The sequence below is a fragment of the Filicampus tigris genome, chromosome 19, assembly GCF_054856515.1.
Source record: "Filicampus tigris isolate MCC_2025a chromosome 19, RoL_Ftig_1.0, whole genome shotgun sequence".
NCBI lineage: Eukaryota > Metazoa > Chordata > Actinopteri > Syngnathiformes > Syngnathidae > Filicampus > Filicampus tigris.
The window spans coordinates 9,482,104-9,610,686 of NC_141235.1; the positions used below are offsets into that span (position 1 = coordinate 9,482,104).

At 41.8% G+C, this 128,583-nt stretch overlaps 10 protein-coding genes and 2 long non-coding RNA genes across 53 annotated transcripts; 7 read left to right on the forward strand and 5 right to left on the reverse strand.

Moving 5' to 3' along the window:
- Window positions 1–4,939: 4,939 nt before the first annotated feature.
- Window positions 4,940–14,454, forward strand: LOC147129363 (uncharacterized). The gene is made up of 5 exons (XR_015082631.1): window positions 4,940–5,002; window positions 5,118–5,213; window positions 13,599–13,804; window positions 13,885–13,934; window positions 14,414–14,454. It is a non-coding gene; the product is annotated as an uncharacterized LOC147129363 (long non-coding RNA).
- On the reverse strand, window positions 10,380–33,422 carry LOC147129364 (myosin-binding protein C, fast-type-like). Of its 5 annotated transcripts, XM_086017154.1 has the most exons (30): window positions 33,282–33,413; window positions 28,124–28,141; window positions 26,312–26,332; window positions 23,334–23,357; window positions 22,135–22,197; window positions 21,900–22,048; window positions 21,673–21,790; window positions 21,512–21,560; window positions 20,439–20,498; window positions 20,185–20,348; window positions 19,926–20,058; window positions 18,879–19,003; window positions 18,653–18,758; window positions 17,762–17,931; window positions 17,471–17,636; window positions 17,274–17,380; window positions 17,153–17,182; window positions 16,896–17,038; window positions 15,642–15,801; window positions 15,337–15,441; window positions 15,079–15,267; window positions 14,862–14,996; window positions 14,433–14,600; window positions 14,076–14,164; window positions 13,813–14,008; window positions 13,594–13,733; window positions 13,358–13,517; window positions 12,859–12,995; window positions 12,486–12,672; window positions 10,380–10,975 (listed from the first exon to the last, which is right to left on the reverse strand). In XM_086017154.1, the coding sequence occupies exons 1-30, from the start codon at window positions 33,301–33,303 to the stop codon at window positions 10,950–10,952; spliced, it is 3,360 nt and encodes a 1,119-aa protein (XP_085873280.1). In that variant the 5' UTR covers window positions 33,304–33,413; the 3' UTR covers window positions 10,380–10,949. The 5 variants fall into 5 exon arrangements, with proteins under 5 accessions (XP_085873280.1, XP_085873281.1, XP_085873283.1 ...); XM_086017155.1 differs by lacking the exon at window positions 26,312–26,332 and having other exon boundaries at window positions 33,282–33,422; XM_086017157.1 differs by lacking the exon at window positions 23,334–23,357.
- A 4,006-nt stretch (window positions 33,423–37,428) lies between these two features.
- Window positions 37,429–38,996, reverse strand: LOC147129365 (stonustoxin subunit beta-like). Of its 2 annotated transcripts, none has more exons than XM_086017160.1 (5): window positions 38,942–38,996; window positions 38,826–38,858; window positions 38,685–38,747; window positions 38,466–38,608; window positions 37,429–37,836 (listed from the first exon to the last, which is right to left on the reverse strand). In XM_086017160.1, exons 1-5 carry the CDS (start codon window positions 38,991–38,993, stop codon window positions 37,429–37,431), a joined length of 699 nt encoding a protein of 232 aa, XP_085873286.1. In that variant the 5' UTR covers window positions 38,994–38,996. The 2 variants fall into 2 exon arrangements, with proteins under 2 accessions (XP_085873286.1, XP_085873285.1); XM_086017159.1 differs by having other exon boundaries at window positions 38,826–38,867; window positions 38,942–38,993.
- A 1,494-nt stretch (window positions 38,997–40,490) lies between these two features.
- Window positions 40,491–47,624, forward strand: LOC147129366 (tripartite motif-containing protein 16-like). Its single transcript, XM_086017011.1, has 4 exons — window positions 40,491–40,639; window positions 45,339–45,401; window positions 45,481–45,623; window positions 45,847–47,624. The coding sequence occupies exons 2-4, from the start codon at window positions 45,365–45,367 to the stop codon at window positions 46,261–46,263; spliced, it is 597 nt and encodes a 198-aa protein (XP_085873137.1). The 5' UTR covers window positions 40,491–40,639; window positions 45,339–45,364; the 3' UTR covers window positions 46,264–47,624.
- A 588-nt stretch (window positions 47,625–48,212) lies between these two features.
- LOC147129367 (tripartite motif-containing protein 16-like protein) lies at window positions 48,213–50,491 on the forward strand. The gene is made up of 5 exons (XM_086017069.1): window positions 48,213–48,409; window positions 48,598–48,636; window positions 48,728–48,790; window positions 49,388–49,527; window positions 49,622–50,491. Exons 1-5 carry the CDS (start codon window positions 48,346–48,348, stop codon window positions 50,030–50,032), a joined length of 717 nt encoding a protein of 238 aa, XP_085873195.1. The 5' UTR covers window positions 48,213–48,345; the 3' UTR covers window positions 50,033–50,491.
- A 2,858-nt stretch (window positions 50,492–53,349) lies between these two features.
- On the forward strand, window positions 53,350–67,117 carry plekha4 (pleckstrin homology domain containing A4). Of its 3 annotated transcripts, XM_086016404.1 has the most exons (25): window positions 53,350–53,552; window positions 54,326–54,594; window positions 56,712–56,781; window positions 56,862–56,960; window positions 57,035–57,107; window positions 57,207–57,307; window positions 58,005–58,123; window positions 58,427–58,636; window positions 58,798–59,083; window positions 59,650–59,709; window positions 59,832–59,930; window positions 60,720–60,770; window positions 60,845–60,925; window positions 61,044–61,196; window positions 61,283–61,381; window positions 61,729–61,837; window positions 61,934–62,001; window positions 62,897–63,055; window positions 63,119–63,203; window positions 63,310–63,365; window positions 63,713–63,847; window positions 64,375–64,701; window positions 64,918–65,039; window positions 65,131–65,198; window positions 65,912–67,117. In XM_086016404.1, exons 3-25 carry the CDS (start codon window positions 56,713–56,715, stop codon window positions 66,799–66,801), a joined length of 3,519 nt encoding a protein of 1,172 aa, XP_085872530.1. In that variant the 5' UTR covers window positions 53,350–53,552; window positions 54,326–54,594; window position 56,712; the 3' UTR covers window positions 66,802–67,117. The 3 variants fall into 3 exon arrangements, with proteins under 3 accessions (XP_085872530.1, XP_085872529.1, XP_085872531.1); XM_086016403.1 differs by having other exon boundaries at window positions 53,350–54,594; XM_086016405.1 differs by having other exon boundaries at window positions 53,350–54,594; window positions 62,945–63,055.
- LOC147129369 (uncharacterized) lies at window positions 60,527–68,529 on the reverse strand. 2 transcript variants are annotated; one of them, XR_015082519.1, is made up of 6 exons: window positions 67,876–68,529; window positions 64,410–64,627; window positions 63,091–63,176; window positions 62,906–62,998; window positions 61,928–62,025; window positions 60,527–61,815 (listed from the first exon to the last, which is right to left on the reverse strand). It is a non-coding gene; the product is annotated as an uncharacterized LOC147129369 (long non-coding RNA). The 2 variants fall into 2 exon arrangements; XR_015082518.1 differs by having other exon boundaries at window positions 61,928–62,030.
- On the forward strand, window positions 67,974–88,143 carry LOC147129370 (liprin-alpha-3-like). Of its 3 annotated transcripts, none has more exons than XM_086016401.1 (31): window positions 67,974–68,128; window positions 71,636–72,279; window positions 76,389–76,490; window positions 77,458–77,622; window positions 77,921–77,995; window positions 78,101–78,160; window positions 78,339–78,467; window positions 78,747–78,839; window positions 79,635–79,687; window positions 79,865–80,093; window positions 80,565–80,648; window positions 80,735–80,866; window positions 80,939–81,001; window positions 81,537–81,616; window positions 81,769–81,955; window positions 82,047–82,237; window positions 83,136–83,379; window positions 83,471–83,610; window positions 83,698–83,846; window positions 83,934–84,030; window positions 84,143–84,224; window positions 84,311–84,511; window positions 84,605–84,667; window positions 85,234–85,260; window positions 85,373–85,548; window positions 85,629–85,726; window positions 85,804–85,979; window positions 86,104–86,172; window positions 86,427–86,589; window positions 87,040–87,108; window positions 87,198–88,143. In XM_086016401.1, exons 2-30 carry the CDS (start codon window positions 71,929–71,931, stop codon window positions 87,090–87,092), a joined length of 3,732 nt encoding a protein of 1,243 aa, XP_085872527.1. In that variant the 5' UTR covers window positions 67,974–68,128; window positions 71,636–71,928; the 3' UTR covers window positions 87,093–87,108; window positions 87,198–88,143. The 3 variants fall into 3 exon arrangements, 2 of the variants coding, with proteins under 2 accessions (XP_085872527.1, XP_085872528.1); XM_086016402.1 differs by having other exon boundaries at window positions 81,811–81,955; XR_015082517.1 differs by lacking the exons at window positions 85,629–85,726; window positions 85,804–85,979; window positions 86,104–86,172; ... (1 more) ...; window positions 87,040–87,108; window positions 87,198–88,143 and having other exon boundaries at window positions 85,011–85,260; window positions 85,373–85,501.
- Window positions 88,144–89,726: 1,583 nt separating this feature from the next.
- On the forward strand, window positions 89,727–94,615 carry LOC147129371 (uncharacterized). 7 transcript variants are annotated; one of them, XM_086017712.1, is made up of 12 exons: window positions 89,727–89,849; window positions 89,921–90,099; window positions 90,594–90,707; window positions 90,949–91,007; window positions 91,112–91,272; window positions 91,399–91,943; window positions 92,032–92,144; window positions 92,254–93,284; window positions 93,352–93,421; window positions 93,488–93,551; window positions 94,085–94,242; window positions 94,309–94,615. In XM_086017712.1, the coding sequence occupies exons 8-12, from the start codon at window positions 93,232–93,234 to the stop codon at window positions 94,519–94,521; spliced, it is 558 nt and encodes a 185-aa protein (XP_085873838.1). In that variant the 5' UTR covers window positions 89,727–89,849; window positions 89,921–90,099; window positions 90,594–90,707; window positions 90,949–91,007; window positions 91,112–91,272; window positions 91,399–91,943; window positions 92,032–92,144; window positions 92,254–93,231; the 3' UTR covers window positions 94,522–94,615. The 7 variants fall into 7 exon arrangements, 5 of the variants coding, with proteins under 5 accessions (XP_085873838.1, XP_085873836.1, XP_085873837.1 ...); XM_086017710.1 differs by having other exon boundaries at window positions 89,921–91,007; window positions 92,254–92,997; window positions 93,123–93,284; XM_086017711.1 differs by having other exon boundaries at window positions 89,921–91,007; window positions 92,254–92,406; window positions 92,511–93,284.
- Window positions 94,616–99,834: 5,219 nt separating this feature from the next.
- On the reverse strand, window positions 99,835–105,239 carry LOC147129372 (uncharacterized). Of its 24 annotated transcripts, none has more exons than XR_015082707.1 (17): window positions 105,005–105,239; window positions 104,156–104,933; window positions 103,858–103,916; window positions 103,584–103,748; window positions 103,356–103,405; window positions 103,226–103,289; window positions 103,051–103,163; window positions 102,076–102,971; window positions 101,765–101,959; window positions 101,596–101,658; window positions 101,443–101,505; window positions 101,295–101,314; window positions 101,160–101,198; window positions 101,023–101,092; window positions 100,893–100,960; window positions 100,338–100,376; window positions 99,835–100,266 (listed from the first exon to the last, which is right to left on the reverse strand). XR_015082707.1 is itself a non-coding variant. In XM_086017438.1 (13 exons), the coding sequence occupies exons 2-7, from the start codon at window positions 104,782–104,784 to the stop codon at window positions 102,555–102,557; spliced, it is 588 nt and encodes a 195-aa protein (XP_085873564.1). In that variant the 5' UTR covers window positions 104,785–104,933; window positions 105,005–105,239; the 3' UTR covers window positions 99,835–100,266; window positions 100,338–100,376; window positions 100,893–101,317; window positions 101,443–101,505; window positions 101,596–101,658; window positions 101,765–101,959; window positions 102,076–102,554. The 24 variants fall into 24 exon arrangements, 2 of the variants coding, with proteins under 2 accessions (XP_085873564.1, XP_085873565.1); XR_015082709.1 differs by having other exon boundaries at window positions 100,893–100,956; window positions 101,295–101,317; XR_015082708.1 differs by having other exon boundaries at window positions 100,893–100,956; window positions 101,256–101,317.
- fgf21 (fibroblast growth factor 21) lies at window positions 105,104–110,548 on the forward strand. 3 transcript variants are annotated; one of them, XM_086017435.1, is made up of 4 exons: window positions 105,104–105,247; window positions 109,250–109,327; window positions 109,839–109,942; window positions 110,148–110,548. In XM_086017435.1, exons 1-4 carry the CDS (start codon window positions 105,229–105,231, stop codon window positions 110,439–110,441), a joined length of 495 nt encoding a protein of 164 aa, XP_085873561.1. In that variant the 5' UTR covers window positions 105,104–105,228; the 3' UTR covers window positions 110,442–110,548. The 3 variants fall into 3 exon arrangements, with proteins under 3 accessions (XP_085873561.1, XP_085873560.1, XP_085873563.1); XM_086017434.1 differs by lacking the exon at window positions 105,104–105,247 and adding an exon at window positions 108,968–109,148; XM_086017437.1 differs by lacking the exons at window positions 105,104–105,247; window positions 109,250–109,327 and adding an exon at window positions 109,444–109,502.
- Window positions 110,549–111,706: 1,158 nt separating this feature from the next.
- On the reverse strand, window positions 111,707–116,143 carry LOC147129374 (potassium voltage-gated channel subfamily A member 1-like). The gene is made up of 3 exons (XM_086016423.1): window positions 115,857–116,143; window positions 114,981–115,693; window positions 111,707–113,096 (listed from the first exon to the last, which is right to left on the reverse strand). Exons 2-3 carry the CDS (start codon window positions 115,614–115,616, stop codon window positions 112,200–112,202), a joined length of 1,533 nt encoding a protein of 510 aa, XP_085872549.1. The 5' UTR covers window positions 115,617–115,693; window positions 115,857–116,143; the 3' UTR covers window positions 111,707–112,199.
- Between the last annotated feature and the right edge of the window lie 12,440 nt (window positions 116,144–128,583).

Here is a 128,583-nt window from a genome sequence, read left to right on the forward strand (position 1 = left end):
TACTCAAGTACATAACTGTTCCAACTTTGTAAAAAAAAAAAAAAAAAAAATTGTAGTTGAACACTACGATTAATCGCGATTAATTTTGGCAAATGTTGCGATTATTTAAAAAAATGTAATCATTTGACAGCACTAATATATGTATACATATATATCTCATTACATGCTGTGCATTGAAAACAACCACATAACTGCTTTAAAGTCCACTAGCTTAATGCTAACGCATAACGGCAAACACTATAGATGGGCTAATGAGTATCATCTAGTGTATGTGTCTGCTTTCTAAATTTCAATCAAGGGATATTTGAATTTAAACGGTGCGGCAATCCGTAGTAATGCACTCCATTCATTTTAATGAGGAAAGAGATAATTAAAATTTGTTTGCCAAATAGTGTTTGCTTGGATTTTCTTTTGTGTCTTGCTCTATTCCCGAGAACTAAAGACCTGCTCCGCTGCGTTTCTTTGTTTTCCTCAACAACGACTTGTGTACTCTCTTCCGCTCATTGGATGAAAGCGGGACAAATGGGACGTCGCCCATCTTCCGCTTTGAGCCGAGCGGAGAGAACGTCAACGTTCGACTCACTAGGCCACGCAATATAATAGATCGTATCTTATCAAACAAGATGTCAGCTCGGCGTCTTCACACTCAATAATCCCGTTGTATCCCAGAAAGCTGCTTTGATACTAACACATACTTACATGTGCGCCAAGTCAGGGAAAACACTCCGGGCTGTGTAATTCCCAGGCCAAACCCACAGCAGATGACATAGCACATTATAATGAGTGTTTATGGCCTTGGGAGAGAGAGTGTGTGTGTATATACGCGTTAATCCGTGCAGCCAGGTGGCCGCGTCCTCCCTGTGTTGTGGTTACTATAAATTGAAGGCTGCGGCGATAAAGTGGCATCATCCAGCGTGATCATCTCCTTAAGATCGCAAGCTGAGTCAAAAATGTCTGGCAGGCCGAGCTGTCATGTCACTGCGGGATGGGAAATTGGCCCAGACAGTGATTTGGAGTGTGCTTGGAGATGAAGTAGATTGGTGTGTGCACAGAGAGGAGGTCAAGTAGGAGGACTATAAAAGCTCGCTGTCCTTTACTGGAACATGCACTTAATGCCAATGAAGATTTGAGATGTGCCGCAGTGCCTCCTAAAATGATTAAAATGAGCAAATATGTGTGGTAGTGTGTGGTTCTTGACTCACACGCTCGCATCCCGAATGAATATTTATTGTGAGATGGTCCGAAATGTGGCAGAACGTCGTGGTATTTTCCAAACCGACTCGCCCGACATACATATTTAATATGTTATGTAACAAATGCGAAAGACACATAAAATCGCAGAAGGAAGCATAAGTAGTTGTAGGTTTTCCGTGTCTTTTGGACTTTTCCAATATGCATCCTCGCTTTTAAACAGAGTTAAACACAACCTATGAGTCTCTTCCATCATAATGCAATTTTGTCCACTGTTTTGTGTTTCATTTAAAAAAAAAAAAAAATTGTAAAATAAAAAAAAAATAAATAAAAAATGTTTCATTTTAATTCGGGTTAACGTCAACGTTTCCTCTGTGTTAGTTTTAGTTATTTCATGAGTTTTGGTTGATCAATCAGAGGAAAGGTGTTTTCCATATCATATCAAGGAGCACATAGACCCAGTCGGTTATTTATATGTTGAATATTTTTTAAGATTAACCAGAAAAGGGACCGTTCAAAATCTGTTCTTTCTGGCCAAAGAAAATAGCATGGGAAAAGGGCAGCCTGCTCATTTCCAACTCAAATTATCTCGCAAACCCCATAAAAGAATATCAAAGATTGTGAAGAATTCAAAACAAAAAATGATAAAAGGGGACCTTTAAGAGGATTGAACGCATATCAAGCTTATAGCGTCTTATCTAGTATCATGTTTCTGACGTGACGCTACGCTCGCGCTGATTACACTGTACTTTAGAGCCGCGTGAGCGTTATTATGTTTGCACATTGTATGTGACAAAGGATTACTGTGAGCCCAAACTCCACCAGCATATCTCTCGCAGACACTACAGCTTTGCGCGTAAACCTCTTTGCCAGTGTGTCTCAACGCGATGGGAAAAATGGTGACTGGGGAGATGGGGGGGGGGGGGAAATACTAATGTTTGTTAAGCATATTTGTTGGGCTTTTCTTTTAAGGCAACTTAACTGGCATTTTCAGTGTTAACGCCGCTCAGTTGGCTGAGAATTTACTTGGATTCTGGATGAAAAGTGATGTATTTAGGTGAAAAACAAATGTTTTGTCAGTTTACTCAAATTTTTTAAAGGCTTTGTATAAAAAAAATAATTTGGCTTGAATAAGCTTGTTGCGAAAGGTGTGTGCTTTGTTGTTGTTTTGGGTGTGTTTGTGTATATGGGTGCGTGTGTGTATATACGTATAAATATGTGTGTGTGTGTATATATATACATATATATATATATGTATATATATATATATACGTATGTATATATATGTACGTATGTATATGTATATATGTATATATATATATATATATATGTGTATATATGTATATAAATATATATGTATGTGTGTATATGAAACCGAGCATCACCATTATGTGTCCCGGTGACTCGTCACTGACTCAACGCAGTCCAAATCGTTCAAGATGGCAGCATTCTATTTCTGACAGCCGTCTCAGGGTGGTTTAGACACCCCATGCAGTCGGCGTGTGGAAATGGCCGGAAAGAGCACCACGCTGCCTTAGCTGTACCATGTGACGTGACCCGTTATATATGACGTTTCAGGTGGTGCGCCATGGCCATCGATCGTCTATTGAGTCATGTCCTAGGGATTCTTACGGGGGGCGGGGCAAGTGTTTGCTCAATGCTTTGGGCAGCTCACTGAGGTACACGAGTCACTTGTTCTGTAATTAAACCTTTTTCGCCTACGGTGGTGGGAAGAAACGGCACATATGTGACTGTACGGCGCATTAGTGGGCCGTTAGAGATCATCAGGTGTGCCAATAACTCAACAGCCATTAATATCTAAACCGGTTGCAACAAAAGTGAGCGCACCCCTTGGTGAAAATTTCCAAATTGTGCCCACAGTTTCAATATTTTGTGTGTCCACCATTATAATCCAATAAATCCCTTGAGCAAGAGTTAGCGTTATACAAGCTGCACACTGACTGCTTTAAATGATAACAAAGTGCCATTTCTTCACTGTTGTCCCACGAAAACGTGAAATTCACCAAAATGTGAGTGGTCTACTCACTTTCGTAAGTTGTTTCTTAATACGTAATGCTGCTGAATAGTCTAGAGAACACGCTGAAGGCCTCTTAGTGACCCCAGCAAGTTAATGAACACGACTTGCTGCTGCCTTGGCCTTGTAATGAGCCACAACATGGGAGGAAACGATGCCCCGGGGCTCGATGCGGAGTCCACTTGGCAGCATGCATGTTGCTTCAGTGTGCCCGCGAGGCTGCACGCTAACTCATTAGGATATGATTTCTCCTTCTTTCCTCTCGGAGCCACTCCTTGTCATCCCCCTCCTTTTTCCGTCCATCCCGTTGTCCTCCTCTCACCGCCCTTAATAATACGCAATTACCACCAAAAATAACAACTCTCCTTAGCACCTGTCACAGCCGATTTGTCTCCCGGCTCTCCGTCAACTCGCGCGGTAGCGTTGTCTTTTAATTTGACAAAGTGTGAGGGAGAGAAGGAAAAGGAAGCCTTCTCAGCATCACAGAAACATCAAATCTTATCAGAGGGATTTAGTGCGGCGAGAAAAAGTGACAACGTGTGACAGAGCGCTGTATAGACTAGCGAAGGCTGATGTCACAGGAGATCACAGCAAGGCACATCCTCCCTCCTGAAGACTGTCAACAATTTGGTTGCTTTGCTGTGCATTTATTTGCCGTCTTTGTGGAATAAATAAATGAGAAAGTGAATAATGTGCATTAATGCAAATGCAGCCCTGCTGGCTCTCTCGGTCTATTTACATTTTCTATAAAAAGACAGAGACAAAAGTGGGTGCTCCATTTGGAAGAAAACGATAGCACCAATTTATTAGCATCGCAAGAATAATTGTTCAAATTCAGTCATAAATAGTTTAGTTTTCTTGTGTTTAAGATATGTATGTAGAGCAAATAAAGGCATATTTTACAATAAAAATAAAATATATAGCCTATTTTTTGTTGTCGTTCTTTTTACATTCATACATGTATAAATTACTTTAAGCAACACAAATCCTATAGCGCCATTTGGGATCCGAATGAACTGGCTCTTTTTAGTGAGATCAGCCATAAAAGCCGGTTCTCCAGTAGGTTTTAAGTGCACCGTCTTACGTGTTCTAGTTAAATCGGAGCCCAAGTCAAGTTCAGTCCCATGAATACCACGTCAAACTCAAATTGAGTCTTTGATATATTTTAGCCAAGCAAATCTCAAATCCTAAAACTTGTTAGGTTCCGTAGAAACCGGAAATGATTGGACCCCACAAATACAGACAGGGAAATATTCAACAAAATGTACCTACAACAAAAATCACTACCGTCAAAAGTACAAATAAAAGCGCAGGCAAACTGCCTGAGAAAAAACGGAAGAAACAAAAAACGCTTGCAAATAAGGCAAGAAGGACAACTAACGCAAAATCACGTGTCACAGAGGGATCAGGGAAACTATACTTGGAAACAAACAAAACACCGTACGAAATAACTAACACAAATACCAATACACGGAAAAAAACGCGTTCAAAAAATACTGAAATTCTCGACAGACACTTGGTTCAATGGTTGCAAGCAAGGCGAATACTCTGACGACTAGCCTTCGACGCCGCAGTCCTTTTAAAGTCCTTAATTAACATGCCGAACAGGTGCGGCGCCAAAGGACACGCCCCCCCAATCAGCTCATCAACTGAAACGCAGAGCAGAAACATGACAAAACTGTTCCTCGAGTCAAGTCATTTGACCGCCGTCCATCATGCCCCACTTATTTGTGGCGGCCCATTTTAATGCACACCGTCCCCCGGGACCACGAGAAGGTGTTTACTCTGATTTAATAATAAAAGTAATAAGACTTACTAAGCAAATATCTCCTGTTTATGATATGAAGAAATGCTGTACAATAACAATTATGCAACTTTTCCGGTGTTGTAGTTGACTGTTGAAGATTCTCATGACTCTGGGAACAAAAACTGCCCAAGATTTTGGGCGCTGATGAGCGGGACCTTGGAGAGTGAGTCATACCATCAGGTAAGACTCCTCCTTAATAGAATTTATCATAAGTCCTCCTCGGGATCTGAACTTTTTTAGCTCAATTTGTGTTTAATTTGCCACATCATTTACTGTGAGTCATGGGCCTGTCAGCTAGTGAAAACGTTCTTTTCTAAGCCTGCTTTTATCCATTCTGAATTATATAATCAACTATGTGGAGAGGAGGCCTCCCCTCGCCATCTCCTCTGCTTCCTCCTGATTTGGAAATGAACTGACATTTATTTAAAATGCCTAACTTGCTCTTTGCGGTTTTGCATATACAGTGCTACCTTGACTTACAAGTGCCCGAACTTGGGAGTTTTTTTTTCGAGTTAAGTGCCATCGCTTGGTTGCTTTGTGTTGCGATTAAAATTAAACTAAGAAGTGAGTTTCAGGCATTCTGCTTACTAGATGGCAGGAAAGAAGTTGACAACATCCACCCACTGTCAGTTCACATTCATTTTTCCGTTTATAATGGAGGTATTTTGCCTAATGTCTTTTTCTATCCGAGAATTTGAACGGTCAGGAAAATAATCACACGATGTCCACTGAGTTAAGCTTGGCATCATCGGAAAACATAAGCGAGGTAAACGCGGTACTCTTACTCACACTTTGAGAATCACTGTTCTATTTCCGATGACGTCATTGATATTTCTTCAGCACAGTCCACCAACCTTTTCTGTGCCACGGACCCATTTCACGTAAAGGAGTAAATTTGGTACACTCTAAAGACTGTTGGGTAGAGTTCGGGGGCAGAAACGGGCTGACCCAACTTTTGGGGTTACTCATTTAATCCAAGGAATTGGGTCGAATTAATTTCCCATTTAACTACCAAATTTTTTATACTAAACAACCCACTCTTGGGTTATTTTGTGGGTTATTCATTTTGACCCAACTTTTTTGTGTTACATGAATAACCCAAATAGATGGGTCAGTCCCTTTTCGGCCATATTGGGTTATTTTTGACCAAACTGCTTTTAGAGTGTAAAAGTAAGAAAAGGCAATGCAGAGTAGTAAATCAGACTAATGGACTAGTCAACTAATCAGGTCAACCCCTACCACAGTGTTGTTTTTCTCATTTAAAAAAATATTACTAAAAAATGTTTGTGTTTTTGGAGGAGCATGGTACGGAGTTAAGGCTTTTCCATTCATTCCAATAAGGAAGATTGATTTAAGAAACACGCATGGTCATGGAACAGTTGAAATTTGTCGAGGTACTTCTGTACTTCTCAATGCTAAAATGATCATCCGCGCCAACAAACGTGTTAGTTTTCTTCCAGACATGATGTCCTCTCAGAATTTTTTTTCTCCATGCACGGTGACTCCAGCGCCGCAATTTCTCGCACATGCTCAGAGTCGCTAATTAACGATAGGCTTGTATTAGAGTCACAATTACAATGAAAAGCTTTTAATTAAACTGAGTCCCATGTGCTGCCTATTAAACCTGACCACATTCTTGCATTGAATATTTAACACCGTCTGCTGGAAGCACAATGCCTGGATGGTAGTTACAGAAAGCACAAGGTTAAACTAACAACAATTCCGACCGACCCCGCCCCCCCCCCCCCCCCCCAAAAAAAAACCTTAATTAAAGCATGTTTAAGTGTTTAATCAAGCTTCTTTTCATGCTGAACTTTGCAGTTGCTCCCTAACTCCCTGAACAAACTGGCAGGGAAGAAAATATAGTGGGACTATCATGCTGCCAGGGGCATATTATTACGTTCGTCTCATAACGTCACAACTTTATTCTCATAAAACGTCGACTATTCTCAAAACACTCTTGTAATATTATGACTTCATTCTTGTATTACCACTTCAGTTGTGTAAGAGTTTTTTTTCCTCAGAGGCAACTTTATATTGTAACATTACAACTTTTTTCCCCTATAGTTGGGACTGTAAAAAAGGACATCATCACAAGATTGTAACTTTTTTTTATCATAAAAATACGTTTTGTGAGATTACGTCTTTTATCCTGAAAATCACGTAAAACGAAAGGACTGTGTTGTAAATTCCAACTTTTTTTTGTTGAAAACTAAGATTTGACTCTCCTAACATGAAGACTTTTAGCATTTTTCTCACAATATTGCCACTTTTTTCTCAGACATTTTCTTTTGATTTTTTAGACTTTACAAATGTATAAACATTATTCACTTTATTCTCAAAAGATTACCAAATTCGTTTTCTGAGAAAAACAGCGTTATCATTCGGAACTTCATGACTTAATTCTCGTATGATTTATTTAATTTTATTTTTTTCCTTTTATTGGTGTGCCTTTTACACCCTTCTGCCTGTGGAAAAAATGTCATTAAAAAGAGTTTTCTTGCTTCCTTGCAACACTTCGGCATCCTGGGTGGCGTGAATAGGACAACATATTGAACTGATAATTAATTAGTTATGAAATGGATTCCAGGCCAAGTTGAATGCTCTCATTCACACGTGCAAAATGAGCATCTGTTATCTTCAGAGCAAATCTAAAAATAGCCGGGATGCTCAAAACAAAGAATTGCAGCCATTTATAACCCTCCAACCCACACAAGAGCTTCCCCTCTTTCGTTGCGAATCATGTCGTGTAATGTGATTACTGCGGAACCGCGTATGTTAATGCGCTTGTGCGGAGGAGCCACAACTTGACCCTCCCACGCTGGGCCACCAAAGACGTTGTGGATACCCTGAAGGAAAAAAAAAAAAAAGCAGGATTAGAGGTCATGCACAGCAGTCTGAGTCACAAGCGGAAAGAGAAAGCCGGGCTCTGTAGTGGTGAGGAATTCACAGCGGAGATAAGTAACTTAGCGCTCCGTGTCATTGCATTTTGTATCATTGCATAGCCATTAGAAGATGTATTGGCAACATAATCGCAGATCCAGAAAGTTCCCATCACAAGCTTTTATATGAGTTATTAGTCGATGTGATTTGAGGAGATTTGATTTATTTTTTGCCTTCTTATTCATTATACTTCAACTTAAGAATGGGGAGTTTTCAGTATTAACACTGCTAGCAAAATTTATACATAGCCACACTTCACTTCTCTTTCTGATTGGTTGTTTTTCCTCGGACACTGTTTTTTTTTTTTTTTTTTCTTGGGTTCGGTGGTTTCTCAAACATCATATTGGAGATACAAGATGGGACCAGAGAGTGTTTATTTTTTATTTTATTTTTTCCCCATTCCCCCACACATAATTTTTTTTATGTATTTCTGTCAGGTCATATTGTCACTTTAAACAAATACTTATTTATGTATGTATGTATATATGTATGTATTTATTTATTTGTTCATTTGAAAATTCCAAACTCCTTTTTGAAGATGGGGCAACTTTATTTGTGTAGCACATTTCATACACAAGGCAACTCAATGTGCGTCACAAAAGCACAACACTTAAAAGCATTGACAAACAGAACAGTTAAAGACATTTGCAAGGCAAAGAGAACAAAAGTAGCTGATTCAAATTCTTAAAAGAACATACCGGTACACTGACAACATTCAAATGCATTTAATTTCAAAGCAAAGGAAAGAAATTAACTAAAAGAAGGTATTGTAAATGTGTTGGCACATTTTCACATAAAAATAGTCATTTTAGGAGTTATCAAATCATCCTATGATTACTGTGGAGGCTTTTTTAATTTCAGATTCAAGGTCAAGTTCCCCTAAAAGCACATTAGCACAAGAGCGCAATTACAAGACAAGATGCTCAGTAAGGTCAAATGGATTGTGTTAGTGCGTGTGAAAATCAATTTGCATTGTTGACACTTTATTAATTCACTTGGCGTCCTCCTGATGAACGCCATCTTTCACCAAGGAGTGCTCTCAAATTTATCTTATGTACTATGCACATACTACAATTTAATTTTTCGCAACATTACGGGCTTTGTATTTGTGACCGACATAAATTCTGCGCAGAGGCGGGTTATTCTTGATGTTGGTAATTCAGCAAGCTGGCAGACCTGCGATAAGGAGGGCTGCGCCGTTGTGAGTGTGGTCACGGTCAATTTCAATTTATTTTTATTTTTTTGGAAGCACATCTGTGCCTCTGATCATTCGTGATCAAAATAAAAATGAAAAATATAATACCATACATTGATTTGGAGGGTGTGATACACTCTGGTAACATATTTATGGTTTGGTACATCGCGTTAGAGCAGCTGTTTACCCTGGTCCAACTACTTGGACGTGGTCTGAGCAGGTGTAAAGTTTAGTTTAGTTTTCAAAACAAAATATGCAACTTTATTCGCGTAGCATTAAAATGTTGTCCTCATAACATTATGACTTTATTTGTGCAATGTTTCAACTTTTTTTTCTTACAATACTGTCTCTTTAGCTGCGTAGATTGTCTTTTTTAAAAAAAAAATTTTTTTAACTCTAATTAATTCAACTTCCGGTTTGTCCGTGGAAAAAAAAACCTTATAATATTATGTTATGACTTTTGGGAATAGATAGACCCCGTCCCACAAAAAAAATAATTTGCATGACACGACAATACCACCCCTCACCTCCTCTGTCCGTGTGTTTGGATGACTGGACTCTCCTGCAGGCCGCGCCGGATGTGAACGGCCGCCTGCTCCCTCCGTACGCTGCCTGTCAACTCTCTGACTCGTACCGGGAGTCTGACGGGTGATGACTTGCATCCACAGCCTGGCGTCATGCTCTTGTCTCCTTGCGTGTTTAATTACAGCACGCCATGTGGCACTAATGGGCCCCAATGCAATTTGAGTAATTGCGTTAGACTTGAGCGACAGCGATTAAATACGGTGGACCCTTGGAAAACAATCCATTACAGTCGACTTCTCCCTTTGATTTGTTTCAGACTTTGAATAGATTTCACATAAAAATAATAGGGGTGGAATTAATCAGGCGACACGGTGGACTTGCGGTACGTGCATCCGCTTCACAAAAATGCGACTCCCTAGATGCCAACAGTTGAGAACCAGTGGTTTAGAAATATGACCCTATTTTGGAAATGTCTCGATGACCTTTACCAGATTGATACACAGGTGTCACCCCAATTCTTGCAGTGGCATTAGGCTCCCTTCAAGTGGCAGTGTTGCTCAGTACAGTAATTTCTTGTCCTGCTTGAATCAATATTGTCAGAAGGTGCTTTTGAGGCTTGGCGATTTCAGCAGCAAAAATTTTAGATTTTCTACTGTACACCCTATTTGTTGTATCAATTAGATTTCATGCTGTTACAAAAGAATATTTGTATTACTTTCACACTTTTTTATTAATTAACTGCAAGCAGAGAATGTACACGCAAACAGCAAAATGTGTGAGCTAGCAGACAGGGAGGACAAATGACAGGGTGGACATATTTGGCTAATGTAAGCATTTCACCAATTTCACTTAACTTCAGTTAAACTGACTTCACTGTTTTGTTTTTTTTAAAGACATGCCAAAACCACATACATCCACTGAAAAAAAAAATGTATAAAGCACATTTTAACGGCCACCAAAAGCACTTCATAGTGATAGTTACACAGTTATAGTTTTGTTTGTAAAAGTGATCATATTTTGTTTTCAAATAGAAAAACTGTTCTGTTGAGAAAAACTGAGCTCTCCATAATCATGCAGAATGTATTGAGATGACATAATTACAGCTTCATGCCAAAATAAATAGAAACTGGAAAAATGTTTATAAATGAAGGACGAGCAAATCCAACACACACAAATAATTATTATTTATTTGGTTTCTTCATGACAAACTCTGACATTCGCTGTCCAGAGTTGGAGTCAGACTCTTCCTTTTCTTAATCCTGCTTTGGATCCACAGCAACTGTTGGAAAGCAGGACAGTTGATTGGCAGTTGTCCAAAATAAAGTATCGTAAATTATTCATTACTAAAGTATTGATTACAGAGAGACGTTATTTTGAACTCTGTTTTTAGCATGCTAGCTTATTCAATAGAACTTTTCAATTTTCCTTTCCAAATATGTTTTGCACCTTGTCATACACTCATGGGTCACTTTATTAGGTACACCTGCAGACTCTAATGAAGCAAAATTATACATTTTGAAATATAATAATGCTCACTTATGATCAAGGGGCCTTTCTAGTACTTGATATGAATTGTGCCTCAAGCCACCGCTGCACATTACAAATACAATAATCCAACTATTGTAAAATGAATACCTTTCTGACAGTGTCAGTCAAAAATAAACGAAGAAACAAAGACGTGTCAATCAAAAGTTCATTACTTTCTCTTGGCTTCCAAATGTACTCCAGCAAGGTTCACATACGATTGTGAAAGCCATCAAAGCCCCAAAACGTCTCTGTAGCCGCATCTTTTGTGTGTTCTGCAGTATACTGTATCTGTATTCGCAGCAACGTTAGCGATAGCATTGGCAGCTAACAAGATGAAGCGAGCCGTTATTGATACGCTCCCCCACCACGCTCGAAAATCATTATGGGGATGTAACTACAGGTGGCATGTAAACAAATTAGACCTGACTATGTCTTCAGTTATGCATGTTTGTGTTTAGCACCTGCATACTATGCTCGGTGTTTGCTTTTTTTGTTTGTTTTGTTTATACATCTGCAATAGCAGCAAGAATGAGCATAATGTGATTAAGTCATCTTTTTTATGTTGTCCTGGGACCCGATGAATTGTCCACCATTATTAACATTATCAACAAATGCCAATTTTGCTTAATTTTGTATTATATGCTCTGCTTTATTTTATAGTCAGTCGCTACTCTGTACAGTAAAGCTTATGTTTTATATTGTTGTCTATTTGTCGTTGTATTTAGACAAATTGTCATTTTTTCTGAACTGTATTTATTTATGAACTCCTGCTTATTCGTGGTTCAGCATTTACAAATATGCATATTCACAATTTTTTGCTGGAACATATGCTGCTTTATTGTCTGTAAAATTTCAGTTTTTATGATCAGGCCAAAGCCATGTTTAGAATAGAAATACTAGAGATGGGCAAGTACAGATGCCGGGTATCTGTATCGGGCCGATACGGCCTTATATTAAAGTGTCGGGTAAACCTGGCGGCTACCGATACCAGCCATTGATACTTAAGGCAACAAAATTAATGACATTAAGTCCTACTGGTGCTATACTGTGGCAGTTTGACACATTGGCGAATCATCAGTTACGTAAGAAAGAAAGGTCTTTGTTCACAATTTTTTGTCACTGTGTTAAATGAAATGTTACATACAATATCCAAAAGTACTAGAGGTATCGGTACTCAATATTGGTGAGTACTCAAAGAGTGAATACTTGCACTGAAATTACATTGAAGTGAGTTATTGTGGCATCTCTAGGCAATTACAAACCTCGAATGTCCAGCTTGCACTCCACCTCATCTTGGCCCAGATCGTTGATGGCCACGCAGGTGTATTTGCCTCCGTCAAAGGTGCTCGGCTTGCGAATGTTGAGGGTCACCACGCCTTGGTTGTTCTGCATCAAGTACTTGGGGTCCTCGCCGATGATCATCTTGTTCTTCATCCACACGATCTTGGGCTGAGGAAATAATGGTATGAAACGTCTCAGAATAGATGAGGCAGCCATTACCCTTTCGTACAAAAGGTCACCATTGGGAGATCCGTACGTCTTTTGACAGATACTTCAGTTTGCAAGTGACAAATGGCGGTGACGCTATTGTATGACTTGGACCCCACAGGCCTTATTTAACAAGATCGTATATACCTTAGGGAAGCCTCTGACGGCACAGCTGATGGCAGTGCTGTACCCAGCCACCACAGTTCTGTCCACAAGGGGCTGAGTGAATTTGGGCACACAGGACATGTCCTTCTCCTGGTAGGGGGATTCTTTCAGTTGCAGACCTGTGAGGGCAAGAGTGGCAATGCAGGAGCAGATCAGATGGGGATCCGAATGTGGAGAATGTTTTCACACTCTATACTTGAGTATATACCAGGGTTATAAGGGTTAGTGTTAGGGTTACCCCCAGGATTGGGATTTTTCATTATAATTTTGATTTTGTTTTGATTTTTCTTTTTAATTCAGTTCATTTTAATTAGTTTTCAGAGCAAGTGTATTATCCTTTTTTTCATTTTCAATATAATAATTCATTGTAGTTTAGATTGGCTTAGTTTTAGTAGTTTTGATTTAGAGTGCCTCGTTGTCGGCCATAAGTGCACGCATGTCACAGAGAGAAATATAGTAATGTACTGCGTGTGCTTCACACCTGTCTTGGCGATTGTGGCCGTGTTCTTGCTGTTTCGAGGCTCCTCGCTCAGGCCGCACAGGTTCTCGCTGTAGATGCGGAACATGTACTCGTTGCCCATGATGAGGTCGGATGCCGTGCAGTGCGTTCGTCTGTTGTGTTCATAAACGGTGAACCATTCCTACAGAGAGACGATATTGCCACATGATATGATCGTTGACCTTGGTCACCTCCCCCCCCTTCCATCTTTGCCTCACCTTAGTCTTCATGTCGGCTTTCTGGATGGTGTATCCGGTGACCTCACAGTTGCCGTCATCGGTGGGGGGGTCCCACTCCAGAGCGGCGTTGAAGCCCCACACATCGGTCACCCTCACATTCAAAGGCGGCCCTGGCTTTTCTGATTGGATTTCATGGCAACGTAATGCAATCAGCGCTTATACAGATGCAACACTGGGACACGGACCAAGGGTACTTACCAACAACTCTGAGTTGGAAACTGGCCCTGTCCTCCATGTTCTCAATCTTAAGAACCAGCTCGTATGTTCCAGAGTGCTCTCGTTCTGCCGAGCGGATGAAGAGGATGCTGTCCACATTGGAGGTACGAACATTGATCGTTTTTGGGTCAACGGGTTGGCCGTCCTTGAACCAGTTTGCAACAGGACGTGGTTTACCCTGCGACATCAGACATGATGGTGATTGATGGATCTTGAATCGTATACTGTAAGGCTTATTTTCAGACCTGGAAGGGGATGGTAAGGTTGATCTTTTCTCCCACTTTCCTGATGTATTTTGTCCTCAGGTGCCGAGGGAGGCGGATCTTAGGATGCTCTAATGAAGAAATTCATTGAAAATTTGATACCATTGGCAAATCATTTAGTAACAACCACAACATTAATGTACTGCACTGTACCGTGCTGAAAAAAATATCATTGACATCATTGATTAATCGACTTAGACTCGACGGTCACCACATCATCAAAATTAAAAAAACTCATTCGACCCTTGCTGTTTACCAGTAAGTATACTGTGTTGTGTTCCTAATTACGCATCTTATTCAAACCTCAAATCTCCATCCAGGGACAAAATGATGACTCACCCATGACCTCACGGATTGTGACGGGCTGTGACATGATGGCGGGTGGACTGTGCCCTGCGATGTTCACTGCCACCACCCTGAAGTTGATCTTCTCCCCAACAGGTAGCCCACGCACCACATAGTTTTGCTTTTCACACAGGTCCGTGTTAGCTACCACCCACTCAGTATCTGTGGGGGCAAAGCAATGCAACAAACAAAACTGGATTTGAATCTTAATCACTTTCTATTGAAATAATCGATTTAGGTTTTCAGTTGGAATATCAGAATGAACTTGAAATGCACTATTACCTTATATGTGAACTGAATTTGACCTAGGTTTAGAGTGTCATAGTGTCATCAGCTGGTTGTAACCGAGATCCAGAGACTGAATTTCACCCAAAAGCCCAATATCGCTAAATTGTTGTGAGTAGTGTATGTCTTAGACAGCACCTCCATCCTTGCAGTATTCAATAATGTAGCCATCCAGGCCCCCGGCTCCTATTCTCTCTGGGGCAAGCCACTTCAGGGTGCACGTGCTGTCCGTCACATCATTCACCGTCAGACGCGTTGGCTCGCTTGTCGGCGCTGAGGGTCGCGGAAAGAAAGAGCCAGTGAGTCTAGGGGGAAAACCTTTGAGGAAAGCAAACGGGTCGGCCGTGACATATACCGATAGGCATGAAGGGCTTGGAGGTGAGACTTGGCGGGGACAGGCCGATGCTGTTGACGGCAAACACCCTCATCTCGTACAGGACGCCTTCAATCATCCTCTTGGCCTCGTACGTGGTTGATTCGTACACGTCGAAGTTAAGCTTTGTCCATCTGGAAGAACCTTTCTTCTTTCTCTCCATTAGATAGCCTGATGGATTAAAAGCATTAATGGATAAAGACGGAACATGCGTGCGTGTTTAACGTCTTCATTGTTTACCCTTGATTGGTGCACCGCCATCAAATTTGGGTGGCTCCCAGATGATGGAGGCGCAGTCTTCTCCCACCGATGTGCACTTGACGTGCTCAGGAGCATCAGGCACATCTGGAATTCAAACACCAGCAAGGTTTACTACTAGAGAATGCCATTTTTGTCAAACTTACTGTAACGCCGAGTTGTTGAAATGTGGGACTTGAAATTGGAATGCTTCAAATCAATGTATTCATAGAGCTCAGTATCATGACTTTGAAATAGTTTGATTCGATGCACAGATGCGGAAGGAGGAGGTAAACCTGTAAGCTTACCTACAATCTTCACATTCAGCACAGCCTTGTCTTCTCCAGCGGGGTTGGTCACAACAATGGTGTATTTGCCCTCATCTTCCCGCTCTGCACCCTCAATGATGAAGCAACTCAAGTCCTTCCTGCTCTCCACCCTCACGCGCCCCGAAGTCTCTGTGATTGGCTAACATACAGAACACTGCTGATGTTCTATTTCCATTCACTTGTAAGTATTAGAAAGAGTCGCCTTGATCGTCATCAATATGAGTGTGATCTTCACATTAGTATAACATATCGACATTCAGTAGAACGACATCCATTGTATGCAGTACATGCAGACATTATCACTATTGAATTGCTGCTAGTCTCTAAGGGAGAAGAGTGAAAATACCATTTGTAAGGTTAGAAGCAGGGCTCATGTTTGTCCTAAAGCTATTTCAGAGCAGCTAACCAGAGAAGCTTAAGGGCAGATCAACTTTGTGTTCATGAGAACCGAATTCACTTGCCCTGGCCACTGGTAGCTTCGGTTACAGAACCAGTCCATGTCAGCATTGCGAGAATCAGATGTATGGATTATAGCATTTCTGCACATACTGTAAAGGTGATCTACTGCATGTATACAAAAATAATAGCATCATATCCATTTTGCTCACAGCTAGTTAGTCCAATTCAGTGCGTGTCTAACTTTGCGGGGCCGTGTTATGACTGAAAACCCATAGAAATTTTTTGATATTAGAAACTAGGGCTGAAGCTATCAAATATTGTTAGACCGATGATCCCATTGATTAATGGGGTAATCGGGTAAAAATGGATTCTACATTATCAAACAACAAAATGTTCGTGTGAGGTGCAGGTATTATTGTTGCTGAGATGTCAGACTCTGCATCCAATAGGAAAGGGGGGTGGAGTGATTTCAGAGTGCTAAGGGCAAAAGATGTTGGTGGACTTGTAACAATAAAAAGCAAGAAGAAAATTGAGGAAGTAATAAAAAAAAAATGGAATAGCTTTGGGACACAAAAGGAATATCATATGGTCTAATAATGTCCAAACCAGCGGGAAAAGCCTTTAGGCTACTTTCTGGTAGGCCATGAAGTGACTACTTCCCAATATGGGCAAACTTGCTCTGGGGTGGCCTTGTAGCTTTCAAAGGCAAGGCCTGGCCTGGTGTGGTGAGTGACTTGGGAGTCATCAAATGAGTGTTATTTTCTTTCAATAGTGTTTGTAGAGGACCTAACGTTTTTACCAGTGAGTGTAGCCAGTGAGCTTTCACATCATTACCTTATCGCCCTTGGACCAAACCACTGTGGGTGCTGGTTCTCCAGTAATCTCCACATCCAGTCTCAGCTTGTTGCCAGCCACCAAAATGATGGAGTTTTGGGACACCATGTTTCCAGTGGTGTCCAGGTGGATCTTTGGAGGATCTTAAAGGGTTTGTTTGGAGAAAGCAAATCTTTTTTTACAATGCGATCTATGCATACGAGTCATAAAAAGCTTTTCCTCTGACTTAGAAGGTGAGGTAACTAAAGTTTATTTACCCTGTCTGGGCACATAGTCGATCTTGATTTCTGTATCAAGAGAGAAAAAGAGAAGGTTTAATGCTGCCTGCTGATGATGAATGTACCCACATCACCTCAGTAATGTTTCTATTTCCCTCACCCAGGAAGTTGAGTTTGGCCGAAAGCGACAGAGCATATCCATCAGGAATGAAAGTGTAGTCTCCGGCATCCCCCGGCTTCACATCGTTAATGATCAGACGATGAAACCTGAAACAGGACAGAGAGACGCGCTGTTGGAAGGACCATCATTAAGGTGTGCTTTTTTTCCCCCTACATCTTTACTACTCTCCTCTTTACCTTCCAACGTGTGTCATTTTTATGCGTTCGCTAGGCATCACTTCCACTCCGTCCTTGTACCACTTGCCTGTGACCTTGTCATCAGACACTTCACACTTGAACACAGCCTGCTCAGTTGCCTTTACTGTCAGATCAGCGATGTCCTGCAAAACCTGCAGTTGTTTTTCTGGACGCAGTGGAAAGGAAAAGGTTTATCCTAGACATATGAGTCCAGTTCAACCATTATTCCTACGGCAGTGTGTAGATGGCAAGGACTCAAAAGGAAATGAAGTGAAAATGTGAAAATCGTACCTTCTACCTCCAGCTCTCCCTTGGTATGGCCTCCGTTTGTCCAAGCATGGTACATTCCGATGTCATCGAGTGTCGCTTCCTGGATAATGAGCGTGTGCTTCTTCCCATCTTTCTTGAAGCGATATTTTGTGGACGCGGTGTCTTTTAGAATTTCCTGATCCTCATAGAACCTGGATGAAAATAACACAAACAGGAATACAATTTGATTTTCGACCTTTCTAAATATTTTGTTTGTCAATTGCCAAGCCAATAATTGGTAATTAAAAACTTAATGGAAAAAAAAGCTGTACTAGTAGTATTTCGATGAGTAGCTTTGTGTGAAAATATTAAATAAAAATAGAAAATTCACTGACATTTAGCAGTTATTCGTCAAAGGAATAATATGTATGGTTTACAGTATTTTGGACATAAAAATTAAACACTTTTGCCTTTTTTTTTGCTTCAATTCAATGGGCATTGTGCTGCGCCTTCTGGTGTGTGCACCTTGAACACCTTGGGGCAGAATAAAATAAATTCATATACAGTACACGAAAATGGCCGCAGCTCCCCAGTAAGCTGCAGTAATATTAGTGATTCTTCTCAGATGATGAAGAATATATGTCTGTGAGTATTGATTTGTCTACATGTGTTGCACCACAGTTTGTGTTTAAAAATACAATCAGACTGAAATTGATGCTATTCCTTATCCCATTTGTGGCTTTTTGCATCATTTAGTAGCATTAAGCTAAGAGGACTTTCAGGCAAAGCTGTGTTTGCTTGAAATACACAAAGTGTAATTCTCTTTGTTTTATGTTTAGTTTGACAGGAAACTTGAAGTGTTGGCACCAGTAAACTGATGTTATTCACATTCCAACTCTTATCAAATTTGACTGAGACCGGAGCAATACTGACCACATCACGTGGGCGCCCTCCTCCGACACTTCAATCTCAAACTCCACTCTCTCCCCTACCACCACATGGTAATCATCCATAAGCTTGGTGATGGTCACGGGGGGTTCTGGGTGTAAACAAGATAGGAGGAACTTTAGAATCCTACCATGGATATTCAGGGTCAGCAAAGGATTGGCTTTTTTTTAAATGGTGTCGCTATGCAACCGAAAAGGCAAAGTTGATGTACCTTTAACGAAGACCTCAGTGAAAGACTTGTCTTCACCAACAACACACTCGTAAGCAGCGTCATCAGCCAGAGTGGTTTTGTTGATGGTGAGCGTTCTGATGTTCCCGTTTGTCTCCATCACATACCTTGAAAATAACACGTTAGAAGCCGGTCATTGTTTTCTATGCAATGGTAGGAAGTAACAAAGTGCAAAATACTTTGAGATTGTACTTTAAGCAGATGTCTCAGGTATGTGTCTTTGATTTGAGTATTTCTTTATATGACCACTTTATATGTTTATTCCCTACGTTCGAAAAGAGAAATCTGTATTTTACGTAACAGATTCATAGTAGCAAAATAACTAATGTGCTAATACTAGAAAATTGTTTGTTTCCAAGAATGAATTGCAATGAACGTGTTGTGTTTTGTGACATCTTGAAACACCATAAACATTTGGGTTCTACAAATTATTCATCTAATCTAAAAAAATCATAACCACCTTGCCTTGTGCTATAGCGCTAGCATTGGAGCTAACTGTATTAATGCCAATTTACAATTCAATGGGAGATTTAAAAATGAAACAGATGTCATGCAAACTTAATTCACAGCTATAAATTAAAGTGTAGAATTGTATTGGAAGCCACTGATCGCCAACCTCAACAATGTTGACTAGAATATTTCTTATGGCGTGCATTTCTTCACGCGTCCTGGGCTAAATGTTGAATTACAGGTCTTATTTTATCAGCATTAGCCTACAGAAGGCATAAATGTCTTGGCAGTGTGACTTACTGAGCCCTCTGGGAGGCTTCTTACGACGACCTAAAAATAAAATGTGTGGATGGCAGCAACGGTCCAAAGTTTGACTTTGCGTAGTCGATAATTTTAGCTGCGCATTTTTCAAACACTGCCCATCATCCGAGCTCAGTGGCTAATTTACAACCTAATTTTGCTGTCTGTCTCTTAGAGTATATTTCTTGCTGGAAGTTGAATAGGCACAGTCTAAAAAAAATGGTACGAATAAAAAGGCATGCAACATGATTGAGTGTGATAGTGCTTTTATGTATGTACTTGGCAGAAGGTTTGATCTCTTGGCCATTCTTCAACCATTTGACCTGGGCGTTGGGATCCATCACCTCACACTTAAGAACGATTCTCTTGCCTTTGTCCACCGTGTAGCAGGATTCCATCTTTGTCAGGAAAGCTGCAAGTCAGGGAAGAATCAGAAAATGGGATTTCAATTGTCTTGTTTCTCCTCTGGCTGTCCTTCGTCTTATTGCGCCTACTTCAGATGCTCTTGTCATGCCTATTCACCCTGCACCTGACTCACCCTCGCTGTGCTTGGGTTCCACCTTCATCTTTTTCAGACGTTTCAGCATGCCCCTCAGGTCGGTAATGCCGTACTTGAAAGCGATTTTCTCATATTCGCTCGGGTGGGCGTTCTTAAGCAATTCCCATACGTCAACCTCCTCCTCCACCTTTTCAGGTTTCTTCCTGTCAGTTATAGAAAAAAAAGGTATTTTAATGAAACAATTATACAGAGTGTGAGGGTGTGCTTGCTATTGTAAGCAAAGATGTTCTCACTTCTTGGCAGCTTTGAGAAGAGCGCTGAAATCCAGGTCACCCTCATCCTCGCCGGCATCCCTGTGTGGAAGGAAAACACTCTCAAAAAACAAGGGACTTGGCTCAATTGAGTCGCCAGTTTTGGGACTTAGAAATTGCTTGGCTAAACCTCAAATTGACTTTGTATTCATGACTTGACTTGACTTAGACAAGAATTAAATCACTTGACAAGTCTTGGCTGTTCACATTTTAGGATTCAAGGATGATCTTTTTTTGATAAAATCAGTAAAAATAAATGGCAGTTTAAGGTTTGTAGCACAAAAATAAGAGACACAACAACTTACTTCACCTGTCACTATAAAACCCACAAAGATAGCTATAGTGCGTTAACTTCACAGTTTAGCTAACCGGTAGCAAGTAGAACATTAATTCAGCTCAATTATGCATTCAACCATGAAGACAATAAAGAAATGGAAAATGCAGAGACTGGCTCATGGTTGTAAAAAAATGTAAGACTGAATACATTAACCCCTAACTAAAGTACAGATACTGTTTGTGACCAAGACTGTATGACTTGTTTTATGACTTGCATATTCCAAGTAATAACTGGAGCTGCTTGAACCTACTACAATGCTGTCTTGAAACAAACATTTGCAACCAGCTTTAACTGTTAGTGTCTTTCAGTGTCTACAACTGATGAAATAAATACCATAAACTCACCACCAAGGCCGATAATTAGCTAACTAGCATGGCTAACACGAGTGTGTTCCGCGCTGCTGTTACTTCATAAAGCGGAGAAGAGCAGAGAAGAAGCTAATCATTTTTCAAAATAAAATATTTTAGGGCTGAAAAGCGAAAGCACAACATTTTTGCAAATGGTTACCTTATTGTCAGAATCATGCGTAGTGGGGACTCCGTTTGACTGGCTTCAATTTTGCCACAGCAAAATTTGAAGGGTAAGAAATGAGCCTTCTGATATGCTCACAACTCTGGCACAGACACGAATCTCAAGTACTCGTCTTCACATATTGTTTATCGTTTTGGGCCTTCACTTATCACATCTTTTAGAGAGAGCAGGTATGAAATGCACTTACGCTCTCTTGAAGGTAGACAAAATGTCCACATGCTCGTCTTGCTGCGAGGCTGAAATGAGAGAGGTTGCCGAGATGACACATTAGGGCCGGGTCAAACCAGAACATCAGTGTATGCGGAATGCGCAGCAGCCTCAGAGTAGCCCAGCTCGGCTTTCACTCACCCTCCACAGAGATCTGGAAGCTGGAGCTGTCACACTTGTCTTTGGACGTCACCTCGCACCTGTAGGCGCCAGCGTCTCCAGGGACCACTTTGTTGACCATCATCTCATAAGTGTAGATCTTTTAGGGGTAAATATATAGAAGATGGAAACGCTTAATCGTCATTGTATGGTGCAGATACAACGAAATTGATTCCCATTTCAATTTTTTGTGCGGAACCCTAACACACCTTTGTATTCCTGTCGTAGGTTTCTTTGAATTGCATGTGTTTCCCAGCCTTGCTGCTCAAGTCCAGCCACTTTCCCTTCAGCCATTTCATGGTAGGTTTCTTTACCAGGGTGCTCGAGTCAACCTTTGCAATGAGGATCAAATCCGTTCCTGTCATCAACAAACACCCGTCAGTAGAGTCAATACATGATAACATGCATTGCAGTGGGTTCTATCCATCTGTTTGCCGGTCTAACCTTTTACAGCTGTCACTTGATCTGGAGGCTTCTCCAGGAAGAGCCCAGTGAGCTCTGTTGCCTCTGAAATAAAATAAAAGCACAGGTATTTGATTATTTGATAGGATCACGTATGTGCTGTATATAAATTATGGAAACACCACCCCTGAGAAGACAACACTAACAAGGACGATGACCACTAAGTGTGCAACAATCCAAAGTGCATCAAAATACATTTTAAAATGAATATTAGAAAAAAAAGTATAACCACAATGTTAAAACTCAACATTTGATACAATGCACCGTAAGACAGAAAGAGGACATATAATGACAGGAAATCATACTGTAGTACATTTCAATTCATATATTGTTCTTTCACTTCACTATGATGAAAAGCTATATGTGATTCCCAAAGTGTGCGACTGGTACGAGAGTGGTACGCAGTCTCCTGCCAATAATATGCAAATGAATCGCCACTAACGTAACTTTTTAGTAGAATATATTCATATTCAATCTTTCAGAACTGTTTGTATTAAAACTTTTATTCAGGTACAATTTTTCATTTTACTCATAACTTATTTTTATTTTACTTCTAAGTTAAATTGAATCTTTAATTTAAATTGAATACATTTTTTAGTACAATTGTTTACATTTTCCTAGTTTCCAATGTTCAGCCTAATGCTACCATGGCTTACAATAATATTATACATGTTTTAGAAATAAAAGCTTTGTCTAGTTTTTGATGAACAGTTAGGCCTACTAGGTTACTGTATGTAATGTTGATCAGGATGGGAGAATATTAAAAAAAAAAATTATGTGGTACTTGACGTAAAAGGTTCGATAACAAGAGCGATTAAACATGGTGTTGCTATTTCAGCTGTAACAGGTTCCTTAGACTTAATTAGTGATGTAAAAGAAAAGATGAAAGTCCCTTACAAACATGGACACAAGAGAACATTTTGCTTGGTAGCAGACCGGATTAAATCTTAGCAATGAAACTTGTGAAACAACAACACAACAAGTGTTACACATCTCATGAATGCACGCGTCATCTTTATTTTTCTGACAACACTAGCTGAATGTAAAAAAAACAACAACAAAAAAAATTACATTTCACGTGTAGACGCTACCTGTGCAACATAAAACATTGGATGCAGACGCTTCAAAACAACAACAAAAAAAAGTGCATGCACTGACAACTTAACACAATCCAAGCTTACCCTCCCCTACAGCCTTCACGTTAGCTGGGAGAGAAACAATTTGCAGTTATATCAGCGCTAAGAGCAAGTGTGAAATTTTATGAGTGAATGCGCCACACAGTGACAGGCAATCCACCTTGCCACCCAAAAAAGAGGTGTGGGTAATCATGGCTGTTACGAGTCAGAAGGCAAAGGAATCAAGCAGGTTCATTCAATCCGCTTTCTAATCATCACATTTGGGATGAAAAAAACAAACAAACAAACATGTATTTGAAATGACCTTGAATACTTCTGTAGGACTTGAAATGTTTGCTATAAACCCCTGTAGCATTACTAGCAAGCACTCAGTGGTTTGTTTGCGTAGCAAATCAGTTATACAACACACTGTATGTTTTAATTCAAGCTTAAAAGAAGCTGCTAGTTGGTTCCTGCTTCATTAACCAAAGTGTGGTTAAGAATATAACCCCTCAACCCACATACTTACACTTTAGCCCCGCGGGAAAGGCTTTAAACAACCTTGGTATGTAAGAACTTGCAACTGTCTCCCCTAAGGGACAGACGCACTGACGGCTGGTGCAATTACTACAGTGGAGATCAAACAAACATAGCACAAAAAGGGGAAATCCTCCTACGTGGAGAGTTAAGTGTGACGCAAGACCATCTCCATGACACCAAGCGGCATTTATCAAATCTTTTTGAAGCGCCGCAAAAAGTTGAAGTCTACGGTTGTTGTCACACTTTTTGCACACCCGGCAGTCAAAGCCGACTCGTTCCAATTGCTGCTGTCCTTCAAGTGGTCCGCTTTAAACTGTGATTCGACATTCAACGCCGGTGATTCGCAACCACTTGAAATCATTATTTATTTATCACAAATAACGCATCTATGCTGGCGACACATGGTGACAGGCAGAATTATTAAATGTTCTTAAAATCATGTTTTTCCACCTTTTGCCATTCATGCAAAGAAAAATAATAATTCTGACAATCTCTGGATGGATGATTCCACTATTGTTTGCCAAAATGTAAAAACCACTGTAGATTTATTTGCGACGTTTGTGTCCTAGTGAAGAACTAGCTTTCAAAGTCTTAGAGCAGGGGTGTCAACCTTGTTCTTGTCACGGGCCACATCATAGTTATGGTTTCCTTCAGAGGGCTGTAATGACTGTGACCTAAAATAAATGTATAGTCGCCTCAAATTACATATACACAACAAATTGACGAATAGCTAGTTTTGAAATCAGAGGCCAATAAAAACAGCTTTTTTAAAATATTATTACATTTATTTTAAAAGGAGAATTGGTAACAAGCATGCTTGCAATATCTCAACTTTTTTTAAAGTGAAGGAAATTTGCAATTTTGATATTTTAGTAACATCAAGTCAATGCACATCATTTGCTTTGGTGGGCCACATGAAATGATGTGGCGGGCCAGATCTGGCCCCCGGGCCTTGAGTTTGACACCTGTGTCTCAGAGCAACTTGACCGCAGATATCTAAACATGGCACCAAACCGAAATGGGCTTCCATATGACTTTAGAGGCTAACAAAAACACTCTGAGAGCATTTCCAGAAACGCTCTATTTCCCGAAGCAGCACAAGATTGGGCGGCCGACCAAAGACCCCTTTAAGCGACGGATGCCAGCTCTTGGGTTTCGCTTATAAAACCTGAACTGGACATGTTTGAGATATCTGACTTCTCGCAGCTTGCCTGCAACTCACAGTAACAAGTCGACTTTATGTATCGTCTTCGTGGCCTTTGGGCCTCATTCAGAAGGACACGCCACATGACAAACAACGCGTCTGATGTGCTTAGAGTGATTCTCAGGAGGACTCGTCTTCCTGAGGAGTTTATTAATAGGCCTTAATGTTCAATTGAGAGGAAAGTTGGGATATCAAATGACGCCGTGCCTGCTAGCAGCTGTTATTGTTCAGCAACCGAATCTCGGCTGCGCTTCCACACTTATTGTTTAAATTGCCAAAGCGGCAGAATCTCCTCACAGAACAACTCAATGGAGCCGAAAAGTCTCATCAACCCCAAAAAGTTGTTCTTCGTAAACATTATGTTGTATAGTTTGGCTGGAGTGCATGTTGTAGCACAGCTGCTTTAATTACAGTCCTAATAGAAGTATTAAGATTTTTCAAATAATTAAATACCCAAAAGTCAGACTATCTAATATCTAAATTGTAGACCAGAGCCGGGCCAAAGTGTAAGTGAATGAAGCGCCACTATAGGGCCCCGCAACCACTAGAGGGCCCTCCAAGAGTCAAATGAAAATCAAAAGATTCTCCAGTGTTGAGTTAGAACAGAGTAACAAAATAAGTCAAGGATCTCTTCAAGGGAATGAAAGGAGTTGATTTGATTGGCCATGATTGAAGTCGGCTGTGAGCATTCTCACAGCGGCGCAGGCTTGCCTCTCACAGGTTTGCCGCCTTGCGCTCATCTGCAAAATTAATAGCATTGGGTCTAACCCTCCATGTTAAATTAGTTTTCACCATTTCAGTTTTCCATTTTTGGGAGCAAATGGCTAAAATGGCGCCGCGTGATGCATTTTGTAGCTTGGCATGAGATACCTAAGCATTATATAAGCCTTTGTTTGCATCAGTGGTTAGTGATTGCGACATGCAGTATGCTAGCTAACTATGCCTAAACTGCGAAATTTTTCGAAAGCTTTCGTATGTTTATATAGTTTCAAAACGGAAAAGTATTCAACATCACATTTGCTTCTTTCACTTGTTTTGCTGTACTCTGTTTTTACACATTTTAATTCTTTTTTTAAGATAACGAACCAGATTACACTTCTGCTTTATTTTTGTTACTTTTAATAGGCCAAGGTGATACTCAGTATCTCACTTAGTGCTTTATCGTTTGTAAAATAATAGAAGGGCCCTCAAATCCCATTTTGCTTGGGGCCCCATGGAGGAGTGGGCCGGCTCTGACTACTAAAGGAGAAAGAGTAACAATCATCTCGGTAACATCATCGAACCGCGTTCTTTTTCTTACCATCCCAGTTGGAGTCCGAATCTGCTGCAGACAAAGCGAGAAGCAGAAGTGAACTGAACAAAAAGCCACAAGGAAGCAAAAGCACGAATTGCTGCACAACAGTCGACACGCACGCAAGCTCCTTTTCATGCCTTTTCATCACGACTAACAAACAATTGCGGATGAAAATACACAACTTGCTTTCATTATTTAAAAAGAACTGATGTGACAAAAGTTGCCAAATGGCAATAGGCACAACATTATGGACACTTCATTAGGCACACCCGCACATTACAATGAAATATGAGCTTTAGAGAAACAATCGTGCTTAATTTTGAGTGATATTGAGAAATCGTGAATATCTGAACGCGACAGACCAAAATTGAGCATCCACTGAGCTGGCTCGATATCAACTAAGGCGGTGTACGTAATGATATGTACTGTAGAGTTCACTGTCAAATCAAAGTGCAAGTGGCAAACGAGTCCAAATATCCAGGAGACGTATTCATTGGCGGCCTTTAGAGAATCACCTGCGACACACCTGCAAATAAGTGATCACGGACACACTTCATGCCGAGAGAATCATGTCATTTCCACACGGAGAGGCGCATGTATGCACTTCGATGTGAATACATTAACTGGATTATGAGGATGGGCATACGCAATGCTAATGTACTGTACATACCTCCATCTGCGGGGGGCTCGTCTATAGAAAACGAACGAGAATTAGCCAACCCTTATTGTGCAATCTTGTACTGTATGTGGCCTGAATTTTTAAAAATCTGCAAGAAAGTATGTCAATATTTTTTTTTTTTCCTGGAAAGTGCCTACCATCTGCTTCCTGTTTTGGGGCGGCTGTGTAAATAAAGGTATGGTTAAATAAAAACAATATGGTGAGACCTGCTCCACAAAAAAAAATGTGTTTATGAATGAACAAATAATGTTTGAGAGAGATGTTATTATAGTTGTCTCCGCTTCATTCTTCTGCAATGCAAACATGCTAAAAAAAAAAAATGAGTAAACGATGCAAAGTGAAGGTAATACAACACAATGGGATAATAACTGAAATCGTGCAAGCAGTTGGCGCGCTAAGAAATGCAAACATGCAACCAAAGTGGCGCTGCCACTGTATTATCCCCCTCGTTGGCAAAGGAAGTGTTTGACCTTTGCCTTATCCTCTTCACTCTGTAATCTACTCAACATATCATCGGTATTATTCAAATAATTACCGCGACTGATTAGTACAAATGCTTTGCGGAACACTCAATGCATCTCAAATATGAGTACTTCTCACTCGGGAAAAAAAAAAAAAAAAAAACAGTCCCTCACCCTCTTCGGCTGGCTCCTGTGGGGCTAAAATTAGCAGAATTTTTTTTTATTTTTAGTGACCACTGCAAAGCAAAGGCAAAGCAAAGTGCAATGTGGAAAACACAAGTTAAGAGGCTTCAACAGCTGAACAAATAGAGTTCAAGTAGGAACGCACACAAAAAAAATATATAAATAGTACATCTTGCCAAGTATCACACGAGGCTTAGCAACATTTGTGTCACCGGGCCTTCTGTGTTCTACTCCCGCCTGATTTTTCTTATTATGTATTTAAAGTCTGACGGATTCACTGAATAGAAAGAATAAAACGACAAGCTGGCAAATAAACAACATTTGCGGCAGTCAATTAATGCGGTCAGAGGCCACCAGCGGCGGCTCGTGTCCCGACCGCGACCAAGGCGACAAAAGTGCAAAAGTGAAAATGTGCGAGCTATAATCGAGTGACGATGTGATAATGAAAGGCACACAAAAGGTCAGAAGGTAAATGGAAGCGTGCAGCTGACTTACCCTCCACCTCCGCTTTCGCTGCAGGAGGAGAAGCACAGGCGACACATGATTAGAATGCAGTGTTTATGCTTGCTAATACGATAAAATTACCACAAGACAGCTCTGCAAATCATTTTTATGAGCTTTCATACACAGTGAAACAATGCCATTTGGATAGGGACCAAGCTCGCTCGCAAATAACGAACGTCTGTAATTGTCTCCTTCCCCAAATTATTATTATTTTATTTTATATATATATATATATATATATATATATATATATATATATATATATTAGACAAGGCTACAGCATGACTAAATAAAAGCTCCTGTCCTCATTTTCTTGGTTCCAAGATGGCGGCAAAGCAGTATTATATTGTATAATAGGTGAGCGAATAAATTATTATTAAATGCCGAACAGCGACTATTTGGTGGTTCACTGTTTACAGTATGTGTATTTGTTTCAACTTTGACTGTTAATTGTCTCCTTTTTTAATGCAATTTAAACAGCTAATGCTAGCAACAAGAATTACATTTTAGTTTACATTCACACAAAGTCTGTAAGTAATGGTTGGAAATGAATCGAATTGAATTTATTGTCATTGTGGATATCTGCATATCACAAGTGCAGAGCAATTCGGGGGGTGGGGGGTGGGGGCCTGTAAAGAAAATCAAATAAAAATAATCTCAGAATATATATACATAGCGACAGAAAAACAAAACAACAGATCGGGAAGACTGTACATAAGCAAACTGAGTGTTATCTAAATCACGTTTGCTGAAACTCAAAGCAACCGCAGAGGAAACACACTTGTTGAAATGTCAAATATTATCCAACCGGCTTGTAATTGGTTATGCTAACACAGATCTGATTTACGTTTTGTTCCTCTCTATCCAGACGAACTAATACGATCCTAGAAAGGATCCGTCGATTTCACAAGGTGGCACATGTTCATATCTTGTCTTGAATTACATGCGATGCTCAAGTGAACGCTGACATGCTATACGCTCGTAAATCCAGCGGACATTCCATAAAATGTTCACCTTTTTATAGTGTCTTAACCTGTGACACGAATCTATACAACGGCTCATCGTGAACTGGAGTGCCGTGACTTGAGGATTTGGGCGCTATTCTTTTAACGCATTAAAAGCATGACAGTCCATTTCAACGCGGTGCGAGACTTAAGTAAGCTGGAAATGGAAACATATTAAATACCAAACTCCCCTCTGAGGGGTCAGTGCAGGAGCCCGTAAAGGCCAGCGACGGTGTCTCATGACTTCCCTAAAGACAAGCCGCACATATTTTTGGGACCGTTTCCTGAAATAGTCACACAAATTTAACCTCGCTCATGCGTAAATTTAAGCCTTTGCCATTGCAAATTGACATACCAGTAAGTCAATTCCAGCTATTCCGATCACCTCGTTTAAGATGAAGCAGCTGCTTGTCACGCTCATGTAAAGAATGTTCTCCATCGGGGCATGACCTGTTGCTGTGGCCTTGATGTAAGAATTAGCAACAATAATTAAGTGTCTGCTAAGGCCGGCCACAGATGAGTTTGTATCGCAAAAAAATAAATGCGCTGTAAACAAATGAATTTCTTTTTTTGCTTGTGGATATTGTCCATCCTTCCGATGAGATTGTCTGAGCATGGTGATTGTCACTCTTCAGTAATCCGCAGTATTATTTAGTCAATCTTGGCAGAGGATAAAGAATGTATGCAGATGTGTAATGTTATATTATAAGACTACTCGACTAGTGTAAAACTTCACTACATGTGTTGCTCCACTGTCTTTTTTGTTTCATTGTGTGCTAGCATTAAGACAAAATGATTTGTTAGCTGAAGCTAACTAGTACTGTATGTGGTTGTTTTCTCTAATCTCTAATCCTCGTTCTCTTATGTTTGGCTTGACAGTGTATTTGATCTTGAAGCCTCCTATTTTGCAAACGTGTCCGCTATCTGGCTGCTTGTTGTGAAGTGAGGTAAGTTCACTGGCACATACCACGTTCGCCTCTCAAATGAATGAGTTAACATGCTACATTTAAATGAGCTAGCTGCCAACTTCATGTCGGCACGTCCAGTTTTCTGTCGTTGTTGTTTCAATTAAAGTGTATGCATATATTTTCCAACATTTCTTTAGAAAATGTTTTATGCCTAAGCGAACACAACAGCATTAACAACCACAGTGGCTCTATTACAATATTTGGAGTTGTACATTATGTACAGTATATTGCGGCATTGCTTTATGTTCTCTGAAGGGAAGCTCACTTAATAAAACCGCTGCCGCCACAAAGTTGCCCACAAACAATTATTATCCTATATAATATTTTGGCTAGTCTGTCAGGATGTGAATGTGCTTCCAAAAGATATTAAACCTCGATCTTGTTATGATGCATAGAGTCCAACTTTTATTTTAATGTGCCCTTTCTGAATTATATGTAAATGTTCTAGTAGCCATTCAAGACAAATTTTTGTCATTCGGGGCCCTGAAGGTCTCTTTTATAACTCAGCGACATGTTTTGTCTTTATTTAGTGAGAATTGTAAACAAAGGATTTAGGTTTATTTCACTTTGTGAATGTTTTTGATTTTTTTTTTTTTTTTTTAACGCATATGAACATTAGATATAAATGTCACCTGGCTCACGTGGCATTTCTGTTGTTGCCACGGTGACAATGTTGGGCCAATCTGGACACTTCACTACCATTTTGCAGATTGAATCTTAATGGTGCCGGTTTGTTGTCATTTAGAGAATTTATTTCCAGATAATGAAAAATGTTCAAAATACCAAAAACAGTGCGGCGTTTTTTTAGTGTCATACTTTTTGCCCAACTTCTATAAAGCTTTGTATACACTAAAATTAAAACCTGAAAATTGAAATACATAATTCTGCTATTGAAAAATGACATCTTCAAAAAATGGGCAAAAATACAAATACTGTAAATGTGTATTTGAATCTTTTGGGTTCATTGGATGGACTGACTTTAGTTGCAGCGTATCGCAGTGTGTTGAGCGTAATGGGACCTGCTGATAGTTGACGGAAATTATTAAATAGGAGTTAATTGCCTTTCTATTTATGCCTCATTTTGAAGTACGGCCAATTTAAGGCTCAGCTGCGGGCGACGCTTTGTGGACTAAACAAATGAAGGCGCTAATGCAATTTGACATTGTGGGGCTTAATGTGAGAAAATGAATTTCACTTAAAATGATCTTCTTAATCATCTAAATATAGATTTAAGTCCAACTCTGGGTTTAGTGAGGCCAGCAGGAAAGTGTTTCAATTTTCATATATGTTCTACTTGGTTAAGTAGAACAGCATTTTGTGTGGTTTTATGTAGTGCGCATTTCAAATGTATGCATTTATGACCCGAAAGTGAACTACTTATTTAAAGAGGGATGAATCAAAGGCCTGTTGAGCTTGATGGGAACCTTCCGAGCCGATATTTTACATCCTGATTTATCTCAGCCGTGAGTGCGCAAGTGTTACAGTAGCTAATACGCAAGTGTGTGTGAAACTCTATCAACTTAAAAGGGTGGCGAGGGATGGGGGTGTGGGGGTGCGGACGGTAAGACAAAAAGGTCACGGGTTACTGGGGATTATTTTCGGCTGCGCCTCGAGGGTCGGAGCTGGCTGCAAAAGGAAGGAAGCGTGATGGATGGTTAAAAAAGAAAAAACTGAATGAAACGTGATACCATTCTCATGCTAATGAACTAATCTTTTGGTTCGATGTCACATTTAGCGCATATGTGAAACATCCAGTGGTGTCATGTTGGAATCAAACATTGTGCTGATGATCCTTGACGAGCTTGGCAAGTTGAATTTGGCTCACTTGCAGCGCGGTGGGCGGCGCAGATGTCCAATCAGCTAAATTCAAAACTCACTTGGCTGTATATGGTTAGGAAGCATGTGGTTATATTTCGGAGATAATTATAAAACTAAATGTATCGAGATTACAGAAAAGTCCAGTGGGAAATAATGTGTAAAGACCATTATGTTCCCAATCATAGCAGAGCGGATGTGGAAGGATTAGATGTGGAATGGCGGTCAGTGGAGGGACTCAACAGTGTTAACGCAACCTTGGCCTGTAAAACTGGCGTCATCCCACATGACAATTTCTCATGTTGGATGATTTAGAGCCTCTTTGGGTCAAAGTGCCGCTGGCCACTATAAGGTGAAGGACAACAGATGACACTTTGAGAAAGTAGCACTTGTCCCATAGGAAGCCTTGTTGCTTTGGAGAATGTGTCCTTTATATGCTTAACTATAATATAACAACATTGTAAATTAAAAAAGAAAAAAGAAAAATCACACTTCTACTTCCAGTTTTTATTCTCCATCATCTTTAGGAGATGGCATGAAGTCGCCCCAGTGATGTTATAGTGACGGGATTATTTATGGCCGCCGTAGTATTAGGCAGAATCAGACACACTGAAAAAAGTTTTTGTTGAATTTACTCAATTTTATTTTGTCAAGTGGTTGCACAAAATAAAGTCATCTGGATACAGATGAGTATCTTCAACAAAAACGTGTTTCAGTGTAGAATGAAACAAGGCTGGTATAACTCTCAGATCATTAATTTTGCATACTGTATAGATAAACATGTACTATTTTGATCATCTATAATGATTAGGGTAAGCATAAAATAAAGGCAAAAAAAACCCCACAACAATTAAATTTGCAGTAATTTTGTTAGAATGTTAATTCATGTTTGTAATATACACTTGAGTCATGCAATTTCTCTTCCTGATTTTTTTTTTTTTTTACAATTCATGCCAGGATTTCAGAAACCTTTTCATCAAATTAGAAATGTGCTTCCTTCCGAACTCAACGAAAAGACGACATGTATTCCCATAACGTAAATCTGAACTAACACAACAGGCGTGACTTCACTACAACAAAACATCATTCATTCGTCACTCGTGCTTATTCTGACAGTCAGCAATAAAAATCGACCCATTTTGGGCCCCACGCCCAAGTTTGGGAAACTCGAATTCATTCTATGACAGCAGTATATCTTTTGCTAGTCAACCACTTAAACATACTTTTAGAAGTTAAGGTAATGATTATGCTGACTTCCCAACAAAGTTTACAGCAACATCCAGCAATATTTGAAATGAGCAACTTCCCAAAAAGCATCTCAGACACCCAAAATGTAAGCAAATATTTTGCACATCGGCGTACCTGCAGGGACCGGCTTAGGCATGGTTTATTCCTGTGTCTTCTCTTTGCTGCCGGAAGACTGGTCGCGGGCGGGTAGCTTATTCCTTTTTATTTGTCCCCCCGCACGCTGTTATTCAAAGCTCTCGTGGCACTCGAGTCACCCACGCCCCACGCTGTAAGTGAGAAGCGAGGAGCAAGGAGGCTGGCGTTACCCTAAAGCACTTTCAAGTGAAGACGCACTCAGACTGAGAGCACAAGGAAAGGTGTGCTAAAAATGGGGGGGGGGGGTTGCCGAGGGAAGGCTGAGGTGGTCCTCTAGCAAAGTCCTTCAATCTGTTTAGAGGTTCTGGATTTTAATAATTACACCCCAAAAAATGTTGGATTGCTTTGCTGAACCACTCCTTGGGTAGCAGCGGATTTTAGGCGGATTGAGTTACATTTCCCAAAGTTTGGGTTAATTAGTCTGACCCAGCAGATTGGTTTGAACATTGGATTTGGGATGGCTTGAAGAGTTGAATCTGGTTGCTATTTTTGACAGTTTTGTGTACTGAAGTTCAAGTAATTTAATGTTCTTTTATACTCTTAAAACTGTTGCGTCAAAAATGGAATGAGCCACTATTTGGGTCAATTTGATCCAACTTTATGTGTTGCTTTGTATTAAACAACACACTTTTTGGTGGGTTGTTTGGGGTTTTTGTATAGTTTTAACCCAAATTGGGGTATTTTTGACCCATAGTTTCACTTTTAAAACTTTCTGGGTTGTTAAAAAAAAAAAAACTTTTCTGGGGGGTTGTTTTGTACAAACTGTTTGTTTTGTTTTTATAGGAGGTTGGGTGGTGGTTGGGGTTCTACAAAAAAAAAAAAAGTTGGTTTGTACAAAACAACCCAGAAAGTTGGGTCAAAATGATCCAAGTAGCGGGTCTACACCTTTATTAACACAAATTGGGGATTTTTTTTTTTTGACCGAGCAGTTTTAAGAGTGTTGAAAATGTTGTGTCAATGTAGAAGGGCATCTCATGTAACCAACCGTACCACACCTAAAAATGCTTGTCAAAAATAACCCAATTTTGGTTAGGAAAAAAAAAAAAAAAATTGAACCGACCGGCTACTTGGGTCAATGTGACCCAGCTTTTGGGGTTGTTTTGTACAAGACAACCCAGAAAGTTGGGTCAATTTGACCCAAGCAGTGGGTCGGTCCAATTTTTTTTTTACCTAAAGTGGGTTTCATTCAATTCAAGCTCTTTCAATTGAACTTTCACCATGCACTTATTATGTGAACTATATGTACAGTATAAAATGTGAAACCTCCATGTCAGCCCTCACCTGCTGCCTGTCTTCATTACCTGCTACCGTCCGCTTGTTACTTGTCACAAATGTGCCCGTGTCAGCTGCCCAAGTGGAGACAAGCAGCCTGACACCGAAGGGGTCAGAGGTCAGAGAGTGAACCCGTGAAAGGGGACGAGTATATCATGCGTAAAATATGCCACCAAAATATGTGTACAGGATTCCTACCAAGATTTTATTGTTCCATAGTCAACAGTAAAGATACAATTGATCGCACTCGCAGGATTTCAGTGTTTTCCACCAGGAGACTTGACCAAGCAAGGTGTTGCCTTATTGACACGGTGCAATAAATTGCCGTGCTTTACAGCCTGCTTACAAATCCGTGCCATCATCTGATAAGGATGTTGAATTGGAGGACAACTATAAATATCCAGGGACTTTTACAGATAGCAAATGTAAGAGGCAAACAGAGATAATTTGTAGCCAAGTGCAGCATTTTGTTTTGCCCACAGTAATAATAATGTAGTCTACATTTTTGACCTTGTTTTCACAGGTTTTATTGCCATTTATTATGAGATGGTGCGTGTGGTTTTTTAGAGCTTTGGGAGTTGGGACCATCTTGGCTTTGTTTCGGCGCTGAATAAGGTTGGGGGAATTTAACTTTAATATACAGGTGTTAGTAGACTGACAGTATTTTGTACTCTGGATTCTCTGAGCTGTGACCTAAGCAATGAGGATCTTTATTCATTTCTAGGATTTAATTCAAGCATTGAAGTAGATTTTTTTTTTTTAATCTCACCTTCTGGAATGCTTCTTGATTATTTATAGAGTGTGTGTGGGGGGGTGGGGGGGAGTGTGTGTGTATAGTGGGGAAAAAAATACATTTCTTAACTTCTTTCATTATTATCCTTCAGTTTTATGGAGGATGGAAAGTGCCAAAAGTAACTCACTCGCCAGTCCTTCACTCAGTCTCTCATTCATATGTAAACATCATAATCATTATTTAATTGTTTGCATATGTATTTATTTGGTACTCTATACATGTTACTTTAAAAAAAGGTGGGGGAAGAAAGTAATTCTCCACATCCATGAATTTAATGTCTGACATGATGCTGCTCTCTTGTGGTAGCATGTTCTTATTACATGACTTTGCATTACAGGGGTCCTCGGTTTATGGTTTATAGGTCCGTTCCTGGGTTGGGGACTTAACCCAAATAATCACTGTACTTATGCTAAAGTAAGTACTAAAGTCATAATAAGAGTAAATATTCATGTGAAAATCACATCATGGCCAGAAATATAAAACAATCCAATTAAATCAGTTTAATACAGTTGTAAATGTGCGCTCTCGTGCCACGTGATCGCCGTTCGTCATCTCGCAATGGCCTCGTAAAACCGATAACAGTCCAGTACTGTATAGTATTGCAGCTGAGGGACCAAAAAATACAAAATTCAGTCCAGTTTGATAAATTAACTTTTGATTTTTTTCTCACAGGAATTATGAGGAATTATAAACCCATGCAATCCTAAACTGTGTCATAATCATATAAATCTGCAATACGTACTGGATTTACAGTACAGTACAACGCATGCGTGTTATTCTAAAGATAGACAACAGGGGGAGACGAAGACCATACCACATTGAACAGTCACTTGATAGTATCAATTTGATACATAGTACAGGGCGAAATTGTTTTTGTTTAAATGTATTTTGTCACCCTCGAAAAATAATGGCCTGAATTTTTTTTACATTGTCAAAATATAACTTTTGCTAAGCTAACAGCTTCCAAGCTTGCAGTGGAAAAATACCAAAAAGCTTGAAATAACTGTTTTCCATTAAATAGTGTTTTTTTTGCATTGTAATAAACATTTGAGGGTCAACATAAGCTGTGTTTCTAGATTTCTTTGTATATACGTACTGTAGCTTTACCTAAACTATCTGCTAAGCTAATAGCATCTGAGCTTGTACTGGGAAAATGGCCTTAGAAAAACAATGCAATGGCTCAATTAAATTTTGTATTTGTTTCAAATCTCGACCAACAAACTTGACAAATACACAATATAATTTGCATGGCATGCAGTATTTTCCCCGCATTTTTAACCCATCATTGCTCACTGGTTTGCTTATTGTTTTGCAGGCTGAGGTTTGCTGTCAGCAGCCTAAGCCTGCGGCACCCACTGACCGCCCATGTGAAGCTTCAACAGGAGGAAGTGAAGATTAAAAGGTGGAGAGAAGCTGGAGGTAGACTTTGATGGATTCAAAATGCCTCGTATGACACTGATGGATCGCTTGCCACAAACACCATGCACTTATCACCTCGGCGTTACACAAATGCAGCGTTGCAAATGATCTTTGAATGTGCATGGTTCGTGTGAAACTCACTCAGAAACAAACTACTAATCTTTTGTTTTGATAAACTTTGATAAACCATTAAGTAGATTGTAAATGATTTTATTGTCACATAAAATAAACAGTGTGAGATTACATGTTGCTATAAATTAAAATACAGTTCCAAAAAGCAATATTAAATGTTTATACAAAGACAAATGGCAGATGCTTGCTTGTTTCTAAACTTCAAATGCAACACACATAGCTTATTGATAAACATGCATTTGTATGTACAACACTTTGAAAGGATATACATTTTTCTGGAATCATTTTGTTATTTGTATCAAATGGAAATATATGTATTCTTATATATATATATATATATATATATATATATATATATCTTATATATATATCTTATATATATGTGGTCTTTTATATATGTGGTCTTTTATATATGTGGTCTTTTATATATATGTAAAAAAGACCATTTAATGTGCTTAGACAAACAGCAGCTTCATAATGAATGTCTAAAAATGTGGCCCGGTGAAAGATTCATTCCTTCAAAGTGAGAGTGCATGAGGACTTTTGTCCAACCCAGAACCCAGGCATCATCCTCCCCTTGAAGGAGCTTTTAATGTGCCGCAGGAGTCTCACCTCCCGCCTGCCCTCTGCCTCCGCAACGGCATAGAAGTTGATGACCCCCGCCGGTTGGTCCAGGTACACGCCGATGGTGCTGTACTGGGGGATGTCCCAGATTCCGTTGTAGATGCCGTTGAACCACACCTGGTAGTGGGATCCTCCCCAGCCAAGACCCCAGGACTGCTCGTTCTCTCCCAGGCCGCAGGGTCCGTCGCGTCCCCTCCGCCCGGCCCCTTCGTAGGTGACCCCGGCCACCACCCAACCGGAATACTTGATCTCCCAGTACGCTCGGAAGCCCAAGATTCCTTCTTTGCAAAGAACCTTAGATTGTAAAAACAATGATTTTATGTCAATTGTGGCATAGCATTAAAGCGGAAGTCAACCCAAACGTATTTTTTTCAAGAATATATTCCCAGCAGGCACACTAGTTGAAACTCGGCATTCTGATTAATTTTACATTTGTGGAATATAAGTTAAGATGAAAAATACACTTGTTTTTAGCTATCTCCGGGGTCGGCCGTTTTGTCTTCTGTCGACTGAAAATGACATTACAACTGTTCACAACGACCAATCACGGCTGACCTGTTTTCTAAATCCGAGCCATGATTGGTAGAGATAGCTAAAAACGAGTGTATTAACACTTATTCCACAAACGCACTATTTATCAAAATGCCTTGTTTCAACAAGTGGGCTTGCGTAGAACATATTCTTGAAAAAGAAATGTTTGCGTTGACTTCTCTCTTTAAGCTAACAAATATAATTCTCTTTGTTTTATGTTTAGTTTGACAGTAAACCCCAACTATTAGTGGCAAGTTGAGTTGCCACCATCTAGCGCACACATCTATCATTTCTGCTAGCATATTTGAATAATTATTGATTTTTGTTGTAGAGAAAATGTAAAACGCTATATTTAAATTTTTTGGGCCATATTATCAAAGGGTAAAACCAACCTGCGGTGTATGTTCATATCGCTCTGGCCTGTCGAGTACCGGACAAGTGACATCATCAGTCATTCGGAACACTTTGGAGTCTCCATCTGTTATCCACAACATCTTATTGGCTGTCTTATCATCTAGAGAAAGTTTGATCCAGTCTGTCAAATGTGGGAATACACAGACCCAAATTAAAAGGAGATTTTTAAAAGTACTTGCTGAGAGGATCATGCTTACATTTAAGCAGCTCGGCTCGGCATGTTGGTTCCGGGATGTTTGGGTCGTAGTCAGGAATTTTGTCTGAAAGATAAAAAACCTGACGGTTATAATAAGGTGAAGAGGAAATCTGGAAAAAAAAATAATTTATTGCAAACTCACCTTGAAGAACAGACAAATTTTTGGGCTTCTTCCCTATTTTCTCTAACAAAAAATACATACAGTGCAGTTTATTATCCCAACGGAATTATGAGTGATTTTGAGCATGATCCATTTACCAGGTCTGCAGGCTGCATGCAGGATTCTCGTACAGGGCGTGCTGGTTGGCATCTTGATGATGTGGTAACACTCTTTACGTCCATCAACGGCGCTCTGCCTGGATCATGCAATGTGCTATCTTATATACTGTACATACAGTACAACACACCCTCCCCGGAAAGAGACTTTTGGTGGGCTCCCTGGGGTATCCAGGCTGACATTTTGGTAAGGTATGTCCAGATAATGAGCTCACTAATGGGCGTGTCACACAGACTCCCAAAGCGGGGTCATCACGTCCATGCCGCTGCCTGGCCTGATGACCCATATTTGTCTGATTAGACTGTCACACGCATCTCTTTGAATCTTGGAAACAGGGAAAGAGTGTGTAATGCATACCAAGTGGGTGCAAACACACTCGGAGGCTTCACATAGATAGCGAAGGATGACATATTTAGTTACACAATACCACTGTATAGTTTTAACCCAGTTGCTAACCAAAACAGCAACTCCTACTGATTTGCATCGACAGTGTCCCAAGACTTGCATGATAAGAGTTTCGTGGACAGAAATATAATGATGGCACATTGTGTATACTGATGTCACCCCTTTGCTGCTTATTTGTTTCCCAACTGTTATTGAAACAAGGCACATATTTTACATTTGAAAAATATCACGACCAAACAATGTATTTAATTATGAAAAATGACATATATTTTTATCTACAGTATATTTAGCGGCAACATATAGTGCCAGGCAGAACAGTTATACGTTCTTCCACTAGATGACAGAAGGTACAACTAACATGTCTCCAGTCCAATTCATACAAAATTATGCTAACTTGGTGTTCAACTAACATTCGCAGATTTCACACAAAATCTACATGTGGGTGCAGTGAGATGAGATAAGGTTTGTCAATATATGCCACAAGATGGCGACAAAGGACTTTTTTGCTATTTGACTAAGCTATGGCCTGACTAGAAAAACATCTTCGCCTCAATTCCGCATAAAAAAATTTAGCACCAAACAATCATATTTTAGGTCAAAATAAAGCAATATTTTTGCATGAGACATAAAGTAGATTTGGCTTAAAGAGGAAGTCAACCCAAAATATGTTCTGCGAGCCCACTAGTTGAAACAAGGCATTCTGATAAATATTGCGTCTGTGGAATAAGAGTTAATCCACTCGTTTTTAGCCATCTCTGGGGACGGCCATTTTGTCACTTCTGTCGACTGAAAATAACATCACAACTACCCAGGGTTCAGGTAACGACCAATCACGGCTCAGCTTTAGAAAACAGGCGAGCTGTGATTGATCGTTCCCTCAACAGAAATGACAAAATGGCCGCCCCCTGAGATGACTAAAAAGGGGTGGATTTTGCTGCTTAACTCATATTGCACAAAAGCACTATTAATCAGAATGCAGTGTTTCAACTAGTGGGCCTGCTGGGAACATATTCTTGAAAAAAATATGTTTGTGTTGATTTCCACTTTAAGCACCAAAACGCCAAATAGCAAAGGACCTGCAAATGGACGACAACAAGGTAAGCATTAGCAAAACAGATTGCATTAGTCAATCTTTGACTCATTTAAAGCCATTTATTTTATGTGATGATAGCCTATAGGTTCCAAAGTCCTGACCTTCACTGTCCCGAGCAGCAAGAAAGCAGGTCAGAGCGTTTGATCCCGGATCACGTCATCTGTCAGCGGTGCTTCAAAAGGTGCGCCTAGTTTTTTTGACCAGCCTATAAAAGGAATAAACCCACATAGACGTAAGCATGCTTTGCTGCTGTGAAAACATTCCTGCGAGCCGGCTCGGCTTTGTATGTCATGTTTAGCATGCTGCTCTCATGTGCGCATCCCAAGTCCGGGTCAGCCTCAGTGGGGGCAGGCGGCCTTGACTGTCCACGTGCCAAAGCTGTAAAGAGCCGGCCGGTGCAACCTAAAGAGGAGTGTTTACGACCGGTGGCGTGTTTCTCGGCTAACTGGACCCGTGCGCTTGGGGGACTTGAAAGCGATGGCACCATAAACGGCTGACGTGATCCTGTAGGTCGAGATCTCGTCACTTTGTCGTGTGACTTACACTGACTTCAGTATTTAGGTTATATATATTTATACGTACCCCACTGTTCCATACATACACATGGATGGTGCCAGATATACTGTACAGTAAAACCATGGCTCTCAAGCGGGGGATAGGGGCCGAGCCCTAAAGTGCACTCCCCTGATTTTTTTATTTTTATTTTTTATTTTTTATTTAATAGAATGCCTGTGTTCATTTTTTTTATAACAATTGCCTTTGCTCATTGTTATCTTAATGTACTTGAGTTGGGTAAACTATTATGGTTGATTTAACTAACTTACTAAGATTCAGTCCAATGAATGAGTCAGGAAATCAGAGTACTCAGAGAAAATGCACACTGCTAGTGATTTTTTTTTTAAACTGTCTTGTTACATTGTTTAAAAAAAGTCACTACCAGTGTGCGTTTTCCCTGAGTACTCTGGTTTCAGAAAATGCACTTTTTTTTTAAACTGTCTTGTTACACTGTTCAAAAAAATCACATTAATAAATTGTATAGAATAAAATGGTTATTATTTTTTAAAAACTGTCCTGTTACACACAGTAAAAAAAATAAAATAAAATGGGTGAGTCATTTTCCAATCTCGCCATTGATGTTCAATGGAATTCAAGTGTGATGTTCAATGGAATTTATAGGCTCTGACTGGGCTACTCAAGGACATTCTCTTGTCCTGAGGCCACCTCCCTTGGCTTTCGTTGTTCTGCTGAAAGACCAACTGTCACCCCAGTCTGAGGTCAAGTGGCCCGTAGGTCGCCTTTTTTATCCAGGATATCTGTTTACATTGCTGTATTCCTTTTTCCCCGTAACCCTACAGTCTCCCAGTTCTTTTACTGTCACCGCCCTCACGGCTGAGCTCAAGTCCATCCCAGCTGACTTTGGGGGAAGAGGCGGAGTACCCCATGGACTGGTTGTCGGCCAATTGCAGGGCCACTTAGGAAAAATAACAAGGAAAATGTGCTTTCCTGTGACTAAATAACCGAATAAGCAAACACAGCTTACTCTATGTTACCTATTCGGTTGTGTGTTTGTTTTGTTTGTGTGGTTGGGTGCAATCATGCATACCAAAGTCATCCCCTTGCATCAGTGCTGACCGTGTGCCACGTTTTAAAGGTCGGTGATGCAGCAAAGCGCTGGCTGCGTTGGGTATTTTGGCCGGGATTGCCCTCACATTCAAGCGTCCGTGTTTCCGTTTTAAGAAAACCACATTAAAACACCGATCTGGTTACACGCCTCTCGGTGTTATTGACAATTCTGATCTCACATTATAAGTCCGCACCACCAACCGTGACTGTTGCCTCTGTGGCGCATTAAAGGTATATAAGACCTGTCAGTCAGCGTAGACCAAAGCCACTATCAGGATGCCTACCACTGACACAATCATGTCAGACACCTGGAGGTCAGATAATGGTGAGCTGGATTTCCGTCTTTTCGCACAGCTTGATTTAAAGGCTATTTTTCAGCGGCTGATTTCATGCTTGTCATTGTAGTGATGCCCGAATGCTTTCCTTTACTGTCTATGTCATGTCACGCATACGATGAAAGGATTTAGCAAAAAAAAAAAAAAAAAAAAAAAGGGGGAGGAAAAACATACAATGTAACATATTTGAAAAACATACAATGTAACATATTTGGCTGATTTTCACAGGATTTCACACATATATGTTAAAAGGATTTTGCACAAAAAAACGAAACATAACTTTCAGGGAAATTTCTCATAGCGACATAATGAGTGTGGAAACCTTTGGTAAGATCTCGTTGAGGCTTGAAGAAAATCTGTAAATGTATTTGTATGCTCTTAGCACAAAATGGAGAATAGAAGACAACTGCAACGTGTTATATATTATTATTATTATCTTATATTATATATTATTTATTTGCTGTTTGTATATTTGTCAGGAAGGATTAGTAATCATAGCATATTTAATTTCCCTCAAAGGACGAATAAAGTGTCCATTGGTATCTGAGGACGCTTTACAAACAATGTTTATGAGATGAAATGTAAACACAAATTATTCAAATTAAAAATGGACGAGTTGTTAAATTTAATATTTTATACATTTCCATTGAGTTTAATACAAGGCCTTTTTATTTATTAAGTATCAGTGTGGCGTAAGGTTTATTACTGCAGTGTAAAACTGCACTGCATTCTACTGCGAGACGGGTACAATATTTGAAATTTTGCATTTAAATGTAACAGGTAAAATACGTTCAAAGTGGCTCTCACTATGCTGTAATGTCATTTGTGGCTAACTACAATCACAGTCTAAACATATTGTTGAATTAATACCTAACAAATGAGGCAGAATATGTTTTATTGTATTGATTTCCTTTCCTTATTAGATTTTGAATGTGGTCTGTTGGCCTATCGATCAAGTTTGATTGTTTTTTAGTCAGTGATTAGAAGGTGCTTGCAGTGTGCGGTTCATGTGAGGACAACCTCAAGTTATTTTCAGCAAACAGGTGTCTTGCGAGATAAATATCAGCTCGCACATGCTTTACGGAAAGGAAAAAAAAAAAGACAGAAAATGATGAGAAGGTTATTCACTCTGGCTCAGACTCTGTGACTCTCGTCTTTATCATCATGACTCATATTTATTTTTCCTGGAATCACTGCTGTGAGCTGGTGTGAATGTTGGGAGACACTTTATATTGGATGCTGTGGCGCAAGCTGGTATAAATAAAATATATTGGCGATGTTGACATCTTAATACTGTCAGGATTACATGTCTCCACTTCTTGATCTCCACCCTTAACTTGGCCTGCAAAAGTACTTCATTACAAAACTCTTATTAGCACTGAGCCCCTTATATAACATTGTATCATTCTTATCGGGAATGTCATCAAGCATAATATAATCCAATTTGATATTAAATTATGGGATTAACACTTGCAGAGTCCTTGGAATATTTTACAGGGTTTTTTTTTTGTTCGCAGATGAAAAATCCCATTTACATCGATAGAAAAACATTTGGCTCATTTCCCTCATCAACAAACGCGAAACAGTCAAGCGACGTGTAATAAAATAATTGCTGGCAGCCATCAAAAATCAGCTCTTCTTATAATGTTGTCGTGGATGTGATGATGTGACAGAGGCAGATGGCGTTTTGTCAGCAAACATTGGCTCACCTTCCGCCATCTGTTGAGATTTTACACCAGATCAATGTTCGAGCCAAGCACATTGACCTTAACGCAACTCTCAGGGAAAGTCGTATCTTCAAATAACCTGGTGGGGCCTGGGAAACCTTTGGATGTACACTGTTGTTACCATGACAACCACACAAAAGCTATTTTAGTGTTCTTAAATATTGGTGGAAGAGGTGGCAAACATACTCACACTCCATACTTAAACAGAAGTACACAAACGTGTTTGTGTGTGTGTGTGTGTGTGTGTGTGTGTGTGTGTGTGCGTGGGTGGGGGGGATGCTGGTCCCTTTTATGCTATCAAAATAACATGTTTCCATAGCTTTACTACCATTGTGAACTGACTAACCAAAAATGCTAAATTAACTAATGATAGAAATTAAAAGTATGCACCAAACTTGTAGTATGACTCTAGTTCTTTTCAGATAGCACAAGACGTAACACATTTGCCACAAATCATTCTTGCGACTGACATCATCAAACAATTCTGTTAGATAAGTTCCCAGCCTCCTTCCTTCTTCAAAACGTTTGCTGTTGTTAACGCTGCTGCGCTGTCCCATTTCTTTTATGCCTTAATAGTCCTCGAGATCCATTCAGAAATTATGTTTTTGATCAAATTGGGAAAAAGAGAATGGCAGGATGCAAAGTTTGTAACTCAAAGATAAAGAAACAACAACTATGCCATTTACTTCATTCGTCACTATAAAACTAACAGACTGGTTAGCTATGTTAACTTCACAGTTTAGCGAACCGATACTGTAGCAGGTCAAACGATTCATGTCAGTTAGTTGGTTAGGCTTTGTTTTATTTTGAAGACTAAGACAATACAGAGACTGGTTTTGTAAACGTTAATATGTGATTGTGAACGTATTAGTACGGCTAGCTAACGCAATTAGTGCAGTTTAGCTAACAGATAGCTGGTCAAACTTGAACTGAGTTTCATGTCGGTTAGTTTTTCGTTTGATTTTTTTTTCATTAGTTTTTTTGTTTTGTGGAGAAAGCAATAAAGGCGATACAGAGACTGGTTTTGGAAACATTTTTTAAAAATGTGAATGCATTAGTACAGTTAGTTATCACAAGTACAGATACCAAGTGTAAAGTGGCAACCCAAGTAATGACTTGACTAGCTTGATTTTTGCTTAGACGTGACTGTATGTGAATCAAAATAAGCATGTCTTCTCTGTACATCCCCTCTCAGAAAAGACCCCGGGCTACGAAGCCGAAATGCCTGAGCCAAAGACCAGAGCGGATCTCATCAAATGTAAAGACAACATTTTTTTTAATTCCAAAAATTGTTTGTTTTTTACTTGACAACAATGTTTTTTTTCTGTACATGTCAGACTGGATTAACCTTTCCTTCGATGCACGGACAGCCAACAAGGCTCTGTGGGTAACGCAGGGGGGTGCTAAGGTGTCTCGCATGACTGATGACGTCACTTGTCCGGTCTTGGATGGACCGGAGAGATTTGAATACATGCCCCAGGTACTTGGCTGTAAAGGCGAAAACAGCTCAAATGTCACCAGCTGAAATGAAAGACCTGTAATTTGTTGCTAAAACTGGATTAGAGTGCCATGAACGTGTCATCATAGTTACTAAGTAGATGAGATTTAAGATGATTCTAAAACACTTATGTTTATTTAAAGTAAATCTGTATTAAATCTACTGGCGAGTGCTCCTAAATTTACTGTCAACTCCGTTACAAAAGGTGCTCTGCAAAGAGGGCATCCTGGGTGTCCGGGCCTACTACGAGGTGCTGTGTTCCGGCTGGGTGGTGGCCGGCGTGGCCAGCGAACGTGCCGGCAGGAGGAACAAAGATGGCTCCTGTGGCCTCGGGGACAACGAGGACTCCTGGTGTCTGGGCTGGAGCGGTTCCAGTTATCACGCCTGGCACGACGGTCATATATCCGAAATCCGAGACGTTCCCAAGTCTTCCGTATTAGGCGTGTACATTGATCACCCCGCTGGTATTCTCAATTTCTACGCCGTGGAGCAGGGTGACAATGGAGCTGTAGGGCAGGCGGTAACCCTCCTGCAGCAGATTAAGAGTCAGTTTTATGAGAAAATGATGCCAGGGGTCTGGTTGGGTATGCATTCAGACTGCGTGATCCAACGTTGCAACTGACTTTACTGTTGTCATCTTACTCTACTCACTAAAACTTAGCGATAGTCGGCTTTTAGGTGAAATTTCACGATAAACCAAAAATGCACTATAAATGTGGCTCTCAAACATTTTACATCAGGTGTACTAAACGCACCATATGGGCAAGGAAAACCCATCTGGGGAAGAAAAGGAAGAAACCTTGAAGAGATCAGGGTTATAATAGTTTTGGATTTTACATTTATAGTTCGTTTTTGTTTCAATTTGACTCAATTCAATTGCTTTTAATGACTTTTCAATAGTTTTAATGCTTTGTTTTAGTTTGGTTTTTGTGTTAGTTTTAGTTTTTCTTGAAATATGGAGTATTTGTTAAGTACAAGATAAAAATAAATAAATAAACAATAAAGGGCACTAAATATTATCTAACAAGGAGTAGAATGGCAACATCCACAACAGGTTTTTGAACCATGAATGGACCAATACAGTTCCTGGTTCCATTAGAATTGGCATTTGAACAGTCCTCGTTGTCATGCTGTTCACATTTTGACACCGTGAGACCAAGACGACACCTAACAATTGGTCTATAGTAACCCGCCGTTGTGAGGTTTCAAAACAGCAAGTGGTGCAAAAAAGGTTGAAACATTGAGCAGTTCTAAAGTTTGGAGAAGGTCAAATTAATTCACTTATCACCATTATAGTGCATTTTCAGTTCATCCTAAAATTTCAATTTCTTAAAATCCCAACATCCTTATATCTTAGTGAGTAGTTTACATTGTTGCATGAATCAACTAACCTAATTATCACGTCACTATACGTGCAAATGTCGTATGTTTCAGATGGTAAGCAGCTGTGTAGTACAAACCTCAGCGTATTTTGAAAAAGTTCATGTGCAACCCTCACTTGGTGACTTGTACTAAAACAATGTTCAATCTTGTACAGGTAAAGTACAATTTTACTTTCCTATAACATGAAGTCAAACTAAAATAAATGAGCAACTTATCCGACAGAAGCCCCATAAAAAAGCCCCAAAAACTTTTGAACACATTCATGGATGTCATTCTTTAGATTAGGAATGGGCAAGTACCGATACCAGTTATCGGTATCGGGCCGATACCGGTCTTATTTTTTCCAGAAAAAATATTGGATGCAAAAGTTGGACCTTGTGTGTTCCACTCTATCTGGCAACAATTTAGCAGGAAATCGTACGAAAAGTGAAACAAGATAATATATTACCCAGTGACTTGCAGCGACGCACTCCGAAAAGGCCGCGACACATTCCACAAACATGGCGGACATGCTAAGCTTAAAAAAATTCACGTGAAAGCTCTATATTTTATGTCAGCAATACAGCCTATTATTTTCATTCAGTGATTTAATTCATGTGAGACGAAAAAAATATGTGATGATTGTACTAATTAGAGTACATTACTTTTGGTACGACATCTTACTAAATTCTTGCTGTGCGTTACCGTAATTTGTATGTATTCTTTCCTTATTATTGTTGAATGCTGTTTGAGATGTACTGGATGTAAACATGTAAATGATAGTTTAGAAAGTAATAAAAGGCAGAATTGATCCGACTGTGTGTATCACATCTGACTATGATGCTTATCAAAACAGTCCACTGTTCAGTTGTTGACAACAATTTTATTAATTCGGCTTCTTAACATGGAGACGGAAACAAACAAACAAAAATTATTTTTTTTCTTATGCCTCTCATCAAAATTCCCACCGGCTGCGCTCAGGTTCTCAATTTAGAGATCTTATATCGCAGGTCTTAATTTAGTGGCTCATTGCAATAGTGTGTGCTTGAGCTGACAACACTTTTCTGCGCACGCTTCATGGAAAGTTGCGTCCGTGTCAGATGTCTTCCCTTATAGCTCCACTGTATGTATGTCAAAGTCAAGTGGCTCCGGTGGCCCTTGACCCCCTGTGGAGAAGGCGCTCCACTGACCTCAGAATCTGGTTCTGAGATCAACCTCCCCCCCACACACACACTCGGCGCCACCCCCGTCTCGTCCCCGCAGAGGTATAAAAGTCCAACAGTGAGAGTGTGCAACTTCCACTTGCGTGCATCACAACATTCTTCAGCTGCTCAACACGGATATGTTCCTCAAGATGCCAAGCAGGCCCAATTCTGCCATCATCCTGCAAGAGAACAACAAAGCAGGTATAGGACACTAGTTTTGTATGATGTCCACTACATTATATGATTGCGCTGCATATTTATGGTTATAAGTAAGAAAAGCATGTCTCACCAATTTTGTGGTATTTTATCAAGAACAAAAAAAGTAACTGGTGTGGAAATGTAATTTGAGCATTTTTTGGACATGTTTTTAATGCTCTTTCTTTTTACAGGAAAGAAAATCAAGTCCAACAAGAATGACAAAATTAAGGGTACTGATACTGGAAATCCTCGTGCTATCCTTTTATACAAAGACTTCTCTATTCCTACTACTTATTATAATTTTTTTTTGTTTTTTTGCAGAAAAGATCTCCATCTATGTGCCCAACATCCAAGAGCCTTCAAAAAGAGCAGAGCTACTCAAGTGTATGAAGCACACTTTTCATATTATGAAAAGAATACAGTGGATCCTCAAAAGTCAATTGCTCCATTCATCTAAATTCTAAAAAATAGTTTAACCCTTTCATGCATTAATTATGATTTGATGTAATTATTTAAACTATAAATATATTTTTTAGCTTAATTAATAGAGGCGAAGGCAACTTTTAAATAGGTGTCCACTGTAGTGACCATTGTGCATGAAAGGGTTCATTAAAAATATAAACAAGTTTACCTGAAAATATAAACTTTGCCTTTGCAAATATAAAAGTTTACCTGCAAATATAAACATTTTATATGATGTGGCAACATTATTAATTTCACAACGCAAAAGTGAAATTAATAATGTTGCCACACTCAAACATGTATTAACTGCGAAGCCCACATTTACCCTTAATGATTACAAGGACTATAAAGAAAACTAATCAAAAACGAAAAAGCAGAACCCACTGTTGGTTTAAATTTGACTTTTTGGGCCTTTATTTTCCTGAACATTTTGATACAAATCCAGATTGCACCACATCTTGACCTTTGCTGACCCTCTACTGTCTAAAAATGTGAATTCCTGATTTCTCTCCTGTCTAGACTGGATGAATTTGTCTTTGGATGACAAGACTGCCAACAAGATGTTATGGATTTCGGACAACGGCTCCAGGGTGTGTCGCAGGGTCGAGGAGGTTTGTCCCGTCTTAGACCGACCGGAGAGATATGAGTATTCGCCTCAGGTAAGTTTTTGAAGGACCAGTTAATTGAGTAATTGAGGATTACCATACATGTGATGGAATAAAATTGTGAATTATCGCTCTTCTACCTGTGAAGGTTCTGACCAAAGAGAGCATCTGGAACATGAGGGCGTACTGGGAAGTGGAGTGTTTCGGCTGGGTGGTCGTCGGGGCCACCTTCGAGGGAGCGGGCCGCAGGGCCAACTCCGGGCCGAGCGGCCTTGGTGAGAACGAGCAGTCCTGGGGCTTGTGCTGGGCGGGAACGCGCTACCAGATCTGGTTCAACGGCATAAACAAAGACATCAACGACGTGCCCTTTTGCTCCACCATCGGAATGTACATCGACCAGCCGGCGGGCATCATCAGCTTCTACATGGTCAATGGCGAGGGTGCGGAAAGGGAGGTCAAGTTGCTGCACAGGGTCAAAACCAACCTCGACAAAAAGATTCTACCCGGCTTCTGGATGGGAATTCAGTCTGCATGCACGTTACTGAAAAAAGCAGAATGAAAGCAATACTGGTTCAAATTTGCTTTCATGTCACTCCCAGTTGACAATTACTGGCAAACTAAACAGAGTTTAGTGTAATACACTTGTCGTGTATTACCTTAATCATGTCCGATTAGCCTACTGCTAATAGAATATGCAAAACACCACAGATGGGCTAACAAATAGCATTTATGGTGGAGTTATAAAGCCACAATTAATTAAACTGTTTAATTCTTAGTATTTAATTATATTTTTATGTATTACTACATGTTTTTATAAATTCAAATATTATACGTTGCTATTTTTCTTATTTGCTTATTTTTTTGTGGGTTTTTTTGGTTGGCTGTGACACCTTGTACTCCTTTTTATTTTATATGATTTTTGTGCATTGTTCAATGTATTATATGTCCATCACTGTTTCACTGTGACTTGTGTATATTGTTCTACATTATACAATAAAATGATTTTTGAAATAATGAATTTTGTCCCATCTGTTTTCTATACCGCTTATCCTGTGTGGAGTCACTGGTGGAGCCTAGCTGACTAGACTGAGTCATTTCCACTAACAACCCAGGCAAAACTTGGCACCTCCCTGACATACAAAGCTTGTCTCTCGCTTGAGATGTATCACTTAAACAAACTTCCTTGACACCAATTCCTATTTAGACATTTATTACTCAAATTCCGTACTTTAAGATGCAATGGTCAACTTTAACCCTTTGCTGTTGTGGCCGCAGCTCAAAAATGATGAAAGCGTTTGGATGTTACTATGCGGCTGCATGGAAAAGAAGGAGGCCTCACTTTGCCATGGACGAGGGAGGACTCTTCACGCGGATTGCTTTCCCACATTGAAAGATGGAACCTCAGCTTTCCGCCTTCGCACCTCGAGCATCAGCTTTGCGGGACCTAAAATTGGGGCAATGCACGCTAAACATGCCCCCTCCTGGGGCGCAATCCCCAGCGCATCACACAACCTCATTTAACAGGCCAGACATTGAGACTCAAGATGCGCATTAGTCACGGCAGTATGTCCTGTGCATTATTTGTGCGACACATGTTTGGATGACCTCGTGGGAAATGGCATATAGGTTATATTCATACTGCATGCTGCTTGTTGATTTACACCCAACAGCAGCTGTTTGTCTGATCCATACTACCTACTCAATTTGCACTCATTGTGAAAATGTGACTGCAGAACATGACTACTGCACAAAAGATGGATTCATTCTTTAAAACACTGATTCGATGTAAAATTATTTATCAACAAATTATTCATCTACCGACGACTGTCATTAATATTGATGAGCAGAACAATGAAATGCTTTTCCAGTAGAAGGCACAATTAAGATGTATTACCCACCTTTTGCCATTTTAGTCACACACTGGTGGCGTTCCACAAGACTTGCTACTCAGTCCCCTGGCGTTTCTTATACAAATAATTTCTGTAGTTATGGTTTTGCTACTGCATTAGCATAGCATTGTGTTGGATTACATGCATTCTGACTTGACACTGGATATTTGTGAGGAACTTGAGATGAGTTCATCATTATTTCAGTATATATACTTTTGTGTGACGTTTTTATTTGGTGGGGTGCCGTGAGAATTTTCTAATGTAAAATATGTGCCTTGGCCCAATAAAATTTGCAATACACAGATTAAGAGAAAAAAAAACCAACCAACCCATAAAATGAGCGCCCCCCCCCAGAACCCCCCCCCCCCCCCCCCAGAACCCCCCCCCCCCCCCGCAAAGATTGGCGTGCCACTGATCTACATGTTTTGTACATGTGACGTGAGTTTATTCCAAGCGTGCCAGCTAACAAATTCTACGCGGATGTCATCTGGAATTAGAGTCATCCTATATGACACAAATAACGTGACACGTAGGTACAGTATGGAGGGAGGGGGTGGCCTACTTTACTTACAGTACAGAATAATTATTCTCATTGTTATATAAATTAGAAGCATTTGAAGTGCTTAAAACAGAGACATTTGGAGAAATATATGAATAAAGTTGATATATCAAGTGTGTAAACTATTGATTTACATATCAGTGTTCACACTTGAGCACGTGATCATGTTTCATGCCAACACAAGCTTGATGATTTGGATTCAGTGTCTGGTTTTGAAATGACATCTTTCCGCTATGCGCTCCTGTGTTATTATTATTCCTAACTTGGCCAACAACAGCCCTGATTGGCAGCCTCATTTATCCTGACACCTTTGGTTTACTGTGAGGAATATGCATGGTTAATCATTGTTCTGACTTTTTTGAGTATTTGCATCCAATTTAATTGCTCCGGTGCTTTTGAACATTTTTAATCATTTATTCCACGTTTTTGTGAATCTGTGCTTGTCACTTTCAATATTAATAATGTTTTATGCAATAAAATAATGCCTCACTACAGCCTCAAAAGTTAGTTTTTATTTTGATAATAAGCCATACATTCGTCTTATTAGCCAGAGCCTTCTGCTGACAATCATAATGTGAGTCAAATGTGAACCACTTTGGTTTGCACAGTTGATAAAGGGCTCCCCCTGCTGGAAGTTTGTTCTTACTGCACAGCAGTGTCAATGCAAATGTGGTTAAATAATACTTCAATTTTTATCAAATAAAAGATCACAATTGTAGCGACAATATAGTCTTTATTTGTCTCTTAAGTACATCAAAACATTTATAGCAAATATAGTATCAAAACTGGAATTTTGGTGTATCCTGTATCCCCCTGCCCATTTTATTCAATGAATGGCATAAAACACAATTTTAAGCTACCCAATACAATAACTATGTGAATTTCTTTTCTTTTTTTTTCAAGATAGCTACAAGCTTTATAGATGATCTTTTGTATCTTACTTGCTCTGGATGTGAGCAAAATCACTGTGGAGGACAGAGGTTCGACCCACTGTTATAAAGTCGTATTGTATCTAAGTTGCCCATCCCTGCTTTACACCTATATGTTACAAATATTTCTTATTCTAAAACACATTTCCTCACATGCAGTAATGAAATGTCGTTGGGACAAAGAACAAACGAACAATCATTAATATTATTTAGTTTTATTCACTTATTTGTCTGTTTTTGCCTTAAATTGAGACATTGAGCTTGGTTGGATTGTATTTTTTGCAGTGAAGAAAAAGCTTCGTCAACAAGTAAAAATGAGACATAAATCATTTAATGTGTTTATTATTATGGTGTTCAGATGTCAGTCGTGTACAGCTGCACTTCAACGTACTAACATGCGTTTCTTTTCTCCCCCTCCCCATCCATGATGTGGCTAAATATTAGAACTACATTACCCATGGGCACCATGGACTCTCTTATACTGTTTCCTGCTTGAGAGCGTCACACACATTTTGCTGCGCAAAAGGAGGCAGCTGTCAGTCAACGAGCTGATTGTAGTGCATGTTAACAAGGCAGAGGCAGGTCATAAATATTTCAAGAGCAGTCCCCGGTGAGAACGGGACATCTCGGCCCTCTGAGGTCGCAACCTTTCTGCTCCAAACCAAATGGCCTGGACATGTGAACTAATTATGAGATGGCATGGTAACTATGTTTGGAGCTTCTTAACAGGAATACGGTGCACCCTTGTGCCAAAATGTAGTATTGGCTTCATTTTATCTCAGCACTTAAAATGCCTTTGATAACTTCCTCATGTACAACATTGATGCCGGCTCTCTTGGGATATGACAGCACACCACAAGAATCAACTTTCAGTTTAATTCTCCAGCATCCCTCTAACGTTCTCAGTTTGTTTACAATGCTGCCGCTTGCTTCTTAACTGGATCACATGAGATAGAGCACATCATAACCATTCTGGCCTCCATCTGTGCATTTGAGAGTTAATTTTAAGATTCTGCTACCAAGCTATGTAATGACCTCCAGTTTTATTCCAGCATGAGACTCGAGCCCTTATATTTGTGTCTTGTTTGTTTTGATAGTTGTCTTATGTTTAGTGTTCTTTTTTTTTGTTTGTTTAATGTACAGCACTTTGTTTCAACTATTGTTTTAGCTGCTAATTAGCGTTAAGCTAGCGGTCTGAAAGGCAAAGCTATGTGGTTGTTTTGTATAAAGTGTAATTCTCTTTGTTTTGTTTAGCGACAGTAAACTTGAACTAGGAGTGGCAATAACAGCTTAAAGCCTCTTTTTTGACGAATTGTTCACTATTTTCCTTCTTAAATGAGTTAAATTTATCTGTGAGCATGTGCTGACTTCTCCATGATGGAAGCTCCAAGATGACATTTCAACAAAGCAACAGGCCCTGATAGATGACTGACCAGCTGTTTTTTTTTGTTTTTTTTCGCCCATAAATTCCTCAGTCACAAGCCCACGCTCAGCAAAAGACAAGAGAGGCTGTGGCCGGGCATGCCGGGAGGGATGAGGAAGACCGAGAAAGGGTAGTGGGGAGGGTAAAGGAGGAAATCACTGACAGTGTGTCAAGAGCATGGAGAGATGAACAGACGCTGTGCAGGTAGAACACGCAGCCAGGGAGATTGTACATAAAGACAGCTTACACAGACAACCGGGAAGTGGACCAGCTCAAAGTGAGATGCTGTGAGGACGCCTGCCAAGTAGCACAATTAGTCAGGTATGACAATACGGCATTTTTACTATCATTTTCAACTAATATGATATTTTTGTTTGTGGAATACACCGTTTCAAGAAGTGTTTAATGAGACACAGAGATCCTAATTAATCATTTTTGGACCAAAAATTCCCTTTTACACAGTGTTTGAGTTCGACCACATTTGAATTCACCTTAACATGTTTTTATGTGTAACTATAGTGTAGTTTTACTCCACGTTCATTGCAAACACAAAGCATATTCCACATTGTTTTCACGGTTATCAGTAGTTTGGCCATCAAGGTCAAATGAGATGCGATGCTTCTCTTGATTGTAAATGTCGGCAGCGTGTAGAAGACATGCAAATGTTTCCAAGTCCACAAAGCTCACTCTGTGTGGCGCACACACTCAGCGTTTGTCCTCTCTTCCATCATCGCCATCATCATTTTGCATTTCAAGTCTTCTCTCCCTAACCAGCATCCCCCCCCCCCCCTCATTATCAAGATGTTGCAAAAGTCTAACAATAACACCCCCAGAAGTGGGGGGAATCTAGATGACTCTCATCTCTTTGACTTGACAAAGACGGGATTGTTGGGAATCATTTTGTCCGTGACTGACTTGAAAGGAGATTGCGGTTGGCGGTCAGCTGATGGGGGCGGGTGGTCGGGGGTGGGTTAACGCACCGGTTTTTTTTTTTTTTTCCCTACAGTCTTATCTTTTTCATCTGCTGTTTAAACAGGGTCAACAGTTCAGGAATAAATGTATACTGATCATCAGTGAAGGAAGAGAGCAGTGTGGAATGTATCAAAGCCTTTGAACAATTGTAAGAAAGACACTTTGAAATTGCCAAATGAATAATAATGATAGCGACACATTTTGAATATTGTCTTGATAGATTAAAGGTAAAATTGGCAATAAATAAAAAAACCGTTTTGTCATGTTGGTTAAAACGACCCTAAACAACAGCGCCCAAGGAAAAACAACCAATCAGAGACAGGGATGTGACTGATAAGGTGATGGTCATTCGTCAAGATTGGGACAGAGAGGACTAAAAAAAATTTTGACAAATAGGGATTTTTGGGGGGGGGGGGGGGGGTTCGCACACTCCCCCTTTAAATATATTGAAATATTCTTAATAATGATGATGAATATATTCAAGAAAGTATTTGGATTCATTTTTTTGCACATGCGCGGCATTCTGCGTCACATTGATGCTCATGTTGCTCAAAATTAACAAGAAAAACTAAGCACAGTGCATACAAAAATTTGTGAACAGATCACACCATTGTTTCTCAAGTAACTACAAAAATGTACAGTATGGTCACTTGATGTATTGGATACATTATTAAAGTCACAGAATTTCCAAGTAGCCCTTGCTTCCTTCTGTTTTCCTGTATGTGTCCCTCAGAGGAAAAATAATCTTCTGATATTGAAGTTACAATAAGAATAGTATTCTACAACAAGTATTACTAGTCATGATGGAGTATTCGTTATGTTTGTTTTTTTCGTCATTGAATCGATTACAAATATGTGCACAGTGCAGTTATAATAAATTCAAGGTAACTCAAGGGGGATTATGGGAAATGAAGAAGCACGTGGCAACAGAAATAAACGTGGTCACACATTTGTTGCCTCCATCTTTTGTTGGTAATCCTCAGCACTCCCCGGCCGCATTCCTTTCGTTTGGGACATATATCCCTCGTCGTCCCATTCCGCTCGGCCATTCCCAAGTCGCTGCCAAATTTTTTTTTTTTTTTTTTTTTCCTCAAACACTCCGAGCCACTAGGGCCTTGCAGCTGTCACCTGTCACTTCTGTAGTCATATAGTAGAGATACTGGGTGGCCCAGAATAGAGTAGCTGCAAGTGGGTTGAGGACGACAGCGAGTTGACATGGGAGAAAGGACAAGTCAGAAGGGAATGCGGCTTGTGTGTTCGGAGGCTTCGGGGTGTTTAGCGTGGGAATGATTCGACACAACAAGGTTGTGGTAAGTACTCATGCTTCGGCCGGCAAGCGCACAATGCACACTTGATTTGACTATTTTTCATTCATTTTAATGCCTTGTAATGTAAAATTGAAAGATTGAGGCTATAGTTGAGTTTATGAATGTAAACATGTATTTGCCTTTAAATGTCCTCTGCAGGATGGATGACCAGGACAGATTGAGCCAAGCATCCAGCGTGGCCACCATCTCATACTTTCCCGTCAGAAGGGTTGGTTTGATCTTATTACGGTTGGATATTGTGTTTGTATTTTCAGCTTAAACATGTGACTTCATCATCAAACTGTCCAGGAAAGCGATGGCAAGTTGCAAACATTCGGCAAAAGATGTCAGGCAGTCAAAAGAGACCCCAACTGCCCCGTGGTCATCAGAGGATGGCTCAACAAAAAAGTTTGTGTTTCATTTAATTGCAGACAAAATAATATGAATCAATACTATTACCAAAACTCTCTTTCCTTTTATAGGACAGCACTGGTTTGAAATTATGGAAGAGAAGATGGTTCGTCCTCTCCAACTACTGTTTGTTCTACTATAAAGGTTTAAATTTGTTATCAGCAGGAGACTTGCTCATTTGTCGCGTGGTTGCGCAACAATGAATTGCACTCACTTTGTTTACTTGTTTTGCGCCCCAAACAGACAGCAGAGAAGAACCGGTGCTGGGTAGCATCCCGCTTCCCAGCTACAAAATCTTATTCTGCACGCCGAGAGAATGCAAGAACAGGAAGTTCACCTTCAAGGTACCTTTTTTATTGCGCTTTTGTGTATGATAAAAAAAAATTGAAAAAATAAAATGTAAGACCTTATCAAGTTATGTATGAGCATGAAATGTCTTTGTATTATTTTTAAGACATTGTAAATGTACAAATCCTAATCTGTTCTACTGGTAGTTCCTGTATTAAAGAAATATGCAGTGGATATAAAAAGTCTACACACCCCTGTTGAAAGGCCATTGTTTTTTTGTGACATAAAAAAATAAGAGCAAGCTAAATGAAACCTTTTCCACTATCAATATAACTTATCTGTAAAAAATCTAGGGTGTAAGTAAAAATAACTTCAAAAGAGTCTCAAAAAGATATATATCTTTTTTTAATTGAGTGGCACAGATTATTAACGATGGAAAAGGTTTTACCTTGAGCTCCTTTTTTTTTTTTTTTTTACACAAAAAAAAATTGCACTTACACAGTCGTGTGTAGACTTTTTATACCCATTGCATGTCATTATTTGACCTGATAATATTCTCAATTGAACACTGGCTGTTGCTGCCATGGCAACACCAGATCGCCTACAGTGTAGCATCAATGCTAACATCAGTCTCAAAATCTCCTCACTATCCACAAAAGACACTTTTGTCAAAATTAGTGGAACTGGGACGCATAACTCACTTACATGCGACCTTAACACTTTTCGATGTTATGCATAAAAAAACAAAACTAGGTGGTGCACCAGGGAATGCGCTCCTATTACTTCAGCGCTGACACTCAGGAAGACATGCTGGGTTGGGTCCGAGCTCTCAGTCAGTCTGCTTCCATGGAGATGGACGGTTTTATGCACAGGTATGCGTCGCTCTCACAAAACAGAGATATTTTGACACTACGGGAGAAATTTTACAATTTCGCTTGATGGGTCCCAAAATGATTTATTTCCTGCAACTAATGTATCTTTGTTCATCTAGCTATGCCAGTGACATTTTGTGACAGGCGGAACAATTAAATGCTGCTTCTTCCATAATCTGTGTCCAATTTCCAACTAAACAGTCGTTTAACTGGCTGGTGACGATCAGGGGATGTCGTTGATATTTGTCAACTGTGGGAATGTGAAGCCCATTGAGACTTTCTTGACTTCTTGAATCTTTGCAGACGCTGTTCAAGCTACCAAGATTTCACTCAGATAGGCGGCAGCAGTGAGTCGGTGGACTTCCCAAAGTCTCCCTCGGATGAGGAGACTTGTCCAAAACCGAGACAGGTCAGCAGAGCTCTCAGTGAACCCAGTCATCTGAGCGGGGGAAGGATCGTGACGTCAAAGCCGGAGCTGAGAGGCAGGAGGAGTGCTCGTCAGAGGAACTCAAGGTTGCCGCCTGCGTTTGAGTCCGAAGACTCAATCCTGCTTCTAATCCACCAAACCACAATTTAAAAAATGTCATCAAATTGCCCAATTTAAAACTTTGAGTTCTTTTTTTTTTTTTTTTTTCAAACAGTGCAGTAGTTTCACTTGTTTTGCCTTTGCGCAGCCCTTCAGCCCGAACTCCAAGCCATTGGGGTCCAAACCTGGAGGGGGATTCTCTCCCTTTCATCACATCGCCGACACATGCAGAAGTAATCGGCGCGGGTTCTTTGACCTCCAGGACTCCGCTGGGGTCTCGTTCTCACACGCCGGTGGGAAGGGTTGACATTCGACCGCACGATGACTCGCTCACGGTGCCGGACACGCTGTACTACACGCCCGCCTCACCCAAGATGGAGTTCAGATCCACTCCCACCACTCCGGTCACAGAGAGATGGCAGAACGTCAGGAAGGTTAGGATCCATAATATTTTCATGTAAACAATTGGATAAATTCATGTTTTTTTAATAGCCTCTACTGGGTATTAGCGCATAAAAGTAACAGACGACGTGGGGACAGACTTCAATCAATTAAAGGATCAATTTGTGAAAAGAATAAAAAATGGACATTGACCATATTTGGTCATGTGTGGTTTCTGCCCAACAGCAACCATACCAAATGTACGACAATAATTTTCTGTGGGTAAAATGTACAATTTTTCAGTTCCACCTCATATTGTTAAGAAGCAGAGCTGCAATGTTGTTGGATGCACAGATTATCTTCTGATAAGCAGCACACGCTTGAACGTTGACTGAAATTGTCGACCTATTGAGGGAGTATTTGTGCACATCCCTGAATCCGCTTCACCGATTGACGAGTCTAGTAAGTGGCGAGGAAGTGCTGCCTCAACACGTGAAAATAGAACTAGCTCACCCTTTGTGCAAATACTTAATAGTAGTTTTAGGCTAGTACGTAAAGTGTATATGTTCATTTGAATTTTACAAGCAGTCTATGGCATATTTCACATCTTTCTTTGTAGCCTTCACCTGTATATGGATCCGTGCATCATGCCCCCACTGGGCGAAGACCTTTAGGAAAGGTGAAATGTATACAAACCGCCTGTTGTCTTTTTGCGTATACTGTATGTCTTATTATTTATGTCGCCAATTTATCTTTAATGTGTTAATTAAATGATTTATTGACTGTTGCCTCTTTCTTTAGAGCTACTCCGCAGGGGCCCACGCAGACCTGCTGCCTCCTTTGCCGCCCTCAACCAGGGTTGCACCTGCGCACCACCCCGCTCACCGCAGCCATTTATCTGTCAGTATCCCAACAATATTGTGTTTCCATGTCGTCTTTGGGTCATGTCCACTAAAATGTTGTGAGTGTATGTGTGTTAACTCTATATTCCTATATTGTAGTTTAAATGTGTTGTTGTGCGATGCAAAGTGTAACCTCTCTGTCGTTGCCTTGGCAACTGAGAATCACTGATTTCAAATCCGTGATTTGGAGTGTCTGTGTCACCTATACCTATAGCAGAACAATTAAGTGCTCATCCGCTAGATGGCAGTAGGTACAATTAAACTGTATCTAGTGGAAAGTCATGCACTATAATAGCTTTGTGTCATAGTTAATTATAGTTAATGAAAACTAATGAAATAACTACAACTAGAATTGAACAAACATTATAATTGAATAAGATATGAGAGTTCTGAAAAAAAATCACATTTTCATATTGGTTAATTTCATACGTGAGCCTTGGAGGTTTATTTTAAATGCTTTTATTTCGGTATTACAGAATAAAAAATACTTAATTTCATTACACAATACTTTTTGTGACCATTTTATTTTAATCCTACACGAAACAAATAATTACAAATAAAATCTAAACCAAAACAAAGCATTTTTTGAAAAAATAAAAACTAATGTAAATAACAAACCCGTTCTAAGAAAAAATTAAAGTAAATTTGTTGGCGAAATTGAGACAAGATCTTTTTTTTTTTTTTTTCCTGTCTACTTTTTGTGACATTTTCTGTTTGGTAGTGCGCCACAATTTTTATTTTTTTTGTATTTTTTTTAATATAATCTCAAGTATTGCTGCTCTTACAGCCTCCAAAGTCTGATCCAACCTCAATCAGACCTCTGGAAAGTGATGCTGATGTGAGTAGCGACAATAAGAGCATCTCTAACGTGTGTTCTTCTGAGCTCTCATCATCGTTTTTCTTCTTTTGCAGGCTGTGTTGACAAGGTTGTGTGGCTGCGACAAGCTTCTGCAGTCTTTGTCCGTTGAACTCTCGCAACTACAAATGGACAAGGTCGCTAGTGCGATAGTTGCCAACGGAAACAAAAAAAAAAAATAACCTTCTTTGATAAATATTTGGATTTTTTTTTTTGTTGTTTTTTTTTTTTTTAGCGTGAGTTTTCTCTTAACAGGATAGTGTCCAGTGTGCGTTAGAGGTGTTGAGGCTGCAGCTGGAGGACTGGAGCAGCCAGGGACCCCGGGCCCAGGAGGAAGCCCTGACCCAAAAGGCTTTGCTGCAGGAAGAACTGGTCACAATCCGGGCCAGAATGTGTGACGTGTCATTGGTGTGCAAATATAGTTGAAGGCAACCAGGAAGCAAAAATCGTAATTTCATCTCACGTTTATATTTGCCTCTGTACTTGTCCTTCAGGAAATGGAGGTTGTGTGGAGTCAGTATGAGAGAATGGAAAGTGAACTTTGTGTATTTCGCTCACACCTGCAGCACGTTTGCAACTTTGGGATGCCGGAGGTATGTTTGCCCGAGTTGAAGTTAACCATCAGACAAAAGAGAATTACGAGTTGTTTAGCTTAATGCTAACAAACAATGTAAAACTTCATTGACGGGCTGATGAATAGCATCAGTGGTGTATATTCTTTATCCTCTGCGTAGAATGACTGACAATACCGCAGTTTACTGAGGAGTTTTGACCCGCCTCATGTATTGTACATCAGTATGGCTGGATTATACTGCCCCCAGGTGGCCAAGTTGCATAATAAATAAATAAATAAATACATCCATTCCTCATTAGGAAACACATGAAATATGTTTCTGTTTTGAGAATGCTGTTCCTTCTGTCTTTCCTTGCCTGCTTCCAGGAGCAATCTCAGGCCCAGCGAGAGCTCTGGATGATGGAGGACATTCTCGCAGGGTTAAAGGTGAACAGGGACCACTTCCGCTTCCTGCTGGGTTTTCACAAACGCCACAGTTAGTATCGGTCCCTCTCTGACATGTTATCTACGGTTTAGATTTGTCATGTTGCTCAGTTTAACTGAATTAACCAAACCCCTGTCTTACGTTTAGTGTTTGAGTCGTCAGGCTCGCATCCTGGATCTCCTGGTTCTGCAACAGAGATGCCTCATGTGCCACTAGTAGGGCCTTTGTGTTTCTGTCAACTGTCCTTTACAAGTGAAAATATGGATTATTGTCAGATATAACTGCTCACTGAGTTTTGTTTTTTTTTCTTTTGGGGGGGCAGTTTGTCCACAAATGGAAAAACTGGCCTGGCTGACAATTTCTTTTCAACATTGAATTAAGATTCAAGGGGAATTAAGTGCTCAAATTAAACCCCCAATCTATTCATCGTCATATTAAGGGGGGTATCTCAAAACCATCATTTCAAATCCCAAACTTTGTTTAAAACCCTACTTTGAATCATTAACCATAGTTTAAAACCATACTTTGAAACCCTAACCCAAGTTAAAAACCCTACTTTGAAACTCGAACCATAGCTTAAAACCCCAAGTACTTCATACAGGTCACACATTCTGATACCTGATTTTTTTTTTTTTTTTTAACTTCAAATTTGTAACAGTTGTGACCCTACTTGGAAACACAAACCCTCACCCTAGTTTAAAATCCTACCTCAAAACCCTAACCCTTCTTTGAAACCCTAACATTGATTTTAAAACCATTCTTTGAATCCCTGACTCTAGTTTAAAACCCTATTTGAAACCCTAACCCTAATTTGAAACCGTAAGCACTTTAAAACCTGAGGTTGCACATTCTGACACCTAATTTTTTTTACTTACACTTTACAAATTTGTAACAATTGTTAAAAAAATGTGTCCCTACTTGAAAAAGCAAACCCTATCCCTAGTTTAAAACCCTACATTGAAACCCTAACTCTAATTGAAAATCCTACTTTGAAACTCTATCCATAGCACAGTGGTTTCCCGGGGCAACAGTCTGATTCTGATTTCCCCCGAAATCAATGCCCCCACCCTCTGCACAACCCTCCTGGTCTCAATACTTGTGTCCATCCAGTGTGCAAACCTCAAAGGACATTTGACAGCCTCAATGTCTCAATCCCAGCCGAATTTGGATCAAGAGCCGCCGCCAGTCCGCCCTCCTTTACCCCGGGAGCTACTGGAAAGCATTCAGAGCAGGAGCCAGGACGTCGGCTGGACAGAGTCCCGATATGAGGTGAGGACAAAGCATTGAAGAAACAAATTTCACACTTTTTATGGATCTGTTGTCATCTTTCAGGGGATGTACGACGCCGATCACATTCACAGGAGAGGCAACAACCCAGCCGACCTCCTTCCTGTGAAAGCACACAAGGACGCATCTGGTTTGCTATGATTCATACAAACAACAATTAAAAGAATTCTATTCACTTTTATTACTCTTGTTTCACTATTTATCTTTTTTTTTTTTTTTTTTTTTAATGTCTGTAGCATCTCAGTCAAGCACTAAGGGGATCACAGCAGATACAACATCCCACTCAACCAAGGTTCGACTCTTCATATTTTCCACTGTGCTCGTTTACCTTGGCTAATGTGCTCCCAAACACGCATCCAAATATAGAAACACTCCAAAAGTGATTTTACCCCTTTGCTACCGCAGCCAAATGGAAATTCTTTGATTCTGACATCTTCCCTGCAATTAGGGCATGTTGCGTTACTCGTGTTGGCCGACAGGGGACCTCGGCGGAGACCCCCCCCCCCCTCCCGGCCCCTATCACACTTTGCTCACATACCGCATACATGCACACATGGGTACCTTCACATATGCACGCATGCTCACACGTGAATATCGGCACAAACAAGTATGACGTAAAGTAGCCATTATCGCCTTTAGAAGACGAAGATGAGCGAGGAGGAGCAGATGGAGAGGATGAAGAGGAACCAGGAGAGGATGACTAATAGGAAGAAACCTCCCATACCGTCTCCAGCTGCCAAGGCCCAAAGTCAAAGTTCAGAAACGCAAGAAGAGGTTTGTAGGCTACTGCTACTTATGAAAGCGCGTTTGTAGGGTTAAAACTTTACTGATGATTTTTTGGGCTTTTATTAGTTGAGCAACATTTATTCATGACGTAATCACCATGTCCGTAGCCTAAACAACCGTAAGAGCTGAAACACATTTTCAAAACACGTGCAAAACATTAGCAAACACCTTTCACATTCAACACTCAATATTTACAAACACGAATAATTAAATGCATCAGATTACACACCTTTTGCCTCTTTGGAGGGGTTGCTAGTGTAACGTGAGACCGTTTACTGTGTCTCCGTAAGTCTGTGTCGCTTTTGACAAGCATGAACCTAGTTAATGCAATCAACATGCTAATTTATGCACTGCGCTAAACGATAAACACTACACAGGAAGTCACCATTTTCAAAGCAAATTTCAACATAAAACTATTAACTAATGTTGTCGAAAAATCTGATTACGGTTATTTACAGCGTGTTTTTGCGAACTGGTTAATATTTTCTGTCCACTGCATTAACGCTCTTCCTCAGGCCCCCTTTCCTTTAAGGGTGACGCGGGTGGTTACCGCTGTGCTGCCGTCTTCCCTGGTGGCCCGGCGGGTTTCCGTGGAGGATCCACCGCCCGAGCTCGAAGCCCCGTTGCCGGAGCAGGTCTCGTCGGAGGCGAAGCGACGACTGCAGGAGCCGGGCAAAAAATCCAGGCCGGCACAAGTCTCGGCAGAGAAGCCCCAGGAGCATTTTGTAACCAAGGCAGGCCGACTCGCGGATGTGAGCAGAGCTGCTTCTGCGGAGATTTCACAGAAACATTCATGTGAGCCATTGGAAGGTCCCAGAGATGGACGCTGCGCTGAAATTAAGGTTATTTGATTCGATCACTAAATTAAAATACAGTAGTCTAGCATACACTCTTAAAACTGCTGAGTCATAAGTAACCCAAATTGGGTCAAATGGATAACCCAGCTCCGGGACCAAAAGGTACCAAGTCAATGCTTGGTTATTCCCAGCACATTGGTTGAAAAAGCATTAATGTCATGACTCTCACTGATTTGATTTTCATTGGAAATGCTTGAGCAGGCTGTCGAACGGCCCTCTTCCCTCTTGACCGCCGACATGGACTCTGACCTCTGTATGACCCCTGAGCAGCGCGAGGCCAAACTCAGGCGTGTGGAACGTATACGGCAGCGAGTCATACAAAGGTACAATACCAAATAGTACAGCGTGGGCTGCTACTGTTAGAACAGTACAGTACTGTAAGATAATAATAACCTCTCAATCTATATCTTTTAGTGCCATTATGCCAGTCAAGCGGGATGGGCGTCTCCATGACACATCCGGAAAGCAAAAAGCAACATCAGGTAGGCTACTCACTGTATTTTGTCTTTTTGCTATTTTGTTGGAGATGAATTGATATTTCGTTCCAGTTTGATTAAGGGCGGTGTAGTCTAGCATGTGGTTAGCATAAAGGTTTGGTTTTGGATCTTTCTGTGTGGACTTTGCATGTTCTCGATAATGTCTTGGTCTCGGTTGGTGTGGTCTTGACCATAACGTTACCAACAACATACATGTTCCATTAACTCAAGACGCTTAAAGCAGAAGTCAACTCAATAATTTTCTTTACAAGAATATTTTCTATGCAAGCCCACTAATTGAAACAAGGCATTCCGATAAATATTGCATTTGTTTTTAGCCATCTCTGGGGGCGGCCATTTTGTCACTTCTGTCGACTGAAAATGACATCACAGTTGCTCATTGCTCATATAACGACCAATCATGGCTCAGCTTCAGGAAACGGGCAAGCCGTAATTGGTCGTTACCTGAGCCCTGAGCAACTGTGATCGCATTTTCAGTCGATGGAAGTGACAAAATGGCCGCCCCTAAGGTGGAGAAAAATGGGTGGATTTTGCCACTCATATTCCACAAATGCAATATTTATCAGAATGCCTTGTTTAGACTAGTGAAGGCGCATAGAACATATTATTGAAAGTAATTATTTGGGGTTGACTTCCCCTTTAAATGCCCATTGGTGTGATTGTGAGTGCAAATTTTTAGCAGAGTTACGTTCCTCCAGATTCCCCGGTCCCTGGTGCAATATCACAAGTTGAAAACAAACAAAAGCAACATGTTGACAACTCAAAGAGTCCCATCAAGTTCGGAAGCAGAACCCAGCACAAAAGTTCCGGTCGCAGGGCAGGCGTCGCCACTAAAATCAAACGGCCGTCGTCGCCGCATCCCGTCACGTCTATGACGGTCTATCAGAAAGATGGCGGCGAGGAGTCAGACAAGCAGGACCTTCACGAGGCTCACGCTAACGAAGACGACGAGGGCAATAACCCGTCTTCCGATTTGAGATCCAAGTGGTTCCTCTCCACCAACCACCGTCTTGAATTCCTACCACTGCGCATCCATGATGTCGACGTCAGCACTGAGGAGATCACACGCAAGGACGAGCACCCCACTTGCTCGGACGATGGCAGCGACTCCGGCGTGATGTCTTTGGCAGTCAGTCAGAGCTTGGAGAAAATGAAAGAAAACCACTCGCTGTTCTATAAGATCGCCTGCGATATCAGCATCTCAGACACGGACATACCCAAGAACGACGGCAATTCCCGAGAGGAGCTTGTCATCACCGAATGTGTGGTTAGGAGCTCGTCCGATCAGGAGGGCAAAGATCCAAACGCGGACCAGCTGGTAGCTAACACCGTGGACGCGCTCAGGTTGTACATCCAAGAAACAAAACACGGGGATCCGGCTCAAGACACAGCTTACGATCAGGCCTTGGAATGTGGCAGAGATGAGAATGGCGGGACCAAAGAATCTGAGGAAAGAAGTTTGGGCCAAGACAAAGAGGACCAGGATAACACAAAGTCTTCATCCGGCTCCATCCACAATCAAAAGGGTGTCAGTCGGACTGCCTCTTTCCAAAAGGCAAAAGTAACCGTTTTCAGGACCAGTTTGTAAGATGAATAACCTTACTTGTCAAAGTGAAATGGAAGATAAGCTTCACGTCACAAATATATGTTGGACCAGAAGTTTTTAAGTGCAAAATTCTTGGGCCACCATAATTTGTTTCAGCAGTGCTACACTCAGCTGACTTCAGTTTGTACTCTAACTCATTAATAAGATGCACACATGCAAATTGTTCTTGTCACCCTGAGCATAACACTTCTAACATCAGTTAAATTAAACGGACGGATATCATAGTTGGCTAAATGTTCTTGTTTTGTATCGGAAACATCCTCATTAATAAAGATGCCGTGCTCTACATGGAAAGCCCCTCCAGCTCCTAATTCATTTGCACATTCTATATCTTCTTTTTTTTTTTCTTTTTTTTTTCTCCTACAAAGAACGTCCCAGAGTGCAGCTGCTGCTCCCTGAAAAGACCTGACGCAGAATTTAGACGGAGCCCCACAAAAAAGAAAAATGCCTTTGTCACTTTAAATCCTTGCCGAGTCTTAGTCGATGACATCATTGTCTGCGAGCACATTACATCATCCCTTCCCAGGCTTGCTCTCTTAAAGACAGCACCACCTTATGTTTACCCAGCCGCACACAGCAAGTCACACGAAAATGATAACAACATCAGCATATTGAGAGCAGGGTTATTATTAGATTGTATGCATGCGCCGGGATTTCTTTTTTTGGCCAACGACCCGCTGCAGTTTGAGAATTGGAGAAAAAAAAATCCTCTATTGAATTAATATGCAAGGGGATTTTGTTGACACTATTCAAATTTCTATTGACGTTAAATTAATATTATGGTTTTCTATGGGATTGCACCTGCAGCAGTTTGTGCACCTTAACACGCCCCCCACCCCCGCCATACACACACACACACACCCACCGTCATAGTGTTTTAATGGGGTTGTGCACAGGGCGCCGCACTGCAATGCATTAAAGTCTGTTTGCAAATAAAATGTCTGTCACTCACTTTGCGACCGCCCCACGCGCACACCGCATCAGCATCGGCGTGCACGCGCATAAATCACAGAGATGCGGAGAACGCTGAGAGAATGTTTCTTTAAGACCCATTACCTTCCAATCCCACCGAGAGGGGGGGGGTCTGTACTCTGTGCTAAGGAGGCGTAACGTCACTCTCCCTCCCCGCTCCTCTTCCTCGTCGTCGTTTACATGTGGAAAAAAAAAAAGAGGGGGGGGGAATACACACACACATACACACACGTATTAGGAAGAGTGGGGCTTTTCTCGGATCCGGATGAGGGGCGCCGACCCACGCAAAAATGGACCCGAGGACTATTTAACGCCAAGCATATCCACGACGGCAATGGTAAGAATGCAACTTTGCAGCGAGACAAAACAATGGATGCGTGCACACTAAAAAAATTGCAAAGGCAGGAAGACTATACCGTGTGTGTGTGTGCTGTCACCAAACCACTGACAGGTGTGCTGTGTACACGTTTTATTTACCGTGTGTAGGCTACAGCCAGTCAAAGCTACTTAAATGACAACCACCTAATATAGAGCAATTGTGGACCCTGCATAGTTGGAAGCTGCCTTAGAGGCTTGAATGTACTGTTTAAAATTCGCAATATAGATCGGGGCCTTTGGTCAAATCAAATGAAATGCATTGAAAATGTGTTTTAGGCATTTTTGTGGTCCACCTCGTGACGTGGGCTCCGCAGGATGCACGCCATGTATGCATGCCTGGTTTTATCGTGATGTTTGCCATAAAAGGTTCGTTTAACAACACCCCCCCCCCCCCCCCCACACACACACACACACATTGGATGTTTTACTAGAAGAATGCATTCGAGGGCTGTTTCCTCCATCTATCTAGCCGGCGATCATCGTCGACCTGTCATCTCGTCATTCTTTCCATTAGTTCATGTGCATGGTCCGTGGATTCTAGTGGCAATGTAAAAATAAAAAAATAATAATCAGAAAAAGAAAAAAAGGCGTGTTTGGTTCGGTTCCGGGTGTTTTCATCCCCGCAAAGGAGCTGCCGACAGTCACTTATCGATTCCAATGATGCGTTTCTTCACCCATGGGTGGGGGGGAGGATGGGGGTCGGGGGTGGAGCGGGGGGAGCCGTTTAATGGCATTAGAAGTGGTCCAAAGGGGGTTCATCACTAGTTTTTGGGCTTTTACTTTAGTCGAGTTGCAGGTGTCATTTACTGGTCATCTTGTAGGTTTGGGAAATTGCGCCTACTACCCCCACCCCCACCCTCCGCCCCCACTTCACCCAACCCGTTCCCCCCACCCCATTGTTTACTCAGCACCCCCACCTATTCTGTATTGTTTAATTTTGACAAACAAACATTTCAATATACAGCCCATTTATTGGCAATTTTCTTATAGTCCGTGATTATAATAGTCTACTGTGTACTGTATTGTACTGTGTACACTTGTGGGTGATGCAAGCTCACAGGTTAATAATACTATAACTTGAAATTGAATTGGAAAAAAAAAATGAATACAAATAGGTAGAGACAGAATTGGCTTTGTTTGCTAGCTATTTTTCTTATGCCCAAAAAGTACAGTTATATATACAATAAGGGTAGGAAATAATTCAATTAACACTTAATTGGTTTGAAAAGTATTATATAATCAATTAAGGCTGGAAAACAGAAATACCTTTTTAAAAAATGGTTAGTTAGTGGCTACCAAAGGCTTTCACCCTTCCAGGGTCAAAAAGCTACAGGTATGCTCACAAAAGAAAAGAATCAACCAATATGACCAAATAAGACACAATAACATATACAGTATTTGTTGAAACACACTTTTTAGGACTATTTTGAAGTACTGGGATATTACCACACCAAACGTAGTTTGTACATTGTTGGTCTGGTTATGCAGGTACAGAAAAACTGTTCCCAGAAAGTTGGAAGCAGAGAGTTGTCCAAAATGTCTTGGTAAAACTGGTAGCCTAGCTTCCATCCGTGTATAGCCTCAGTCATCCTGTTCAAGGTCATCTGCAAAGGTCGACTCAAGACACCTGGACTTTTGTTGTTTGTTAAGACGTTTCACCTCTAATCCAAAAGGCTTGTTCAGTTCAAAATTTGAGGTGTTTCCCAGCATGGCTGCTGAGAGACTGTCATGCATACCAATCAGGTGTTCACTTGCCTGCTGGCAAAAAAAAAAAACTTGTTGAGGACACTCTTTCACGGGAATGAGATAATGTTAAAGTTGGATGGATGTCAGGATATTGCTAAACACACAAAATAGGCGATGCCTCAAATCGCCTCCTCTGTTTTTGGACAACTTTTCCAGTTTGATGGATGAATGGATGGTCTGGGTTAAAATAAAGAATCAGATGGCAGTCTTAGGAGGTCTAGAGACCAACATTTGATTGATTCAATGCTTGATTTAGAGGTGTGTCGCAAAGCTTTTTGTCTGTGTAGCATCTCTGATTAGGTCCATCTGTTGTTCTACAATATTTGTTTTGCAACAGCTACCAACTCAAATGTCTCGCGTCCACCTTCCAGGCAAGAATAAAGTGCAATTTAAGTAAATGCAGCTATCGCAAGCTCTGTTTTGCATCAGTGGCCGTCCGTCAGTGGACTTTATTTACTGTGACACGCAGCGAAGATGCCAAGTGCTGTTAGCCAGCTCGCCTGCATGAGAAGCTAATTCAAAGATGTATCAGCCGTGACCAAAGAACACTTTTGGTCCCTGGAGACCAGTCTAGGGTGGACCCTGCCTTTCACCCAAAGTCAGTAGGAATAAATCCAGTTTACCTTTGTCGGGGTAAGTCATATAGAAATTGGTTGGATGGCTGTCCCCAAAAGTTCATGCGAACAGAGAAATGCTTTATTGCGGTGCCCAGGCTCACTGACTGGCACGGGACGCTGAATAAGTATAACGGTCTTGTGGATGAGACAGTGAAGAATAAGAGAGGCAAGAATAACACGGCGCACTCTATTAATGTGCAATCCATTGCGTTTTTGGCGGCGGGTTCGCCCAGTGACACAGAGGCCGTAATCAGCGAGAGAGGAAACTCAAGATCGGCGCAATATGCAATACTGTTAGTCACAACAGCAACGCTGATTAAATGAAGATAAGTGGAGTGAGATCTCATTTTCAAAGCCCTTACGTCAGATTTTTCATTTCTTGTCAAGAGGAAAATGGGAAGATCAATACCATTCTAATGTCTCGCCACGGCGAATATACAGTATGAGGCTGCAAGTTAGCTTAGCTTAGCACAACGAGGCAGAGGGGAAGTGCTGTCCGCCTCTGACAGTTGGAGATCTAACGCAATCTAACGAGGATCCAATCCAAGAGTTGGGAGAAAATATTACAAAAATAAAAATCATTTAAATATATATATTTTTTTTTTTAGATATTAAGTTGTCGTTTGCAGTAAGCAGAGCTTCAGTGCATAATAGAGAGCTACATGAAATGGGCAAAATATCTGGAACATCTCTCAGTCAAGTACAGTACACCAACGAAAACTACAAGCGCACTAATAAACAGTTAAGATTAAATGACTAAAAACGAGCAATGTTATATGTAGAAACTTCCTATAAAGACTCACCATTGAAAAGAGTGTTGCCACACCGGTGCGGCACTTAAAAAAAAAAAAATAAAAAAAAAATCACCCCTTCTCACTATTTTGTCTTTCTCTGTATGCACTCATGGCTGACAATGAGGCGCTCTAAAACGGCCACACAAGTGGACTATCAGAAGGGAATATAGTAAACCTAGCTAGGGTTAGGGTTCCCTAACCCTAACTTCTCATTGTACCTGAACCTGGAACAAATATCGCTCAAAGTTTGCATATTGTCATTGCAGCATGTCCGAAATGTCTGACATCATGCATTTGCTTCTGTTGCAGCTATTGCGCGATGCAGTGAGAAGTGCTACCTTGTGGACACAGTCAAGGAGCACGTCCCCTCCTCAAGCCCAATTTTTCCGCACAGACTCTCCCCATCCCCGCCCGCCGCCCACCAATAAAAACAGGAAAATATGCTCACCAAAGGGATTATATTCCTCCAGAAATGTAAAGTTTTACATTTTGAGCATCCTATTATAATTGTACGTACAATCTCGTAATAGCCAAGACTTTTTTTTTTTTTTTTAAATTTTATTTTGCAAGCCTCCTGTAGTTGACACACACTCGCCGGCCTCATGATGATGTGCGAGGTGATGCCCACCATTTCTGAGGATGGGCGAAGCGGCACGTCCGGGGGCTCCTCCTCTCCTGCCGGGACCGGGGTGGGGGGACCAGGCGGTGCGGTGGGAGCGGGAGGAGGAGGGGGGGGCTTTGGCGGGAGGGATATCCGAGGAGGAGGGGGAGACGAAGGAGGCAGCACGGGCAACCTGGAGTCTCTGATGGTCAACATGCTGACGGAGAGGGAGAGGCTGCTGGAGAACCTGAGGGAGACGCAGGAGAGTCTGGGAACGGCGCAGCTACGCCTACGGGAGCTCAGCCATGAGAAGGAGTCGCTTCAGAGGCAACTCTCCATCGCCCTGCCACAGGTGCGTCAGATTGCGTGTGCGGTCGCAACATTAGGTACACTTTAAAATACGGCGGAGCGATTCATCGAATTCAAATCAAATTCAATTTTCAAAGCGCAAAGGTGGCAATTTTGAAATGAATGCCACGCTTGTGTAGTCGAATTTTGTGAAGTTGTAGTGAGTTAAAAGACTGCAAGTCAAAGTGGTTAGTAAGTTAACAGCTCTAATTGAAGTAGATGGGTGGGGGGGAATGGTCTTTCATATTAATTCATAGTTTATTGGACTTTATTTTTAGCACAAGACTAAAAAAGTACAAGACCAAAATAATTACCGTGTGTATAATAAATCTGATATAGTTTACTGCAATACACATTAATTTATTGCTTGTGTTTATTGAAAAAAACCTGGGAAGAAGACAAAAAAAAAATAAGCGCATATTATCTACCAATCGCAATATCGAAAGGGGGGGGGAGATGATTTTTGTCGTCGTCCAGCCCTACTTTACAATCTAATTCAGTGATAGTCACTTGATTGGTCAGATTTTTTTGGGGCTCAACCATAGCTTTAGTCCTTCGTTCATTTCAGCATCTCTCACTTTGTCCTCTTTTCATTTGTTACCATTTGAAATTGAGAACATGCCGGTAGTATTGTCTAGATTTGCTGGTTTGTACAATTTATGAAGGATGACATGACAAAAAAAATGACAAATAACAAAAGCAAAGCTAACAGAATTGGTTCGTTGTATTATGGTGCACCCCTGCAATGATATTGCGCTTTTGTAGGTACATTATAGCAAATGATTTCTTTCTTTGTGAGAGCTTGACATCATTCCAGCAATGTCATGACATCTTTGCTTTCTTTTGCTTTTCTTTTCTGAAAAAGTCCAACATTTTGGAACTAAGAAGTCTTTGGGCTGTGGAAAAAATGTGCTACCATCTAATTTCCCCCGTTAATTTGAATCTGCCGACAATTAGTTGTTATGTCATCGCCACATTTCTCATTTATCAAAACTCTTGTTCGATTGCGTACCTGTTGAGATTGATGTGTTCATTTTGCGTGGCTGCCGAAAGGAAGCTAGCACCCTGTGAGGTAACTGTTGCTGCCATGTCCTATCACAGTCTGGTGGCGTATGAGTACTTGGCAGTGAAGTGAGCTCATGAGACAGTAAGCCTTTGCAGTGACAGTTCAAGCAGCACGCTAAATGAATGCTAAAATCCTCCTTTCTGCAGCCTGGCTAATGTTTCTCCACCGTTAAAGCGGGTTTGAGAGTCCCTCTCCGATTCCCACTTGTTGTGTCATCAGGTGCCGGTGATAAATAATGCTGCAAGATATTTGCGAAATGGTGGAAGCCCAATTTGAATGAATAGTTGATGGTCTAGGATTCCTCCTTAGCATGCTGGGATGATTTGCTGATTAATAATGAGTGTTATTTGAGGATTTTCTCCTCTAGCTATGATGAACAGCTTTGGCGTTTTCCTCCGGGATCGATCCCCCACTTCTGACTGTGTGAGGAGTTTACAGGCATGTTTACTTTGCTGTCACACACACTGCTGTCTTCTCAGCTGTAATGCTGCGAATCCTGCCAGGGTCCACAGAGGAAAACGTGTGAGCACGAGATAGCTTAATCGAGAGTCTTCATCTGCGAGTTGTGGAGAGATTCAAGCACACGATAGTCGCTTTGTCTTTAATTAAAGAGTTTAAAAGAAGATATTTCTATTATTTGGGGGTGAATTTAGTCAAATGAGCTTTTTGAATTTCTGGATTCCAGGTTAGGAGCTAAAGATTTTTATTCAAGGGTGACAGTAATGTACATTTAGCTAATTAATGGCGTTGGGCTGAACAATTGATCAAATTCAAATGGACATCACAATTTTTAAAAATGTATTTATATAGTGCCTAATTGAGTTCAGTGCTTAAGAAGGGAAGTTCACATGTTAATAATCTAATCAGACTTGTGACAGGGGTCACTATGAAGTTGTGTTTGCGCCGTTGTGGGAGTGAACACAGCCGGCATATTTCCGGAACAACGAAAGCGGTTCCACTCTTTCCCTTTAAATTCAGAGCAGGAGCAGCATTGTAGTGGTGACTATAATATTGATCTTCTCAATCCAAACAAACATAAAATGACAGTTTGAGTTTATCCTTACAGTATATAGCCTCAGCCTTTATCCTAGTATTACTAGGCCCAGCAGAGCCACGACCCATTGTGCAACATTAATAGATAATATCTATACTAATGGAGAACAATATGGTGAGTGGACTACTGATAAATGACATTAATGACAACTCACCAGTATTTATAATTTATGACTGTAAATATAGCAAAAACAACCAAGATAGTAAATTACAATACAGGCGAATAAGGACTGAAGAGGCCACGGAAGCACTAAAAAATGATTTAGTGAAAGAGAATTGGAATACGGTATGTAAAGGAAAAAAGTATTGATAAAGCGTATGATGAATTTCTTCAAATATGTAAGCAATTATATGATATTAACTGCCCAATCAAACAATACAAAATAAAACCAAAGCATAATGACAATCGTGGATAACAAAAGGGCTAATAAATGCTTGCAAAAAGAAAAACACTTTGAATTTGTGAAATATAAAAGAAACAGAAAACAAATATAAGAAATATATAAATAAATTAACCAGTATTTTGAAAAGATGTAAAAAAGAATATTAGACCAAACTATTAGGCAATAATAAATATAATATTAAAGGAATCTGGAATATTTTAAATAACGTAATTAGAAATGGTCATAGAAAGGACATCTATCCACCTTATTTTATAGAAAATGAAATAAACATTAACAATATGGATGAGGTTGTTGATAAATTCAACAGAATTTTTTGTCAGCGTTGGACCGAACCTGGCAAAAAAAAAACAACAAAAAAAAACAATCCTGACAGGGAACAATACTTATACTGATTTAATTGAAAGAAATCCATGTTCAATGTGTCTTAAAACCGTTGAAGAAAAAGAGGTAATTGATATTGTGATAATGTTTGTGAAGAATAAACATCTACCGACTGTGACGAAATTGATATGAAGACAGTGAAAAAGATCATTCTGGGAATGTCCAAATCACTTACTTACATTACCAATCGATCAGTTCACACTGGGCAATTTCCGAGTAAAATGAAAACTGCAGTAATAATAACGTCACAAAGCTTTTTGAAAGTAAATGTAAAGGTGTGTGTTTTCTACAATGTGCAGTGTATTTTGTCACGTCACTTTGTATACAAAAGAGAGCAGGCCGTCATCCCCGCCACCATTTTTGCTATTCATCGCAAATCGAGCGCCCGATTATGTTTGAGTTTGCATCTGAAAAAGATAGCGTGAAATGGAAAAAGACAAAAAAGAACAAGGAGGGCCAACTGAGAATCTGACCGTCATCCAAACCAGAAACAATCCCATCAGTCCCAAAGACCCACTGTGTTGCCATCTGTAGCCACCTCTCTTTGGCTCGTTGCTCTTCTCTCATTGAGCCACCGCGCTTCTGTCTATCTTTACTAGCACAAAGACACTAACTAAAAATGTCACACATCACACATAATACGGCCTTGGATTTTTTTTTTTTTTTTTTTAAACATCACTCTATTGAGAAACTCATAAATCAAACTGAATAAAATACATTGCTGATGCACAAGTTTGTTACGGTTTGTTGTGCGTGATAAGACACAGTGTTCCTGCTTCAAAGCTGCAAATGTATCCTCAGCGGCATTGTAAAATGACACATTCATCGACACTGAGTTTGTCGGGTTTATATTTTTTTTGGGGGGGGGGGGGGGGGGGGTCTCTCGTGCATTCCGGTGTAGGGCCATTGTGTAACTGTGTGATGTAATGCATCCATGTGTTTACAAGGCGAGTGGCGGAAAGTGTGTCAGTGATTTGCATGATTATTATGTTGTTTTACATCACAGCCTTCCTCCTGGTCGCAGCTGGGCTTTGTTTCCATTGCGCGGCTTATGTTTCCTTGTATATCTAACCGTATCTGAAATCTATTTTTATGTTTGGCCTGGGTTGTTTTCATCCCCCAAAACACACATCCAAGATCTAAACGACGCACCGTTTAGATGGTTTGTTTAGTCGGCCCCCGAACGCATCTCGCGCTTGTGTTCTGCAGGAGTTTGCTGTGTTGACGAAAGAGCTCAACGTTTGCCGGGAGCAGCTTCTGGAGAGGGAGGAGGAGATCGCTGAGCTCAAGGCGGAGAGAAACAACACACGTGTAAGATGTTTAGCAGCCATTTTGCCTGCACTATAAAAACAGTTGGGTCAAAAATAACCCAATTTGGGTTTATTTGAAGCCAATTGCTGGGTCCAAAATGGACACTTGGGTCGATTTGAACCAAAAATTGGGTTATTCATTTGATCGGATTAAATGAATGACCCAAAAAGTGCAGTATGCACTATGCTTGTCTGCTGCTGGATGTCATGCAACTTTAACTTTTAAACAACTAACAATTTGGGTGAAAAATTTAACCAACCCGCTACTTTATGACCCAGCAGTTTTAAGAGTGTGGCCGCCAAATGTATACACTCTAAAAACAGTTTGGGTTAAAAATAACACAATTTGGGGTCAAAAATGGACCGATACACAAATTGGGTCAATTTGACCCACTTTCTTGCATTGTTTTGTACAAAACAACCCCAAAGATGGGCTGTTTTGTAGGTAAAACAACCCCAAACATGGGCTGTTTTGTACAAAACAATGCAAGTAAGTGGGTCAAATTGACCCACGTTGTGGATTGGTCCATTTTTGGCCCTAAAATTGTGTTATTTTTAACCCAACTGTTTTTAGAGTGCAATTTTGTCAGAACTGCGCATGTGTGAAAAAAACAATTAGGTAACCTGATAACTCTACAACGGGTTAATTTGACCCGACAATTTCAATATTCTCATCAAATTTGACCCCAAAGGTATGACCCGACACAAACAACACAGGGATGGGGTTACCATATTAGCCATATAAACCGATACGTGGTTCATTTTATCCAACAATTAGGTTACTCTCAGAAAAAATAACTGAGAAATTTGACCCAACACAAGCAACCCATAAACTGGGTTGATGAAATAACCAAACGTTTTTTACTGTGTGTATAAGCACGTTGAAAGCCTCAATGTTACATCTTCCTCACCTGCTGTGGCTGGACATGCGGGTGGGACACTGACCACATCACCACTCACTTTGACAGTTGTTGCTGGAGCACCTGGAATGCCTGGTGTCCCGTCACGAGCGCAGTCTGAGGATGACGGTGGTCAAGAGGCAAGCCCAGTCGCCAGCGGGGGTCTCCAGTGAGGTGGAAGTCCTCAAGGCCCTCAAGTCTCTCTTTGAGCACCACAAGGCTCTGGATGAGAAGGTGGCTCAAAACACTTGCGTTCTTTTGTCAATTAAACCCCTGATATTTATATTTACAGTGCTTTCACTCTTTGAAAAGAAAGCAAAAATAAAAATCTGAGAAGGATTTGATTGCGTGCAGAATGCAGGTCAGAGTCTTGTTTGGCTTAGGTTCAAATTTTGTGACTGCCGGCAGACTCTTTTTTTTTTTTTCCCCATTTTGTCTTCAGACTTCTTTCATTTAACATCATTCAGAGTAAAGCAAATGAATGAACCCAAATGAAGACCTAGTTGGCACCATTCCTCTCCTCTTCCCGCAGGTTCGAGAGCGTCTACGAGTGGCCCTCGAGAGGGTGTCCATGTTGGAGGATCAACTAGCAGCGTCTTCTCAAGAGGTAAAGCCGCATTCATTTGCCTTCCCTAACTAAATTGTACTCCCCTGTGACAAACTAATGTTGATAATTATTCTCCGTTGGCCTGCTTTGTGTGCTTCTTTCTAGGTAATCTCTTTAAGAGACCAAATTAAAAGGCGTCAACAAGGGGTGGACGGCGGGAAAGATGTAAGGGAGGGTTTTATGGTTGTTGGTTCCAGTTGTTTTGTTTTGTTTTTGTATTCGTGTTAGCGAGCAGAAGTCAGTAGAAAAGTAGATGTATGGGTATCCTGAGTGTGATTTCTACTTCCTATCAAATTTTGCATTCCCGTAACCTTACTCACTCCCATTTTTGTTGCCACCTCAGCGACTACCCAACGGTCCCGCCTCTGGCCTGGAAGACAGCGAGCTGGAAAGACAGCGGGAGGTAGAAATAGAGCGTCAGAGATCCGAACTGTCCCAGCTAAGAGAGAGGCTGGCCCTCATGTGCCGGCAGGTGAGCGGATGCTGTTTTTTTCACATAATATACACCATTCAGTCGCACAGTTTTCATCAAGGCTTGAATCTGCATATGGTGGATGTGAAAGGTCTCGCCGAGTGATACACTTTCAGAATTAACATCTCTGTGGTGACCTGCTCAAGTCGGCATGTTGAGCTTGTGTCACTGGTTATTTGTAATGAATCACTGTCACTATTTATTTACACTCGCTGCCGTGGGAGTGAATACTGACTCACCTCGGTTTTCATCCAGTGTCCATTTGTGGTGTCTCGTCAGGTTGGCGAAATAGAGGAACAGCTTGCGGCCGCCAGGAGGGAGGTGACAAAGTCGGAGGAGGCCAATCAGAAGCTCCAACGGGAAGTGAAAGAGGTCTGTTGGGCCATTCTGTCCTTTGCTGGCCAAAACCCTGAGCTCCTTTCACTCCCGGGCCTCCCAGTGTCTATATGAACATAATGGGCAGACAGTATGTCATTGAGAACATAATTTTAAGGGTCAAATCACTCCTTAAAGGGAAGTCAACCCAAACATATTTTTTCAAGAATATGTTCTATGCAGGCTCACTAGTTGAAACAAGGCATTCTGAAAAATATTGCGTGTGTGGAATAAGAGTTAATCCACCCGTTTTTAGCCATCTAGCTCCGAGGGCGGCCATTTTGTCACTTCTGTCTGCTGAAAATGACATCACGGTTGCCCAGGGCTCAGGTAATGGCCAATCACAGCTCACCTGCTTTCTGAAGCTGAGCCATGATTGGTCATTATCTGAGCCCTGTCATTTTCAGTCAACAGAAGTGACAAAATGGCCGCCCCCTGAGCTGGCTAAAACGGATAGATTTGAACTCATATTCCACATTTGTCTTAAAAAGTCAGAATAAATCAGAATACCCCAAGGATCAAGAATGACAGCACCCTTACGCCCTTTAAGGGTTATGTTGTGTCAAATTTACTTTTTATTGACTAGAATACACACATTTGTGTCTCTGGAGTTTTGCCCAACCCATCAAATGTGAAATTAAACAACCAATAAAATCTGACTATTTCTCCAATCATGTTGGTGTCAATAGCGTGGGAATTCTCTGATGTCAATGAAATCAACTTGTAAAACAGTCAAATGTCCACATCTAGCCTAGAATGTGACATACAAGCATGTATGTCTTCCTCTTTCAGGCCCTTTGCCAAAGGGAGGACATGGAGGAAAGGATTACAACACTAGAACGCAGGTAACCATTATTGACATTCAGTTTTATTGGCAACTCCATACAATTGCAAGCGTAGAATTGTCCAAAATGTCTTGGGCTAAGATCCCGGAAAAACTACTCTAATTGAATAATTAGATAAGAGTCCCAGTACTTTGGTCCACATAATGCTGTTACAATAGTATCTGGTGTGGTGTGCAGATACCTAAGCGCCCAAAGGGAGGCCACTTCCCTCCATGACATCAAGGACAAGCTGGAAAACGAGCTGGCCAGCAAGGAGTCCCTCCATAGGCAGAGTGAGGAGAAGAACCGACAACTGCAGGAGCGTCTGGATGAAGCCAAGCAGAAGCTGCAGCAAACCCTGCAAAGAGCCGAGACGCTGCCTGAGATCGAAGCGCAGCTCGCGCAAAGGGTTGCTGCTCTCAACAAGGTACGGACGAACAATCGTTACATTCAAACTGCTCTTTGATATTTAGTCATGCCTTTTGTCATGTGATCAAACTGTCTTGTCACTAGGGGTGAGTATTGGCAAGGATGTTGCAATACAATACGTATCATGATACGATATTATCACGATGTTACGATATTGTGATGTTCTACCCAGTTGATATCAAAATTACATGTAGAGATGAGAAATGAACTTGCACATTTTCTCTGAAAGAAAAAAGAAAATGGAGTGTTACACACTGCCATCATTAAATCGATATTAGAAGCTGAAAAATCGATATTATATTTGGAGGCCCAAAATCGCGATATATTGGCAAATCGATTTTTTTCCACACCCCAACTTGTCACTGGGGTCATAGCCTTAAGAGTGATGATTTAGCACCTTTTGAAACTAGATTTTCCTCCCCCTCACCTTTGGGAACAAACTATTTTCTGACGGATGTTTTTCTTTTAGGCAGAAGAGCGCCACGGTAACTTTGAGGAGCGGCTACGGCAAATGGAAGCTCAACTCGAAGAGAAGAACCAAGAACTACAGCGAGTACATACCATGTCATTTCTTTGGTTTCAGACTATCAAAACGTATTTTCTATCCAATAACGTGCTGTTTCTACTTGGCCCAAACAGGCGAGGCAGAGGGAGAAAATGAATGACGAACACAACAAACGACTCTCTGATACCGTTGACAAACTTCTGTCTGAGTCCAACGAGAGACTTCAACTGCATCTTAAAGAGAGGATGGCAGCGCTGGAAGAAAAGGTAACCTCACCGGCCAATTCACGCTTCTGTGGCATTAAGAAGAACTAAATATGTATGTTCGTTACTTTCTAGAATGCCCTCTCAGAGGAACTGGCCAATATGAAGAAAATCCAGGATGACCTTATTGCTAATAAGGTATTCAGCTGTCATGTTTGAAGTGGAAATCAATCCAAACATATTTTTTTCAAGAATATGTTCCCAGCAGGCCCACTAGTTGAAACACGGCATTCTGATTAATTTTGTGTTTGTGCAATATGAATTAAGCAGCAAAATCTGCCCCTTTTTAGCCATCTCAGGGGGTGGCAATTTTGTCACTTCTGTCGACTGAAAATGACATCACAACTACTCAGGGCTCAGGTAAAAGGTAACGGCTGACCTGTTTTCTGAAGCTGAGCCGTGATTGGTTGTTACCTGAGCCCTGAGCAGTTGTGATGTCATTTTCAGTCGACAGAAGTGACAAAATGGCCGCCCCCGGAGATGGCTAAAGATGGGTGGATTAACTCTTATCCCACAAACACAATATTTATCAGAATGCCTTGTTTCAACTAGTGGGCTTGCATAGAACATATTCTTGGAATAAAATATGTTTGGGTTGACTTCCGCTTTAAGGTGTTTTCCTAATCCCAACCAGACGCTAAACATTTTTCCAACTGTCTCCTCTGTATTCCAGGAGCAGCTCCTTGCCGAGCTGGAACGGATCCAACTGGAGCTGGACCAGCTGAGGGGCAGGCCTGGCTCATCTTATTCCAGGTTTGCCATAATGAACCATAAAAAAAAAAAAAAGTGTTGATTTATACCTCGCTCCGTCACTACCAGATAAATAAAGTATCGCCTGAGTGGCTGGAAGCATTGTCATTTATGAGTGTGATGGAATAACAAGAGAATTCTGGGTCTCACTGTAGGGCGGGCAGCGTGAGCTCACTTCCATCCACCTTGTTTCGAAGATCTCTTCCAGGGAGCGCCTCAGAGCTGCGGTACCCCCAGGGCGGGGGCTCCCTCCCGGCTGGCTACAGCAACTCCTCCGGTGGGGTGGTGGTCAGGCGGACTCACCGCGGCCGCTGGGGGCAAGCTAGGGACGACTGTAACAAGGTGGTCATCTCATATTGAGATGATGACATCCGGGCACATCCGTTCTTTGTGCTCCTCGCTTCATATCTCCCGTTTATTCTCTCCTTTCCAGTATGGTGAATGGGACGCTGGCACTATGATGGGTCCAGGGTTTGAGGGCGTGGAAGGAGTCTGCTCTGACGACGAAGATGATAGGGAGACTCTGTTTGGGTCAGAGCTGCTATCGCCAAGTGGGCAGACAGATGTACAGACTTTAGCTATTATGCTACAGGAGCAATTGGAGGCCATCAACAAGGAGATTAAGTATGCAGGTTTAATACAACCTTAAACCGGAAGTCAACCCAAGCATATTTTATCAAGAATATGTTCTATGCAGGCCCACTAGTTGAAACACTGCATTCTGATTAATATTGCGTTTATGGAATATGAGTTATGCAGCAAAATCCACCCGTTTTTAGCCATCTCAGGGGGCGGCCATTTTGTCATTTCCGTCGACTGAAAATGATATCACAGCTGCTCAGGGCTCAGGTACGGACCAATCACGGCTCAGCTTCAGAAAATGAGTCAGCCGCGATTGGTCGTTACCTAAACCCTGAGTAGTTGTTATGTCATTTTCAGTCAACAGAAGTAACAAAATGGCCGCCCCACAGATGGCTAAAAACGAGTGGATTAACTCTTATTTCACAAATGCATTTATCAGAATTTTTTCAACTAGTGGGCTTGCATAGAACATATTCTTGAAAAAAACATGTTTGGGTCGACTTCCCATTTAAGCAGCAAAATCCCCACGTTTTTAGCGCCCTCTGGGGATGGCCATTTTGTTACTTTCGGTCGACTGAAAATGACATCACAGTTGCTCGGGGCTCAGAAAACAACCAATCACGGCTCACTTGTTTTCTGATGCTGAAGCCATGATTGGTCATTATCTGAGCCCTGAGCCTCTGTGATGTCATCTTCAGTTGACCGAAAGTAACAAAATGGCCGCCGCCTGAGATGACTAAAAACAGGTGGATTTTGTTGCTTAACTCAAATTCCACAAACACAATATTAATCATAATGCTATGTTTCAACTAGTGGGCCTGCATATAACATATTGTTAAAAAAATATGTTTGGGTTGACTTCCCCTTTAATGGGACTGATTTGAAACGCCAGTGCTATTTAGGGACGTTTCATACTTGCGCTCTCTGATCGTCCTGTCAGGCTCATCCAGGAGGAGAAGGAGAGCACGGAGTTGAGGGCGGAGGAGATCGAGAGTCGGGTTAGCAGCGTGGCCCTGGACGCGCCCCCGATTCCGCCCTCTTCACTCGGAGGACGGGACAGCGTCGGCCGGGGATACATGACCCCCTCCATCACCTCCTCCACATTGGCGTCTCCCTCACCGCCGAGCTCTGGCCACTCCACCCCCCGCCTGCCACATTCCCCCGCCAGGGAGAATGACCGCCAGGTACAAAAGCTCGCTCGATCGCATTTTTGCCGAAAACGATGCATTGGCAAAGGCGCTTGTTTCGAACCGAATGAACTTTTCCCCAACGCAGAACAGCAAAGACGGTGAAGAATGCCGAGCGCTAGCCTTGATCGATTCCAACCCTCCCGCTGTCCCTCGAGCCCTGCGACTGGACCGAATGACACACACTCACCCAGGAGCGGGCCTCGATGATCACAGGGAATATCGTAGGTAAGAAACGTGGACTCGGACGTGCCACACAAAAAATCAGAACGTGGTGGGTTAGTCCTTTCACTCCACCGGTGTGTTTCTACGTAGTCTATCCGCTGACGGGGCCATCACCGCGAGCCAGGATTCCCTCCACAAAGCCAGCAAAAAGAAAAGCATTAAGTCCTCCATTGGGCGTCTCTTTGGCAAAAAGGAAAAGGGGAGGATCGGTGCACCTGGACGCGAGTCTACCTCTTTGGGTGTGTGGCTTTGTTGAAAACGTTTTGCCTGTCATTTTCTTTTGCTTTGGTCTTCGCAACTGAACATTTTATCTGGAAACAATCCAGCCTCAACGCCGTCAGATGACTTGGGCCCAGCAGACCCATTGGGACTGGCTAAACTCGGTACAGGAACAGTAGAAAAAGACCGTCGAAGCAAAAAGAAGTACGCTTTTTTTTTTTCTCTCTCTCTCTCACCAAAAAACACGTTATCATCTAAAATGGGGCATACAACTTTTTTTTTATGTTCCACTTTTAACATTCCACTCCGCTGCCAGGCACGACCTGCTTGAGGAGGCTTGTCGTCAGGGTTTGCCTTTTGCCTCGTGGGATGGTCCAACGGTTGTTACATGGCTTGAGGTGTGGCTTCCAAGCAGTCGTTTTTTTTATTTTTTTTTTATTTTTTTGGTCATCAAATCTACAAACCATTTGCGCTGTTTCCACAGTTGTGGGTAGGAATGCCGGCGTGGTACGTTGCGGCGTGCCGCGCCAACGTGAAGAGCGGCGCCATCATGGCCAACCTTTCGGACACGGAGATCCAGAGAGAGATTGGCATAAGCAACCCGCTGCACAGGCTCAAACTCCGCCTGGCCATTCAGGAAATGGTTTCCCTCACCAGCCCATCCGCGCCGGCAAGCACGCGTTCCGTAAGATTTCCGCAAACCCGACATCATCTTTCATCTCAAAACCGAACGAGCTATCAAAAAAGCAAAGACTCATTTGGATTTCATTCAATGCAGTCGACCAGTAATATCTGGATGACGCATGCAGAGATGGAGTCACTCGCTGCTGCCACTAAACCAGTAAGACTGATTTTATTTTAATGTTCTACATAAATGGACAAAAAAGTTCCCAAAGACTGACGGTTGCTCTAGTCCACGGGTGTCCAAATCCAGTCCTTGAGGGCCACGGGATCATCAGCAGGCTCCTTGCAGAGCCTGCTGATGATCTGATCATTTGAATCAGGTGTGTTGGTGGAGGGAAACATGTCAAACGGGACCCCCCCCCCCCCCACCCCCGCCCCCGAGGACTAAAGTTTGGCACCTGTGCTCTAGTCATACCATTCAAAAAGAATATCTTGAATTATTTTGATGTTGCATCAACTTGACATGTTTTTTTTTTTTCTTTTTCTTTGTCTTTTATTAGGCCTGTTTGGCTACGCCTTTCCCTTACTGTTCCCTTAAAATCTGTGCAGACGTAGTGTTTTTTTTTCCAACTAATTCTCACTAACAAAAACGTTTCCTTCTTCTGCCTTCCCTCCCCTCAAATGGGTTTTCACCATAACGCACACACATATACACATTTTCCCTCTATGTGCGCCTTTCCATCTCTCTTCTCTTTTACTATTTCCCTATCTCAAACCGCAAAGGAGCAGAAAGAGTTCAGCTGGGATCAGGTGAGTTTAAGACGTCAATGTTTATAAGGTGCCATTCCTCCGGTTGTTTGCTTTACGCCATGATTTATGTACAGATATTAGTTTTATACTTATTGCCGTTTCCCGTCTACAGATCCTGGCTTACGGTGATATGAACCATGAATGGGTGGGCAATGAGTGGTTGCCCAGTCTCGGTTTACCGCAGTATCGCTCCTACTTCATGGAGTCACTGGTGGACGCCCGAATGCTCGATCACCTCACCAAGAAAGAGTTGAGGGGCCAGCTAAAGATGGTGGACAGTTTCCACAGGTGAATTATCGGTGACATTTTCATCGGCAGATTCTTTTTTTGGGTCCGTTCTTCACCTGGCGCGTTCCAAATTTCCGTAGGGTGAGTCTTCATTATGGTATCATGTGCTTGAAGCGCTTGAACTATGACAGGAAGGAGCTGGAGAGGAGGAGGGAGGATAGTCAGCATCAGAACCAAGGTGATGGCCACTTTTCTCGGAGGAAAAATCCACCACATCCGTCCATTTCAACGCTTTCAACGTGTCCCTTTCCTCAGATGTGATGGTGTGGTCCAATGAGCGTGTGATGTGTTGGGTGCAGTCCATCGGTCTCAAAGAGTTTGCGGACAACCTGTTGGAAAGTGGAGTCCACGGGGCCCTGCTGGCTCTGGATGACACCTTCGACTACACTGACTTGGCCCTTCTTCTTCAGATACCCAATCAGAACACGCAGGTATTCGCAAAGCCTTCAATCTCTTCAAAGCTCCTCCATCTCTTCATGGATCATTCTCATGTGAGAAATGGGTTCTTCTTCAAGTGCCTAAACGATTACATTATCGAATCGCCTTGGTCTGCAGGCAAGACAGCTCTTGGAAAAGGAGTACAATGCTCTCATCTCCATGGGAACAGAGAGGAGGCCAGATGAGGTACTGCCAGTCGAATCATCAGTCGAGATGATGGTTTTCAATCCCTCCTTTCTTTTTGCGTTGAAATATCTCTTGGCCTTAATTTTGGTGCGTCAGCCTTGTTTACATCACTGCTAATTGCCCAATCACAGCGTGTAAAAACCACTGGTGGCGCATTGTCACGACATACAACCACTTAATCCTCCCTCCCCATGCGACGGAGGCGGCGGTTACAGTTAATGACGGACATTACCGCATGATTGTGTCTTCCGTAGGACGGTACCAAAACATTCACACGGTCACCCTCGTGGAGAAAGATGTTCCGGGAGAAAGACCTCCGAGGCGTGACCTCCGACTCTTCGGAAACGTTACCGGCCAACTTCCGTGCCTCTGCAATCTCGACCCCTTCTGTCACCCTGAGGAAAGTCCAGAGTGAAGGTGAGGAAAGAGACGGAGTGCCACTTCAAATTTCACCATCTTGCGAATGAACTAGTGCTGTCAAACGATTACAATTAATTAATCGCAAAATTTTCCATAATTAATCGCAATTAATTGTATTCAACTACAATTTTTCACAAAGCTTGGAAGCGATATTTACTTGACTAAAATCTTGGAATTAATATGGAAAACAATTAAAAGTATATACAGTATTGATTCAAAAACTGTTCAAATAGCTTTCTTTGATCCTTGAGTATGATTCTTTTCCTGTAAAATACAATTGTTGAACGATACACCAAAGACGTACAACTCATTTGAATTTGGCTTTGCAAAGTGCACAAATCATTTTGGATTTCTCCAATGAGCCGCTGAGCAACAAGTTGTTGAAGTACAGTAAAAAGAGACTTGCCCCATGGTTGATAAATAACATAAGTGCCTTCTCGCCGTCAGTGAACTCGGGTCAAAGAGGAGAGTCGGCGTCAGTGAGAACGTATTCCTGCTAAGACAAAAGCACATCAGGTGAGAGTACATTTTGGGTCGTCTTTAGGCCACCAACAGAAGCTAAGCTTATACTGGACCCGATTGGTGTGTTCTCTGTCACTTTGCAGACCTCCACCACCATCCTGACCTGAGGAAAAAGACACAAATGAAGCGCCCCGGAAGTGACAAACGACATTCGAGTCAGACATCTCAAAGAATCAAAGACTCTCGAGTGAATGAGGTCAAAAGATATTATAATGAACGGATGCCTTTTTAATCATCTCTCTGTCTTTATCTCTCAATCCATTGTTGTGGCATGATGCTGTTTGATTCTGTAGAAAGTGACCAACGCCTATTGTGAATTCAACTTCTGTTTTTGAGTGTGCAATGGCAATACTGACACGTTGAATTGATAGTTTTGTGCAGGAAAGTACACTCCTGTTCAGAACAATGCTGAGATTCTTTCAGGTGAATTGGATTATAATTTAATAAATGATAACCAACTCTTAGTAACATCACAGTTCAGGACGGTTTTTGGTGGTTTACATGTCTGTTTTGAAGCCATAAAATATATGCGAAAGGCACAAATGTGAACAGGACAGACAATGAAACAATAAGCTAAGTGCTGTATGACCCGTGTTAACCGGACAATAAGAGATAACGCATTTGTGTTCATATGCATGCCAAAATCAACCATTTTAGAGTGAACGTCAGTCATCTAATGATGTGGAAGCTTGGGTAAAAGAACTTTGTAAAATGTGTGTATTTTATTTTTATCTTTTTTTTAAATGACAATTGCTATTGTATGTATGTACAGTATGTATGCGTGTAAACTATATGTTCATTTCATACTTTTAAGATGGATGGTAATTTCGTTTTAGCTTAACAAAAATAAAAATGTTTTAAAATGATGGACAGTCAAGATATGCTACTTGTATGTGTATTTTGGAAAAACAAATTGTCTTATGGGTTAAGTTGATATTACTGGAGAATAGTGATGATAATTGAATATAATATGACAACAATAATGATCATGATTGTAAAAGCTGTAATTAAAAAACAAAGAAACCTGTACGACGCTTCTGAAAGTTATTTTATTGCCTCTTAATTTCAAGATTGAGTTAGCACATAGCTAAAAGGTCCGTGTACCTTACGTTCATTCTATTTTTAATTGTGAAAGGCAAATCAAAAAATAAATTTAGGGTTGTATTTTCAATTTTCATTTTTGAAACAAAAATAGCATATTCATTTTAACGCCACTTTTAAAAATAAACTACAAATTATGTGGAGTTTTCTGGAAAGGGCTCGAATTTCCGTATTTCCAGTTTCAATGTTAAATGTTCAATTTTTACGCTTTGCAGCCGTTGGTTCGCGCTGCAGGAAGCACAGGAAGTGGTGTAGTAGCCACTAGCTTCGCTGTAAGAGCGAGAAAGGAAGGAGAATGGTTGCAATCGTTTATTTTACAACGTCAAAACAGTAACTCCCCTGGGCCACAAGAGGGCGCTTCGGGTTAGCGCGTGCAAGAGTCTCTCCCATAACATCCCCCTTTCTGAGTACATTAAGAATTACTGTAATTCGAAATGTATAATGTAGAATGTAAATCTTGGACTTGAGGTGGTGTGAAGGAAGAACCATTCAGAGGAGAACTTTTGGAATTGCTCTGTTAAGAACATGTGGTGCTGGGGGGAAGCGGGTGTGCTGGGATGGTTCCGAGCAAACAGATCCACACTAACTAGCTCCCAGGGACGTGTTGGGAATTCCGTGGGCAGCAGTGTTTCTCTGTGTTGTAGTCTCTCTTTCGCACGTGACACATTCAGACACTATGTGTTGGTAGCTGTAAGTGCGGACGCCACTAAATAGACGAGACTGAGACAGCTCCGAATTGAAGGGCTTGCAATCGTTTATTTTACAACGTCAAAACAGTAACTCCTTTGAGCCACAAGAGGGCGCGCAGGGTTGGCGCCTGCAATGAGTCTCCACCATAACAACCATCTCGCCCAGACTTCAAATTGTTTTTTAATTTATTGTATTGTTTGTAAAGTGCTTTGTCGCAGCTCTATGAAATGCGCTATATAAATAAAATTGTATTGTTGTAAAAGGCCATAATACACAAGTGTTGATCAATAAATTAAAATAAAACACTATATACAATTGACACCGGAAAAGAGCCGAAAATGTCAGGTAATGGAACGTACATTTTGGCCACTTATGCTTCACTACCAACATAAATAAACACATGATAATACATAAATACATATGTATATATGGATACTCGCATGCACACATGCATGCACGCACGCACCTACGCACGCATGCATGTACATATTTTCGTTTAAGAATTAAAAATTGAAAATTAAAAATGTTTTTGACTTTATAATATCCAATGATCAAAAGAGACACGCACCCGTTTTTACTGATTTATTTTATTTCTACGACAGAAAATGGACTACAGCACGGGACACCAATGGAAAAACGGCTGGTGTATTTTTATTTATTTATTTTTTTGATTCCCGGAAGTTGTCCCGACAGCATTTCTCGTACTGACCAGAAGCAACGATTTCCATTCCACAATAAGCAAAGCAGTCTTCACAACGCGTCACCAGGTGGCGCTAGTGTGCAAAGTGCCGATCAACAAACAGACGAAGAAGTTTGGCTTCCATTGGTGCACGTGACGTGAGGCCTGCCGGTGATTTGAAACAGGTGTGCAGAACGGCATTCGTCGAGTGCAGGCCACAGGTGCGGCAAGATGGCAGCCGCCCGCCCGCTTGGCGTTTTCTCGGGTAAGTGAGCACACGAGCAAATGTTTGTCGTTTTTTGGCCGTTTCTTACAAGGCCATTTTGTTTGTTGCAGGATTTGCACGCTTGAGGGACGCAACTTCGTTTGAACAAGCAGAAATAAAAGATTGGCATGGATTGGTGCACGTGACGTGAGGCCTGCTGGTGATTTGGAACAGGTGTGCAGAAGGGGAATCGTCGAGTGAAGTGCACGGGTGCGGCAAGATGGCGACCGACCGCTTGGCGTTTTCTCAGGTAAGTGAGCATATGAGCAAATGTTTGTCGTTTTTTGGCCGTTTGGCCAATGACATTTTGTTTGTTGAAGGATTTGCACACTTGAGGCACGCAACAGCATTTGAGCACAGCAATCTCAATTCACTTGATTTAGCACATTGTCCTCTTTGTTTGTTTTGCTATGATTTGAAATTATTTTGGTTTGTTTTAATGCTGGCCAGCTTTTTTTTTTTTTCTTTTTTTTTTTTTTAATTATTTTTTTCCCACTGTTGTCAATGACAATGCTTTCGTAGTCTGCAATTGAACTGTAATGGTTCTTGTTTAACTCATTGTTTGGGGGTTTTATTGAATATGGTGCATTTTCTTTCAGGTGGTATGAATGTTTTGCAAACTTTGATTGTGGTTTTGTGTACCCTTTCACGCCAACTGTCACGAATTTTCATTTAAACCCTTTCCGCTCCAAATGGTCGAAAATCCTGACTTTATTCTTCCGCTGTCGGTTAAAAAAACAAAAGAAACCTTTTGCAAGCATTCATTTCTCCGGTTTCCTGTCGGAGGGGACACTTCATCCGATTTGGACGGCAAAGCTAGCCTCATGCCATGCTGTAATTTTGGACTGCAAACCTGAGGTAAGTTGTGCTAAAATGAAAACATGAATGGTCTTAATGTGTACCTGTGCCGATGACGAGTATCTTTCAATACATTTCACGGATTCGGTTAGATGCTAATTCACTGTGGTCAAGCGCAATGTATTTTCGGCAGCAAACATGTATTTTCTTTCGAAACTGTACTCTACTGTAGCTAGTATCTGTCATTATTACAACATTCGCATGTTCAGATATAAACGTAATTTCTGTTGATTGTTTGCAGATCTAAATATGAAGGCAGGGCTCCTTCAATACAAAGCAAGCAGGTGGACCTCAGACCAGGTAAAAATAATTGTGTAAAGTTTTAGCTTGTTTGACATTTATGGATGGAACTGTGTACAAGTTGATTCCATCTTGTCTAAACTGATTTTTTTTTTTTGTCTTAGTCCAATTGGAAAGGGACAGGCTGCCCAAATGTGCGAACTTCATCGATCCCTCAACAGAAACTGTTTTGTGAGCCGAAGTGACATGTTCACTGTCTACACTGAAAGGTTGCTCCAACTGAGTGGGAGGAAAAGCTTTTTTTTTTTTTTTTCTTCAAACAAATGTAAGCGTCAAGAGTGATCAACACAAACGCGTCAAGAGTGATCAACACAAAAACTTCTTTGACACCTGCCCCCCCCCTCCCCCCTCCCCTCCCTCCCCCCCCCTCCCCCCTCCCCTTGTGTTTCAGGGTTGTGATGGAGTGTGATGGTCCGAATCGCACCCCGTCCCACCGGACGAGGCTTAGTGTTACACATGCTCACAATCAAGTGAGCAACAATTGCACGTTTTGCAGGGTGGACGGGCAAGGCAAGCCAAAGTAGACGCTCCAGTCCAATTAATGACACTCCACTTGACGCGATGCTTTTGCTCTGTGGATTTTGCACCTGGCAGCTGGCACAAGATCTAAGGTGAACCGCTTCCTCGGGGGCGTCGCCGTTTAGGATTCTGCGTTGATTGACAGGAGCCGGCCGAGAGGAAGAAGCGTTTCTCTGGAGTCCGCCTGCAGCGCTTCCGCCATGAAATGGAGTCTCGCGTTGTTTTGATTAACACTGTACAACACCGCATTGTCTGAAATGTTCCCCACTCGGCCTCTGTCGCAGCCTGGCCATCCTGGAAGGCGACCGGTCCTTCAATCTCTGGTCCCTTCTCTAGGTTTCTTCTGCAAAAGCCGGCCCAAATGAGGGTTTGCAGTTTCTTCCTTTTGGCAGACGAGTCGGATGGTTCAAAAGTCAGGTAAGGAAAGTCTACAAATGCCATTCAGTCAGACAAGTGTCGGGCTTAGCAATGTGGCCCAAACATGCCCGTTTTTGTGATTGTCCAGCTGAGTCGCGGCTAAGCCCCAGTCGCCACCTACCACTGCTGGAGCGCCTCCGTCTGCGCCGCCCTCGCCCGATCGGCCGTCAGCCGACTGGAACCTTCAGCGGATCTTCGGCTGTGCGAGTCATGTCTTTGCTTCATATTTTCCCCTTTCAGTCATTTTTCCCCTTTCAGTCATGTTTCCTTCAACCCATCCCCCCGCCCGCCCCCTGTTGATGACTTGCAGGGCAGCAGTGGAGTGGGACGGCCCGAGAGGCAGCAAGAATGACCGGACGAGGGAAATCATGCGCACGCAATGAAGTGAGCAGCACGCAACTAATAACAGGTTATGCATTTGGCAGGCTGGGCGATGAGCCGGATGGGACAAAAGGACGCGCGAGTGAGGGGAACAGGCTAAGTAGACGCTCCAATCAAATAAATAAGTGACATACAACTAGGCCAATCTGTTTTATTTCTGACGCTTTTGCTGTGTGGATTCTGCAGCCGTAATCGGGACAAAATCTGAGGTGGACCACTTCCCCGAGAGGCATCGCTCTGGACTCTTCTGCGTCGACAGACCCAGCGAGCGAGCGAGCGAGCCATGTCCTGGGGAAAACGGCTTCCCTGAAGGCGTCTGACTGTCATGTTGAATTCTTGTGAAATGCTGTTTGAGTTGACATTGTGTGAACTGTTGCCACCTGCTCATCCGGGAATGGCTTCCGTCCTCCGTCCTCAGTCTGTGCTCACTTCACGAGGTGGTGGTGTCACGAACCTTGGTCCACTGTGGGTTTACTTGAAGGGCTCCCTCCACCAATGCACTTGACGCACATAAATGAACCTTCATAAGAATTTTGGCCATGATTTGTCGTGCGATTCATAACCCCCCCCCCCCCCCTCCCCCCCTTCTACTCAAGACTGTTACTCAGCAGCGGAGTGGGATGGTGCAAAGAACCACCAGTTGGGAGTACTCGCCACTCAAGCAGCCAATCAGGTGACAAACGCACACCTGCTTTTACTGACTGTTTTGCAGGATGAACAATGAGCCAGGTGGGGCTAACCCGCAATGAAATGAGCTTGTGATGTACAACTACCGTATATCCTCTGTCGCTGTTGCAGCAGCAGGGTGCAGAAGCCGCTCGGTATGAGAGACACCTGGAAGAACCGCAACAGGGTCAGAAGTATGTCAAAATCAAAGTGACTGTACCAAAAGTAAAACTGTTCATTTATGTGCTTGTTTAGCAACGGTGGAAGAGGAGCCGGATTCAAGGCTGGACCAAGGTAACAAAACGCATGGCAAATATAGAAGCAAGTGGCACTCAATGTCCCCCTCCCCCTCTCTTCGCAGCGCTCAGAAGGCCATCGGTGTGATGAAAAAGAGGAACGAAGGCTTCACGAAGAACTGCTCAGCTTTTGAGGTGAGCATCAAAGTCGTACACGTTAACATGGATGTCAAGGCCTGTTGCGTTCTTTCTTCTTGGTAGCGTTCCCCAACGAGAGGTGCAGATGCTACGGTGCTCGGAGGGCAAAGCGTCAACAATAGGCGGAGTATGTTTTTCTTCTTCCACTTGGTGTGTTTGTCTCCTCTCTGTCACTAACTCACTGGGTGTGCACTGACTAACACTAACAGCAATTTGTACTGAGCCGTGTGTCAAGGCAACAATTTGTTGGAGTAACTTGTTCTGTAAAATATTGTTTTTGCATATGTTATATATAATGTTTGTCTTTTCTTTTGTCGGAAGCGAAATGTAAAGCGTCCTTTTTGTATGTTCTGAAAGTGCTTTTGTACTTGAATTAAAGTTGTGAATTGGATAAACCTCTTGGAATGAGCTATCTCATTTTAAAGGGGTCTAATAATGTTGTGTCAATTGATCTTTTTGTGTGTCTGTCATTCTTTTATCAATGCAGTCTGCTTTAGGCTTAGTCAGATATTTGAGCATTTCATAGCACCGCTAACATTACAAAGTGACATGGTCAGACCCGAATGCTAGCCGCTAGGTACGAGAGTCACCTGGGAGAACCGCAACAGGGTCAGAAGTATGTGTCAAAATCAAAGTAAAACTGTTTATGTGCTTGTTTAGCAATGGTGGAAGAGGAGCTGGAATTAAGGCTGGACCAAGGTAACAAAACGCATGGCAAATATAGAAGCAAGTGGTACTCAATGTGCAGGGCTCAGAAGGCCATCGGTGTGATGAAAAAGAGGAACGAAGGCTTCAAGATGAACAGCTCGGATCTTGAGGTGAACATCAAAGTTGTACACGTTAACATGGATGTCAAGGCCTGTCACGTTCTTTCTTCTTGGTAGCGTTCCCCAACGAGAGGTGCAGACGCTACGGTGCTCGGAGGGCAAAGCGTCAACAATAGGGAGAGTATGTTTTTCTTCTTCCCCTTGGTGTGTCTTTCTGTCACTAACTCACTGGGTGTGCACTTACTAACACTAACAGCAATTTGTACTGAGCTTTGTGCCAAGGCAACAATGATTTGTTGGAGTAACTTGTTCTCTAAAGTATTGTTTTGACATGTTTGTATTTTCTTTTGTCTGAAGCGACATGTAAAGCTTCCTTTTTGTATGTTCTGAAAGTGCTTTTGTACTTGAATTAAAATTGTGAATTGGATAAACCCCTTGGAATGAGCCATCTCATTTTAAAGGCGTCTCACAATGTCGTGTCGATCGATCTTTTTGTGTGTCATCCTTTTATCAATGCAGTCTGGTTTTGGCTCAGTCAGGTGACTCAGTTTCGAGTGACCCTCAACCCTGTTTGCCAATTGAGCTAAAGTCAGTAAATGAGTTTAGAGCGATGAAATGTAAAATCGGGTGGTAATTATTGCATGATTCGTTGAACGTTGTGACACCGCCTTTGTTAGCGCTCGTTACGTATGTGACATGTTGATATATGAGCATTTCATCGCGCCGCTAATATTACAAAGTGACACTGTCAGACCTAAATCTTCTTTGCTAGTTAGCAATCACAGCATACGTTTGGAATGGTCAAATAAAACAGCATTAACTGTGTGTGTAAAAGCAATTCATAGAAAACACACTGGCAAGCATCTGCCTCCCAATCTTTTTATGCCAGACCTATGTGGGGCTTGAACCCACAACCACTGATTCATCATCCATGTCACTCTCCTCTGAGCCGGCTGGGACCTGAAGGTTGTTGTGTCTCCTCGTCAGTATATCTTCAACAATCTGCCTTCTGGACTACCAAAGGATTTTCTGCTGCAGTCATGCAATGGTTAAAGGAAGAGTGTGGCAGAATGTGGATACTGATGACTTAAAAACATGATCATACATTGGTGTAGATGCAAAGAGCTGAAAAATTAGAACAAACTCAGATACTATAGAACCCTAATCCTGCTAACATTACAAACACATACTGCACAGTGGAGAGAATGACACCGTTCAGGTGAGTTGTGTACATGGCACAGTTATTTGGTTAGGGTTAGTTGCATACATCACATGGAAACACATTACATGAAATTGCAGGGTTTGAACCCTGGAGCTCAGGTGGACAAACCCAAAGTATTCCCTCTCAGCCAGCGGGTACCTGAGAGTGAAAGCCTTTCGTTGTCCATATATCTTCACCAAAGGGGCCTGCATGGAAAAAAGCTCACGTCGCGCAGTTGCTTTTGCTTCTCCTGTGGCCTGGTGGTCGGTAAATGGGATTGGAGCCCTCACGCACCTGGGTTCAAATCCAGACACATCCCTTTCAAAAGCTAGTCGGGCAGACTCGGATGGCTAGGCCGGACCAGCACAGCACAGCACAGGACAGAGTGAGTGGGACAGGACATGAGCGTGCAGATGTTTTCAGCTAGAAAAAGTGAGTGGCACAACTGAGAGTTGAACCAGGGTCCTCAGGTGTACAAAGCCATGAGTCTAACCTCTCAGCCAGCAGAGAATCCTTAAGCTCAGCTGCTCCTTGTCAATGCATCTTTAATGGGACGTTTGTCGGCTTGAAAAAGACAAAAGCGCAGGTGGCGCTGTCACCTTCACTCCTCCCGTGGCCTGGTGGTCAGTAATACGGATTGGAGACCTAACGTACCTGGGTTCGAATCCAGACACATACCTTACAAAAGCTAGCTCAGGTTGGGCAGACTCGGATGGCTAGGCCGGACCAGCACAGGACAGAGTGAGTGGGACAGGACATGAGCGTGCAGATGTTTTCAGCTAGAAAAAGTGAGTGGCACAACTGAGAGTTGAACCAGGGTCGTCAGGTGTACAAAGCCATGAGTCTAACCTCTCAGCCAGCTGAGAATCCTTAAGCTTAGCTGCTCCTTGTCAATGCATCTTTAATGGGATGTTTGTCGGCTTGAAAAAGACAAAAGCGCAGGTGGCGCTGTCACCTTCACTCCTCCCGTGGCCTGGTGGTCAGAAATACGGATTGGAGACCTAACGTACCTGGGTTCGAATCCAGACACATACCTTACAAAAGCTAGCTCAGGCTAGGCAGGCTCAGATGGGTAGGCTGGACAGGACAGTGTGACCAGGAAGGATAGGGGGGAGGAGTGTGGCAGGCAGTACAGGGGGGAGGAGTGTGGCAGGCAGTACAGGGGGGAGGAGTGTGGCAGGCAGGATAAGGGGGAGGAGTGTGGCAGGCAGGATAAGGGGGAGGAGTGTGGCAGGCAGGACCGAGCGAGAAGGCAGGATAAGGGGGAGGAGTGTGGCAGGCAGGACAGCAGGATAGAAGGGCGGCAGGCAGGACAGAGCAAGAAGGCAGGCAGGATAGAAGGGCGGAGCCGGGCAGTCAGGACAAAGGAAGAAGGCATGCAGATAGAGCCCGGCAGGGAGGAAAGGTAGGAGGCAGGCAGGCAGGATAGAAGGGCGGAGCCGGGCAGTCAGGACAAAGGAAGAAGGCATGCAGATAGAGCCCGGCAGGGAGCAAAGGTAGGAGGCAGGCAGGCAGGCAGGCAGGCAGGCAGGATAGAAGGGTGGAGCCGGGCAGTCAGGAAGAAGGCATGCAGATAGAGCCCGGCAGGGAGGAAAGGTAGGAGGCAGGCAGGCAGGATGGATAGGGTAGGATGGATAGGGGAGGAGGCAGACAGGCAGGCAGGATAGGGGGGGGGCAGAGCTGGACAGGTGATGCTAGACAGTGTCCCCTTTACAACCTAATAAATAAAAAAACAGCAACTACCACTGGTGGAGGCAGGTATCACTGCTGTTTATTCTTATTAACCTGACCAGTCCTGCCTGCCACACTCCTCCTCATCCTGCTCTCTCTCTCCTGACTGCCCAGCTCCTCCCTTGTATCCTGCCTGCCTTCTCGATCTGTCCTGCCTGCCGGGCACTGCCTCCATGCTTCCTTCTCTCTCTCTCCTGACTGCCCGGCTCCGCCCTTCTATCCTGCCTGCCTGCTCGATCTGTCCTGCCTGCCGGGCACTGCCTCCATGCTTTCTTTCTCTCTCTCCTGACTGCCCGGCTCCGCCCTTCTATCCTGCCTGCTCGATCTGTCCTGCCTGCCACGCTGCTCCCCTCTATCCTGCCTGCCACACTCCTCCACTTTGTCCTGCCTTCTCGCTCTGTCCGGCCTGCCACACTCCTCCCCCCTATCCTGCCTTCTCACTCCGTCCTGCCTGCCACACCCCTCCCCCCTATCCTGCCTTCTTGCTCTGTCCTGCCTGCCACACCCCTACCCCCTACCCATTTGTCCAGCCTACCCATTTGAGTCTGCCTAGCCTGAGCTAGCTTCTGTAAGGTATATGTCTGGATTCGAACCCAGGTACGTTAGGTCTCCAATCCGCATTACTGACCACCAGGCCACGGGAGGAGTGAAGGTGACAGCGCCACTTGCCCTTTTGTCTTTTCCAAGCTCACAAACGTCCCGTTAAAGATGCATTGACAAGGAGCAGCCTGGCTTTAGGATTCTCAGCTGGCTGAGAGGTTAGACTCACGGCTTCGTACACCTGAGTACTCCGGTTCAAAGCTTGGTTGTGCCATTCATTTTTCCTGGCTGAAAACAGCTACTCGCCCCTCTCCTGCTCACACTGTCCTGCGCTGGTCCGGCCTACCCATCCGAGTCTGCCTAGCCTGAGCTAGCTTCTGCAAGGTATGTGTCTGGATTCGAACCCAGGTACGTTAGGTCTCCAATCCGCATTACTGACCACCAGGCCACGGGAGGAGTGAAGGTGACAGCGCCACCTGCCCTTTTGTCTTTTCCAAGCTCACAAACCTCCCGTTAAAGATGCATTGACAAGGAGCAGCCTGGCTTTAGAATTCTCAGCTGGCTGAGAGGTTAGACTCACAGCTTTGTACACCTGAGTTCTCTGGTTCAAAGCTTGGTTGTGCCATTCACTTTTCCTAGCTGAAAACAGCTACGCGCCCCTGTCCTGTGCTGGGCCGGCCTACCCATCTGAGTCTGCGCAGCCTGAGTTCCCTTTTGTAGGGGATGTGTCTGGATCCGAACCCAGGTACGTTAGGTCTCCATTTTGCATCACTGACCACCAGGCCACAGGAGGAGCAAAGGCAACTGCGCGACGTGAGCTTTTGTCTTTTCCATGCAGACACGTGCCCCATTGGTAAAGATATATGGACAACGAAAGGCTTTCACTCCCAGGTGCCCGCTGGCTGAGCGGGAAGCCCTTGGGTTTGTCCACCTGAGATCCAGGGTTCAAACCCCACAATTTCATGTAATGCGTTTCCATGTCATGTATGCAGCTAGTCTTCACCAAGTAACTGTGCAATATATGCAACTAACCCTAACCAAATAACTGTGCAACATACACAACCTACCCTAACAGTGTCATTCTCTCCACTGTGCAGTATGTGTTTGTAATGTTAGCAGTATTAGAGTTCTATAGTATATGAATTTGTTCTAATTTTTAAGCTCTTTGCATATACACTAATGTCTGGTCATATTTTAAAAAGTCGTCAGGATCTACATTCTGCCACACTCTTCAACCACTGCATGACTGCAGCAGAAAATCCTTTGGTACTTACGGTCCAGAAGGCAGATTGTTGAAGATATATTGACGAGGAGACACAATAACCTTCAGGTCCCAGCCGGCTCAGAGGAGAGTGACATGGATTGTGAATCAGAGGTTGTGGGTTCAAGACTCACATAGGTCTGTGCATTGCATGCAAGTAAACAGAACCACAGATGGAAGTCAAATGCATTTGCGTATACACTCACATGAGTGTTTACTTTTTGGTGTGTACATGGTCATCTTTTTTCGAATAAAAACACAAGTTACTATACCCTTACTCCGTTTTTCGAAATAAAAACGCTTTACTATCACCTTACCCTGTTTTTCGAAAAAAATTGCCTTACTATACATGGTCTTTTTTCCCCCCAAAAAAACACCTTACTCCACATGGTCTCTCCCCCACCCCAAACACCTTACTTTACATGGTCGGTTTTTTTTCAATCTATACACGGGGGGTTGTGGACCTGTGGTTGGGGTGAAAAGATTGGGAGGCAGATGCTTGCCAATGTGTTTTCTATGAATTGTTTTTACACACACAGTTAATGCTCTTTTATTTGACCATTGCAAACGTATGCTGTGACTGCTAACTAGCAAATAAGATTCGGGTCTGACCGTGTCACTTTGGAATGTTAGCGGTGCTATGAAACGCTCAAATATCAACATGTCACATACGTAACGAGAGCTAACAAAGGTCACAGGTGTCACTACGTTGAACGAAACATGCAATAATTACCATCCCAGATTTTACATTTCAACGCTCCAAACTCATTTACTGACTTTAGCTCAATTGGCAAACAGGGTTGAAGCTCAGTGGAAACGCAGTCACCAGACTGCATTGATAAAAGGATGACAGACAACAGACACAAAAAGATCAATTGACACGACATTGTTAGACCCCTCTAAATCGAGATGGTTTATCCAATTCACAATTTTAATTCAAGTACAATAGCACTTTCAGAACATACAAAAAGGAAGCTTTACATGTCGCTTCAGACAAAAGAAAATACAAACATGTCAAAACATTTTAGAGAACAAGTTACTCCAACAAATCATTGTTGCCTTGACACACGGCTCAGTACAAAATGCTGTTAGTGTTAGTCAGTGCACACCCAGTGAGTTAGTGACAGGAGACAAACACACCAAGTGGAAGAAGAAAAACATACTCTGCCTATTGTTGACGCTTTTCCCTCCAAGCACCGTAGCGTCTGCACCTCTCGTTGGGGAACGCTACCAAGAAAGAACGTAACAGGCCTTGACATCCATGTTAACGTGTACCACTTTGATACTCACCTCAAAAGCTGATCTGTTCCTCTTTTTCATCACACCGATGGCCTTCTGAGCCCTGTGAAGAGCGGGATGGGGGGGTCGGCGTTGAGTGCCACTTGCTTCTATATTTGCCATGCGTTTTGTTACCTTGGTCCAGCCTTGATTCCAGCTCCTCTTCCACCATTGCTAAACAAGCACATAAACAGTTTTACTTTGATTTTGACACATACTTCTGACCCTGTTGCGGTTCTCCCAGGTGACTCTCGTACCTAGCGGCTAGTATTCGGGTCTGACCATGTCACTTTGTAATGTTAGCGGTGCTATGAAATGCTCAAATATCTGACTAAGCCTAAAGCAGGCTGCATTGATAAATGACAGACACACAAAAAGAGCAATTGACAACATTTTTAGACCCCTTTAAAATGAGATGGCTCATTCCAAGAGGTTTATCCAATTCACAATTTTAATTCAAGTACAAAAGCACTTTCAACACATACAAAAAGGAAGCTTTACATGTCGCTTCGGACAAAAGAAAATACAAACATGTTTAAACAATATTTTAGAGAACAAGTTACTCCAACAAATTGCTGCCTTGACACACGGCTCAGTACAAATTGCTGTTAGTGTTAGTCAGTGCACACCCAGTGAGTTAGTGACAGAGAGGAGACAAACACACCAAGTGGAAGAAGAAGAAAAACATACTCTCCCTATTCTTGACGCTTTTCCCTCCAAGCACCGTAGCATCTGCACCTCTCGTTGGGGAACGCTACCTAGAAGAAAGAACGCAACAGGCCTTGACATCCATGTTAACGAGTACGACTTTGATACTCACCTCAAAAGCCGAGCAGTTCTTCTTGAAGCCTTCGTTCCTCTTTTTCATCACACCGATGGCCTTCTGAGCCCTGCGAAGAGAGGGGGAGGGGGACATTGAGTGCCACTTGGTTCTATATTTGCCATGCATTTTGTTACCTCGGTCCAGCCTTGCATTCAGCTCCTCTTCCAAAGTTGCTAAAGAAGCACATAATCAGTTTTGCTTTTGTAACTGTCACTTTGATTTTGACATACTTCTGACCCTGTTGTGGTTCTCCCAGGTGACTCTCGTACCTAGCGGCTTCTGGACCCTGCTGCTGCAACAGCAACAGAGGATATACTGTAGTTAGACGTCACAAGCTCATTTCATTGCGGGTTAGCCCCATCGGGCTCATTGTTCATCCTGCAAAACAGTCAGTACAAGCAGGTGTGTGTTTGTCACCTTATTGGCTGCTTGAGTGGTGGTCCTTTACACCATCCCACCACACTGCTGCTGCGTAACTGTCTAAAACAGATGGGGGGGGGGGGGGGATATGAATCATACAACAAATCATGGCAGAATTCTTATGAAGGTTCATGTCAACTGCAGGCTCACCACTGGCTAATGCGAGGCGGACACATCAAGCTGACCTTTGACCCATCTGGCTCCTTCTCCACCCTGCAACAAGTCCAGCGCATTTGTAGTGAGGGACCAATCCCCTTACAGGACGGCCAGGCTGCCAAGTGGGCAGCATTTCACACAATGTGGTCTTCTACGATGTTACCTCAATACAAAACGAGACGAGACTCCATTTCCTGAGAGGAAACTCTTCTGCTCGGCTCTTGTCCCAGACACTCGCTGCAGAATCCACACGGCAAAAGCAGCGGAACCAAACTGGGAGCGCCAGTTGCGTCTTTGATTGCAACGTCTCCTTTGTGGCTTGCCCTCTTCTGTCGGATGCTGCCTGGTACCGGCCTCTCTGCCCATCCCACAACGTGCAGGAAGTGAACAAAGAGGGGAATGAGGTTGGATGAGCAGGACAGGTGGGACCCATGACTTTTGGGCCACAATTCCCAATTTTAGGGGTGTACGTACTTGTTCACTGGCCTCGTGTCCCATGAGACTCATCTGCCGCACAAAACAAAAAAAACAGATTTGTTTTGTGCCAGTCACTTCTTGACGAATCAGCCCTACAACACAGACTAGCAAGACCTCTCAAGTACCCCTTTGGCCGGGCTTTTCGTTCCCAGCTCCTCTTCCAGAAGCACCAACGCACAACATGACACTTTTGCTCATTGCCATGATATTGCCACACATTTGCACTTTTATGTGCATCCACCGGACGTGGTGGGCTCCATCCCGAGCTTCTTCATCCTGCAACGACATGTCAAGTGCATTCGTGGAGCCCTTCAAGCAAACCCACAGTGGACCAAGGTTCGTGACACCACCACCACCTCGTGTAGTGAGCACAGACGGAGGATGGAAGCCCTTCCCGGATGAGCAGGCGGCAACAGTTCACACAATGTCAACTCAAACAGCATTTCACAAGAATTCAACACGACAGTCAGACGCTTTCAGGGAAGCCGTTTTTCCTCAGGACAAGGCTCGCTGGCTCGCTCGCTCGCTCGCTCGGTGGGTGGGTGGTTGGTTGGCTGGCTGGGTCTGTCGACGCACAAGAGTCTAGGGCGACGCCTCTCGGGGAAGTGGTCCACCTCAGATTTTGTCCCGATTACGGCTGCAGAATCCACACAGCAAACTATCAGAAATAAAACAGATTAGCCGAGTTGTATGTCACTTGCTTATTTGATTGGAGCGTCAACTTAGCCTGTTCCCCTCACTCGCGCGTCCTTTTGTCCCATCCGGCTCATCGCCCAGCCTGCCAAATGCATAACCTGCTATTAGTTGCGTGCTGCTCACTTCATTGTGTGCGCATGATTTCCCTCGTCCGGCCATTCTTGCTGCCTCTCGGGCCGTCCCACTCCACTGCTGCCCTGCAAGTCATCAACAAGGAGGTGTGGGGGGTAAACATGACTGAAAGGGGAAAATATGAAGCAAAGAAATGACTCGCACAGCCGAAGATCTGCTGAAGGTTCGAGTCGGCTGACTGCCGATCGGGCGAGGGCGGCGCAGACGGAGGCGCTGCAGCAGTTGTAGGTGGCGACTTGGGCTTAGCAGCGACCTAGCTGGACAGTCACAAAAAAAACATTCTAGTTGTGCTTTTCAAAATTGCCATGTGCTTTGTTACCTTTGCCCAGCTTTTCCATTCGTCGGCCCTATAAAGCTGCTTTTGTGCATTGCTGGTCTTCACACTGCAATCGAAATATATATTTTGAATTTCGCACGCATGTCATTTGTGTCTTTGTTGGTTTTCTCACCCTCGTCTGGTGGATCTTGGTGCCTCTCGCTCATCCCACTCCAACGTCACCTTGCAACATAAGCCACAAAAAAACGCAGGGTACAGTACAACAATCACAGGTTTGAGAACAAACTCAACTTGCATGTTCACAGTAAACGTACAAAAAAGATAAAGGTTTTAGTGTTGATCACTATGACTGAGTGCTCCCTAAAACCACCACACTGCACATTAGCTCCTTGACGCTTACATTTGTTTGAAGAGAAAAAAAAAAAAAAAAAAGCTTTTCCTCCCGCTCAGCTGGAGCAACCTTTCAGTGTAGACCGTGAACATATCACTTCGGCTCACAAAACAGTTTCTGTTGAGGCATCGATGAAGTTCGCACATTTGGGCAGCCTGTCCCTTTCCAATTGGACTAAGACAAAAAAAAAAAAAAAGAAATCAGTTTAGACAAGATGGAATCAACTTGTACACAGTTCCATCCATAAATGTCAAACAAGCTGAAACTTGACAATTATTTTCACCTGGTCTGAGGTCCACCTGCTTGCTTTGTATTGAAGGAGCCCTGCCTTCATATTTAGTTCTGCAAACAACAGAAATTACGTTTATATCTGAACATGCGAATGTTGTAATAATGACAGATACTAGCTAGAGCGACAGTTTCGAAAGAAAATACATGTTAGTGCTTGCTGCCGAAAATACATTGCGGTTGACCACAGTGAATTAGCATCTAACCGAATCCGTGAAATGTATTGAAAGATACTTGTCATCGGCACAGGTACACATTAAGACCATTCATGTTTTCATTTTAGCACAACTTACCTCAGGTTTGCAGTCCAAAATTACAGCATGGCATGAGGCTAGCTTTGCCGTCCAAATCGGATGAAGTGTCCCCTCCGACAGGAAACCGGAGAAATGAATGCTTGCAAAAGGTTTCTTTTTGTTTTTTTTAACCGGCAGCGGAAGAATACAGTCGAGATTTTTGACCATTTGGAGCGGAAAGGGTTTAAATGAAAATTCGTGACAATTGGCGTGAAAGGGTACACAAAAACCATAATCACAAGTTGGCAAAACATTCATACCACCTCTAAGGAAATGCACCATATTCAATAAAACCCCTAAACAATGAGTTAAACAAGAACCATTACAGAGTGCGAAGGCATTGTCACTGACAACAATGAAACAAACAAAAACAAAAAAAAAGCTGGCCAGCATTAAAACAAACCAAAATAATTTGAAATCATAGCAAAACAAACAAAAAGGACAATGTGCTAAACCAAGCAAAGGGAAGTGAATTGAGATTGCTGTGCTCAAACCTCAAACGAAGTTACCTCCCTCAAGTGTGCAAATCCTTCAACAAACAAAATGCCATTGGCCAAACGGCCAAAAAACGACAAACATTTGCTCGTGTGCTCACTTACCTGAGAAAACGCCAAGCGGTCGGTCGCCATCTTGCCACTCTCGTGCACTGCACGTGACGATTTCCCTTCTGCACACCTGTTCCAAATCACCAGCAGGCCTCACGTCACGTGCACCAATCCATGCCAATCTTTTGTTTCTGCTTGTTCAAACGAAGTTGCGTCCCTCAAGTGTGCAAATCCTGCAACAAACAAAATGGCATTGTGAGAAACGGCCCAAAAATGACAAACATTTCCTCGTGCGCACACTTACGCGAGAAAACGCCAAGCGGGCGGGCGGGCGGGCGGTCGCCATCTTGCCGCACCTGTGCACTGCACTCGATGAATGCCGTTCCGCACACCTGTTCTAAATCACCGGCAGGCCTCAAGTTACGTGCACCAATGGAAGCCAGCCTTCTTCGTCTGTTAGTTGATCGGCACTTTGCACACTAGCGCCACCTGGTGACGCGCCATGATGATTGCTTGGCTCACTCTGGAATGGAAATCGTTGCTTCTGGTCAGTACGAGAAATGCTGTCGAGACAACTTCCGGGAATCCAAAAATAAATAGACGAGCCGTTTTTCCATTTGGGTCCGTGCTGTATTCGATTTTCTGTCGTAAGAATAAAATAAATAAGTAAAACCGGGTGCGTGTCTCTTTTGGTCATTGGATATTATAAAGTCAAAAACATTTTTGATTTTCAATTTTTAATTCTTAAACGAAAATATGTACATGCATGCGTGCGTAGGTGCGTGCGTGCATGCGTGTGTGCATGCGAGCATACATATATACATACTTATTTATTTATTTATTTATTTATTTATTATCATGTGTTTATTTATTTATGTTGGTAGTGGAGCAAAGTGGCCAAAATGTACGTTATCACCGAGGCAGGTACACTTCTATTCGCTGGCTTTTGATCAGACCTGACATTTTTGGCTCTTTTCCGGTGTCAATTGTATATAGTGTTTTATGTTAATTTATTGATCAACACTTGTGTATTATGGCCTTTTATTACAATACAATTTTATTTATATAGCGCATTTCATAGAGCTGCGACAAAGCACTTTACAAACAACACAATAAAAAAAACAATTTGAAGTCTGGGCGAGATGGTTGATATGGTGGAGACTCATTGCATGCGCTAACCCTGCGCGCCCTCTGGTGGCCCAGAGGAGTTACTGTTTTGACTTTGTAAAGTAAACGATTGCAAGCCCTTCAATTCGGAGCTGTCTCAGTCTCGTATGTTTAGTGGAGTCCGCACTTACAGCTACCAACACATAGTGTCTGAATGTGTCACATGTGCTAAAGAGAAACTACAACACAGAGAAACACTGCTGCTCACGGAATTCCCAACACGTCCCTGGGAGCTAGTTGGTGTGGATCTGTTTGATCGGAACCATCACGGTACACCCGCTTCCCCCCAGCACCACACGGTCTTAACCGAGCAATTCCAAAAGTTCTCCTCTGAATGGTTCTTCCTTCACACCACCTCTATTCCAAGATTTACATTCTACACTGAAACATTTCGAATTAAAGTAGTTCATAATGTACTCAGAAAGGGGGATGTTATGGTAGAGACTCTTGCATGCGCTAACCCTGCGCGCCCTCTTGTGGCCCAGGGGAGTTACTGTTTTGACGTTGTAAAATAAACGATTGCAAGCCATTTCTCCTTCCTTTCTCGCTCTGAAAGCGTAGCTAGTGGCTACTACACTACGTACTGTGGTTCCTGCAGCGCGAACCAACGGCTGAAAAGCGTAAAAATGGAAAATTTTATATTGAAACAGGAAATACGGAAATTCGAGCCCTTTCCAGAAAACTCCACATATTTTGTTGTTTATTTTTAAAAGGGCCGTTAAAATGAATATGCTATTTTTGTTTCAAAAATGAAAATTGAAAATACAACCCTAAATTTGTTTTTTGATTTGCGTTTCACTATTAAATATAGAATGAAAGTAAGGTACACGGACCCATCTGAATATGAAAATTAGAAAGTTTAATGGGGAGTTTATAAGACCAATATATCACCTGTATTTCGATTTGTGTCTTGTGTTATATTCTATTTTCAATTTTAGAATTAAAAACTGAACATCAAGCTGTTTTAGACATTTTCTTACTCGTTCCAGACATCAAACAAGAAAATCAAGCTGTATTTCAATTTTGACATTTAGATATCCATCCATCCATTATCTGTACCGCTTCTCCTCACAAGGGTCGCGGGGCGTGCTGGAGCCTATCCCAGCTGTCTTTGGGCAGTAGGCGGGGGACACCCTGAACAGGTTGCCAGCCAATCGCAGGGCACACAGAGACAAACATCCGCACTCACAATCACACCTAGGGGCAATTTAGAGTATCCAATCAACTTACCATGCATGTTTTTGGAATGTGGGAGGAAACCGGAGTGCCCGGAGAAAACCCACGCAGGCACGGGGAGAACATGCAAACTCCACACAGGGAGGCCGGAGCCGGGATCGAACCCACGACCTCTGAACTGTGAGGCGGACGTGCTAACCAGTCGACCACCGTGCCGCCGACATTTAGATATTAAAACGAAAATCAAATAACGAGTCGTTTTTCAATTTTAAATATCATGTTCCAAACGTAACATCCAATGACCAAAAGAGACACGGACCGTCATCAAAGAAGGACGTAAATATTTGTGACACTGAACATTTTATTGGAAAGTCGCAAAGTTAGTTTACACCCCTGTGGGGGCAGAATGGGTCTTAAAACTGTCCAACTCTTTTGTAAATCCCTGGAACAACCTTGTGTGGTCATTGGAGCATGAGAACATTTTAACGATAACGTAACGTCATCAACTAGTCACTATTCTTTCTCGGAACTAGGCTTCATATGAACAATTTTCTAACAAATCCCCAAAACGCTATATAATTAAATATTAATATACAATATAATATAAACCTGATATATAATTAGAATGCATTGCACGTAAACAGATAAAATATTGTATTTAAATACAAATTTGAATACAAATAGTGCATGAAGATGAGACGCAAATGTATCGTACCAAAAAGTTAAATACAACTGATCAGTGCTTAAGGCTCTGATTCTTAAATATACCACTAGAGGGAGCCCATGTAGCACCAGTGGTAGTAGTACTCCACCATGCTTTGAAAATCATTCCTTTAGGCCAACTGGTCTTAAGTCCAAAGATCCTAATTTTGACACAATGCCAGCTCATTTAAAAAAAAAAAAAGAAAAAAGTTTGGATTATTGTACACTGGGCTAATTTGTCATCCAGCTAAATGTTTATTTGAAATACGACACGGGCCGTTCGTCATCATTTTCAAATCTACGTGCATCAAGGCACATTTATGTTGAAATTTATGCTCATTCGTGTTTGTATCGAGGTGAAGGTTTACAAGAAAGTTCATTTACCAGCAGACCTGCAAGTCATTGCACAGCTGCACTCACGTAAACACAGTTTGCTCTTGTGCTCATGAATCCTTTCGCCCACTCTTCCTCTCGTTATTCTCTTAAACAAACACCCATCAAACTAAGATAAACGCGCACAAAGTTAAAAACGCCATTGGACGTCTTGTAATTGATGCAGACGATGACGCAGTGGGACGCGTTTGTTTTGTACAATTTTTTAAGAGGAAACACAATGCGGTTTACGGTAAATTGGGGTCTCATGAGTGGACATGGAAAAGGAAAAATAAGGAGACTCTTAGACTTGATAAATTATAATCATAGACGGGCAATGATGCTGTCAAGCGTGAGTCGGGAACAGTTCAAAATTATGAATTCCTTTTATTCATTTAAGTCAAACGTCATAGGTTGCATGCATCTGATGGAATGTGATAGTCCGAAAATTGAACAAATAGCAAACATTCCAAGGTTTTGTTATCTATTCCTACTTCAGAATAGTGGGAGGAAAGAATGAAAACAGTGAGACATTACTGGGAATTCTACATTTTTGAACGTCTTAAGAAAAAAAAAAAAACAAGGAAGAGGGCCATATATAGTGGGAGAAGTTCCGTTGAGCATTAAATCAGACTTTATGTCTGAGTCATGAAGACCCTCCTTCTCCGGCCGGCTCCTTTATAAAGGCGCAAACTTCTTTCGAATTAACAGAAAAGAACTTGCTTTACAGGAGCCATAATATTTCTTATTTAAGCAAAGAATTTTTTGCATTTATTTATTAATTATTTTGTATTTATTATCATTATTATTATTATTATTAATTATTGTTATTGTTATTTATATCAGGGATCAGTCTAAAACATCTGTCACATTTTCTTTTTGTCTCCAAATGTTTTGGTTAGCAAACAACACTTTTTGGTGCTTTTTTCTCCTCACAATCCTACTTCCTGTCTCTCTTTCTTTTTATCTTGCGGACTCCAACCCACTTTTCGCCTTTAACAGCCAAGTCAGGGAGGGGCATCTTTACACAGGTACAGTATTTCATATTAGATATTCGGATCCAATTTAACACACAACATCGTTTGTTTAGTGATATTTTTATGTTTTTCTTTTGTTTTTTGTTTTTTTGCAGAAAATCACAGACGAGGGATGTACCTGCAGATCAGCCAGGATGGAAGCGTATCCGGAAGCGATGTTCAGACTCCTTACAGTGAGTGATTTTTTTTGTTGTTGATTTTTCTGCAGATAATCTTGACAGGAAGCACGGTTAACTAGCGGTTGCCAGTTCTGCCTGACGGCTCAGTGGCTCAGGGTTGGAATCTCTGCTCCGGCCTTCCTTTGGGGACTTGGCATGTTCTTCCCATGCTTGTGTGGGTTCTCTGCGAGTAATGCTGCTTCCTACCACCTCCCAAAAACATGCATGTTAGGACTATAATAGTCATTTAACTTGGAAAAACTTGACAATATTAATTAGTGACATTTACGGCGACGGTGTTAGTAAGCACAAAAAAAAACAAAGCAAGTGGTTTGCTCCAAAACAATTGAGTTGTTTTTACTTACATCTTTAAGTTTGGGGACACTACAAGGGCCAATTAGTTCTGTAAACTCTTATTTCTTTGTTGTGAAATGCCGGGACGCCGATTTTTACAACAGCAAAACTTTAAATATTTTGTTGACTTGCCCAAGGCCTTCACATTCAAATTGTATTTGAATATTTACAGGTGTGCTCCAGTTACAGTCGGTGAAACCGGGCCACATCGCTATTAAAGGTCAGAGGTCGTCTCTGTTTCTGTGCGCCGACAGCGGGGGATCTCTGAGTGGACAGGTAAACAAAGAATGGGGCCTGTCATTGACGTGCTTGGGGGGCAACACCAAAACATTTTTTGGACCACTTTTCTAAATTCCGGAAGAGCTGTGAAAGAGTGCGCATATGTCATCAAAAATTGAGAACTTATGAAGCCTTTGGATTCAATTCAAAGCATCTTCAACAATCAACAAAAGTCCGGTTGCCTCGTTCCAACTTTTTGCAGACACACTTCTCAGAGGACGACTGCACCTTCCAAGAGTTACTGCTGGCAGACGGGTACACCCGCTTCCTGTCCCCGCGTCACGGATTCCCCGTGTCGCTGGCTTCCAGGCGATCCCTGGATCGGAACGCCGTCCCCTTCACCCGATTCCTGCCGCTCAAAGATACCCTCCCGAGGGAGACTGCGCTCGCCGAGCAGGCGCCGGTAAGGGAGACAAACATCAACCTGGACTCTGATGACCTTCTTGGAATGTCGCAGGAGTCCATGCTCAGTCCTCAATTCTCAGTGGAAAAGTGAAGCAAGGAAGTGAATTGTGTACATTTACAGGGGAATTTTTCAATTCAAATATTTAAAAATGGTAACATTTGCCATTAAGCAGAAAATGGATGTACAGATCAAAAAATGTAATTTTTTATTGTTTTCAACAATTTTCTTTGTTGTATGTTTAAGGGTTAATATTATTGAAGTTTATTTATTTGAGTGTATGTTTAAAATGTATTTATGAAAAATGGCTGTATTTCAGTGTTACAGTGTGTTTTTGTCCGAGCAATAAAGATTAGAGAAGGATGTGTTTGTACCTCGCAGGCATTTCGTCAGACTGGAACGCATTTGAATGAAAATAAAGTATTTTCGTAAGTCTTTCAGTGTTCATTTTCGATCCATTTTACTCTGGCCTATAGAGATGAGAGATCACTGCTAACAATTGAGTGGCTATATGTGCAGTGATGCCTTGAGATACCAGTTTAGCCACGTTTGTAACTTGAGGGAAAAATGTGTAATATTGTAAATCCTTTTGGTGTGTGCAACTTGGCCACCGGGTGGCAGTATAATACAGTTCAGTTTTCTCAACTACGCTTTTGCAGAGGATAAAGAGCATATGCCTGTGAGTATTGTTGTATTGTCTGACAGTAAATATTAAATGGAAGTTGCATATTGTCACCCTCCTAAAATAATGGAATTAGTCATTAAAAAAAAAAAAAAAATCTGAAAACATGAACAACTTAACGAAACACTTCAGGGGTAGAATTTAATGATTTGTTCAACTAAAGATGTGGTTGTGGTGATCTTAGCACAGGTGGCCAGCATCATGGGGATGTTTAATTTTTTTTTTTGGGGGGGGGGGGGTGAAAATAGGCCATTATTTGAGAAGGGGACAATATTGCGCTTTGCTTCAATCCAACCTCAAAATCAACCGTTCATATCTAATACTCGGCCACATTCCTTTAGAAATGACGCTAGTGTTGCTTTGGTGGTTTGGAAATCCTGTTCTTTTTTTAAACTGTAGTATACAGTACGCCTTTGCATGTGCGACAGCGACACTAACACAAACCAGCATGTGTGTGTATTGGAGTACACATGCCTTCCATGGGTCATCATTCACATTCTATGGAAAGAAAGGCCTCAGTGTTCCAGGAAAACGAAGGATAAAAACAGCTTATACTGAAGTCCCGTAGCTGCGCAAAAGGTCACTCATAAAGATGTCACTTAAGGTGTAACTAATGAAGTGGTCGATCGGTGTGTAATGTAGAATCAAACAAATAACCACTGCTTTGTTCTAAAAGTTTAGTAAAATATAGATTTTATTCAACCATTGAGCACATAACAGTCACATTCATGTCAAATCACAAATCAGTTGCATGTTCTGGTTAATTACAGCATGGTGAGGTCATTTGACTCGGGTCACGTGGGCCAAAACGGCACCACCGTGAGCCTCGCGCATGACCGAAAGATTGCCGAGAATGTTGGCTTTAGTTTACGAGAGGTCTCGGTGTGTTTGCAACGTGAGCTTTTCCAAATCGAGACCGTCTCAATGTTTCCAGTTGAAAATATGCAAAGTGGCAAAGTAAGACGTCATAGTGTCTGGACACGCACATTGTCAAAGTCGAGCAAAATCAAAAAGCTTATTTGGATGAGGGAACTTGAGAATATACAAATTCCACACGTTCTGTAAGACATTTTTACTGAATATGAATGATCAAGTACATTTTTTTTTCCCACTTCTTCCTCCCATTTTATCATCCTTTTTTTTTGTGTGTGTCTTGAAGAAGCTCTTTTTCACACCTGGGTGACCATCGGTTCCCTTAAGTGTATATTTCCTTCTAATTCTGCGCTCTGACCCACGTTACCAAGAACGGTCCCATTCAGATTGTTATAGGTACCTCCGATGGCATAATAATCCCCCTCAGGGTACAGGTTCCCCTCTTGTGCCTCCTCCCCCTCTGGGTCCTCGTCCTCCCACGGCAAGCTTGTGACATGCTTGTACCGGGATCGATCCTCACATTCCGTCTCCCGGTGGTAGAAGTAGCTGAAATTGGACACAATGACCGGCACCGGTAGGGAAATGGTAAGCACGCCGGCGATGGCGCACATGGAGCCCACCAGTTTACCCCACACCGTCTCCGGGTGCATGTCTCCGTAGCCCACTGTTGTCATGGTGACCACAGCCCACCAGAACGCATGCGGTATGCTGACAAAGGACGTGTCGCTGTGGTCGGCCTCGGCGAAGTAGATGGCGCTGGAGAAAAGGATGACGCCGATAAAAAGGAAAAAAATGAGAAGGCCCAGCTCACGCATGCTCGCCCTCAGCGTCTGACCGAGGATCTGAAGACCTTTGGAGTGACGAGACAGCTTGAAGATACGGAAGACCCTCACGAGCCGGATGACTCGGATAATCGCCAACGACGTGGCCGGGCTGGTTTCGCTTTCCTTAGCTAGCTCTGTTCCCAGAGTGACGAAATAGGGCAAAATGGCGCTGAAGTCGATGATGTTCATGACGTCTTTGAAGAAGTGTATCTTGCTGGGACAGCAACAAAAGCGCATGATGAGCTCAAAAGAGAACCAGAATATACACACGGTTTCCACGATGAAGAAGGGGTCGTGGAAAACGTTAGCCGGTGGAGGCATGGCCTCGGACATGTTCTTCCCTTGGCCGTGGTGCTTGTAAAAATATTCCTGAGTGGTAGACAAACCACAAAGAAGAACAGATTTTTCAAAGTCATTTTCTACTACTTTCCTTTCACATTTAAAAGGGAAGTCAACACACAATTTTTTTTCAAGAATATGTTTTATGCAAGCCCACTAGTTGCAACAGCGCGTTCTGATAAATATTGCGTTTGTGGAATAAGTGTTAATCCACTCGTTTTTAGCCATCCCCGGGGGCGGCCATTTTGTCTTTCTGTCGACTGAAAATGACATCACAACTGTTCACAATGACCAATCGCGGCTCAGATTCAGAAATCAAGTCAGCCGTGAGTGGTCGTTGTCAGCAGTTGTGATGTCATTTTCAGTCGACGGAGAGACAAAATGGCCATCCCCAGAGATGGCTAAAAATGAGTGCATTTTGCTGCTTAATTTATATTCCACTGACGCACAATCAATCAGAATGCTGTGTTTCAACTAGTGGGCCTGCTGGGAACACATTCTTGGAAAAAATATGTTTGGGTTGACTTCCGCTCTAACCAAAGGAATTAAAAATAATGGTGGCCAAAAAACGGGCAGTTTTAGCTTTAAATTATGTTCTAGATGAAACTACTGAAATACGTGAAAATGACCACTTTAGCTTGCCATTTCCTAACCTAAGTTAAGATAAAACAAGATAAACCGGTGCAGGTCACCTTCTCATGTGACTCATACCCAGAAATCGAATAAACACGTTTGGCAAAATAGTCAACCGTTTGAAAAGCTTGGCTATATTTAACTCCATTTTACACACATCCCCCAGGCGATAGCGTTTTCTCAGTATTGTGATAAGCGTAACTTCAGCGTGTTCGCCATCTCATTGGCTGTCACTTTTGGCAGCCATCATTAAAACCAGTTGACATTTGTGGCTTTACATATCAATCATAGCTGCCCCGATCTCTCTTGCGGTGCACCTGTCTTTCCATTTTGCATGACAGTTAGCGTCACATTCGCGGATAGTGGCAATTTACATTTAAGAAAAGGCCGTGCAAATGGACAAGGGAGGTAGATGTCTATTTAACTCATTCACTGCCATTGACCAATTTATTCGTCTTTTCACAGTCCAGCCATTCAATCCCAGGAATTTTTTTTTTCAATTTTTTTTCCAAACAGGGTAAAAGAGGGTCTGAAAATGTCTGCCGGTGAATACGTTTTAATACAAGCCAGACTAGTTATGCGTTTGATGTTTTTGGATGATCCTTTTTCGAAATGACATTCAGTAGTAGGTCAGCGACTGTGTTTATCACTAAAGATGCGTATCTGCTCTACAGTATGAGATCATCGCCACTGAGGGCTCTCCTCAAACTAAATTTAACCTTGTGAGATGTCTGAAGAGAAATACGAGAGCGTCTCGCTGTAGCGCTTCCCATTCATCACCATCCCGTAGCACCGACTGCCAGCGCGGTTCGGCGGGCCTCCAATTGAGCTGACTCGGACCGGACAAAGTTACAGTACTTTCCTGGCGGCGCCCGCACGCAGAGGCCATTGCTGAAGCCCTGAAAGAATGCATTAACATGACCCCATGCGTTCGACTCGTCCAGCGAGAGCTTTTAATCTTCCGTTCTAAGCCGGCAGTAGACTTTGGCAGTGCTTCGCCCGTGCGTCTGGTCGCCGCGCGTGACCTTTCCTGCACACTGCGTTTTTACACATTCCTGAATCCAAGCATCATAAATGTAACACGGCTTAGGCCCAAGGGACAAGGGTCTTTATTTTTCTCTCACAGAGGAATAAGATTGCCGCTTGCTTCTACATAGAAACAAGGAGCTAGCAAAAAAAAAAAAACTCACAGGGTCGCTAACTCTTAGCTTCAAGGTCAAACGTCATGAGAAATGGAGCGCACCGATTCATCATCTTTCTTTTTGCATTCGCATTCCGTACCTCTCGTGTCTCTTTCTCGACGCGGAAATCCGGCAGCGTCTCCAGGCAGAAGATGAGGATGGACACCACAATAACCATGACGCTGATGATGGCGATGATGCGGGCGGCCGACGAGGATTCCGGGTGTTCGAACAGCATCCAGAGTCTTTTCTGCATTTGGTTGGAGGGCAACGGCCTCTCTTCCTCTTTGGAAAAGCCTTCGTCGTCCTTGAAGCGCTCCATGATGTCCTCTCCCAGCTCGTAGAAGAGCAGCTCTTCCATGAAGATGTCCAGGGGGATGTTGGCGGGCCTCCGGAGCCGGCCGCCCGACTGGTAAAAGTAGAGGATGGCGTCAAAGCAGGCCCGGTTTCGGTCCAAGAAGAGTTCATTTCGCATGGGGTCAAAGTAGCGTGACCTTCTTTGGGGGTCGCCGAGCATGGAGTCGGGGAACTGGGCCAAGGTGCGAAGTTGGGTTTCGTAGCGCATCCCCGAGACGTTAATGGCCAGCCTCTCGCTCAGCGCCCATCCGCGCCTCTTCTTCTCTTTCTCATTTTTTTTGATCTCCGTCACGCCTTTTTCCACGATGTTCAGATGGTTTTTCATCTCTTTATCCGTCTCCCCCCCTTTTTCTTCATCCTGTTGGTCACTGCTGTCCATCCTGCGCGCCGTCACGAGTAAGACCGCTCCGCGGGCGTCTCCCCCGAGGAACTGCTGAACAGCAAAGACTAAATCGCCTGAAACCAGAGTGATAGTCCCATGAGTGAATACGGTTAATTAGCATTGCTAATGGCTTTAGAAGTAGAAAAGGAGATACTGCAACAGAGGGACTTTGTCCAGTTAAAAAAAATACATACAGATCACAGTCCGCTGGAAAAAAAAAAAAAAAGTTCTACTCACTGAAAGCAAACTTGAACAATCACATTGTTCCTCTCGTGTTGCTTAGCGGCTTGTTTGCCCGTCGCTCTGTCATCATGTCCTTCAAATCGTTGTTTGTCGATGTGTCCTCAGCGGAGACCCCCCCCCACCCGCCGTCGGTCCTTCTAAACTCAGACCGGGTTCCGCACCGAATCCGGCACCACTTGTTTGCTCGGGGAACATCCACGATCTTGTCCGTCCGGGTCGCCTCATGTTTGTCCAGTCTTGATTTTTTTCTGGAATGCTGTTCCGAGGAAATTCAATCTCAGTTCAACCCCTCCCTTTCCATAACCCCCCCCCCCCCCCCCCCCCCCCCGTCATTTTAGCAATGGAGCAACACAACCTTCAGTCTCGGCTATCGAATGTCACGTCTGCATGGGACCCCTTGGTGTTGGCTTCACTAACGAGCTCAATACTCTGGCTGGTGTCCCTCACAGCCCTCCTATGGAATCCTCTCCACATCTCTGGCAGTTTGTTGGCACTCAATTCCACGCGGCTTCTGAGCTTCCCTCAACATGCCTTCTTCAACCTCAACTTCAAGAGTATCGGGTAAAGCATCTCAAGGCAGTAGCTGTGAAGGGATGGCCGTCTTCTCCCAGTTCAATGACATCATCGGCTACAAAAAGCGAGACGTTTGTTCAACTAAGTGAGTCCGTTTAAAGACTTTACTGACAACTCACTCCAGAACCTGATCAACGTTCAAGATAGTCAATATTTTGTCTGGAAGAGTTGTCTGTAACATGAACATACATTAAAAAAAAAAAAAAAAAAGTCATATATGAACTATAAAAAAAATAACTTGTATGTCATTAACACTTCCATAAATAAAGATATTACTATCAGTGGATTAAACACTACTCAGTTAGGATATCATTAATGTTATTAATAATAGTAACAGTGATCACTGGGTAAAATAATGACACCCAGTCTGCAGGCACTATTTTTAATGAGACTGTGCATTGCAGTAGTGGTCAGAGTAAATTTAGTGACGGTGTGTAAAACATACCTTAACAATTTCTTCTTCCACCTTGAGCTCACCATGGCAGAAAATCTATGACCACTAGAGGGAGATAGTGGTTTGGACCAAAAGAAGGAAAAAGGGGGCGTGGGACAATCACTGCCAACATTTGCTGCATTTAGTGACAGGGAAAGGAAAAAAAAAACATTGCAAAATGGACTGTTACATTTTATCCGTCCACATACTTAAATTAATGTGTTTTCGCAGTAATAAATACTATTAGTGGCCGTACTATGAGGGCAGAAGCTGTATCTGTGTGCTTAAAATGGCTCTAAGGGGCGTAATAATGAAGGAAATGCAAAGCAATCATGACCTATTATGATTTCATACCATATATCATGGAGTAATGCCCATGATGAAGACATAGGGACTCATCAGACAACGATGCCGTATCATCTCTATTGTCCTTATCAGGGGCATTAAACAGGGACAGGGATTGTTGTCATTTTCATTGTTTCTCATTCGATCAATATTCCCCTTGTCGTGAAAAGGGCCGTTTGAGATCCGATGCGCCGATGAATGCCAATGCAATAGATATAAAAAGTCTACACACCCCTGGTCAAATGCCAAAACCAAGGCAAATCATTTCAAACTTTTCCGACCAATCACAGGACCTATAACCTCGATAACCCAATTGACTTTATTATTTTGTTTTCAAGAGGAGAATTATTTTTTTTTAATTGAAAAAAAAATGACACAAATGTATGCACAAATGTGCATACCTAAGATTTTGGTTTTGTTCAGAAACAACCAATCACATTCAAACTGGTGTAAATGGTGGTCAGGACACACGTTACCATTCAAAGCGCCTCTGATCAAACTCGATTCCGTTGAGTTGTACAGGTTATAGGTCACATAAATTTATTTAGAAAGGGCATTTGAGGAGAGGTGCAGTACGCTTACTTTGTGTACACATCCACCGTATATAGCCCTACAGTCAATGTATAAAGACCTTGTGTATGTCGCCAACTATTCCGTATCGGTTTCAAAATGTCCGATTGGGATGGTAGCCGGCATCCGGTGTCCGTGATATGGCTTCATCGTTCTCAGATATCGTCAGTCAGTTACGGTCAAATCTTAGATCAGCGTCATGTGGCATGTCTTCACTTTTCAGACGCTAAAAAGGGCTCAAATGCATCTCTGGCTAAAACAGGAGGTCGCTATGGTGTAGAAGCTTCTTGGAATGACTGTCATCCGAATACATCGCGCCATATCCTTTAACTTCCAATTGAATGTGTCATCTTTCACTTTCTCCAAGGACTTCTCATTGTGTTCTCGCTTCAAGTCGGATTACATCCATCACCGTGCGGCGGGATCGTGTATCCGGCTGCAATTCTTTACTGTCGGCACGCTCACACGTGCCGCGGAATGTGCTCTCACGAGAAGGACGTTGAAGCACTAAATTATTAGACATTCGTGCCTTTTGCCGCAATATTAAGGCTCGGCGCACCAGCGAAACAACATATTGTCGGAAACATTGCCGAAAGGTGGTCAATGTGACTGGTTAGGGAGATGGAGCGCATAACGCTCTCTCGTTTAAGAAGGTCAGCATTCGACTTTCCCAGCGGGTCACAAACAAAGTAGCACAGAGGTCATCACATTTTTTTTTCCCCATTTATTTAAGTTCATCTCAATGATTCGAAGCAAATTTCAACGTCTCTGGTAAATAAAAGAAAAGCATCTCATGACTTATAACCAGTTAACTCATTCAAGCTGCTATGGAGATTGGTTTCACATTAGTTCGTATTGACATTCATACATTTTTAAGTCTCAGTAGTAGAAATATGTTAAATTATGACACTTTTATTGATATGTTTCTATTTTTTCTCTCTCTCGCTCTCTCTCTTCAAAATATAAAAAGATAGATCATGAACATTCCGTTGAAATATACTTTATACAGTTCTCGATGTGTTACGACATTTCAAAAATAAAATCCGGATACCCCAGTGACCACCTTGTCTTCCTATTCCTCTCCCTTTAGACCGCAGTGCAGTGACTCTCAGTCCAGTTTGATCAACTTAATAATGAACATACACCTTTTATCTTTGGAAATCTGATACTGCATGCATGACATCGGTCTGCAGCATCCCATGTGCGATGTGTGATAGAAGAAAAAAAAAAAAAAAAAAAATCCATGATGGGATTTCTCTGGACGCTTTATAATGCAAAATAAACTCTTTGTAGAAGTCATCAAGCCAAGACACACAGTTCAAAATATCTGCGCCCTAGAGAGCATTACAGTAAGTGTCAATCAGTGGCATTCCTGGTGCAGATTGCATACAGTGTCTTCAAATGAACAAACCAAAAACAGTTCAATTCAAACAGGCACATGACAAAAACATGGATTGCGTTGGGTTTTTTTTTTAGAGCACATTACACCCCAAAGGTCACGTTATCATATTCTAAACTTAACATTGTAAAGCATACAGCAAAAGAAAAATAGCCCATGGCATTCTGTTTGAATTTGAAAAAACAAAAAGGTAGTTGGAAACTACATGGTGCAGTATTACGCACTTCAAAATAGAAAGACATCTTTTTTTCCAGGACCCGGATGACGATATGTTGTGGACAAATGTGATGATTAAATAAGGAAGGGATAATTCTTGGCTTTAAACACACACACACACACACACGTGGGTGATGAGTTTCTGAATGCACCATTTTGACCACTGACCACCGCAGCTAAAACTGACTTTCGAGGTGGAAACTGTAAAAAAAAAAAAAAAAAGTATGCTTTTTTTGTTGCAATCATGGACACTTGTGAGCGTCACACACTGGCCAGCCTTCCAACTTGCAACATTTCAGGAATGTAAAGGAGAAGTGGTCAGCTACTCGAGCCGCTTGAGCCCTGAACCAGCAGGGCTTCAATGGAAGCCACGCAGAAAATAACAATGATTAGCTCATGAATCGATCGATCAATAAACGACAATCTGCTCTTGGTGGACACTGGGATGGCCTATCTTCACCCGAAACATCACTTGACTGACATCATTTTTGGAAGCTCTGGGTCTCTTTTGACTGTGCTGCGTGGAACAAGTCGGTTGGGATGCTGGATGTAAGACCGTCTTAAAAAAAAAAAAAAAAAAAAAAATGTAAAAGATACAAAATGATAAGCTACCTTTACACACCAAGAGTGTGTTGCCATTTGCCTCTGGGAGGAAGACGTTTCTGCTCTACGACACAGCACAGTGGTCATTTTTTTTTCCTTTTTTTCTTTTAGGATTCATGACTAACAGCGGCGGCAAAGAGGTTGTCAAAACTCTGTCCTTTCCCGCTTTAAGATGATCAGTTCATTAGGCATGCACTTTTTTTTTTCTCTCGACACGTCACTGTGGGGTCTTCACATCATTACTAAAGTTTATCATGTCAGAAATAGAAGAGCTTAACACCTACTGCACATCCACACACGCCATCAACACAACCTGAGGCCTTAAAAAAACAAACTTTGGAATGACAGTTGGTTCCATGCAAACCTGAAATCTCGCCTGACATCTCTTTTGATGAACTAGTATCTGATATATATATTAGCGCTGTCAAACGATTAAAAATGTTTAACTAATTAATCATAACATTTTCCATAATTAATCGCGATTAATCGTATTTTTCAACTACAGTTTTTTACGAAGCTTGGAACCGTTATTTACTTCAGTAAAATCTTGGAATTAATGAGGGGAAAAAAACCAAAAGTATATTTCGATTCAAAGACTGTTCTAATAGCTTTCTTTGATCCTTGAATATGATTCTTTTCCTATAAAATACAATGGTTAAACAATACACAAAAGACATACAAATAATATGGTATTTGAATTTGCAAAGTGCACAGTTTATTTTGGATTTCTCAAGCAACTTTTTAAAGTAAAACGACGTAAGTCGTTTGGCTGCTACAGAAAGTCAATAAAATGGAGTTAACTGAGTTAATTTTTTCAGTGCATTATGACATCTAAATTAATCTCCATAGTTAATGCTTTAATTTTGACAGCCCTAATATATATATACACATGTATATATACATATGTATATATACATATACATACATATACATATGCACGTACATATACACGCATATATACACACGTACATATACACGCATATATACACACGTATACATATATATATATACATATATATATATATATATATATATACATATATATGTACATATATATATATATATATATATATATATATATATATATATGTATACATATATATATACATATATATATATATATATATATATATATGTATACATATATATATACATATATATATATATATATATATATATATATATATGTATACATATATATACACACACACACACAGACAAACAGTGGAACCTCAAAGGCCAAAGACACCGATGAAAATGCTCAGAAAAAAAATATCCCTCAAACATATTACAAAAACACTGTGTGACGTCACGCGAGCTGTAACATGCCCCACTCGAGCTCCGTTGAGATTGTATCAAAGGACTGGCGCCCTAGAACAGCTGAACTTAATTTGGGGTTAATCAGAGGCACTTTAAATGGTGGCAGGTGTGTTCTAACTCCCATTTAACATGAGTTTGAATGTAATTGGTTCATTCTGAACAGGCTACACCCCAGTTATTGGAGGGTGTGCACAGTTCTGCAACCACACTATTTTAGTCATCAACTTTTACTTGACCTCAAAAAAGCTTTGGTGGAAAAAACTAGAAATGAAAAAAAAAAGTGAAAATACATGAAATTGAGCAAATTTTAACATAGGAGGTTTTGTCCTTGATGGTAGGTCGGGCACGGTAGATAAACATCGACGGCGGGGGAACACAGTACAGTTAATTGTCTTACTGTCATGGCAACGGTAGACCAAAACAAACAAAATCACATTTTCGCATTTCCAATGGCAAAATGGTTTTAAACCACAAACAATTTGGAGGTTAACCAGTGTCCCAGATTTGGTTTGGCCTTGAAGGTAACCACTGCATAGACATCCATCTTTATCTTGCCGCTAAGTGGAACAGAACCGAGCCCATGAGGAGACCCCAAAAGGATTCCAAATCTCCAAAGCTACTCCGTCCAGTTTGCCCTGCTACAGTCATGTCTCAACTTCTCTTGTATTATTGCCAAAGACAAAAATGAAAACGCAAACTATGAAAGTTACTCAAGCAGTCAAAGTACAGAGAGCCTTTTTTGTTTTTGAGTTGCTGCTGCTGCTGCTGCTGCTGCTGCTACGGTCGTTGTGCAAACGGTTCGACTTTGCACGCAAGCTAAGGTCGGCAAAGTCTCGGGTGATGGTGACGCTTAATGAGATGTTAGGAAAATATAGCATGTTTAAAATAGTCAAACTATGTACGTACGGATGCAAAACCCTGGAATGAGGAAAGTAGGGCAGTAGAAGCAGAGAGATTTCATCCAACAAAACATAGTTCAGGGTGTACGTTGCAAACATACATGTTTCAATATTCACATTTTTTTTTTTAAACTTTTCAAAACAAAATATATCTTCTCTTTCATTAGAATGTTTTTTTTTCAACATGAATTGCATATAACATTTTTTTTAAATTCATTTTATATATATGTTTTTGTATCTCTAGCACCCTTGTCTTCAACTAAGGGTTTGCAGAAAAGACAGTCATGCAAAGTAGTCATGCTGGTAAACAAAGTTACAAAAATGCATCATCTTTTTTTTACCCCCCACCCCCCAACCGCTTCGAACTGAACTCGAGGGGCGGGCGGGGGGGGGTTCCATCCATTCCCTTTGATGCATGAGTATGTCTTTGCTCTGTCTCTCCACTCAGTGCATGTGGCCAACTTAAGTCAGCCACCCTTTGTCATTCCTCCCCCGGGATTCTTTGTTTTTTCATGGCAAATTTTCACATTTTGCATTTGATATTTTTCCTCTCATTCCATCCTGGACCAGCTTCCTTTGCCATACCTAGATTTGTTTTATCAAAATATATATTTTGTCCTCTCTTTTTTTTTTTTTTTTTTTTTTTGTACACTTGCTCTATACTTGGTCCGCTTCTGCTTCTTGTTGGCTCCGCCTGCCTTGGCCGTCCTCGTCGTGACATCGACTCGCCAGCGAAGCAGCCCGATGGCAGCAAGAGGTACCACAGAGATATTTTGGGCAGTATTCATCTGGGGGTTCTTGTGCCTTGTTGGCAGTGTAGGCCTTTGTGTGTGTTGGGGGTTTTTTTTTTGTTTTTTTTTTAAATTATTAATCTGATTGGTCCCTTTCAAATGAATCCTTTCCCGCTCATGGGTGTAAAAAGTGTCCTTGTGGCAGGGGACAGGGAGTGGCGGTGGTGCTGGGGGTGGGATGTCCATTCCTCCTTTTCATTATAATTTAAGCAGACTTGTGATTGGACCAAAGACTGACAAGAGTCGTCTGGAGCTCCCGTCTCCTTGAGTCTATTTTCCGCTGCAGGCGGAATAGTTCTAATTTTGCTTCAGTGTGCTTCACTTAAAAGGCGAGCGGATGCAAGTGGCAGTTCAACCCCCAAGTGGACTCGTTTCCGCTAATCTAGATGACATCACAGAAGGTCATTCGGCGGGATCCTCCCCTCCCCGACCCGAGCCCCTCCCCCTTTGCAGTACATGAGAGAAAAAGTCTCGGAACGTCAGGGCAGGCTAAAAGGTCAAACCACGTCGAATGCGGTTGCTACATGGGCTTCGTTTTGTCCTAGTAGCTTTGAAATGATCGCGTTTTATAGAAGTGAATGGAAGACAAAAGTTTCAGAGGCAAGCGCTAAACTTGATCTTTATGCGGCTCGTTCGTTTGAATGTAATTCTCCTTGAAGGTTAAGACCTGCGTCTCTCATGTACTGTCGGGGTGTTTTACTTCTTCACTGGAAAGGATCTCAGGAAGGTCGTGACCTTTAAGCTGCAGAAATCCCTCGCTCTTCTGTCAGGTCACGTTATTTCCCAGCCAACTGATGCTACAGTGTTAGCAGAGATGCTACATTGTTCATTCAGTCCCTTGTGAAGACAAATTTTTTGTTGTTGTTCCGGAAACATGTTGATGGTGATGTCATCTGGAATGTGTCATCAGGAGTCCTTTTTTTTTTTTCCCCCTTCCCAAAGTGTGTCAGTGCAATGCTTGGTCCATCGAAAAAGTAAAGTGAAAAAAAAAAAAAAAAAAAAAAAAAGGTCTGTCAGACAGATGTCAAAAAGTGTGGTCGTCGGAGTTCCGAGAGGCTACTTTGGTAACGACGTGAGCAGGAGCAGACCGTGTGAATTTTCGGAATTCATGATTTTAAATGTGAGGCCTCTCGCTCTCTCTTTTTCTCTCTTGTCACCCCCAAAGATCTCCTTTAAAACGTCCATCCATGTCACGCTCGCCGCCTATGTGGCTCCCGCCGCAAATATGTGTTAACCGCTTAATGACTCCTCGTTACAGAGAGAAGGCCAACGCTAGAAACTTAACACTGTGAAGACAAGAACAGAAAGTCATGAATAATCACACTCAGCGGACACTCAATCAATCAGGAATGTGAAACATTCATATTGCAAGTTAGCACATTGTTAGGTTGGTTTATAGGAGTGTTCAACTGATATAAACCGACCTGAGCATTTTTTTTTTCCGTCTCAGTTTTGCCAATTGCAATTTTCACATTTACCTTTTTTTTTTTTTGCATTTCAAATCAAGTAGGGAAGTAATTAGCATTACCTGTGCACACTGCCGTTTAACTGTCAGAATAAAGTGCAACAATTTGAAAACTACGACAACAACTTCCCCTGGGGAAGGACATCCATTCAAATGTAAGCTTTGTGACTTGCACAACAAAACACCAAACAGTGACAACAATTCATCTGAAAGTCACACAAAGCTCTCCATTAAGCTCCCCCCGCCCCAATAAATGAATAAATGTAACCATTATTACGCTAACATACAAAACCTTCCTGGAATGTGTGTGTTGGTGGGTGGGTGGGGGAGGTGGCGTACGAGTGAATATTATTTCCATTCGGGCGATGTGAAACATGTTTTTCCGACAGATGGACGCACACAAATACATGTGATGTTATTCATGGGCACATAAGAATCGGTAAATGTCACCTAATTTCCATAACTGGCGTCTTAATCGCCCCGCTGAAGTGGTTATTTGACAAGAAAATGTCATTTATAGCATACAAGTTCTGTATGTACTCGCGGGCGCGCTTCCTTTACAGGGAGATCAAACACTTGTGCGAAATTAGTACAAAACGGTCGATCAAGTCACAATTCGTTGTTTTCATCATGTACACAGTTTTGTCGTCGTTCTTCTCTGTGGCTTCCTCGTCTTCTGCCGTCGTTGTCTTCAAGGAAAAATCTGCTTGGGAAATACAGTGGATCTTTGTGGACGATAGATTCCATAGTTGCTTTGCAGTTACAATAACTTAGGTCCAGTGTGTTTTTTTTTATACTATTATACTCATCAGTTGACTCAAGTCGGTCTGTGAGAAATTATATACAGTAGTTAAAGACATAATATTCAATACGTTTCTTGGCTGATTAACTCATTTGCTGCCATTGACGTATTTGTCTCTTCACAGTCCAGACCTTCAATCCCAGGAATTTATTTATATTTTTTTCCACATTTTTTTTCAAACGTTAGGGTAAAAGAGGGTCTGAAAATGTCTGGCGGTGAATGAGTTCAAATCCTGCATTACCACTTCCTCCTAATGAGGAAGCTGTCTGAAATGAACCACCTTGCCTGTGTGTGTTTACAGTCACACATTTAGGAGATAATACACTGTATGAGTGTCGTATTAATAGAGATTATAAGATTAAGTTGGATGATGAATTTGAGCTCAGTCTGCACTGCAAGTTTCATGCACAGTGGCAGCAGATAATGTCCTAATTGGCGTTCTCCATACAAAATTTGACGATGAAAAAAAAAAATGTAATTAATACAGTCGTGTAGCTAGTTTTTTTTTTCCCTCCAAACACACCACGTCCATTTGGTCATAACATGTTAAAAATTTCAGAGTGCTTAACAAATGTATTAGACCAGGTTTAAATATGAAATCTAAATGAACAGCATTGGTAAACACCCAAATCATTTTTTGTGGGGTTTCTGTGATGATTATTACACCTGTGTCGAAGCGCTTGCGAAAATATTCAGTTTGAAATCCCTCATTCGAAACCTCAGTGAATTCGAAAGAATCTGCATTAAAGCGGGAAATCAACCCAAACATATGTTTTTCAAGAATATGATCTATGCAAGGCCACTAATTGAAACAAGTCATTCTGATTCATTTTGCGTTTGTGGAATATGAGTTTAAGCAGCAAAATCCACCCGTTTTTAGCCATCTCCGGGGCGGCCATTTTGTCACTTCTGTCGACTGAAAATGACATCACAACTACTCAGGGCTCAGGTAATGACCAATCGCGGCTCAGCTTTAGAAAACAAGCGATGTCATTGGGATGTCATTTCCAGTCGACAGAAATGACAAAATGGCCGCCCCATGAGATGGCTAAAAACGGGTGGATTTTGCTGCTTAAACTCATATTCCACAAACGCAAAATGAATCAGAATGCCGTGTTTCAACTAGTGGGCCTGCTTGGAACATATTCTTGAAAAAAAATACGTTTGGGTTGATTTCCGCTTGAAAGCACTTCATGTTCTTTTTTTGCAGTGTAACACATTCGTGAAGCACTGTACAATTTATCTTACAGTACATTAAGCGCGACACTTCAAGCAAACAATGCAAACGTTAAAGTTAGTGACGAAACGTACATGAGTGGTATAGGAAAGTAATTTAAAAAAACATGTTCTAATCTGGACTAGGTTTGTAAAAACACACAGTTGTGATCTTGAACGTTCAACCCACGCTTATTTTCCAACACAGACAGTTGAATTTCATATGACTTTAATGTATTCACAGGTGTCGATACAGATATGAACATGATGAAGACTAGCTACCGGTGTGTGGAGCACCGCTTTCAGTACATATACTGGAGCTAGTTAAATCTAGCTAATTAATAGGAACTCCTAAATTGACATCAGAACTTCGAGGGGCCTCATAGAGGCACTTACTCTTCATCCGTCTGGCTGTTTTCTTTCTTTAAACTTTGTGTTTTTCGCCGCATTTTCAACACAACTCAAGACAAAGCACGTCAGTTGATACAAGATCTTGGCAAAACAAAGGCTCCTTAAAACAAGAACAAGTACAGGAAAATACAAGGGGACATTTCTTTGCACTGCAGCACAAACATTTAAAAAAAAAAAAAAAAAAAAAAGGAACAACATTGTCACATCCACATTGTGGAAAAATGGAGTGTTAGTGTGCTAGAATTTTTAGCGAGGCTTTTACCCACTGAGCAAGCGAGTATTATGTAGTGGACGAACGAGGGCATTGAAGCATGGGCCCATAGTGCCCATTAAAAGAGTACATAGTTGTTTTTCTGCAATTTAAATCAAATCGGAAACTTTATCCCCCAGCAGAAATGTTTTCGTTTTAGTGTTCGGATCATGAACTACAGAAAGCGGCACTGAATTCTTGTTGTTGTTGTTTATTTTCTTTGCACAACGATTGTACGGCAAACTAAAATCTGTACATATTCACAATCCTCAGACAAGCCCGGCATGCATTACTGCTAAACGTTCGGAATGGCAAAGTTCAACGTTTATTTTGGAAGCACATTGATTTTGGCTTTTCAGGATGAAACAAGCAATCGTGATGTGTCAGTCTTGACAAAAACAGAAGCGTTGTCTCATATAAGTCAAAAACGAAATGTTTGCAAAGTAAATAAAAGTAAATCGAAATAAGTTTTTTGGTACTCTTAACACCGATTTGCATGTCTGTGCATTTTTTTTAAGTATTGAAAAAAGACCTATATACAAATGTACTTTATGTGCACAGGTTGTTCTCCAGCATAAAAGAATTTTGCACATTTATTGCATACGTAAAGTCAATGATTTGACAGTAAATAAACCTGAATGCATTCAAATATTTACTATTAAATGTCATCGATAATTAAGGAGTCATTTATTGCACTTGCTCTCTGAGATTTTAGAGATTGACGTCGTATTTCATTTGCACAGTTAACTTGTTTAGTTACATGGTCACTATTTTAGTCAACGGAGGAAATCCGTCCCGGCGGATCTGCAGGTGGGATGATGCGCCACTATGGGAATGTTTACAGCTGATTTAAGTCTTCGCCAATGAAAACGGTTCCCGTCTTTCCCTTTATAGGTGACGCAACTGAGTGTCTAACTCCAATTGTCTCAATATATTGTGTAGCTTTTGTACATTTTACCCAGTTGCCTACATTTTAATTTAAAAAATACTTTTTTATTAATATGGTTATCATTACAGTTTCACAATTATAACCGGAAATTTGTTCAATTCCCAACTATAATTGCACTGAATTGGTCCAAAAATGATAATTGTTCACAAATCTATGTCAGCCACGTATAGTGACAAGCAGAACAATTAAATACTCTTTCAATAGATGGTAGAAAATACAGAGGATATAAAAAAAATCTACACACCCCTCCTCAAATGCCATTTTTTGCGATACATACCTTTCAAAATTGTTTCCACCATTAACGTGACATAACCTGTACAACTCACTTTTTTTTTTGAGAGATGAAGTAATAATAAACAACCGAGATAATGTGTTTGCACAAGTTTGCACACCCTCTAATAACTGCGATATAAGTAGAAGTCAGCACACGTTTGCCACCATACAAGTGATTAAACACAAATACATTTTCTGTGTTTTAGT

Bases quoted from the DNA above. Each gene is read 5' to 3' on its own strand.
- LOC147129364 (XM_086017154.1), bottom strand. From the start codon at position 33,303: ATGCCTAAGCCGGTCCCTGCAG. The intron at 20,499-21,511 runs GTAAGTGCATTT...CCTTCCACACAG, and splicing joins TTGTCTACCTTCAAGAGAGC to GGATGCCGGCGAGGATGAGG. The intron at 17,039-17,152 runs GTAAATAAACTT...AAACCCTTTAAG, and splicing joins CGACTATGTGCCCAGACAGG to ATCCTCCAAAGATCCACCTG.
- LOC147129365 (XM_086017159.1), bottom strand. From the start codon at position 38,993: ATGCCAACCAGCACGCCCTGTACGAGAATCCTGCATGCAGCCTGCAGA. The intron at 38,868-38,941 runs GTAAATGGATCA...ATTTTTTGTTAG, and splicing joins GCATGCAGCCTGCAGACCTG to AGAAAATAGGGAAGAAGCCC. The intron at 38,609-38,684 runs GTAAGCATGATC...CACATTTGACAG, and splicing joins CCGAGCCGAGCTGCTTAAAT to ACTGGATCAAACTTTCTCTA.
- LOC147129366 (XM_086017011.1), top strand. From the start codon at position 45,365: ATGCCTGAGCCAAAGACCAGAGCGGATCTCATCAAAT. The intron at 45,402-45,480 runs GTAAAGACAACA...TGTACATGTCAG, and splicing joins CAGAGCGGATCTCATCAAAT to ACTGGATTAACCTTTCCTTC. The intron at 45,624-45,846 runs GTACTTGGCTGT...CCGTTACAAAAG, and splicing joins GATTTGAATACATGCCCCAG to GTGCTCTGCAAAGAGGGCAT.
- LOC147129367 (XM_086017069.1), top strand. From the start codon at position 48,346: ATGTTCCTCAAGATGCCAAGCAGGCCCAATTCTGCCATCATCCTGCAA. The intron at 48,637-48,727 runs GTACTGATACTG...GTTTTTTTGCAG, and splicing joins CAAGAATGACAAAATTAAGG to AAAAGATCTCCATCTATGTG. The intron at 48,791-49,387 runs GTATGAAGCACA...TCTCCTGTCTAG, and splicing joins AAGAGCAGAGCTACTCAAGT to ACTGGATGAATTTGTCTTTG.
- plekha4 (XM_086016403.1), top strand. From the start codon at position 56,713: ATGGATGACCAGGACAGATTGAGCCAAGCATCCAGCGTGGCCACCATC. The intron at 56,961-57,034 runs GTTTGTGTTTCA...TTCCTTTTATAG, and splicing joins GAGGATGGCTCAACAAAAAA to GACAGCACTGGTTTGAAATT. The intron at 59,084-59,649 runs GTTAGGATCCAT...CTTTCTTTGTAG, and splicing joins GATGGCAGAACGTCAGGAAG to CCTTCACCTGTATATGGATC.
- LOC147129370 (XM_086016401.1), top strand. From the start codon at position 71,929: ATGATGATGTGCGAGGTGATGCCCACCATTTCTGAGGATGGGCGAAGC. The intron at 80,649-80,734 runs GTACATACCATG...TGGCCCAAACAG, and splicing joins AGAACCAAGAACTACAGCGA to GCGAGGCAGAGGGAGAAAAT. The intron at 82,238-83,135 runs GTATGCAGGTTT...TCGTCCTGTCAG, and splicing joins GCCATCAACAAGGAGATTAA to GCTCATCCAGGAGGAGAAGG.
- LOC147129371 (XM_086017710.1), top strand. From the start codon at position 93,232: ATGTGCTTGTTTAGCAACGGTGGAAGAGGAGCCGGATTCAAGGCTGGA. The intron at 93,285-93,351 runs GTAACAAAACGC...CTCTCTTCGCAG, and splicing joins GGATTCAAGGCTGGACCAAG to CGCTCAGAAGGCCATCGGTG. The intron at 93,552-94,084 runs GTATGTTTTTCT...GTGCTTGTTTAG, and splicing joins AAGCGTCAACAATAGGCGGA to CAATGGTGGAAGAGGAGCTG.
- LOC147129372 (XM_086017438.1), bottom strand. From the start codon at position 104,784: ATGGCGACCGACCGCTTGGCGTTTTCTCAG. The intron at 103,160-103,225 runs GTAACAAAGCAC...CTGTCCAGCTAG, and splicing joins AATGGAAAAGCTGGGCAAAG to GTCGCTGCTAAGCCCAAGTC. The intron at 102,737-102,818 runs GTGAGGGGAACA...TATTTCTGATAG, and splicing joins TGGGACAAAAGGACGCGCGA to TTTGCTGTGTGGATTCTGCA.
- fgf21 (XM_086017434.1), top strand. From the start codon at position 109,007: ATGTTTTGGTTAGCAAACAACACTTTTTGGTGCTTTTTTCTCCTCACA. The intron at 109,149-109,249 runs GTACAGTATTTC...GTTTTTTTGCAG, and splicing joins GGAGGGGCATCTTTACACAG to AAAATCACAGACGAGGGATG. The intron at 109,943-110,147 runs GTAAACAAAGAA...AACTTTTTGCAG, and splicing joins GGGGATCTCTGAGTGGACAG to ACACACTTCTCAGAGGACGA.
- LOC147129374 (XM_086016423.1), bottom strand. From the start codon at position 115,616: ATGGACAGCAGTGACCAACAGGATGAAGAAAAAGGGGGGGAGACGGAT. The intron at 113,097-114,980 runs GTACGGAATGCG...TCTACCACTCAG, and splicing joins TCGAGAAAGAGACACGAGAG to GAATATTTTTACAAGCACCA.